General features: G+C 33.3%; 4 protein-coding genes and 1 long non-coding RNA gene across 11 annotated transcripts in view; 1 reads left to right on the top strand and 4 right to left on the bottom strand.

Annotated features, from left to right (window-relative positions):
• Nucleotides 1-1,236: 1,236 nt before the first annotated feature.
• Nucleotides 1,237-22,175, bottom strand: LOC138305141 (uncharacterized). Of its 5 annotated transcripts, none has more exons than XM_069245544.1 (8): nt 21,778-22,169; nt 18,697-18,833; nt 7,695-7,993; nt 7,006-7,368; nt 5,854-6,269; nt 3,851-3,950; nt 3,240-3,325; nt 1,237-3,081 (listed from the first exon to the last, which is right to left on the bottom strand). In XM_069245544.1, the coding sequence occupies exons 3-8, from the start codon at nt 7,984-7,986 to the stop codon at nt 3,016-3,018; spliced, it is 1,323 nt and encodes a 440-aa protein (XP_069101645.1). In that variant the 5' UTR covers nt 7,987-7,993; nt 18,697-18,833; nt 21,778-22,169; the 3' UTR covers nt 1,237-3,015. The 5 variants fall into 5 exon arrangements, with proteins under 5 accessions (XP_069101645.1, XP_069101644.1, XP_069101643.1 ...); XM_069245543.1 differs by having other exon boundaries at nt 18,697-18,783; XM_069245542.1 differs by lacking the exon at nt 18,697-18,833.
• Nucleotides 22,176-32,394: 10,219 nt separating this feature from the next.
• Nucleotides 32,395-46,258, bottom strand: LOC138305139 (uncharacterized). Its single transcript, XM_069245541.1, has 6 exons — nt 46,038-46,258; nt 37,810-37,992; nt 36,251-36,495; nt 35,569-35,704; nt 34,909-35,256; nt 32,395-34,018 (listed from the first exon to the last, which is right to left on the bottom strand). The coding sequence occupies exons 2-6, from the start codon at nt 37,988-37,990 to the stop codon at nt 33,879-33,881; spliced, it is 1,050 nt and encodes a 349-aa protein (XP_069101642.1). The 5' UTR covers nt 37,991-37,992; nt 46,038-46,258; the 3' UTR covers nt 32,395-33,878.
• A 4,563-nt stretch (nt 46,259-50,821) lies between these two features.
• Nucleotides 50,822-55,106, bottom strand: LOC138305138 (uncharacterized). The gene is made up of 3 exons (XR_011205660.1): nt 54,946-55,106; nt 53,148-53,252; nt 50,822-52,388 (listed from the first exon to the last, which is right to left on the bottom strand). It is a non-coding gene; the product is annotated as an uncharacterized lncRNA (long non-coding RNA).
• Nucleotides 55,107-62,502: 7,396 nt separating this feature from the next.
• Nucleotides 62,503-70,708, bottom strand: LOC138305137 (uncharacterized). 3 transcript variants are annotated; one of them, XM_069245538.1, is made up of 6 exons: nt 70,562-70,708; nt 69,530-69,641; nt 67,504-67,745; nt 67,024-67,180; nt 65,137-65,417; nt 62,503-63,972 (listed from the first exon to the last, which is right to left on the bottom strand). In XM_069245538.1, the coding sequence occupies exons 2-5, from the start codon at nt 69,588-69,590 to the stop codon at nt 65,137-65,139; spliced, it is 741 nt and encodes a 246-aa protein (XP_069101639.1). In that variant the 5' UTR covers nt 69,591-69,641; nt 70,562-70,708; the 3' UTR covers nt 62,503-63,972. The 3 variants fall into 3 exon arrangements, with proteins under 3 accessions (XP_069101639.1, XP_069101640.1, XP_069101641.1); XM_069245539.1 differs by lacking the exon at nt 70,562-70,708 and adding an exon at nt 70,315-70,453; XM_069245540.1 differs by lacking the exon at nt 70,562-70,708 and adding an exon at nt 69,768-69,792.
• Nucleotides 70,709-114,004: 43,296 nt separating this feature from the next.
• Nucleotides 114,005-120,250, top strand: part of LOC138336504 (prostaglandin reductase 1-like) — an 18,915-nt gene continuing 12,669 nt past the window's right edge. The window contains exons 1-5 of the mRNA XM_069286010.1: nt 114,005-114,128; nt 115,711-115,756; nt 118,552-118,611; nt 118,966-119,130; nt 119,468-119,585. Of these exons, the coding sequence (XP_069142111.1) occupies nt 114,017-114,128; nt 115,711-115,756; nt 118,552-118,611; nt 118,966-119,130; nt 119,468-119,585 (501 nt within the window). The 5' untranslated portion in view covers nt 114,005-114,016. The remainder of the gene's footprint in view (nt 114,129-115,710; nt 115,757-118,551; nt 118,612-118,965; nt 119,131-119,467; nt 119,586-120,250) is intronic.

The raw sequence follows: 120,250 nt of genomic DNA, 5'->3' as shown, positions 1-120,250 counted from the left end.
TGTGTGTGAATGTATGTATGTTTTGGGAGGCTGCAGTATGTTTGTGTTGTGTGTGTGAATGTATGTATGTTTTGGGAGGCTGCAGTGTGTTTGTGTTGTGTGAGTGAATGTCTGTATGTTTGGGGAGGCTGCCGTATGTGTGTGTTGTGTATGTGAATGTCTGTATATTTTGGGAGGCTGCGGTATGTTTGTGTTGTGTGAGTGTGAATGTCTGTATGTTTTGGAGGGCTGCGGTATTTTTGTTGTTGTGTGTGTGAATGTATGTATGTTTTGGGAGGCTGCAGTATGTTTGTGTTGTGTGTGTGAATGTATGTATGTTTTGGGAGGCTGCAGTGTGTTTGTGTTGTGTGAGTGAATGTCTGTATGTTTGGGGAGGCTGCCGTATGTGTGTGTTGTGTATGTGAATGTCTGTATATTTTGGGAGGCTGCGGTATGTTTGTGTTGTGTGAGTGTGAATGTCTGTATGTTTTGGAGGGCTGCGGTATTTTTGTGTTGTGTGTGTGAATGTCTATATGTTTTGGGAGGCTGCAGTATGATTGTGTTGTGTGTGTAAATGTCTGTATGTTTTGGGAGGTTGTGGTATGTTTGTGTTGTGTGTGTGAATGTCTGTATGTTTTGGGAGGCTGCAGTATGATTGTGTTGTGTGTGTAAATGTCTGTATGTTTTGGGAGGTTGTGGTATTTTTGTGTTGTGTGTGTGAATGTCTGATTTTATACATACATGTATGCATAACCTTGAATAAAGGAAGAAACATCGGGAAATATCAGGGCCTAAGGATAGCATTTCGTCTAACAATATGTAATAAGTACTTTGTATGCAAATAGTTACCTTAACCGAGAAATTATTGGTTTACTGTTTTATATAGAATATTTGCTTCAAATAGCACCATTGCGTTGACTATAGTATTACGATTATAAAATTAAAAACAAAAATTATAAACATGTGAAAATTTTCATCTACGATATGATCAAACCAATTGAGTCCTACTAAAAAATGTTTTCTCTTTCTTTGAAGGCTGACAATGTAAACACATTCGTTTTGAGATTTTTTTTACCTTCGTTATAAACGGTTTGCAGATGCCTCGCGATCTTTTCCATGGAAATTAGCGCCCTTTTCTCTATGAAGCCAAACTTAAATATAGATTTTCAGCATGTTTTATGGTGACACCTTAGCAGTTCATGCGCGGTCACCAATACGTATACATTTACATACATAAATTAAGATGATAACAATTAATTAATAGTTTTACTTTTTATTTAGTATACTTTGATACTTAGCAAAGAAGAAATTGTAAATTACACAAGTCATGCATCTCAACCCTCACTTTCAATTTTAAAACAAAACTTTGACATTTGTATACTTTGAGGTAATAATATGAATTGGCGATACACCATAAAATATTAGCACATTGTCATCAATGAACATTAACATAAAATACTTAAGACAAATAGTAAATGTTGACACGAGTACTGTTTTGTTAGCTATGATTCCAAGAACAACAAAATTACACATAATATATTAATTCTTACAATTACTGTAATGATATAAATACAACGTAACATATATGGGACTTTGATTTACAACAGAACATTACGTCTGCAGTAGTACACCATATCTCACCACGTGGCCGCCGCTTTAGCTTCCAGGGGCGCCATCATAGCAGCGTCCATATGATGTGTAGCAATGGCGATGTTTTAATATTCTTGGCACATATGATATTCAGATAAATATAGGTTAATTTATATAATTATAGCTAAATAAATAATTCACTTCATTGATGAAAAGGTTACACAGTTCACCTCTGTATTGAGTATAATGTCACTAATGTCTCTGTAACCTGTTAACGCTATCATTAATTGGTAATGTTGATATGCCGTCAATGTCAACCGATGCTATTCCTTTGATCATTTCTATGTAGAAAAAATGTCTTGGTGGAAACCTCGATTTTAACGTGGATATTTGACAAGACTTAGACCGGCACTTGCTGTACGGCATCTTCAATGATTTATTGACATATGCACGGCTTGAATAATTTATAGTAAATCATTTCCATTTAACTTGAAATAAATCAACAGTACTGACAACATTATAACCAAACATTAAATGTCTCCTTTAAGCTATATCCATGTCGTCTAAATAGAATGGGAGATATATTTCACTGGCAAATATTCAAATTTGTAATTAGCATATTTCATTCATGTATACTGTCTTTTCACCTGACCTGATCATCAAGATACGTTTGACATTCCCCTGACCCCGATTGTGATTTATCGCGTCGATTGTTACGATGATAAAATGCTGTCAACTTTGAATTGTAAAAGACTTGATCAGTAGAACTTCTCCGATACAGCTCTGACTAGGTCGGCTCGTTACATAATTCATAGGAACACAAAACTAAAACTCAATGTTGACAGTTACATGAAGTAAAAATGGCGGTTCCATACATTACATCGGTTTTATGATTACTTATAATTCAGTGTCTGTAAGTCGATAAAGCATAGCTTAATATATAGAATACATGTCTGTTTGAGTACCTCTTCAATCGATAGCAGTATTGCTGCGGAACTACATTCACAATTCTGTTTCTTTGTTTGTTCACATCCAACTTCGGCACCGCACAACAAAATTCACCTCAAATACACGTTAGCACTCCCCAACACTTCATTTAGGGTCTACCTGGTACTTCTATTGAAAAGAAATGTCTCCTACCTTCAGTTTGCCTTTTCGTGCAAAATCAATGTCGCGTTTAGTACATTTGCACGCATGTCATTCCCACTTTAGTGTTCATTTCTGTCGCAGCCGTTTACATGCGAACTTTAATTGTTTCATTCGAACCCGACACACCTTTATAGAGATCAGTCATTTCTATATGAGCTGCTGTGTAGTGAAGCAGTCCACAAACATCCTGGATTGTATGAATGCTTCCAGCGGCAGGAACAGTTGCTATTGAGATACTAGCCTAGAATTATGTTAGCCTCATTCTTTCAGAACATCCACGTGATGTCGAAGAGTTCTTCAGTTCGGCAAATTCTTCGAAGGACTACTCAAACAATCGCACTTGCATTGCTTGATACTCAAAAACTGCAATGAAATAAAAAGTAATGTAAATTATTCATTTTGCCAGTATATCTAAATTACAAAATGCTTATCGCCCAAAATCGTTCCCTTTTGCATAAGCAATCATAATATGGCTCAATTGATTAGTGATATCGTCTACATTCGTTCTACATAATACTTACCTCATCGAAGTACCCATCGAAATGGTCCATGGCTTGGTAGGGTGATCCGGCAAGTGTTAGCTTACAGTTGCGTTTGCGTAGTGAGCCTAAAATGAAGAAATGCATATCATTATTTCATCTCTAACTCAATTTATACAGCATAAGCATGTGTCCTTGATTATCGCGCATGCACCGTAGTCTACGACCCCAGTAGCGTACAAGTAAAGGGACGCTTAATAATATCAAATTTGGACTCAAGGTAACCCAAAAATCAATTTGTGAAAGAAATTAATAACGAAACCTTTACAAATGTTATATTACTACATCTTATTGGAGATATGTGAAATTGGGGCAAGAAGGGGGGTGGGGTTGGGGGTTGGTTGGTTGGTTGGCGCTTATAGGAATTGGACGAATATTAAGTGGAATACAGTGAATTTGCCATTTTTTTATTTGTTTCTATATTAACCGTGAAAATGAAAACCTCCGACTTTTTAATTAACATGCCTGTCTGTGATAATTATTTCGTTTGAATGGCAATCCAATAGCGATGTGAAAGTCAAAAGAACGCATGTGTAATAAACCGAGTAGGATCTTGTTTTAACACGGAATCCGTCAATGTATGTCTGACTTACCTCTCATCTCCGTCATGGTGAAGACTTTCCTGTTGTTGACGATCAATGCTAACGTGGTATCCTGCAGGTACAGCACCACCTTATACCAACCGTCCCTGTCCTAATCAATGTCATATAAACAAATTGTATAAGACAACATCACAAATACGAACGTTACAGGTACAGCACCACTTTATACCAACCGTCCCTGTTCTAATCAATATCATATAAACAAATAAGACAACATCAAAAAAACATGTACGAACGTTACAGGTACAGCACCACCTTATACCAACCGTCCCTGTCCTAATCAATGTCATATAAACAAATCGTATAAGACAACATCACAAATACGAACGTTACAGGTACAGCACCACCTTATACCAACCGTCCCTGTCCTAATCAATGTCAATATAAACAAATTATAAGACAACATCACAAATACGAACGTTACAGGTACGCACCACTTAACCAACCGTCCTGTCCTAATCAATGTCATATAAACAAATGATAAGACAACATCACAAATACGAACGTTACAGGTACAGCACCACTTTATACCACCGTCCCTGTCTAATCAATGTCATATAAACAAATAAGACAACATCACAAATACGAACGTTACAGGTACAGCACCACCTTATACCAACCGTTCCTGTCCTAATCAATGTCATATAAACAAATAAGACAACATCACAAATACGAACGTTACAGGTACAGCACACTTATCAACGTCCTCACAAATACGAACGTTACAGGTACAGCACCACCTTATACCAACCGTCCCTGTCCTAATCAATGTCATATAAACAAATTATATAAGACAACATCACAAATACGAACGTTACAGGTACAGCACCACTTTATACCAACCGTCCCTGTCCTAATCAATGTCATATAAACAAATAAGACAACATCACAAATACGAACGTTACAGGTACAGCTATACCAACCGTCCCTGTCCTAATCAATGTCATATAAACAAATAAGACAACATCACAAATACGAACGTTACAGGTACAGCACCACTTTATACCAACCGTCCCTGTCCTAATCAATGTCATATAAACAAATAAGACAACATCACAAATACGAACGTTACAGGTACAGCACCACTTTATACCAACCGTCCCTGTCCTAATCAATGTCATATAAACAAATAAGACAACATCACAAATACGAACGTTACAGGTACAGCACCACCTTATACCAACCGTCCCTGTCCTAATCAATGTCATATAAACAAATTATATAAGACAACATCACAAATACGAACGTTACAGGTACAGCACCACTTTATACCAACCGTCCCTGTCCTAATCAATGTCATATAAACAAATTATATAAGACAACATCACAAATACGAACGTTACAGGTACAGCACCACTTTATACCAACCGTCCCTGTCCTAATCAATGTCATATAAACAAATAAGACAACATCACAAATACGAACGTTACAGGTACAGCACCACTTTATACCAACCGTCCCTGTCCTAATCAATGTCATATAAACAAATAAGACAACATCACAAATACGAACGTTACAGGTACAGCACCACTTTATACCAACCGTCCCTGTCCTAATCAATGTCATATAAACAAATAAGACAACATCACAAATACGAACGTTACAGGTACAGCACCACTTTATACCAACCGTCCCTGTCCTAATCAATGTCATATAAACAAATAAGACAACATCACAAATACGAACGTTACAGGTACAGCACCACTTTATACCAACCGTCCCTGTCCTAATCAATGTCATATAAACAAATTGTATAAGACAACATCACAAATACGAACGTTACACGCATGATGTATCCCGGTATTACAGTCCATTTGTTCAAGAAGATAATCATTTTAACAAAATAAGTATGATTATCTCCATGATATTGATTACACTTTATGTTTTTATTGTTTTGAACACTTTTTTTTTCTAAAAGCCAAACGTTTTGTCTATTATAGATTAATTATTGTCTGAAAAACTGAACTCTTGGTGTGTGATATTATAGTACTTACTCGATTTGCTCTGATGTTTTTGATGATACGATTTCCAAATGTTTCAAATGATATGCTGAGCGTCTGGTCGAATGGTCTGAATCGCACCTCTACAGAGGGTCTGATTTTGTACCTCCTAGACGTAGATGTAGACCAACATCCATTGCTCATCAACACCATATGTCGTCTGGAATTCACACTGTTTCGGTGCACTTTGAAATTAAATGCAAAACGTACAGTGTCGGTCAGATCATTTGCATAGAACGAATCGACTTGGATGGGTGACCTGCGCATGAGTGCCGCTCCGCCTTTAGATCCCTTGACAGTGTTGGTGATCATTATACGAGGGTTACGTGATAAAGACAAGTGACCACCGCTGTCATCCTTGATATTTCTGTTCATAGTAATATTGGCGACAACCACGCACTTGCTTTTCTCTACAATGGAACACGAAATTGTGTTATAACTAACCTTCAAACTTATTGTATTCGCACCAAATACTAAACTGACGGTTAACGACAGTTCATGTCGTTAATGTGTCATTGACATTTTATTTTATTTCATGTAATCATATGACAAGTGAATAATGATTATCAATTACTTGTCATATGATTATAAAATAAAAATGATACATTTAACAAGTCTTCATTAAACATATTAAACTTAAAAGAGAGAAATGATTGTCACCGTAAGCTTTGTTTCCTATTTATTTACGTATACCCTATGGCACATTCGACAATCAAAATTATTGAAATTGCATCTGTACTTATGATAGATACGCAAATGTTTATTAGACGTCGATATTATTATCAATAATACGAAAGGTAAACTGATATAAGTGTGATATTGTATGGAAAAGTATCAGAAAGAGACGCTTTTAAGACAATGCATTTGTGTCGTGCAAGTAAAGTGCTTCGGATATTAATTTAGTATTTTATGGAAAAGTCTCAGAAAGAGACGCTTTTATGGCAATGTCTTTCTGTCGTATTGGAGTATCACTTCTGAGTTATATGGTTCCCAGCTCAGGTATACCAATAACCTAAAGAATGACAAGCCACGGATTTCTATCAGGAAACTATGCATGTTCAAAATCTGGGTCAAGTTCAAATTCCAAATGATAGACGTTTACATTTATAATCGTTGTTTTGAAATTTTGCAAAATCATGTACTCACGTTTTGGTATGGGATCCGTTTTCGGAATTTCAATAGCAGGGTTTGTATCTACGAGGATTCCATAATCACATTTACAGGTTCTTTCTGAGAACAGTCCCCGTATAAACACACTACACGAGTAATTGATCCATTCCGTGTTGACCAGTCTCTGATACATCCAGGGCCGCTTCTTATCCGGGTGTTTCCGGTACTCTCCACACATTGGGTCCTTTAAGGAAACTTGTGTTGGCCAGTCGCACGCGCACGTGGCCTGGTTCCACACTAGCGTGGAGGCACATGATTGGTATTCACCCTCGAAGTCATTCGGGGTTCGCGCAATTTCAAACAGTCTTGGGTTGGTTGGATGTGGTCTATGCATGCAATCTTTGAGTAAAAAATTAAACATGACTGAATGATTGAAATCGAGACAAATGTGTGAAACAAGGCGGTAATGTCATGAGTGAAACAATGAAGAAATGTTGATAAAAAAAATTAAGTGTGTGAATGATTAGAATTACAGATGGATGCTATCTGTTGCTTTATCAACGACATGTTAATCTAGGTCAAACAACGCAAACGTTTAAAAGCTCTACAATGGAAACACATAAGAGAGTTATTTTATACATTAAAATATTAGATGAATGAAGTAAGTTCCTTTATCATCGAATGTACCGTCCTGAAGAGGTAAATAAGGAGGTAATTAAAAGTACCTGGATCAGACGAGGACAGAGTGGTAGAGGATGGCTCTAACGTAGACGACCGGGTAACGCGTAAAGGAGGGCTAGTGGATTTCTGTGTGGTGACAGGCGCGTCCTGAGGCATGGAAGCAGTTGTCGAGGTAGATGATCGAATGGAATTCTGAGATGCAGTGTGGGTAGAGCGAGTATGTCTAGACTTGGAGGAGGTAGAGTGGTTGTCGGGAGTAGCCGGAGCACAGACCGTGTACTGCACAGCCAGGAGCAGCACTGCCATTACCGTCACTGTCAATAGGTAACCCATCATATGGCGTCTGAAATCATTGAAGGTAACAATAGTTGTATAATTTAAAATTATTTTTTTACATATCATACCAATCATTTATAATACTAATTAGCTGATTTTCTAGTGAAGAATGAATAAAATACCTGGCTATTTTCTATGGTCGAAGAAGATGATATATCCGTTAAGGTAAACAGCTATATGCACATTCCTGAGTCAAACACATGCACCGTAACAGAATGTGTATCTACTCTGGATGAGGCATTTATGCTGACGCTTCACTTCATCTGCTCTGCTATCTAATGTGACCCATCGTATCGCCTAGGCTATGTCACAGCTGCCGAGGGACCATACCTAGGCCTATGAATAATTCAAATGATACATCTTCTTTTCTTTTGTCGGAAAGTTTAATCTCTTCTCATTGACAGTTTGATTTAATTAAGTTTGAACCCTGGAGGACTCAATCTTACGATTAGAAATGTACGGGAATGCTGAATCGAGTACAGCTATTCCTAAAAAGGTCATTAGACCGTAAGCAGATAAATTCATCTTCTTAAAAAATGATATTTAATTTTGAAATTACTTAAAATGTTTTCATATATGTATTCAGAATAACTCAAGGCAATTTATGTGTAATTCATACTTGAAATTAATGTTTTTTCACCAAGATAAACCTATATAATTAAAGCATGTCCTTATTGAAACTGGCAATTACATATTTCATCAGGATCTATCCAAATAAAGCATGTCCTTATTGAAACTGACAATTGCATATTGCACCGGGATCTATACACAACTATGATTACAATGAAATACACATTTATCAGTATTATATGGATACGACTGTTGATAATATACAAGATGAATATACTTATGTATACATTAGCAGCTGTATATCATCAGAAATACAAACACTCAAACAATCATATCAGGACCATAATTCTCTCTAAAAACCTGAGTGATAATGTAGAAAATTTTAATTTTCCGCGAATTAATTATTTTGCTGAAATAAATTATAAATATTTTGTACAATGATGTAATCAGTTGCAAAGAGAATATCTTTTCAACTTCTTTCTTTAACATAATGAATATAAGCGAAAGTAACAACAGACTTGGTCAAGTAAAAAAAAAAAAAAACTTGGTCAAGTAAAAAAAAAACAAAAAAAAAAAAAAAAAATAGTCACTCAGTACTATATCAACATTTCCTGAAATCGGCATTAGATTATAACTTTATAAACATACATTGTTTCAAATATCAGCATTAAGTCGACAAGGCTTTCGATATCAAATCTCATAGTAGAACTTCCACTTAAGGCGAGACTTCCTTCCACTTCTCGCCTCGCTCAACTCATTAATTAACTGACCTAGTCATTAAAAGTGTACGCATAAATCCAGAACATGCTAATATGTGTTTTTGTACCTTCGACCCTTAATTGTCTTCGGATAGGTGTATAAAACCGTACAGAAAACAAGTAGCAATTATTTCTTATCATTAATATGTTTGCTTTTTTTATTTTTATATATTTTTTTTTTATTTTGGGGACATGTGATATACTGACGTCAAATACAGTAGTCATCATCTTCTTAAACGGAAATATTCGGCCATATTTTTTGTGTAATTTAAATTTGCATGATATGTTGTATATATTATGGCGTACACATGTTCCGGGAAGAGCACATTAAATAATAGTAAAACAGGTGACATTTTAGGGAAGGATATTCCGGATTATTTTTAAATTTGCAAGTTAGGTGACATTTTAGGGAAGGATATTCCGGATTATTTTTAAATTTGCAAGATAGGTGACATTTTAGAGAAAGATATTCAGGATTAGTTTTAAGTTTGCAAGAAAGATGACATTTTAGGGAAGGATATTCCGGATTATTTTTAAATTTGCAAGATAGATGACATTTTAGGGAAGGATATTCCGGATTATTTTTAAATTTGCAAGATAGGTGACATTTAAGGGAAGGATATTCAGGATTATTTTTAAGTTTGCAAGATAGGTGACATTTAGGGAAGAATATTTCGTGTTTTTTTAAAGTTTGCAAGATAGGTGACATTTTAGGGAAGGATAATTCGGGTTTTTTTAAGTTTGCAAGTTAGGTGACATTTGAGGGAAGGATAATTCGGGTTTTTTTAAGTTCGCAAGATAGGTGACATTTTAGGGAAGGATATTTCGGATTTTATTTTAAGTTTGCAAGATAGGTGACATTTTAGGGAAGGATATTCCGGATTATTGTAAAATTTGCAAGATAGGTGACATTTTAGGAAAGGTGTTCCGGATTACGTTTAAGTTTGCAAGATAGGTGACATTTTAGGGAAGGATATTTCGGATTTTGTTTTAAGTTCGCAAGATAGGTGACATTTAGGGAAGGCTATCCCGGATTATCTTTAAGTTTGCAAGATAAGTGACATTTTAGGGAAGGATATTTCGGATTTTGTTTTAAGTTTGCAAGATAGGTGACATTTAGGGAAGGCTATCCCGGATTATCTTTAAGTTTGCAAGATAGGTGACATTTTAGGAAAGGATACTTCGGATTTTTTTTTTAAGTTTGCAAGTTAGGTGACATTTGAGGGAAGGATATTTCGGATTTTTTTTTCTCAAGTTTGCATGATATATAAGTTTCATTTAAAGATTTAAACAACCATAAATTATTCGGAACTAGAAAAAGTTTATTGCTGCAAGGCAACACAGATTTCAACACGAAACAATGATAAATTAATTAAATTAATGTATTTTAATGAAACGAAAACCGGATACTCCGTTCAGATATATTGTTACTTTAATAATATTTCAAAAAGTCGTTAAAATAAAAGCATTAAGGTAGTACACATTTCTAAATTTATCCACGACAGTCATAAACTATTCCAATGAATCTAAATACTTAAAATAATGATTGAAATACCGAGTTATTTTATCAAATAAAAGTAAATGCAATATGTGAATTAATAAAGGTGGACTGAAATTTAAATATCCCTCGTATAATAAAGGCAGTATTTATCACCATAAAAAGTCCAGAAAGTAATGAATCCATGTAAGAAATTACTGTGATAATTTTAAAATCCAGTTTTCTATATCTAGCTTTGTCTTGAATGTATTGAATGTTAATTAATCCTCCTACACGCTTTAGAAAACGATAAACTCATCGATATCTATATACGTGTCTCGGAAGGTTAATGACCAACTCGTGAAGGAATGTGCAGGTATTAGAATATTCGTGTGCATGCGTTCATCCTAATAAGCTCCTATCGCACGGTAGTCGTATTTCACCATCAACCGCCATACGTTATACGGATTACAACGATTAATCAATGTATTTTATCATAAACTATCAACACATAAAGATACAATCGATCATATAGATAACAGAAGACATTGTTAAATTGAAGGTTACGGGGAAACCCTTTCACTATTAACCGAAACTATTTGGCATGTTTTGGTAGTTTATTGGTGTTTGACAGTAGCCTCCCCCGTCATGTTTAAAACGTATAATAGTGTATTGGTAGATACATCAACTGTCCTCCTACACAACAAGAATATAGATAACTCACTTAGATATTATTGATACGTATATAGTGGTTTCTGAATAATATTCGTAGTTTAAATCGCACACAGGAGATATTCAATCCATGAACACCATTTACGGAAACATGTTTCAAGTTTTAGATAACCAGATAATGATTTATTTTTATCAGCTGCTGTTAGGATAACACTATTTTGATTTGTCTCCACAACATCTTTGTATTCACAACATCTTGCATCTTGCGTTTTTACTGTTAAAGAAGAAATGTTTATTTCATTTTCAATGACAATAAGTGTTTTTTGTTATTGACAAATAGTGTCATTTTATCAACAATGAAACAAATACAATGTTGATAACTGTCAGAGATTGACGTATACGCTAGATGGTCTACAAACATGATGCTTTTTAGATAAAGTAGTATTGGTCGTTAGCGTGTAGCTGTTGGGGTTTGGGGAGTTGTTTTCACATTTTCTGTGCTGAAAAGTATAAGTTGCAGTATACTCGCAAGCGCAGGAAGTACTATGTAAAGTTGCACGATATATTATTTGTTGAACAAAAGAAAAATTACAGATGATAACGTGTAGTTATGAATGTAATGTTTCGTGCTTTTTCGTATTATAGTATGTTTCGTGCTTTTTCGTATTATAGTATGTTTCGTGCTTTTTCGTATTATAGTGTTTCGTGCTTTTTCGTATTATAGTGTTTCGTGCTTTTTCGTATTATAGTATGTTTCGTGCTTTTTCGTATTATAGTATTAATACTTTGTTCAATTTGTCATTCCTTAGTTAAATTAAAATGAAGTTACCATCGCGATGATGCTAATGTCAGAATTTGTTATTGTGTTTCACATGGGGCAACAGGAAACATAAATTATGTCATTTCCGTTCATGATCTGTTCCTAGACTCTGTCTGAATTATGTGACAGCTCACATATGGAAATTCGGTTGTACGATACTCATATCAAATGCCGATTCCATTCAAAAATGAGTTTTGAATTTCAAATGATCTGGTTTCTACCTTTCACTTATGATGCAGGTCATATAAAGCATGAATGGACGAGATCTATAGACATGCGGTTTTTACGTGAAGTTACATGACACGTATGTTGACAGTTCCAAAATGTAAATGTCAGAGGACAGACCTCACATTCACGTGACCTAGTGGTAAAGTCACACGACCGGTGGTTATGTCACGTGACCTTAAGGTAATATCCAGTGATGATGTAAATCACATCTAAATTAATGTGTAACTCGATTTTTGGGGATTTTTTTATTTTGAGTTTTTAAATATGCATTTATGCAGATACTTGCTTAGTTCATTTCAACAGAATAAATTTTAAATATGAATTAAAAGAATTATTTTATTTGACGTGTAAATTGATATTCAACGAAAGCATTTTTTTTTGTATTTTGACCAGAGGTGTTCTTTAACTTACTATATCCCTCTGGTGGGGCTTTAGCTGCTGCCCCTATTTCATGATAGTAAAAGGAGACTATATTCAGGATCTTTTCTCTTCCTACTAACTGACGTTATTCTTCCCTTGACATCGCCCCACTTTTGGCCTTTTGTGGAGTGCTCGTCCCTGTGAGATCGGCTCTGGGTTCTGTCCCCTGGCCGAGACACACCGAATAAAAGTGTTAGTTTCTGCTCCTGCTTAGAGCTCAGTATACCGGAAGTAGGACGACTGGTTCGCCCGTTGTCAGTATAATGTGACCGGGTGGGTATTGTTGCTTGGTATCTTCTGCGGCATGCTTCAGTGATATAGCACTATAAAAAGGGCAATAGTTCCAGTATACAAGAAGACACAACACGAACATACCCCAGTCTCCCAAAATCTGCACTTCGCATCGTCCTTACATGACCTTGGCTGGTAAATGGACATTAATTAATCAAACAAACAAACACACTATACCCTACTAAGACACTACAGCCCTGTCTTTGGCCAGAGGATACCAGCTAGAATTCTACACCCTACTAAGACACTACAGCCCTGTATTTTGGCCAGAGGACGCCAGACTGGTGTACTATACCATACCAAGACACTACAGACTTTTTTGTATTTGGCAAAAGGACTTCAGCTAGAACTCAATACCCTACTAAGACACTACAGCCCTGTATTTAGGCCAGAGGACACAAGACTGGTGTATTATACCATACCAAGACACTACAACCCTGTATTTGGCCAAGGCCACCAGCTAGAATTCTACACCCTACCAAGACACTACAACCCTGTATTTGGCCAAGGCCACCAGCTAGAATTCTACACCCTACTAAGACACTACAGCCCTGTATTTTGGCCAGAGGACACAAGACTGGTGTATTATACCATACCAAGACACTACAACCCTGTATTTGGCCAAGGCCACCAGCTAGAATTCTACACCCTACTTAGACACAACAGCCCTGTATTTTGGCCAGAGGACACAAGACTGTGTTTATAAACAAGACACTACAACCCTTATTTGGCCAAGGCCACCAGCTAGAATTCTACACCCTACTTAGACACACACCCTGTATTTTGGCCAAGGCACACAGACTAACTACAAGACACTACACCTGTTTGCAGTACAGCTAGAATCACCTACTAAGACACTACAGCCCTGTATTTTGGCCAGAGGACACAGGACCTGTTTATAATACCTCAAGACACTACAACCCTGTATTTGGCCAAGGAACCAGCTAGAATTACACCCCTACTTAGACACAACAGCCCTGTACACCTGGATTTTGGCCAGAGGACACAAGACTGGTGTTTTATAAAATTCCAAGACACTACAACCCTATATTTGGCCAAAGGCCACCAGCTAGAATTCTACACCCTACTTAGACACAACAGGTGTTTTAAATCCCTGTATTTTGGCCAAGGCCAGGACACAAGACTCGTGTGCTGTTTTACTCAGTGTTTTAGACCGATACATCTTACTGAATCTCGGAAGTGAATTATTTCGATATAGTGAATGAACTACAGGCCACAAATCATCACTGGTAAACCAGGCATAGAGCCCCGACGAGGCAGAAACAATGACCTTATTTACACCTCCATCCATCTTGTTAACACCTGCGAGCTATACACAGAATGTGTGTTACAGGGTCAGTCGATTTGTTGTTACAACACTTTCCCATTCAGTTAGAACGTTCTAGAACTCTTTAGAGAAAAAATAAACACAATATGATGTGACATAACGCTATTCGGTTAATCATACTCTTTCTACTAATTAAAGAACGAGTTATTTACGATTTTATTAGAATGTAATTGCATTATGAAAATTTTACTGTCAATAGTGTGACAAACAAACCATTTTTTTCTTAACCATGGCAACCATGAGGGACCAAGACTTGAATCATTAGAAGAGAAGTATAGCTCATTAATCATGAATATATTATGTTTTTTATCTACTTAAAAATGATAACCCGAAGGTAAGTAATTAAATGTTTTTTTTCGGTTAAAAACTGTTTAAAGCTTCATTAAGTTATAAATGTCGTAATTTCAATACCTTTAAAGCATTACGCATGTTTATCTCGGACTGTTATTTCGGACTGAAGAAGGCCCTATAGTGGCTGAATATATATTCCAAAGAAATGATTTTGATTTTACTTTGAATTTATTTTGGCCTTTTATTTCGGATTATTAATATACTAGCTTTATACCGTTTTTCCTCATTATTGAATAATTTTCACAATCTAATTCATCAAAACGTTTGATTTTCAATAGTTTACTGAAGTTTAGTTTCGTACAAATAACAGAGGCTCTTTAACCCCCCCCCCCCCCCAAAAAAAAATATATATATATAATCGCATAATTCATTTTTTCCCGGGAATCATTATGGTATTTGTCAATTACGTTTAAGATAAATGCATATTTTTTCCGTCACACACCTATTATTTACCATTGACATTTTCTGTTTATTTTGTCTTATATCGTTATGTTAACAACACTTTATGACGGAGAATCGCATGACCTTTCTTTCCATTTTATGTCTCTACAAGTTTGGGTTGATTGTTTTGTGTACTGTCATATTTTTATTTGGGATATGTTATGTTGCGTCATTTATTTTCAAATTTAAATCCAAAGTGTACGTTTCCATAAAAGCAAATTATATCAAAACACGAACGTCTTTTAGGTACTTGAATAATTATTGTCGAATTACATTCGGACATGTTAACGGCAAAGTGACATCTACATCCCGCCAAATCTAACCATTGTAACCAAGTCCGGCCGATCATCCCCAGGGTCCTTTCTCGTCAAGCAAGATATACTAATAGGCAAAGCACAATTATGAATTTTGAGTCGGTAGTGTATTTTATGAATGCGGAAACATGACGTCGTAACACGTCCGTGTCAACAGCAATTGGAGTACAGCTACATGACGTCATTCGATCATTGATTACTTTTACAATTTGTGACGTGACAATGCGAAAAATGTTTATAATCTCAACCAATCAAAAGACCGGAAGGTGTAATTACAGTAGTGGAATATTATCAAGATATACATCCAACACCCAGCACATTTATACAATTTGGCATGAGAGTGAAATAACACGACGTGTTGTGGTAGAAAAGATTATTCTTAATAGGTACTGTTGCAGGAAAGAAGATGTAAAATATTATCATTAATAATTATGTACGAAGTGTTGAATATTTTAGATTCTGCAATATGTAAGCTGATCACTTTTTAAATGACTCCTCATTGATATCATAACATTATACTGCAGTATTTCCTTATGTAGACAGTGAAGAAGTGCATCTCAAATCTGTTGAATATGGTCATTTACAGTGTTTAGTATCGATGAGTGTTTAGATAATTTAAGAACTTTTATTTGATTGTAATCAATCCTATGATCGCTTTATGAATGTTTAATATCTTTGATGGATAAGACTGTTTTATATATAAGAAATAACCACCAATGAAAACGCTTCGCTATACCTGATTCTCATTTCCTGATGAAGGACGAAGATAGATAGATGTTTGATTGCCGTAATCAGATAAAACATTCAATTTCAAAGTGGAATTATCACGGATATATCGTTAAAGCAGAGACACTTACAAGATTGTGATTCGTTCATTTCATTTCCTTATTCATACAAACTTACCAATGATTTATCTTTTAATATGTCAACCAGTTTAACAAGAATGTAACGAAAATTAGTAACTATCTTTTATATAAAAGCTGGAGAAAACCGCTATAATTTTAGATATATCCATATTAGTATTATTTTGTTTAATTTCAAACAAGAATTCTCTATAATTGTAGATATATCCATATTTGGATTATTTTGTTTAATTTCAAACAAGAATTCTCTATAATTGTAGATATATCCATTTTTGGATTATTTTGTTTAATTTCAAACAAGAATTCTCTATAATTGTAGATATATCCATATTTGTATTATTTTGTTTAATTTCAAACAAGAATTCTCTATAATTGTAGATATATCCATATTTGGATTATTTTGTTTAATTTCAAACAAGAATTCTCTATAATTGTAGATATATCCATATTTGTATTATTTTGTTTAATTTCAAACAAGAATTCTCTATAATTGTTGATATATCCATATTTGTATTATTTTGTTTTATTTCAAGCAAGAATTCTCTATAATTGTAGATATATCCATATTTGTATTATTTTGTTTTATTTCAAACAAGAATTCTCTATAATTGTAGATATATCTATATTTGTATTATTTTGTTTTATTTCAAACAAGAATTCTCTATAATTGTAGATATATCTATATTTGTATTATTTTGTTTTATTTCAAACAAGAATTCTCTATAATTGTAGATATATCTATATTTGTATTATTTTGTTTAATTTCAAACAAGAATTCTCTGTAATTGTAGATATATCTATATTTGTATTATTTTGTTTAATTTCAAACAAGAATTCTCTATAATTGTAGATATATCTATATTTGTATTATTTTGTTTTATTTCAAACAAGAATTCTCTATAATTGTAGATATATCTATATTTGTATTATTTTGTTTTTTTTCAAACAAGAATTCTCTATAATTGTAGATATATCTATATTTGTATTATTTTGTTTTATTTCAAACAAGAATTCTATTTCATTAATGTATTAATGCTAGATTAAAACACGAAAACGCTATTCTCATATGTCTATCGAACCTGCGCTTTATTTAAGGGTTGATTGTCAATTTCGTTACTTGCATTGCATGCAAATGAAGTGAACTGCGAAGCAGTTCATGTACCATATGCACGAGATTAACTTTCTTCATCAGTCAATGCAAGCAACAAAATTAATAATCGATCCTTATATTTACGTTCACCAATTTAAAATTTCCGCTGTTGAAAAAAGTCAAATTCTATATATTCGGTATAATATTATTATACAAATTTTGCAACATTGTATCAGTTATCGTATACATATGAACACCAACGGAACAGTCGCCAGTCAGTTCTTTTCTCACCAAGGCAACACATAATATAGTTCCGAAAATAGCTTCGTTCTTTTTTCGATTTTTTTTATGATTAAAAACGCCGATTTTGGAATATTGTTTTCATGTATAAAAATCAATTACTCAAATTTTTTCACAAAAACATTCTTATGTCGCTTCAATTAGAAAGTTTTTAATTACCTTTTTACGAATCTGCAAATTTATCAAATCCGTTTTACATTCACATGCAAAAAAAAGAAAGCTTTTTAATGTATGTGCATATAAATCATTGAAAGGATGGTAGTAACCAAACTTATGCCATAGTTCCATAGTAAATATCACTTTATTACGCACTCGTAGCATGTTTCAACTTTGCGATTAAATCTTAGATGCTCTGTAATATCAGTACACTGAAATGTATAGTTTGATGTAAATATCTTTGGTGATTGGTTTATAAGAACTTCTAAGAGTTTCTAATACGATAGTTATAAGCGCTTCTGAACTATTAACAAACAGATATGTTCTAAAAGAAGCCTACTCAGTCTTAGAAGAAGTCATTTGTCTGCTTTTATTTAAAAACATCAAATTTATGTATCGATAAATTCACTGCTTGTGCAAAAACTTCCATTAAATAAGACATCAAAGAACATTTAGGAACGGTTGATATTTATATAAGATAATTTATAGGCGTAACGATTTGAAATCAATAAGGATTAAATGTCTCTAACTCTTATAAATATAATTAAAATAACGTATCAAAATGTAAGGAATCTTTAGTGATGACAGAACATGATGGTGTAGTGTCTTACCTATGGAACCCTAGACAGACGTAGGTGCATCAACTCCCGGCCGTTACAGCTGATTATTCAAGTTGTCATCCACCGCTCCTCGCCTGTCTGACATGACCACAGAGTGTTTTAGTGTTGGCATAACGCTTGATTGAGACCTGATTTCAGATTAAAGACTCAAGTGCAACAGCCGTATAATTTACAGCCTTCGATTGACCCACTTCAATGAAATGCCTCTGGCAAGCAATAAATTTTCCTATTGACCCACATTATTTTGTGTCAGTTCCTTACGTAATACTTACTGCCGGATTAACCAACTTTTCCTTTAAAATCACTTATTGTTCAAATCCTGAATTTTAAAGAAAAGTTGAACTTCTGTTATTAACTAATAACAGAAGTTCAACTTTTCTTTAAAATTCAGGATTTGAACAAAAATACAATAAAAGATGTGTCTGGTAGGTTCAGGTCAACAGATGCATTAATTGAGCTAAGTTTTAAGCAGCTTTAACCAGTATAAGAAATATATTTGTCAGCTTTATACTTTCGTGATATTAGATTATCTACAGAATCGTTATTGGTGACCTTATGTAATGTTAATATCAATTCGCCACAAAAAATACCTTGCTATTACGATAATCTTGTTTAATTAAACATTAAATCATTGAAGATACATATTTTTTTTCAAAATAAGTATATACAGCAATAATGTTTATGTTAATATTTTTATTTGGTAATGCATATATTATATTGATTGCATTTAAAGGATGTCCGGGTATTGAGCGACTGCTCAAACTCATATTGATATTCTCATCCTTTTCACGTACACAGCGCGACTGATAAATACCCTCTATATACATCTTATTATGCAATAGGTCACTGTGTCAGAGATAGCATATAGATGTATGTAAGGTATGACCCACATCTGAAGTATGGCTGTCTAGCTAATTAAGAGACAAGGTGATTACAACAATGCGGATGAAACATATTGTTAAGTATTAATACAGATTTGTCCCTTTATCAAGACACAAAAATAAGGGATCTATCGCTATTTATTGTCAAAACATGAATTATTATTTCATTATTACATGTAACGTATTACAGTTTATCAGAAAAAAAGTTAGTAGGAGATGACATTAGTCTATGCTAGACCTTTCCATACAGGTTTTTAAAAAGTGATACTTTTGTGATGTAAGTTATATTTAGGTAAGGTGAGTATAATGTTTTATAGTTAATATAAAATTTACTTTATTTTTATAGTTAATATGAAGTTTACTTTGCTTTTATAGTTAATATAAAGTTTACTTTATTTTTATAGTTAATATAAAGTTAACAGTGGTTTTATAGTTAATATAAAGTTTACTTGGTTATTATAGATAAAGTTAACTTTGTTTTTTAAAGTTAATATAAAGTTTACATTGTGTTTATAGTTAATATAAAGTTTACTTGGTTATTATAGATAACGTTTACTTTGTTTTCATAGTTAATAAAAAGTTTACTTTGTTTTTATAATTAATATAAAGTTTACTTTGTTTTTATATTTAATATAAAGTTTACTTTGTGTTTATAGTTAATACAAAGTTTACCTTGTTTTATAGTTGATATAAAGTTTACTTTATTTTATAGTTAATTTAAAGTTTACTTTATTTTTATAATTAATATTAAGTTAACATTGGTTATATATATAGTTAATATAAACTTTACTTGGTTATTATAGATAAAGTTAACTTTGTTTTTAAAGTTAATATAACGTTTACATTATTTTTATAGTTAATATAAAGTTAACAGTGGTTTTATAGTTAATATAAACTTTACTTGGTTATTATAGATAAAGTTTACTTTGTTTTTAAAGTTAATATAAAGTTTACATTGTGTTTATAGATAATATAAAGTTTTCTTGGTTATTATAGATAACGTTTACTTTGTTTTCATGGTTTATAAAAAGCTTACTTTTTTATAATCAATATAAAGTTTACTTTGTGTTTAGAGTTAATATAAAGTTTACCTTGTTTTAAGTTAATATAAATTTTACTTTATTTTTTATAGTTAATATAAAGTTTACTTGGTTATTATAGTTAACGTTTACTTTGTTTTCATAGTTAATATAACGTTTACTTTATTTTTATAGTTAATATAAAGTTCACATTGGTTATATATATAGTTAATATAAAATTTACCTTGTTTTTTTATAGTTAATATAAAGTTTACTTTGTTTTATAGTTAATATAAAGTTTACTTTATTTTTAAAGTTGATATAAAGTTTACTTTGTTTTATAGTTAATATAAAGTTTACTTAGCTTTTATAGTTAATATAAAGTCTACTTTGTTATTATAGATAATTTTTACTTTGCTATTACAGTTAAAATAAAGTTTATTTTCATAGTTCATGCATCATAGTTAAGTGAATATTGTTTAAAACAAATATGTGTGTTTTAAATCACTTGCGTTCAAATAAACATACAATGTAAATCATTTGTATTGATAAATACATAAATCATGCTTATAAAGTGTATCTTGCAATTTTTTTTCTTAATAAACATATCTTTACATATTTATGTTTTACAGTGTAGCTAACTTCTTCCCTTTAATTTGTAATCAAGTAAAAAGTTAAGTAGGATAGTCATTTTTAGTATAGGCTTGTAAACCTTCTGTCTACTACACGTCTAAGTCAAAGGTAGCACTCGGTAGCCCCCAACCAGACATTAATGGTCCTATACACACATTGTCATAATAGCCTTTTAATTAGCCTGAAAAATAGCTTATGACACCGTGAACGTTTATGAGACAACCCATTACACTTTTGACATTAACTAACACATTAGTTTTATTTGTGGCTAGTGTCAAGGTTATTTTTTTTTAAACAATATTGAAATTTTGAATGAACGTTATCATGATAAACTATGAAGTTAAATAATTTCAAAAGCATATACTCACTGGAGCCATTGGAGGGTCAAGGTCTCATGACAGTCAAAGAACAGTTTTATCACTATATAATGTACCCGATACCAACGACCAAAATACAGAATTATGATTGAATGTACAACATGTCTAAGAACGTGTATAATACCCTATGTATGTTAATGACTAAGTAAAAGTAATACATACCTGATAAAAAGATAATGGTTTTTCCTTGTGGCGTTGAGAGTGCAAAAATGTGCCTTGAATGGACGTACATGACGTAGCTAGCACGTACATGTAATTTGTTGTCGTTTGAAATTATCCCAACTGTTGTTTTACTTACATAAACGTGTTATAATCAATACCCAGAGGTAGAAGTGAGGAGATGGGATAACAGACGAGCGACGCACTGCTGATTAGTAGAGAACCTACATCAAGTACGACTAATAAATAAACATACATGTAAATGTGTGACAGAAACTATGACGTCACCAAGTCTGCGTAGTTCCGATGGAACACCTATTTGTATGTGACGTCATATTACAGTGATGTATAAACACATAAGACCACATAAACATAAAATTTATCTATGTTGGCCATTATAGGAATGAGTAACACGCATGTAATCAAATAAACATAACAGTAAACAATGGGTGGAACTATGTACCTTTTAACCTTTAAGGAGTTCATTAAGTACAAAATTATATAACATCGCAATGTATTGTAGTATATTTATATGGACAACATAGCAGAAGTAAGATATTGGAATGTTTTGTGATTTGAATATATAGAAATGTATAATTATACATATAAGAAATAATTTTGACGACGAAGAAAGACAATTTCAAATGAATAATTATCCTGGGCTCGAATTTTACGCATTAATCTAGGCAGATACACTTACTGTTTATATAATTGTCACTTATAAGTTTCAATGGCAAAGTGATGGTCGGCCCGATATCCTGACATGTTCACAAGACAAATGACCGGTTTTATAACTTGCAATATCTGGATCACAATGTATTTGTACACCCGTGTATACGAATTATACACATTTAACAAATATCACAAGAATGCAGACGCGATATAATAGTTGATCTTCAGAGCACCAAGACATAGATTAAATGATGTATTGGTTTCGAATAACTAAGGAAGCTATTTTTGTGACTTACCAGGTCCCAATTTCTCGAAACAATTTTAAAACAAAAACAGTAAAAGCTGCCTTAGCGCTCACAATATATACATAGTTTACACGTTGTATTGGGTTCATAATTTGATAACTGACTTAGAAATACAATTGGCAAAGGGAAACTGTTTGTAAATTGAACTCTACCAGACCTTCAACTATATGTAAATCACCACGAATACCTGATTAGGTTTAGTAAGGTGTTATACAAAATTGTAAATATAATATAAGACAGCAATAGAAAAACAATTTTGTAAATAAACAGATTATTTTTACCAGTTTAAAACTGACTAAAATACTATACCTTCATTGAACGTCACCAGGATCATTTCAATGGAACAAATAATCCACTGGCGTTTCGTCCTGGTGGCAGTGGGAAATCTTACACGTTTTAATCTGATGTCCCCGCATCCATTATCGATGCTAAAGATAAGTCTTATGCTATTGAAATATTGGCTCTGTCACGTCAAGATGTGACGTCAATTTGTGACATAATCGGGGTCCTCTATCACATATTCATGATGTCATTATCGACATGGTCTTCTCTCTCTTTAGGTCCTGATAAAAGACTACGATTCTAGTACATTTCTCCGTCACTCACTCTGTTAAGCAGCCACATTTCACTCTGTTCGTGTGTCACAGAGACCTGCACATTTAACCATCATACCATTAACATTAGTCTTCCAATTAGAAAGCAATGAGATGGATTGTTTAACACATTTAACTAATGATTTAATTAATCAAAAGGAGAATATGTATATGTTGTAGATCACCATGATTCCCTGGAAGTGTGACCCTTTATCTCGTGCTAGCACAAGGTCACACGTATGTCAGCAGTATACAAATGTGTGCATCTCATTACGTCATTATATCAACATTATATAAGCTATACACGAAACCACCACGAAGCAGTCATTTGACAGTTGTTTAGTTAGTCCTTATTTAAATCACTGACAAATCGTCGTCATTACAACCTGGTGGCTAGCAGATCATGTATTTTACCATGATGGACACACCTAGACATACAAGCCTATTATCATTAGAACATCACGCCCGTACTCCTCCCAACATACATCACACTCACTTTGACCATGTCCTTAACGACAGTTGACACAATAAAATTCACAGATTTACCACCACAAGTCTTTAATTACATTGTCAATCACCTAAATATAGCACCAGATCAGGTCCTTATATCAATCATTAATTACTGCGTCTTCTCAAACAATGAAATGCTCCATTGTTCCTATGAAGTCATTATGGGTGTAATACATGCTAATTGTCCTGTAGAGCGCTTTGGTTTTAGACGTTCGTCTTCAAAATACAAATAATTAACCGTTTGTTATGTATGAGGTGTTGGCTAATGTAGATCATGATGTATAATCTTGGGGTCATTATGGCGTTGGCAAACCCTGTGATATGGATGCTGTAATTGTAATCTAATTCGTCAAAGTTGTTACGTATATTAGTATTAATTACTTATATATATATATTCATAAATAGACTCTATGGAAAAAAGGAAAACTGCTCAGAATGACAAAATATATATAAAAGGCTTGTGGATTAAAACAGTTTGTTAATCCTAAGTATTTCGTCTTTATTACCTCTTTAAACAGAAAATGTCTCGAAAACGAAAGTCATTATCAATTTAAGGGTGAGATTCAGATAGCGACACCCTACTGAGAATCTACAGATTTTTGACGACAGCAACCTTTTGAAATGCACTGATGGGTCAACATGTCGGAAATACTAATGATATAATATGCGTGATACATGTATATATATATGAACAACTGGGAACAAATTCAAAACGTTTGCATCACGCATACAATCGACATCCAATCGTCAAATAAAGTTATATGTTTTATGTTTTTGCTCTACCTTTTGGGTGAAATATAATTGGTTTACTTACCACTGCCCAACGATGTGGTATCCGAGGTATCAACAGTGTTCTGCTGTGTGCAGACGGTATGGAAACACACACAACAAGTTTATCCGTAAACAAAGGAAGCGATATGTCACGTTTCCCCAAAAATAATGTAATTATACGAAACGTATACGATATGTTATATAATTTAATATAAAACAAAGATTTTCGATGGCTGGATGATTTCAAATTAGATTCGATAGATGTTACATATTCTATGTGCGTGTGTGACTGAAACTACAGTAACAACGGTAACCACACAAGGGAGACAACTTTAACAAGATGCAATAACAGGATATGAAAACAACGTAGTACAGTTGTTTATATGTATTCTCTTTCTTTCAGCCGTCATGTTAGTATGTGTGTAGTACATTTGTTTTCTCGGCGTTGATTGGCTCCAGGAACTTAATTGACCAATCAACGCCGAGAAAACAAATGTAATACACTGTCGTGTCTCACCTTACGTAAATAATTTGAATTTCGGAATACCCATTACGAAGTCTGGTTCCGGAAGTGGATTTAATTATCGACCATACGAAAAAGGGGTAAAAGAACCTTCATATTTGGACAGAATTTCGAACATTGTTTACAAGAGAGTCTCTTATAGTCTAAACGGTAAAAACAAACTATGATTGTGATTTTATCTCTAATTCTATAATTTGCATTTCTAATATCATACCTCGTTGTTTACCTAGCTATAACTTAATTCAGCGTCGGCTGAAAACATGTGTTACACACTACTGCAGGTTAATACTATGTTTGTTTCTGTTACAATTTTTACTTTGTCTCAGGACAGAGATGCTGGCAATTCAAGAGAAATTGAATAAACGATTAGAAATCTTAGAACCCAGATTTTGTCAGTACAGTAAAAACCTAGACGAACGTAGGACTCGTCATACTGAACCCCCCAGTCATCTCGCCCCAAACATGAGTGATATTACGTTTACTTGTGCCTCGCGGCCCAATGATAACGAACTTACCTCAGAAACTTTCCCTGATCATTCTGTTTCCAGAACCAGCTCAGTGCTGAACCGTCACACAATAAATCGGAGGAAAAGTAAGCTACGAAATTACAGAAAAAGCTCAAGGTATATATGAACCTGAAGTACAGAAATATACCGCTAAAGTAAGATCTATTCGCAATGACTTAGAAAGTGTAATCCTGTACTATGCCACCAGTTTAAAAACTGACAGGAGCATTGTGTTTCAACACCGTAAAAATCGTCTTCATATAGCCGAGATCTATGCTTCTCATATACATTGTTTTATGGAATTCCTTGAGAGAGAGAAAAAATACAGATAAGACTTGAATACACGTCACAACAGATAATACACAGTAGTATTGAAGCTAAAGTGTCTACAGTTTTAAATGAGATGGACCACATTTGTTCTAGCAATAAGGGCACTGTGGACAAACCCCCTCAATTAAAACTAGTAAATCTCTCAGTGTATTACAGGAGTCATCTGAATGATGTAATAATACTGGTAGCAACATACGAAGTAACTCCAGCTCAAGCCTTGCTAGGCACAGAGCCTACTCACTGGAAGCTAAAGCTCGCATAGACTTCGAAAAACTTAAGCACAAACTGAAGCTGCAGAGAGCTATACTGCAGGAGGAAGAATCAAAATATAAAGCCACATCTGACAGAAAGAAGGCACAACTCACTGCAGACATTCCTTTCTTAAATCAGAAAATGGAGGTCGCAGCTGCTGAAGCAAATCTAAGAGTCTATGGAGAAGATTCTGAAGGCGACAGTAATACCAGATTGAGCTCCGTGCCAGAACTGGACTCAGGGCTCAGGAGTTCAGTCCTCCTAAGCAACCATGTTGGAAACCAACGGATATGCACCCCTATGCTCCGTCATCGAACCACTGAGGCTGTGAACATGTGCCTCTCACACCTATACATCGCCACAACTCCTCTCTACCACTGCATCTCATTCTCTGCCAAACCCAGGTCATCGTACACCCAAGAGTGGTTACTACGCCCAGCATCTGCCATGATGACCCCTCGACTTACATACCTAGGCCAGTTAAATCCGAGCGAATGGACTTTAATCACAATTAGGAATCTTACCTTATTAGATCTTCTAATTCCGAACTCATCAAGGTTTAGCAACGACTTGACAAGAGATATGGTACCCCAGAACTTGTTGAGGCTTCCAATGCGCGATAAGCTCACACACTTTCCCAAACTTAATATTAAAGACTCAAAGCGCCTATACGACCAAGCGGATATCCTATCAGAGATTGAATCAATAAATGAGCAAGAGAACAACTGTTCACTCATGGCCTACTGCGACTCATCAGTCGGCGTAACTCCTATTGTTTAGAAACTTCCTCCTACATGCAATCCAAGTGGACAGATCGCGCAATCGCGCAACTATGTGCCCGAATTAAGTAGTCGAGCCAATGATCCAATTCTAATTTACAAAAAAGCAAACAAAACTCAGGTACACACCGAGAAAGGCAAGAAATCGACTATTCCTGTCGTGTCTGCAAGGAAAACGGACATTCCATCCAAGAGTGATAACAGTTTACAAGCTTCTATTCAACACGAGAACCTGTGTCCTATTCATAATACTAGACTTACCCTCAATGAATGCAGAGCCTTCCAACAAAAACCAATCACAGAAAGGCACCAGTTTATGAAGGAAATGGTATCTGTTTTTGGTGTTGCAAGGCAAATAGACATATTGCGAAAGATTGCAAAGAAAAACCTTTGCGCTGTAAAAGTACTTCGCACTGTACGCCCTACACGTTTCTAGCCCCACTAGCACGAGTACTAAAGAACAACCTTCCGTAACCAACATAATGAGCGACCATGGTTGGGAGGATCTACCAAGCAAAGCTATTTCATCATTTTAACGCCAAATGCACATAGTTGTGCGGCAAAAACAAAAACGTAAAATCATGTGCAAAGACAGTTCTTGCGAGAGGCTACCCGAAGAATCTCCAGAACGCCACATCCTCCTTTATGTTGTTATAGATGATCAAAGTAACAGGTCGATAGCTACCACAAGCTTCTTTGAATGTTTTTTGAATACACAACCTCACTCCACGTAAATTACTCGGTCTTTCGTAGGACCTCAAACGATGACGACAAGCCTGGCCTTTCCGTCGATGATAGAAAATTTATTGAAATCATGGAAAGAAAATGAAAAAAATATAAAATAAAAACGGAAACTTAGAAGCCCCTCTCGCCGCAACGGACAGCCCCTTCCGAACAATAAGTCACAAGCCATGGATAGAGCCATGTCCTTGACTCGAGACCTCAGAAGAAACCCAGAAAAAAGGAACACTTTTGTTTGTTCATGAAGAGCATGTTGAATGGTGGTCATGCAGAGATAGCGCCACCTGTCTCGAACTCAATGGAACAATGGTATTTACCCATATTTGAAGTATACCATAAAAAGAAGACCTAACAGATTATCGTTGTAATTGACTCCTCGGCCACGTTTCAAGGCGTCTCTATATCTCTCAACAGTGCTCTTCTCACAGGACCTGACCTCACCAACAGCCTTCTCGGTATTCTCATTCGTTTTCGCAAGGAAAGAGTGGCCTTTGTAGCAGACATTCAAAAAATGTTTCACGTTTCTTTGTTACGGAAAATAATAGGAATTTCCTTCGGTTTCTCTGGCATTCTGAAAAGACAAACCGCTGACTGAATACCGGATGAAGGTACATACGTTGGCAACGCCCTTTCCCAGCCATGGCCTTCGGAAATCGGTCGAAATGAACAAAGACATATATAGTGAGGACGTTTATGAATTCGTCAATGACAATTTTTACGTCGATGATGGCCTATCATCCCGTCCCGATACCGAATCAGCGATCGACCTCCTGGAAAGAGCACAGAGATCTCTCCTTGAGGGAGGCAATCTCCGTCTTTAAATAATATCGTCAAACTCTCTTATGGTCATGGACGCCTTTCCTTCGGACGATTTAGTTCAAGACCTAAAGGACTTGAACTTCGACCCCGAATCACCCCAACTTCAAAGAAGTCCGTGGGTACATCCCTAACACAACCAGAAGATTCTACGTCTACGTTGCTAACAGGGTAGAACGCATCAGGAGGATCACTTCAGCACAACAGTGGCTGTACATAAGACCAGAATCCTACCGATCAGGGTACACGTTCCATTCCGTCAACTAAAATCCAAGGGAGCGTCTGTCTGAAAGGACCTCCATTCTTGACACTTTCGAATTTTGTGGAAGACGAGGTCAACAAGGATTCTGACAATCTAATCAATTCTAAACAGACCCCTTGTCAAGGTTGTGAAAACCAATACATCGAAGAAGCAAGCCATTAACCTCGACTCGCATCGGTTTGAGAATTTCTCCGTTCAAATTCATTTCGCGTTCACCATACATTAATTCGACCGATATCATTAGAGTTGGAGGACAACTGAACCGATTTGAGGATATTTCGAATCAAAATAAACTGAACCCCATTGTCATTCCTGGTAGAAGCCACATTGCGATACTACCACGCATCCACCGAACACCAAGGTCGACATTTTATGGATTTTGAATAGTCGGATTTCGACGTCTCGTAAACTCGACTATCCACCATTGCGTAAAATGCCGTAAGCTCAGGGCCAACTTATGGATCAAAAGATGTCAGACTCACCATTGGCCCGTGTCACTCCTTCTACGCCCTTCATGTTCGTCGGTCTCGATGTCTTCGGCCCCTGGCAAGTCACCTCGAGGAGGACAAAGGTGGCCTAGCTCATTCCAAACGATGGGCCGTCATCTTCATGTACTTGGCTAAAGGTGTAATCCGCAACGAAGGTGTTTAAGACATGACCTAATCGGCCTTTATCAACGCACTTATGAGATTCGTTTCAATTCGCGGAAAGGTTCAAGAACTTTGCTCGGACCACGGTTCCAACTTCGTCGGAAGCACCAACGTCCTCAAGATAGATACGATTAATGTTGGAGACGGCCTGGTGAAGAATTTCATATATCGCAGAGGTATGACCTGGAAGTTTAATTCGCCCCATTCTTCCCAAATGGGAGGAGTCTGGGAACGGATGATCGGCCTGTCATCTCCGTATCAAATAATTCCGACTCTCATCAGATACTTACCCTTTCTGTCTTCCTTTCGCAGAAAACCGGTAGAGTGGAAGAGCCTTCCCAGGAACTTGGCATCCGCGACACGTATAAGGTTCAATGGAAGAATTTCCAGGTCCTCGCCACTTCCTTCTGTCTGACCATGTTGGCAAAAGAAATACCTACACCCAATACAGGGACGCAAAAGGTTGCAGTCTGAACGCCAAAATGTCAAAACTGTTGACGTTGTTCTGCTTAAAGACAAAACACATCTAGGAACGACTGGTCTGTGTCAATAGTCGTCGACATTTTCTGTTAAGATCAAGGTTATTAGGGATGATACCTTCTCCTTCTACATCCGCCAAGTTACGGATCTGGTACTGATTCTTAGTGAGTGACTTGAAACCGACATAACTTATCATCATCAAGAGACTTTTAAGGACTACAATTGTGACTTTTTTTATTTATCTCGCTTTCAAGAACTGTTTAACCTTGTTTACTGTTTTTATAGTGTATTCATATAGTATAGTGGTGATTGCTATTCGCAATCAGGCGAGGATTGTCGAGTCCCACCCTTATGTAGATAATTTAAATCCCGGTTCTTTTTAATCTGTCTCAGGACCGAGATGCTGGCAATTCAAGATAAATTGAATAAAAGATTAGAAAGTTTAGAACCGAGACTTTTTCAGTACATTCATTTATGGAGATAAGCCGATAACTGTACAATATGTGGGAGAGAGAACTGTGTCGAGGCCCGTCAAGCCGAGATCTGTTCTCTCTCCCACATATTGTACAGTTTGAGGTTTATATCTTACTTTAATCATAGCAAGTCTTTGTTATAATAAAGTACACTTTTATTTCTAATATAAGCCTTTTTTGCCTTTGTATATGAGCTCAGGTAACTCTAGCAATGTTCATTCAACCATGACAAATCTAACATAGACAGTGACAACATAGAATTACCTTTGCCTGTGTTATATGTGATGAATAGCATTCATTAACAGAATGCAAGAAGCATGCTTTTGGGTTGGACAACTATCTGTAAATTCATTTTCACCATGTCCGCCACCAGTGATGGAGGGATATTAGTTTCTCAATTTAAGCGATATATTAAGGTGGCTTTAGTGACTTATATTGCTAAAAAGACATTTCTTTCCAATGTCTGGTTTGGTAAAAAAAAATGACAAATGCAATTTAGGCGTTTGTTTGAAAGCGTATTGCTAAAGTGATCGCATATAATGGTGATTTCCAGGCCAGTTCAAAACAGTTGGTGCCCACAGAACTTTCATTGAATTCAGAGGAATTAAAATTTCGATTTCTCTATGGACAGTTTTGGATTCATTTATACCATCTGCAATTTCATTCAACAAGCTAATGGGATTTAGGTGAAATTCTGAAATATTGTTGAAACAACACCAAAATAAGTGTAAAACTACAGTATAGATGATTTTGAAATTAAAAATAAAAAGTGGTGTACAAAAACAACAAGGTTTCAGAATACGGCAATTGGAGTTAATGCTGTAGATAAGTGTTAAATGGTGAGTTCATCATAAGTAGGAAAACTCAATGTGGAACATATACAGAAATTCTGTGGATGTGTTTAATTCCGCATCAACAGAGGATTAAATTTTCTTCATATTCGTTGTGTTGGATTTCGTAATTTGGATTAAAAGATAGTGGAATATTCCGGCAGGTTATGTGTTGTGTGTTAACATAATTATGGGATTATGCCCGGAGACATATACTCACCCGTATTGTGTAACTCTCCCATATGCTACCTTTAACTGTCTTATAAGTGACTGTCTTATATTAGAGTCACATATAGGACAGTAAAAGGTAATATATAGGACAGCTACAGGTAATGGTCCCATAATCCGGGAGTTAAAGTAAAGAAACAACAATAGATGACATCACAACTATGTTTTAACACATACTAACATGGCGACTAAAGACGCAAATTTTTCAATCGGAATTCCAAAGGGCTGTGTTGAGCAAATGGATGGTATATAGATATACAAAAACATACCGGTAAGTCTGTTTTTTACCAAACTTTCATTCTAATGAAGCTGAAGTGTTGACATGCAGTGATTTTTGAGCTACCCATTAGAGCCCTAGCGTATTATCTGAGGACACCACATGTGCAGTGCCCGACCAGTTGGGCTCTAATGGGTAGCTCAAAAATCACTGCATGTCAACACTTCAGCTTCATAAGAATGAAAGTTTGGTAAAAAACAGACTTACCGGTATGTTTTTGTATATCTATATACCATCCATTTGCTCAACACAGCCCTTTGGAATTTATCGGAGGACACCACATGTACAGTGTCCGACCAGTTGAAATCCGGCTGTTTTCCGATGTTTCTGGATACCTAGTGACATTAATACGACATGATATATATTGTATCATATACAAAATTAAAAATGAGTTATCTGACTGTCGATTGAGTATTCCCATTGTCACCTCTTATACGGTTTGTTAAAATCATACTTTTTTCTGAAATTGGGTAGTGCTATATGGCAAGCCGAGATATAGACCTTGACACAGTGTTACATATTTATAGGGAGAAAAATGTCTATAGAGCTTTACGTCTGTGATCAGACTATGATCGCACTGACTTGTGTACAATTTTGTTGTTATGACAGAACAAACAACGGCTAACAGAAAAAATAGTATTTAATATCATAATATCAATTCAAGATTTGTTACAAGTGTCGCATTTTAATAATAACATGTTTTCTCTTTAAGCTCCGTGTTCGATATTGCAGTTACATCAATGCTACCCTGTATTGTAATTTGTGACAGAGTTGAATAGAAGCTCTCTGGCCAGTATATTTTGTTGGGTTGTAGACCCACTGTGTGTTTGAGGATACGCCACCATAGCTAGCATGAAGCAAGACCATTTAACCTAAACATAAAGGACTTACAACAATTGTTTCGTATGTGAATTAATAATTTTATATTTTTGAGCCATAGCGAGCACAATTTAAACGTTGAGGCGAGTTTCAAAAATTCTCTTATGTAAATTCAACAAAAATCTTTATTTTTAATTTCTTATCCACATCGAACGGTATCTTGGTGAATTTTATAACCAAAAAGTTTGGCAGGGGCAACCATTTTGTCTAGCCGTCCTCGAATCCCGGCAGTACGCTGACGGTACGTCACGCTGTACTAGCGTCATATGATGACGCCATTTTGGAATCCCTGCCCCGAGTACTACATATCTATGAAAAATATTACCAGGATGAATATCTGAATATCAGACGATTTTATGATGAAAGCGTCACACAATAGTTGGTATCTATGGATGGCGCAGTATGATACCAAAAGGCCCATTCGAATGAGCGTTTTCGTAGGATCATACCAACAGTTTACTTTATACAATAAAATGCACAAATGTTAAAAAAAATCTAACTCTTTAACGATGCTTTTCCATGACATTATGTCAAGATGTACCGATACATGTATATTTGTTATCAAATTACCCTTTACAACAGCGCTGAACAATATTAGATAATAAAATACACATAATAAAAACTTTTCATAAAACAAACCAAATAGGAACGTTGTTCCTAGTATACAAATAAACCAACTCAGCAAACATATTCCTCATTTCCCCCATTGTTAATAGCCATGCATGCGAATAGGTGTGTGTGTGTTTAATATGTATGTTACCGTGAGAAAATGTTCACAAAGGGAAATAACTCTAACGATACTAAGAAATACATGTTTCTGGTAAGAACTTGTTGGACACACAAAAATGATTGTGATTATCCCGGGTTCCTGATCAGACCAGATAATAAAAAATGTTTCTGTGAGCTTATTTAACAGTGAAAAAACAAAGAAGCAAATACATCTTCTATAAAAAGGAAACCTAAAACAATACTCTAACATCATTAAAAAACGAGCAAAAGCTCTCGTTGCTGGTGTGATTCTACGGGTATCTGATTAGTTATGGGCTAATATGCCCAAAGCTCCGGCGAGAGTCAATGGTTTAGAAAATCAGGTTACGGTAAAAGTCAAACGTTAGTACGTCCCCTCGTTATTCCTTCGGTCTACTCAATCACGTGAAAACCTCAATGGCATCCTTAGGGATATCTTAACGATTTTGTATGTTCGACACAGGAAAAATCAGTCTGACGTCATTTATTTCGGATGACGTCTTCATACGACGGTGGAGGGGCCTCATAAGGAGGCGGGGACATCTGTATCCATATCGGCGGGGGTTGGACCACATCTGACGGATTGCCACGACTGCCGTCCATAGACAGTGAATTGTAGGCTGAAAATAAACAAGCATCCTGTTATATATCTCTGCCATATAGATTCTCAAATCAACCAAATAACGACTAGTTGTAATTGTCTCTGCCATATAGATTCTCAAATCAACCAAATAACGACTAGTTGTAATTGTCTCTGCCATATAGATTCTCAAATCAACCAAATAACGACTAGTTGTTATTGTCCTTACCATCATTAAAATCATCCATAATTGACATCGTAATTTGTATATACGTAGATTTATACGTAGATTTAATTGGTGGTTATGTTGGTGTCATTCCCAGTTCTCCAATCAGCCATATCATATACATGTACAATTGTGTCATTTCGTCTGTACGAAATAAACACCATGCGTGTGTGTAATGGTTATAATGTATATATAGACAGCTGACAGTCTCGATAAAGAACTATTGTTTACACAGCGAAGTTGTCACCGCGCACAATTTGTGAAAAAACACTTAAATTAAAATACATATTTATTAAGTTAAGAATGCAATGAATCATAGTCGGATTTCAATACCCCGTTCTATATGCATCATATTTAGCCCTAGCTCAAAACATCATTTCGTATTCTGAACCAAAGATCACACAACCGCGAGAATAAAACACTACTTTATCATTTTCGTAATCAGTATATCGAACTGAAAATAAATCCAACAAAAACACAAGGTTAGCAAATTTAAATAAAGAAGAGTAGGTTTTTAACACCATATTGATTAAATTTTATACACTCCTTAAATCAAAATAATATCATACAATGTTAATTAGAACAAAGTTGTCCAAAAGGGTTACAGTTCCTGCTTCATCTGCAATACCGGTGTAATCAATGTGGATTACAATTATGATAATAATAATACAGAAGCATTTTTCCTCAGATACGTGTATACTTACGAGGAGGCTGTTCTATATCAGTCTGGGCTGTCATGTTTCGATCTGTCCTCCCGTGTGACGATTGTCGTCTCTCGTTGCCCATGTCTATTCCCAGGAGAACACAACAGGCCGACTGTGAGCAGCACCTTGATGTCCTGCCAGCTGATACATTTGTCGGGGAGGGAACACATCCGTGATTGTCCATTCGGTCCACACAGGGACGGCAGGCGTCGAATTTACCGAATAATTTACGTAGACACAGACAAGGATTTTTACTGCGTGCTCCAAACACGAAGCATGAAAAGCCAACGAACAGGAGACTGGCTAGCCCACCTACGAGTACTTCCATCATGGAGCTTGACCTCTGACCTAAAATATAACATTATGTAATAGATGAATAAATGAAATTTAAGGTCATTTTGTTTCTTCATGATATCATTTGTCGACAATTCCTAGAAACAAAGCTCTGAATGTGATAAGCATTTAACGTTTAGGGACCAGAGCTAGCACTAAAAACTAGCCTTATACAGGTTTTTCTTCAAAAACTTTTGTACGCACACATTGATCAACAAATTGTTTTTTTTCTTCTCTAAAATCGTTTCTAAACAAAATGCATTTAAATCAACTCTAGCAATTTTTCGGTCATCGACTTGATCTGTTTTATAATTTTACACGACGTACTAGCTTTTTGTCTGGCCTTCGCTACTATTTCCACAGTGACTTGTGACGTCGACGCCTTTTTCGCCGTGAAGTGGAGATAGAAATATCGCGTCGAGTTGACGCAATATCTGACAGGTGGGGCAGTACATGTGTAATTCTGAAAAAGTGTAAATTCAAACAGAAACAAATCTTTATATATATTGAAATGTGCGGTATGGAAATTATTTAGTAAAGAACTAGAACGAATACACGGCCGACATATAGAAGATATGCTTTACTGTCTAGAAGTGCTCAGAATTACAGCTTACTATAAAACACCATTAAAATCACGAACTGCCTAGTATTAAACGCCGAATCAAGGTATTTCGATGGTCTTAAATGACTATTTTTGCTATTTTAAGGAAAATTTTCGCCTGAAATTATCCTGAATATCCTGCTGTATAATGTTTGCTTGTTAGTTACAAGTTTATATAGTCGATAAAGCAGTACTAGTAGTTAACGCATTTACATGGGAAGAGTAAAACAGTCGATTCATGTCAAAACCTTCGCTTGTATTGCCATGAAATTTATCAGATATCGACATGAATTCCACATGGAGATTTCTCAGGTCAATTACCGATGAAAAATGGAAAAAAAATAGGCGAATCAGAAAGCCAGAAACAAAGAGAAAATTAATTATTAGACATTGATTTCAATAACTTACTCTGTTTGGTTGTGAGGAGAGTCCGTGGAAATACTGCATGTTGAAGCCACAGTCTGTGACGTCATACTCGAGGGCAGATACACAGATTTGATAATAATTGACGTTTGGTACCCGGAAACCAAGACGACACAGTTTGGGGAGAACTTTTCCGTCCCAGGAGACAGAGTAGGACGTCCGGATACTGATGTCATATACAGCAAACTGACACGTGTTGTTATCAAGGGAGACAACTCGACTGTCACTTGCTGTAAACAAATATATTATTATAGTTGTTTAGATTATACTTTGTTGGTATGTCTTTGGGGCTATTATCAAGGGTTTAAACATGGTTTTGATAGCTCTGTTTTAGCCTGTATCGGTCACTTTGGCACTGAGGCAAGGTATTGTCGGCCTGGACACTTCCTAGGTAGCTATAGCTGGATATAAGGCCTTGTAGCCATGTAGTATTAAAGTATAAAAGTATGTTCTAGAGGTTAAATGAATTTATGATATCTAGCGGGAAGGACGGGTGGCTTTTATTAACGCCGTAAATTGTTTCGTTGCCTCAAAATATTTGTTATTTGTTTGGATAAGCTCGTATCTTTTCGAAATTTGAAAATTAACTCGAGTTTGATAAACATGATAAACAACAGCTATTTTTTGGAGAACCTCTAAGGAACATAAAATTGGAGAATGGGTGTTGATTAATTAAATTCTACACATGCTAAATGTGTGTAATATCTTCAGCAGAACAATATCAGGACAATACTGTATGCCGTTTGCATTGTTTCAGCACTATGGAAAATTACAAACAGGATATTGTTGTTTTGAGCTCTGAATTAAAGTTACAATACCGAGACACATTGTTACTGAGGCTAGTTTGAGTTTAAGATTGTATCCCTGTTTAAAATTTGTCAAGCCTACAAACCGCATATTTCGTGCAGTTGAGCAGAGTGAAATTGGCAAAGTAAATGCATCAGGATTTAAGTTGTCTCGTAATTTGTTGTGTTGTTTGTAAATTTAAGCAAAATATGCGCAATAATGTTCATTTCAAGGGGAAAACGTTCACAGGATTCTTAGCATATTACTGTCACCAAATAGCCATACCATTATGTTTAGCAGACACAAAAGGCGTACATTTGTCCGGATAAGTTTAGGTTTACGCCATTTGCATTTACAAGTTCGGAAAGGGCGCAAAGAAAATCCTGCTTGCAAACGCATCTGTAATTGGTCTATTTAAAAAGGAGTGTGTTCTGTGAATACGATAACGATTGTTTCAACTAAGGGGTCAAAATAGAACCTGTACCCCAAACCTGTTTATATATCTCAAAAACAAATCTACATGTTATATGTAAATTGAATACGTTTAGTACCCAGTCGCAAATTGAAAGTGACATGTACCTCATTGTGATGTTGTATTGTATAAAGCAATATATTTATAATTCATCGCGACTTGTTAAGTGCCGCAGTGCATATAGTATATATTTTTTGCTCTGTTGTCTTTTGCATGATATAAAGTTAAAAAAAACACTTTACAAATCAGTTGCATCTCATCCATTGTATAACGAGTAGCGCCCTACCTTCTGTCACGTCACACGACTGCAGTAGTAATATGGCCAACGAGACAAGGAGTGTCTGTAGAACATCAGTATTGGTACGACGCGTTCCCCCAGTGTCTGATACGTCTGTAGATTCCTTCCGTCTTCCTTTATCCCCCTCCGTATCCCGTAGTGTCCGTCTGCTCCGTGTGTAGCAGTCCATAACTGAGAAAGTACACAAATAATAGTTGTATGTAAATTACGCAATAACCAGTGAGTGCAAATTAATTAAGGTCCATTAGAAACAAGGTCTGATAGATCACCGTTAACCTTCACGTGCTCCAGACATAATACCGCAACGTTTCACGGAAGTCTGCTCCGCAATGAAACAAAAACAATATCCAAGATATATGTACATGTACCGGAACTAAAAAGAGGTTATAGGAACAGAAAATTGATACATGTATATATATACATATTGCACGATATAGCAAATCTACGTTCGATACTAAAACCATACATGTATTAGAACAAACACAAAGGTACAAAATATCAAGTATATATGTACTAGAACAAAAACAAAGGTACAGTATAACACATATATCTGTACTAGAACAAAAACAAACGTACAGTATAACACATATACCTGTACTAGAACAAAAACAAATATACAGTATAACACATATACCTGTACTAGAACAAAAACAAACGTACAGTATAACACATATACCTGTACTAGAACAAAAACAAAGGTACAGTATAACACATATACCTGTACTAGAACAAAAACAAACGTACAGTATAACACATATACCTGTACTAGAACAAAAACAAAGGTACAGTATAACACATATACCTGTACTAGAACAAAAACAAACGTACAGTATAACACATATACCTGTACTAGAACAAAAACAAACGTACAGTATAACACATATACCTGTACTAGAACAAAAACCAATGTACAGTATAACACATATACCTGTACTAGAACAAAAACAAACGTATAATATAACACATATACCTGTACTAGAACAAAAACAAAGGTATAATATAACACATATACCTGTACTAGAACAAAAACAAACGTATAATATAACACATATACCTGTACTAGAACAAAAACAAAGGTATAATATAACACATATACCTGTACTAGAACAAAAACCAATGTACAGTATAACACATATACCTGTACTAGAACAAAAACCAATGTACAGTATAACACATATACCTGTACTAGAACAAAAACAAAGGTATAATATAACACATATACCTGTACTAGAACAAAAACAAAGGTACAGTATAACACATATACCTGTACTGGAACAAAAACAAAGGTATAATATAACACATACACCTGTACTAGAACAAAAACCAATGTACAGTATAACACATATACCTGTACTAGAACAAAAACCAATGTACAGTATAACACATATACCTGTACTAGAACAAAAACAAAGGTACAGTATAACACATATACCTGTACTAGAACAAAAACCAATGTACAGTATAACACATATACCTGTACTAGAACAAAAACAAATGTACAGTATAACACATATACCTGTACTAGAACAAAAACAAAGGTACAGTATAACACATATACCTGTACTAGAACAAAAACCAATGTACAGTATAACACATATACCTGTACTAGAACAAAAACAAATGTACAGTATAACACATATACCTGTACTAGAACAAAAACAAAGGTACAGTATAACACATATACCTGTACTAGAACAAAAACAAATGTACAGTATAACACATATACCTGTACTAGAACAAAAACAAATGTACAGTATAACACATATACCTGTACTAGAACAAAAACAAAGGTACAGTATAACACATATACCTGTACTAGAACAAAAACAAATGTACAGTATAACACATATACCTGTACTGTACGAACAAAAACAAAGTACAGTATAACACATATACCTGTACTAGAACAAAAACAAATGTACAGTATAACACATATACCTGTACTAGAACAAAAACAAATGTACAGTATAACACATATACCTGTACTAGAACAAAAAACAAAGTACAGTATATAACACATATAACCTGTACTAGAACAAAAACAAAGTACAGTATAAACACATATACCTGTACTAGAACAAAAACAAAGGTACAATAAACACAATCGTATACATATACTGAACAAAAACAAAGGATACATATAACACATATACCTGTACTAGAACAAAAACAAAGGTACAGTTATAACACATATACCTGTACTAGAACAAAAACAAAGGTACAGTATAACACATATACCTGTACTAGAACAAAAACAAATGTACAGTATAAAACACATATACCTGTACTAGAACAAAAACAAAGGTACAGTATAACACATATACCTGTACTAGAACAAAAACAAAGGTACAGTATAAACACACATACCCTGTACTAGAACAAAACAAAGGTACAGTATAAAACACACATACCTGTACTAGAACAAAAACAAATGTACAGTATAACACACATATACCTGTACTAGAACAAAAAAACAAATGTACAGTATAACACATATATCTGTACTAGAACAAAAACAAACGTACAGTATAACACATATACCTGTACTAGAACAAAAACAAACGTACAGTATAACACATATATCCTGTACTAGAACAAAAACAAATGTACAGTATAACACATATACCTGTACTAGAACAAAAACAAAGTATACAGTATAACACATATACCTGTACTAGAACAAAAACAAAGGTACAGTATAACACATATACCTGTACTAGAACAAAAACAAAGTACAGTATAACACATACCTGTACTAGAACAAAAACAAAGTACAGTATAACACATATACCTGTACTAGAACAAAAACAAAGGTATAATATAACACATATACCTGTACTAGAACAAAAACAAAGGTACAGTATAACACACATACCTGTACTAGAACAAAAACAAAGGTACAGTATAACACATATACCTGTACTAGAACAAAAACAAAGGTACAGTATAACACACATACCTGTACTAGAACAAAAACAAATGTACAGTATAACACATACCTGTACTAGAACAAAAACAAATGTACAGTATAACACACATACCTGTACTAGAACAAAAACAAATGTACAGTATAACACATATACCTGTACTAGAACAAAAACAAACGTACAGTATAAACACATATACCTGTACTAGAACAAAAACAAACGTACAGTATAACACATATACCTGTAATAGAACAAAAACAAACGTACAGTATAACACATATACCTGTACTAGAACAAAAACAAATGTACAGTATAACACATATACCTGTACTAGAACAAAAACAAACGTACAGTATAACACATATACCTGTACTAGAACAAAAACAAATGTACAGTATAACACATATACCTGTACTAGAACAAAAACAAATGTACAGTATAACACATATACCTGTACTAGAACAAAAACAAAGGTACAGTATAACACATATACCTGTACTAGAACAAAAACAAATGTACAGTATAACACATATACCTGTACTAGAACAAAAACAAAGGTACAGTATAACACATATACCTGTACTAGAACAAAAACAAACGTACAGTATAACACACAATACCTGTACTAGAACAAAAACAAAGTACAGTATAACACATATACCTGTACTAGAACAAAAACAAATGTACAGTATAACACATATACCTGTACTAGAACAAAAACAAATGTACAGTATAACACATATACCTGTACTAGAACAAAAACAAAGGTACAGTATAACACATATACCTGTACTAGAACAAAAACAAAGGTATAATATAACACATATACCTGTACTAGAACAAAAACAAAAGTACAGTATAACACATATACCTGTACTAGAACAAAAGCAAAGTTATGGTATAACACATATACCTGTACTAGAACAAAAACAAATGTACAGTATAACACATACTACCTGTACTAGAACAAAAACAAACGTACAGTATAACACATACACTCTGTACTAGAACAAAAACAAACGTACAGTATAACACATACACCTGTACTAGAACAAAAACAAATGTACAGTATAACACATACACCTGTACTAGAACAAAAACAAATGTACAGTATAACACATATACCTGTACTAGAACAAAAACAAATGGTATAATATAACACATATACCTGTACTAGAACAAAAACAAATGTTCAGTATAACACATATACCTGTACTAGAACAAAAACAAACGTACAGTATAACACATATACCTGTACTAGAACAAAAACAAAGGTATAATATAACACATATACCTGTACTAGAACAAAAACAATGTACAGTATAACACACATATACCTGTACTAGAACAAAAAAAGGTATCATATAACACATACACCTGTACTAGAACTAAAACAAAGGTACAGTATAACACACATACCTGTACTTACACAAAATAAATGTACAGTACTACACATATACCTGTACTAGAACAAAAACAAACGTACAGTATAACACATTTACCTGTACTAGAACAAAAACAAAGGTAAAATATAACACATACACCTGTACTAGAACTAAAACAAAGGTACAGTATAACACATATACCTGTACTAGAACTAAAACAAAGGTACAGTATAACACACATACCTGTACTAGAACAAAAACAAACGTACAGTATAACACATATACCTGTACTAGAACAAAAACAAACGTACAGTATAACACATATACCTGTACTAGAACAAAAACAAACGTACAATATAACACATATACCTGTAATAGAACAAAAACAAAGTACAGTATAACACATATACCTGTACTAAAACAAAAACAAAGGTATAATATAACACATACACCTGTACTAGAACTTAAAACAAAGGTACAGTATAACACACATACCTGTACTAGAACAAAAACAAAGGCATAATATAACACATATACCTGTAATAGAACAAAAACAAACGTACATATAACACATATACCTGTATAGAACAAAAACAAATGTACTGAGTATAACACACATACCTGTACAAGAACAAAAACAAAGGTATAATATAACACACATATACTGTACTAGAACAAAAACAAAGTACATAAATAACACATATACCTGTAAAGAACAAAAACAAACGTACATATAACACATATACCTGTACTAGAACAAAAACAAAGTACAGTATAACACATATACCTGTACTAGAACAAAAACAAAGGTATACATATAACACATATATAATACCTGTACTAGAACAAAAACAAACGTACAGTATAACACATATACCTGTACTAGAACAAAAACAAATGTACAGTATAACACATATACCTGTACTAGAACAAAAACAAAAGTATAACACATAACACCTGTACTAGAACAAAAACAAAGTATATATAAACAATATACCTGTACTAGAACAAAAACAATGGTACAGTATAACACATACACCTGTACTAGAACAAAAACAAAGGTACAGTATAACACATATACCTGTACTAGAACAAAAACAAAGGCATAATATAACACATATACCTGTACTAGAACAAAAACAAACGTACAGTATAACACATATACCTGTACTAGAACAAAAACAAACGTACAGTATAACACATACACCTATACTAGAACAAAAACAAAGGCATAATATAACACATATACCTGTAATAATAGTAGAACTAAAACAATAGTACAGTATAACACATACACCTGTACTAGAACAAAAACAAAGGCATAATATAACACATATAGCTGTACTAGAACAAAAACAAACGTACAGTATAACACATATACCTGTACTAGAACAAAAACAAACGTACAGTATAACACATATACCTGTACTAGAACAAAAACAAACGTACAGTATAACACATACACACCTGTACTAGAACAAAAACAAAGGTATAATATAACTCATATACCTGTACTAGAACTAAAACAATGGTACAGTATAACACATATACCTTTACTAGAATATATCACATATTCTGTACACATGTTCCAGACCAAAATACAAAGGTAAAAAACACAATTTATCATATAATCTGTACACATGTACCAGAACAAAATACAAAGGTAAAAAACGCATTGTATCAGATATTCTGTTCACATTTTCCAGAACAAAATACAAAGGTAAAAAACACACTGTATCACATATTCTGTACACATGTTCCAGACCAAAATACAAAGGCATGAAACACACTGTATCACATATTCTGTACACATGTTCCAGAACAAAATACAAAGGTAAAAAAACACACTGTATCACATATTCTGTACACATGTTCCAGACCAAAATACAAACTATAAGGTATGAAACACACTGTATCACATATTCTGTACACATGTTTCAGAACAAAATACAAAGGTAAAAAAAAAACATAGTTTATCATATATTCTGTACACATGTTCCAGAACAAAATACAAAGGTAAAAAACACACTGTATCACATATTCTGTACACATGTTCCAGACCAAAATACAAAGGTATGAAACACACTGTATCACATATTCTGTACACATGTTCCAGAACAAAATACAAAGGTAAAAAAACCCATAGTTTATCATATATTCTGTACACATGTTCCAGAACAAAATACAAAGGTAAAAAAACACACTGTATCACATATTCTGTACACATGTTCCAAAACAAAATACGAAGGTAAAAAAAAACACAGTTTATCATATATTCTGTACACATGTTCCAGACCAAAATACAAAGGTAAAAAACACACTATATCACATATTCTGTACACATGTTCCAGAACAAAATACAAAGGTAAAAAACACACTGTATCACATATTCTGTACACCTGTTCCAGAACAAAATACAAAGGTAAAAAACACACTGTATCACATATTCTGTACCCATGTACCAGACCAAATACAAAGATTAACGACACCATTCAAAAGCATGAGTGAACCACACAAGCCATATTTGTTTTACCGAAACGACATAAAAACAAACAAAATGGACTAGTATGTTACTTATGTCAATAAACACACTGAGGAACCATTGTTTTAGGCAGAGGAACAAGAACAGGAGCTAGCAATGCATGACATCACACAGATATAATACACCGTGTACCGAATTCAACACGAGTGAACAACAAAATATACCATTGATTCTATTGAAACCTGGGACAAAAACAGGAGTTAATACTCATTTCTATATCAAGGGCTGTACATATGTCCTAATATGGAACAAAAACCAGTAATAAAAACCGTAATATACCATTCAATTATACATTGTCACTGTACCCAGACTGTCATAGCACGATCAATATTTCATACACGTTTGTATCCATTTTAGGAGTTTAATGTTACATTAGGAATAATTCATGATCTCTGATCGATTCCTCCAATAGTGTGTACATTAAACTTGCCTCAGGAATCTTTTCCATAAATGTCATCAGCATTGTGTTTATGATTACATGCCTAGACCCCTATAATACAGTATTCTTGTGTTTATGATTACATGCCTAGACCCCTATAATACAATATTCTCGTGTTTATGATTACATGCCTAGACCCCTATAATACAATATTCTCGTGTTTATGATTACATGCCTAGACCACTATAATACAGTATTCTTGTGTTTATGATTACATGCCTAGACCGTCATAATACAATATTCTTGTGTTTATGATTACATGCCTAGACCCCTATAATACAATATTCTCGTGTTTATGATTACATGCCTAGACCACTATAATACAGTATTCTTGTGTTTATGATTACATGCCTAGACCGTCATAATACAATATTCTTGTGTTTATGATTACATGCCTAGACCACTATAATACAGTATTCTGTAATTTTCTCTCTATATGAAGATTTGTCAATACGATAGAATAAATAACATAAAAACCAATGTTATCTTATGCATGGATACAAAGGAAGTACATAACATTTTATGATGGGTAGGAAATACTACCTACACGACTTGTTACTAAATCAATGGTCAATGCATATATGACATAGTCACATTGTTTCTACATATAACTGAATATCAGAATGATGTTGGTCTTAATGTAAAACCATTTTTATATCTTATTTAGAAAGACGATTTTAAAAGAAAACAAAGCTACCGTAACTCATATCATCATTATGAAATACCAAATGACATTATTCAAAATGGCGTCCATTAGAAACAGTGCGTTTCAATCACGCACCTGAATCAATGACTTAATATACCATTTAAATGTATAAATATGACAAAATGTGGTATTTTTGTAGACTTTGTGATATGTACAAACATTAATGATTCAGTCAGACTGATTTAGGGACTAAATAAGTAATCTTAATGAACCATACCTGTATTTATATCACCTGGGTTCCATTTCCGGTTTCACCTCGATAGTCGCGTCTCTTGGCAACAACATCAGCAACAGCGCCGCCGTCATGTATACACGAGAGCCTTACCTAGAATGGTGAGTTATAGATCTGTAGCCCAATGAGTAATTTATAAAACCCTGGTGGATACATGTCGGTCGATAAACGCCATACACACAGGTGAACTAGCTCTATCGATCTCTGACAGACTCCTACCATTAACGCAAAAGCTGGGCAATCCATATCTAGTATGGATATATATATTCCATGTGGATTTATTTTTAAATTAATTTGTGTATCAATGCAATATACCATATAGATATATGTAATAGCTACAGCTCTTGACAAAGATACAAAAAAGTGTTTTTAGAATAGCATAACGTCTCAACTCCTTGTAGGTCATTACAGCTTTTAATATTATTTTCTTTTGATTCACCATCTATTACAATTTCTGTGTAATATCATTTCAGTTATGCTGGAAATCATTTATCTATCAACGCCTCTATTAAATATAATATATTTCATTCGTTTATTTGCAAATTTCGATCACATATTTGGCCACTTTTTATCTTCGTAATATACTGTACGATCGGAAATAAGTTAGAAATTGTATAAATATGTCTACAACACACTGTATCTTTGTTGATCAAAAGGTTTAATTATAAATTCCTGTTGAAATTGTACTTAGTTGATGATTATAATAAAATGTAATAGATACATCGATTGCGAGATCTATATAACATTTAGGCTCTTTGACAACGAACAGCTGTCACTTGGTGTGTCTTGTTCCTGTTATGTGTCGTGATCGACAAAAACATAAGAGATCTAACAAAAGGCATTTTCACACAATTAATAATGCATCAATATAAACGGTAAGCTCCAACATAAATTGATATCCCGAGGGTCATTTAGACATTCTAAGACTAGTCTGTGATATGTTCCTTGTAGGAGAAATGATAGGGGGACATATGTAATGTACCAGACAATTATAGCCTGTCCTCTAACATATACCATATTCACAACAAGATCATTATCACATAAGCTGTTGTGTTTATTAATGTTTTTTCTTTCCTTTTATTGTTACAGAAGCTTATTTATTTATTTACATTTTTTACGTGTCAACATATGGATGTTTGTGTTAAAGTTGTATTCCATGTAATTTTCACTCGAACAAAGTGTTGTTAAACATACAATGTGTGAATATGCATGCAAATATATATATTTCTACCACAATAGTCAGTGTGAGTCAACTCTCAGGGTATCAAATAAACGATGCAGCTGTTGATTAACAATTTGTTTATACCACACGTGGTATAAACTCTGTACGCATTCTGATTGGCTGACACGGTGAACTTTGACCGATCTACGTCTTTATGAGTGTCGTGTCATCATTTGTCAACGTCATCAATAATCGAGTGACGTCATGCTATGCTGTGATCGCCGCTTGACGCCAAAACTGCTGTTTTTTTATCGGCTAAAAGCGGATATAATTGTGCTAAAGCTCGTGTCTTTTGTAACTTTTAAAAAATAACTCACTCGTGTGGAATAAATTCCATATCCAACAGCCACTCGTTGTGTAATCTCTATATATATCATGTTTCAAATCAATAAAAGCACCAACTTACCATTCAGATAGAAGTTCAGACATGTATTAAGGAGGAATAAAAACGTTAAATACATGTATATATCTTATTTCTAACGAGACTATTAAAATGTTACCAGATTAACACATGGCAAAGCACAAACACTCAGGCGCAATCGTTTTGTATATTATTTTTGTCAAGATCATGTAATTGATACTAAGCTTTTTCTATGGTATACAGTATTGGAACTGCTAGTATTTGGTTATAAAATGGCATCATGTGTTTATATAACTGAGATAATCGCACTTTACATATTTGATCACATTGATTAATTGTACAGTCAAAGAAATAATAGAGATGATGAAAAATGGGAACATATTATGTTTGAGGTCTCTCTTGGATGGATAATTTAGAAAGCTAGTTTGGTCTTGGTGACAAAAGGCGATTTTCAATAATAATACTAAAACATGTTCTGAAATGAATTTAGAATGAACGTTATTGATTTCTAACAATTTTATAAGACAATATAACATATGTATTACACAGATATTCATTGGAAGAACTAAGATAAATTGCAATATGAGCGAGTTAGTTCTAATAAACTGCACTGGAGTATTGTCAGAAAAAATAGAGAAATTCGTGACGAGTACTGTGGTTTTTTTGTGAATAATTTTGGATTAGAATTTATGTCATCGCTTCATAATTTAACAGATTTTGATTTATGTAACACCTTGGTGGGTAAGAGTTTGCCTACGATTTCTCAAAGAGAAATTTAGAGAGGAATTTAGAATAGGAAATGTGTTTTTTTATAGACTCCTGAAAGCATGCGATTTTTATTGCTATGATTAAATCTCAACTAATTACTAATTATTTGACTTGAACTTGTACATATTTTGTAAATATCTATTTGCTTTTTTTCTTTGTTTATTATTTTCATGTTAAATGTCATTCTTAATGTAATCTTCAATATTGGAGGAAATAAAGATAATAATAATAACGATAATAATAAACATATATCCTTAAGAAATATCCGCTATTCGACTCTATACTGGGGGGTTTTCTGACTCCTTACCACAGCTACAAAATGTACATATATCGAGTTCGCATGCGCCGACAGAAAAAAAGTAGAACTTCCCAAAAAAACTTTGTAATGACGTACACATTTACATGACAGATTCCGTAACAAGCCTAAAACTCACTTAATACGAGTAAAATAACACAAATGAGTTCGTAGAAACAGGAGTAAGAAGGAGTCAAACTCTGATATTACGGCGATTTAGAGATCAATTTTAAAACAATTCTCGTTCCCTGGTAAGCACTTCTATTAATTGAATAATTAATTAATTAACACGTGTTTGTATAGTGCTTCCTGATGAGGCCTCCCGTGAGGTAACGTAAGAAATCAAATAAAGTAAGTTTCATAAGGAATCCTAATATACATCTTAGGAATGTTTGGTGAAAGTGTAAAGGGACATTAAACACTTATACCCATCACAATATCAGGTATGGTAGCTCTGATTGTAGCTACGTCAAGGGCGATCACTCGCAAAGATTTGTTTGGAATAGCATAGAGTAGAAATAAAGGTAAATATATCTGGTCTACACAATAAATATACTCTGTCAATACACATCAATATTTTGATAATGCTTATATGATATTTTTTTTTACAAATACTGGCTTTAGAAGCCTATATCACCTCTATATCTGGACAATACTTTGACCACACTACACAATCTGTCATATCCGATATGGGAACACGGTTGTAATTGGATACTCTTTAGATCATCGTCGGTTATCCACGTTAACCCCTTTTAAAACTCCCAAGAATTTTTGTGAAACTCATGAAAACCCAATGTTTTGTTTCAAAGTGATTTTTCACCCTTTTGCATCAACTATTTTGGTAATCGACGCATATATATTTAGAAACTTCAGATCACACCCTTTTTAGATTGTGTATGAAAAATTATGTTTTTGCGTTAATAACGTTACCATAGCAACCGAGATTTGGGATTTTCATAAAAGTGTTAAAGTTTCTTACATTTAAAGCTCTTAAGCCGATGAAAGTGATTTAAATGTTCATTTAACAACTTAATAATCAAGTATATCATTAAATAAGAGATGGAAGTTCCATTGGATGTCACATTTTCAATTTAGTTTTGGTTGTTACCATGGTTACGAAGAAATATTCCAAACCAATGATTTTTGAAAATATTTTGATTTAGCGCTGTATCTGTCTTGCTTTCGCTGTAGCAAAAATGTTTTATATTACAATTTTGGTTACCTTTCAACATGCATATTGATTTTTGAAGAGAACATGGTCAATTTGATGACACATAATTTATGTTTGGGACTAAAATGTTACAATGACAACTGAAAGCGAGCCAACACAAAAATGCATTTTTTCTGCTTATAGAAACATTCATGTGGGTCTCCAGTCGAATGAAACATGGAAAGATATCTTTTATTATGTTGTACAACGTTTTGTTTGTCTCATTAACTGTTAACAACACTAAATATTTTATATTTATGCACGGGTCTTATTATTTTAGATGAATTTTTGAATGTCAATAATATTCAACATTACGTGTATAATATTCTAAATCATTTCTTACCTATTCCGTCATATGTAGTAAATTTACAAATTGGAGAGAATTGCACAAATGCAACAAAATACACAAAATAAATAAATCGATCTCTTGGTAAATGTAAGTTGTCCTCAGTGGAATTACTGAGTGTATCTGTTTAACCCCTTAACTCCCAACTACGCATTTCTACGTCACTACTACTTCCGTCAAAGGTTATTCCGCCATTGAATTTTTGAGTTATTTGGTCTTGCGATTATTACATCGTTTTTTTGTGAGCATAGCATCAGACGTCATTTTTGTCCACAAACTAATGACGTAACAACCAAAATAATATTTCACTGTCAATGCTGCATTCCGATTAGTCAAAAGCGAGTGAAAATAGCAAGTGACATTTTCTCTCCAGTGAAAATATCACTTATATCTTCATCACGAAAAATGTAATAATTGTTCCTATTTTCTTCTTTGCCACATAGTTACTACTTCAAGTAATTCTTATCCTACAGACATATGTTTATAAGGATCCAGTGTTATCAGGAAAACCATTACTTCCTTGACCCATATTTATATGAACTGTCACATCAATGACAACTAAGCAGAACACGTAATCGTTGTTTTATTTAGCAAAATAAAACACATATAGCATACAAAAAAATCATTTCTCGTTAAATAGGCAGATCAGAATAAAATAGCGCATATATGTCGACATATTTATTACTTTTGAATGTTTATTGGTATAAAAACAGTCCAGTCATAAAAAGAAAACAATTTGTACAATGTAATCGATATTCAAATGACTTATGACATTGTTTGGTATTTTTGATCTTCAGTAAGACGACAACCACAGTCATTGCATTAGAACCAATAGCACACAGATGTCCTTTTTAATTAGACAGTGTATGTTTATATTGGAAGTGTTTAACAATTCTAAATCTTATGGATACATTGATACAAAACACAGGCAGAATCACTGGATCGTGTACCCATTAAAACTGAGAAAACCAAAAACGTATTAGTGGCTTACTAGTCTGTTATATTACATTACTGTCTTACTATCTAGATACTACAATATTATTCTGTCTATTAATGAATTATCTCCCTTGTACAATTATTTAAAGAATATCAATATGGAATTTATTCTAAACTTATACATCTATAGGAGTATAATACACGGCTTAGTACATGTCATAATATTCTTCTTTGATGCTTACCATATTTGTTTCAATCATTTGTTGCTTAATCAACTGAATTCCTGTTTATAATTTAATTTGTATAATCTCTGGCTATATGAAAGGGCTTATATAGACCTAGTCTGTTGCCCAATCCTATTGTTTTATTCAATAAAATTTGTTGAAACGAAAAATTGATACAAAACGATGTTTGATATCACCATTTACAATAATGATATGTTAATAATATTTGGAAACACAACAACGTAAAAGTCGGATTGGGACAATGCTTAGTTAGTAGAGAGGGAACACCAATGGTTACATATGGCACCAGATTGATACACACAGCACACACCTATACACAAATTACTAATAAATAACAAAAATAAGTATGCTCCCATTGTTTACATGAGTTCCATATAGCTTTGTCGATTCTCAGATACTATCCCAGTATAAACAAATACGTTTTGGACAGTGGCGTCATAGTGACAAAATAAATATGGTAACTCCTAAAAGAAAGTGAGCATACGAATTATTATTCACTTGGTTAAGAAAGAGGTAGTACTATACAATGTATTATGTTCAAGTTTCACTTTAGAAAAAAGAAACATTTCTTCAATGTTGTTAAGTTCTAACATTGCACGTGTCGAAAGGTGTTAACCTTCCTGACGCATGTCTTCATAATACAGGTATTTTTATATGAATATTCGAAATAGAGCGTTTAATCCGGTGGTACAAATTTATTTTAAGACACATTTTATTTTTATCTAGTTGACATCTCTAAAATAAAACGGAATATGCTTGTCTATTAGTGCAACCATTTGATATCACAAAGGGTAATTTTACGGTGTTGGAAGTTGTAGACAGAAAAGGAATTTTATCAGCCGACAGAGGGCGTTGTCTCTACCCTCATCCCTTGTATGTGGCATCTATCCTGTTCGACATGTCCTGGTCAGACGGAAGTGGCTGCTTCACTACTTCGCCATTAGACGGTGTCACTGCAAACAAAATCAAAGTACTCAAAGTACTGCAAATACAACGCAGCAGAAACAGAAAAACAGAATGAAATCAAATGAATTTCCAAAATCAAAATATATAAACCATATTATAAAGACTTTAATATCAATTATTTCAAGAACATTCAACTGATCACAGAAAATAATATGTTTTGTTTGATATTTTTCTTAATTAAAGTTCCTACATGAAAATTACAAAGAAAAAGCTTTATTTTAAAGTACACAAAAAGGGCATATGATTAGTTTACTTTAAAACCCTTATGTCTATAAGCCTTAGATAGTAAGTCCAATTTGAATTATCATTAACAGAGATTATGTAAGTTGGACAGAGGAGTCACCTGCAGGCAACAGTTGACCTAGATCTATACACACTCTGTGTATTCTATACAGACTCTGTGTATTCTACCAATCAGAAGGCAGTCTTCCCATGACTACTGATTGGTCCAAAGGAATATTATTCAATGAATAGGGAATTTATGAATGGAAGTTTATGAATGAAATGGTTCAAGAGGTCACCACTAGATGTCATTGTAGGGCAAGTCCTACTCAGTCCTACACATCAATAGTAAACCGGATAGCATTAATACAAATGCTAGTCGCGTTGTATTAAAAACCTCATTGTAATGAAGATTGATCAAATTAACCCCAAAGTAGTAAATAACGGAAAAAAGTACACCTATGCTGGCATATTAAATTTGGAATAAATGGACAATTTCTGCCTTGTGTAGAGAAACAATTCACCTGTGCTTGCCATCACACACTTCCTGTCCTTGACCGGGACCTGCTCCTCCTCATCGTCAACACACCCGCAACATCGGCCAATGGACTCGGCCACGAACGTGCAGGCTAGAATATACAATCATAGTCATTACTGATATACCCTTGCTACGGTAAATGGACTCGACAAGGACGACTCATGCTGGAGAAATACAAGAGATCTCAGAGGGATCTTGGCGCTCACCAAAGAATGATCTACGTCTGACAATGGAAAGAGGGATATTTTCTCTGCTTTTCAAACTTTGACTACATACATATACTATGTACATATAAACTTTGAGAGAGATCCCTTCAGTAATTTCTGAAAAATTAGGTAACAAACTTCAATTATCAAAATTCAAGAAGGCGGCCTATTGGCCATCTTGTTTATCGAACGGTCCCAAAATACAATATGCAGGACTAAGGCCCTAGGGGAACCTGCATGTGAAATGTGAGACAGATCCCTTAAAATACTTTCTGAGATCTGAGAAAAAGTGGTATAAAATTGTTAACGGACGGAAGGACGGACGGATCACGGACCACGGACCACGGACCATATGGTATATTTACATGGTAATTACATGCAATGATACAATAATAACATATGTAATTACCATGTAATGATAAAGTACAACATGTTATTACCATGCAATGAGACCATATGTAACTACCATGTAACGATACAATACTATATGTAATTACCTTGTATTGAGACCATATATTATTACCATGTATTGAGACCATATGTAATTACCATTTAATGTTACCATATGTAATTACCATGCAATGATATCATATGTAATTACCATGCAATGATATCATATGTAATTACCATGCAATGATATCATATGTAATTACCATGCAATGATATATGTAGTTACCATGCAATGAGACCATATGTAATTACCATGCAATGATATCATATGTAATTACCATGTAATGTTACCATATGTAATTACCATGCAATGATATCATATGTAATTACCATGCAATGAGACCATATGTAATTACCATGCAATGTTACCATATGTAATTACCATGCAATGATATCTTATGTAATTACCATGTAATGTTACCATATGTAATTACCATGCAATGATATCTTATGTAATTACCATTTAATGTTACCATATGTAATTACCATGCAATGATATCTTATGTAATTACCATTTAATGTTACCATATGTAATTACCACGCAATGATATCATATGTAATTACAATGCAATGATACCATGCAATAAGACCATGAGCTACATTATATTTGTACCTTGTACATTTGTATTAAGAAATTTACAAAATAACACGGTCGTTGAATACAAGTACTAAACAGTTACATTTGACAATCGATTAATCAGGTTAAGTCTGCAAAAGCCTCTTCTTATATCCTATTACATCTATGATTAGTGAAGTCACAATAGCTAGACTTATCAGGCATATAATCCCGTACAGAAGAAGACAGATACCCTCGGCCTTACTAGTGTGTGTGGTAGGATTCCCTTATAATATACAATGTATAAGTCTGAAATCTATTTATAGTGACGTTCTACATAGCGACATCATTCGGGCAGCTCTGTGTCCTTTACTAGATTTATATTACATATGTGTGGTAAACTGTATACAGAATATAACGATTTTTATTTTTAATGTAGGACAGTACATTGTAAAAATGTCAAGTCATGGTACTGAGCCCATTGCAATGTATGTACATTTGAATGATTGTTGTTTATCAAATAAATAAGTGATAATAGTGCACACCTGTAGAAAGGAACAAGTAAAACTTACCGTTAATTAATAATCAGCACATGGTGAGTGTCCCTGGACCAGACACAGATATATCTGTTTGTGTTCTTCTCCTGTGTTGTCTGCTGTCACTCTAGTTCTGTGTACTCACTGAGTAACAACAATAACATGCGAACGTGACTTTTGTATTACGCCCGAATGGCTATACGTTCGATATACCTCTAGTATTTCCCTACAGTGCTCTTTTAAATAAGAATATTGTTAATCATTATATATATGGTATATCCGCATGATCAATACTGGTTTGAGGTAAAAAGCTATATACGATGATGGCCTACTTTATCAACACTACAAAATAATCCGTAACTATTAAATCCATCGTAAGAAGACCTGTACATTGTACAGGGATATTGCGTAGAGTAGTTCAGGACAGTCATGATCATAGCTAATTAGTCCAAAGAACGCGATATTGCATTGTAACGTTAGCCGCATTATTTCTCGTGTAATATATAAAAGCTTGAATCATTATGTAATCGTATGAATATTTACTGCAATCATAGATTACTTTTGTACATTTTGTATTTCATTTTTATTCACCTTCCAAATTGGATAGAACTATAGAGTATCATTATGCTCAATCACTGGGTTCTCTTATAATGAAATATATAAAATAATTGAAAGCTCAAAAGGTGTAAATCCATTTATTTTTTCATGTCTTTTTAATTAAAAAATAATAATGTTAAAGGGACAATTCAGGCTAAAAGAACATTAAAATTTGTACATATATCGGAAAAAACCCAGTTCTAATGGAAATTAGATCAGTTGGTTTTACTGTAATATGCCAGAAAAGCCCATGGTGGTGAAATGCGTGTGGAGTGTTCAAACTCGCTCGCTGCTGTATGCCGAACCCTGTCCCTTGCTCATAGAGTAATGCTACTTTTGCCTAGAACTGCTCAAATCGCTCTGAGAATAGTGTGTTTACCTTATTAGGTGAATTGGCTCGTCTAAAAAAATTTTTATCACCTCCTCAGTGGTTATGTAGTTCATTTGTTAAACGTGCGTGACGTTGGCTCGGGTATAGATACAGCGAACATATTTTACCTGCTGAATCGTATTGATCAACGATTTATAATTACAACGGTATAGATTAAAATACTAAACAATGACGTGGAATTTGTCAATATTTTATGTTATATGTTTCATAAGAAATGTAGAACAATACATTTATGCCATATGTTGCTTCTTGGTTATGTAAAAGAATTAGCCTGAGTGAATTGTCCCTTTAATGTTTTGCTAACTTATTCTTTGTATTATATACATTCTTCATTTCTTTATACTTACAAATGGAAGTTAACATTAAATGTTGAAAAACTAAAGTTATCGTTTTCAGAAATGGAGGTAAACTAAAAGACTCTGAGAAATGGCATTTCGATGGTTCGGCAATTGAAAATGTTGATAGCTTTAAAGGCCCACCACCTTTCCGAAACAGCTTTTAATTTTTAAAATGGAAATGTAAAACGAGATCGATTATTTTATAGAGTTGCATAAGTTAGCAACTTACCGGTAATGCTACACTTATCATCGTCTTCTGAACAATTTAATTTAGATAAATAAAATGTTAATTTTCATAACGCGGGTCGTCTTATGTTTCCCGCCGTCGTGCTAAATACCGCGCGGTAGTTGATTATCACTGCAGCAGAAGGCAAAATAGCGAGATGAAACCCAACTGTTATCATATATTACGCAGGATAACTTGCATATGTTTGGCGTTGTAACCTCATCTTAGGCCATCCGTATATATTTTCTTATGTTATTTATGATTTTTAGAAACCTTTAAATTTTGCTCCGGAAAGGTAGTGGGCCTTTAATTACTTTTGGTGAAATATAATGGGAAATTCATTATAACACATGAAAAAATAGCTGAGCAGGGGAGAAAGGCTATGTTTTCAAAATTGAATGTATGTTATAGAAATTATTTTAACATTGAAACCCAAATAGGTATTTTTGACACATATGTTGGCAGTATTTTAAATTTTGGATCGGAAGTATGGGGATTCCATAAAGCGTCTGGAGTTGAAAAATTACATTTAAGTTTTTGTAAGAGAATTTTAGGTGTTAAGTAAAGTACTCCTAACGTTATGATATATCATGAACTAGCATTGGTAGACTTCCTCTACATATAGTTAGAAAATTAAGAATTTTTAAATACTGGTTGAAAATCAAGTCTACAGACAATCGTGTTTTAAAAACATATTATACAGATATGATAGAGGGGGTAGTGAGTGGTTGGATAATATCAGTAATGAATTAGTTAGCTTATGGCTAGAATAGCTATGGAATGCTGTTAATATTGACTTATTTAATGAGAGCAGAGTACTGAATACAATTAAAATTCGAATGATTGATAATTTTCAACAATATTGTTTAGAATTTATCAATCCGTCATCTAAGTGTTCTTTATACAAACATATTTGTGGTGAATTTTGTTTGAAACAGTATTTAACTATACCTTTTGCTCGATAACATGTCAAAAACAATGAAAAAATAAGATTATCTTCTCATAACTTAAATGTAGAAACCGGGTAGATATAGACATATAGAGAGACACAGTCGAAAATGTATATGTTGTGATGATGATGACATTAGAGATGAGTACGATTTCATAATTAAATGCAATAATCACTCAGATATTAGAAACCGTTTTATCAAAATATATTATCATAATAAACCTAGCGTGGCCAAATTTATTCAAGTCCTTGGAACAAGAAATAATAAAGAATTATCTAATTTAGGGAAACTTATAGTTTTGGCCATGAAAAAAAAGAAGACTAAATACTGTTTGAAACGAACGTAGAAACATCATCTACACTAGCGTAGCGGTTGTGCACGTGTTGGGTGTATCTGTACTATGTATGTGTGTCTGTGTGTTAAATATATATGTGATTGTGTATAAGTTTTGTTGCACTGTATTTATTAATGTACGTTTTCTGATGAACCGTAAGGTGCAAGGAAATAAAAGAACTGAAAAATTTAATTGGGTGGGGTTATGGTCTACTATAAGCAGCAAGAATAATTACAGGCTTAAGATCAGACTTCTCATAATAAACTTTATACTGAACTTGGTTGGGAATATCTGACTGCCAGAAGAGAAAAATATAAATATATCATGATGTATAAATCAATGCACAATATATCCTCTCAGTATTTACAAGATATTCTAATACCCTTTATCAATAATCCTAATGATAATCGCTACTCTCTTCGTCACACAACACAGTTTAATCCCCCAATTTGTAGGACTAACAATTATTATTATAGTTTCTTTCCATTCATGTGCCGCACAGTGTAATACCTCAGATGAAAATCCTTTTAACTCTCCTTCTCATGCAAGTTTCACCTATTTGATAAAAATAAAGTTACTGATATGATATCTGTAGATACTTTTAAATCTGAAGGGGAAAGTAGGGCAAATATCATACTTACTCAACTTAGAAATAGTTGTAGTGATTAAAAGTCTGATTTACACCATGATCATTTAACTGATAACCCATCATGTAGTTGTTCTGATTCATCTGAGACAGTTTTTCATTATTTTTTGGAATGTCCCCTTTATATTAATATTCGCAATGAATTATTCCAAAACAACAACAGATACAATAATACACATAATCACATTAGTGTTGATACATTTCTATATGGATGGAATATTTGTGATATTAATATAAATAAACAAATGCTTAACAATATTCAACATTTCATTGGAAAGTCTAAACGATTTAATATTTGTAAAATTTAAGTCTCTGTTATTGACTGTAGAATTTAGTATAATCCTTGGTTACGATGGAACCCAGTTGAACAGCAATTCTGTGTTTGTGTGTTAATAAATTAATTTAATAATTTAATAAATATATACAATTATACACAAGTTCAGACCTTATCAGATAATGCACAAGGACATTTGGTTAAACCACCTAACTGTTTGTCAGTCATATTAAAATGTTGTATTTCATATGTATCTATTTCCTATACCTTAGTTCGAAAATTGCTATATCTGTATTAAGTTTATAATGTATGTGTTTGTAATGGTGTGTATGTGAATGTATGTATTTATGTAATTTGTATACATAACCTAATAGTTACCTTTTCTATGTTTAGTTGTTATGTAATTATTTATTTCAAATATTTTAACCTGTTATCTACACATGAAAAAAATTTATATAGCTTTGCTTGTTATTCAATCCTTTTGACTGCAACATCATGTCAATAAAAAAAAATTTTAAAGTAAAAAAAAAATAAAAAAAAAAAATACTAATAACAATTTCATGAAAACGGTATTTGCTCATCTTCAAATAGGCAGATTTCTGGTTGCTGTACAATCCAGCAGATTTTAGATAGCAGAGAGTAACGCAATATCCACCAGTCTTGCGAAATATCTTTTCAAAAGAACACCTTGATCATCACGTATATGTATGTCACGTCCTCACTGGGGTTAATAGTAAGTAATGCTGCACTACCAGCTTCGTCGTCTAAATATACACCCGGCGGATAAGACACTACAATGTATGTATATATCATGGTGGTTAACATGAAACGTGGATTATAGCCGACCATGAAAACTAACAACATGTGACTTCTTCTTGTTTTTGTTTCTACGTTCACAAACGTTTTTGTTTCTACGTTCACAAACGTTTTTGTTTCTACGTTCACAAACGTTGTTTTTTTTCTACGTTCACAAACGTTTTTGTTTCTACGTTCACAAACGTTTTTGTTTCCGTTTTTGTTTCTACGTTCACAAACGTTTTTGTTTCTACGTTCACAAACGTTTTTGTTTCCGTTTTTGTTTCTACGTTCACAAACGTTTTTGTTTCTACGTTCACAAACGTAGAGCGATGTCTCATATGTTTCCGACAATGAAACAATACTGCATGCTCATGATTTTTCGTGTGTTAAAACATCTTGCATTCAATTATAGCGGGTGTCCATCTTTCGCCGGGTCAAAATTTCGCGATTTTTATGATAACAAGTTGAACAGCGAAGTAACAGTAAGAAATGAAGATATTCTTCGTACAATATTCAAACAATACAATTTCATTCCACATTGATAATCAGTCCTTTTCCCCGCACGGTTCTTAGGAGGGGCAAAAACTATGGTATAATTAGTATTATTTTAGAAATCTTTAATTATTATTTATTAAAATCTTCAAGACTTAATGTACGGTATTTGAGACATACTCGTGTTGCGTCTCCAGGTCAAATGTCTACTTGTCAGCGACGTAACAGTCTGGTGTATAGATGGGTTCCTTGTTGTTATATAATTTTATGTTGTACTAACATGAGTTACCTGTCATTTGTACACGTATGCCAATATCGAAACAGAATATATAAGGGACTGGGAGTGATATTCAGATATACAGAGTAGAGGGACGGATAGCGGACACACCCTGTGTCTGGTCCAATTTCGGGGCCAACCACAGCATTACTCTGTGTACTTATAATAACCATGGTTACACGTATATTGTAAGTTGAAATGTAAATATGTATTACAGAATGAAATAAATAAAACGTCGACACAACATTGGAGTTTTTCGTCTTTCATCAACACAGCAACTACGTGAATCTTCACAGACGATGATCCAACAACCATATCAATTCACATCATCATCAAACTTTAAAATATTATACTGGCGCCGTTGACATGCGATCGTACCTGGGATTGAAAACTTCGCGGACAACACAATTTTACAGACCAGATTATGGAACACTTCGCGGAGCTACTCCACTTTACGATCATCAGTGCCACAAGAACACAGCCAACCAAACCCATCACCACAAACTACACAAAGAACGAAACAAGAGGAACCAAAAAGCAGAGACCACACGTGCACCCTATATATATACTGACCACTACACAACCAGCACCGTGAATGAGCCATCAACTTATAAAACTTCCTGTGGGGGTATCAAAGGGATTGACTTGATAGAAAATTTTGTTTATTGTGTCTGATTCCACATGATTTAATAATCAAATGACAGTGCGTGGACATAAATTTACTTCATATATATTTTTTTATATTTACATTAAATCGTCTTTATTTACCAAAATGGCGAAATATGGACATCTTACAGGAAAATGGCACCTGAAATCGGGAGGCATTGTAATTCTTTTCATACAAAAATATAGTATTAATACTTTTGTAAATAATTGAATTTTGTAAGAATATGAGGAACCTTTCATTTAGACTATTAACTGTATCTCTTATACAAACAATAGCAATCTTCTATGGGAAAAGCAAGTAAATAACGGCGAAATATGGACACACGCTCTTTATCTTTAATTTGATTTAGAACTATTTCTTTGGAAGTGTAACACTTGCGGTGAGATTTTTCCTTATTTCCTCAATATTCGAATGTCGTCATACTATGTAATTGCGATCGCCGCTTGATGCCTAAACTGATTTTTTAGAAAGAGTATGTGTCGTGGCCGTTGTGTCAAAACATGAGGGGTGTAAAATCGACATGAAATACTTATTATATGTTTAACGCATTTTGACGGAAAGGATTTCACTGATGAGTTTAGTAGACTAAACGAGTCTAATACTGACTTGAACTTGATTACAATGGTCTGATGAATATTTGACGGGAGAAGACCGCACCGTGCCGTGCGCACGCTTTTATATAATGCAACGATGAGTTTTATATTACTGAAGCAACTATGGAAAATAAAACTCAATAAGACATTAAATGAGTAACATTTCATCTTTAAGATATTCAAAATTGAAAAAAGAAAATATTTGAATATTAATTAGTACGTTTTTGCTGATGAAAATATTATATTACTGTAACCCTATTTGCATATTTCAGCCAATACAGATTACCTTATCCTCACCGTATTTCTATCGGCTGGAAACGAATATCATTGTGGTAGAAACAGTTCACACGACTCATGGATGTTGAATATAGAATTTGTTCTACACTCGTAAGTTATTCTTTTTAAAAATTAAAAAAAAATAACTCACTCGTGTTGAATATGTGTAACCTCCATATTATGAACTTAGCTCCTCAATCTAATACAAACTGTAGTGGATTTTATGCAAACCTGATGATTTCTTATACACATTGTATTCTTTAGACTAAGCTTATTTAATTAGGGACAGATGTATATATAGTGATCTACTGTTTCATTTCCGAGATTACAAGAACAAACCAGCTTCGCCCCTGGACCCTGAGCAAGGAGTTGTCGTTCTCTGCACCCCCAGGCATGCAGGCCTATCCAGACCTAGCTACGCCGCTGATACAGCTTTAGGTTGGGTATCTGATATACTAATCTTTAATCACATGCAGATATAGAGCCTCTTTGAGCGTTTTGTTTTCGTTATTCCGAATTCTCATATTACATAGTTATCTGCACTTGCGGGTAGGTATTGATTATGACGTCATGTGTTACGAGCGTGACTTCATACGTTTCGAAGATAACGACATGAATTGTGCTCATAAAATAACGACATAACAATCGCTACCTATCCGCAAGGGAGATAACTCTGTAATATGCAAGACGGAATATGTGTGCTGTGTAATCTACTCTATCAAACAAGACTAAAATAAGTGAATATATATTTTATTAATAACGCCATTTGTATAAAACATTGTGACATATCCCTCGGGTTATGTTGATGGGGTCCATCAAACTCTATAACTAATGTATAAATATATACATATATATACTAGATACTATAAACCAACTCATTTTCATGGTCTCCATAATCCCATGATCTTAGGCTGAACATTTTCCCAAGACCTTTTAATTTCGTAATCAATTGTTTAACTCATTTTGTCACGACCATTTAGAATTTTACGGCTATACTCTGCGTACATGTATGCTTGACACTTTGTGTGGCGAATAATTTTAGCGATTTATATTTTCCCACGAAATCAAATCGCTCGCAAAAATTAGTTGATTTACAGTACAGTATCACATAGACGACATAAGAACACAATTACATTAAAAATAAAAGATCAGATTCAATATAAACAATTACATATATTTTTCGTTGAGCATGTATTTCTAAGTAAAATCCTTATGCTAACCAATCAGATGCTACGTTTAATGTTCCATGGGTGATATTGATTGGGTAATAGAACTATTGTTTGTACACCAACACGATTACAACATATATTACTGTGAAGATGTAAATATCATGGTTCCATATTCGTGAAATGTCTTAAAACATGTTATTAAATCTCCATACAATGCCGTAAATTCAACAAAAAGTGGAAGTGTAACAGAACATTCACACCAATATTTCTGTACACTTGTAGAACCATCATTATATATCAGCGCTTAGATTATCCTCATGGTGTCATGGTTACAAAATATGCGCAATATACTTTGTTATCTAGGAAAGGTGAAGTTTACTTCTAGGAAGGTTTCCGATGAAATGATATGTAAGGTAAATTCTATTCCAGGAAGTCTCCCCTCAATGATTAAATGCACCAGATCCAGTCAAATGATATGTGCTTGGTAAAGTTCTGTTCCAGGAAGTCTCCCCTCAATGGTTGGTTACACCTGATCCAGTCAAATGGTATTTAAGGTAAAGTTTACTTCCAGAAAGCTTGTCCGCAATGGTTGATACCATCTGATCCAGTCAAATGATATGTGCTTGGTAAAGTTCAATTCAAGGAAGTCTCTCCTTAGTGTTGTTTACACCTGATCAAATCAAATGATATGTAAGGTAAGGTTATATTCCAAGAAGTCTCCACTCAATAGTACGGTGCATCTGATCCAATCAAATAATATGTAAAGTAGCGTTCACATCCAGGAATATTGTCCTGAATGGTTGGTTATAACCTCTGATCCTGTCAAATGATATGTAGTGTGTATGGTATATACAAGGAGATTCGTAGAGGATGTTCTGGGTCAATATGGTGAGATGACCCACTAGACACGTGGTTAGAGGGCTGACTTGCTCCGGAATGATACTAACTCCACTGGAATCACCAGAGGTTATATTGGATAGCGTGGACTACAGAGCTGGCTCTCCGGCACATGTGGTGCTATTTCTAGGTCACGACCTGAAAGGATAGAAATTATATGAAGCAATGGAACAAGGACAAGATACGGTACACAAAACTATCTTGGATAGAAATATTATAAACCAATGGCATAATTATGTATTACAATTTATGGATTATATCATAGATACATTTATATTTACACTGCGCTCCTATTGTGTAGCCTTACCAAGCGCAGTTGGCAGTCATATAGACTATGAACTTCAACCGCTTATTATGACGTCATGATAATGATAATTGTGACGTCGCAATTGTCGTGTCACAGAAAACGGCTGTTCAAATGACTGTTCCATGTCAGCGATCACAGAAAACGGCTGTTCAAATGACTGTTCCATGTCAGCGATCACAGAAAACGGCTGTTCAAATGACTGTTCCATACATGACGATAACAAGTGATTAATTCATTTTAGATTCAAAATCCCTTGGCATGTCAACATAAAATTGTAACCGAAATGAAGCGCTAGCGCGCATCATGGATTTGCCTCAGTCAAGTTGGCATTCGTGTTGGCTATGGATGTCAACTAAAAGACTCTCAATGCTTAAATGATCACATTAGGTGCGGGGCACAAAACATGCGAATGTCGTTGTTATTATAACTTAATTAAGAAATTAATTAAGGTAGAAACATACCTGTTGTAGATAACCTTTTATAAGGAAGTGAGATAGAAACATACCTGTTGTAGATAACCTTTTATAAGGTAGTGAGATAGAAACATACCTGTTGTAACTACACCTTTTATAAGGAAGTGAGATAGAAACATACCTGTTGTAGATAACCTTTTATAAGGAAGTGAGATAGAAACATACCTGTTGTAACTACACCTTTTATAAGGAAGTGAGATAGAAACATACCTGTTGTAGATAACCTTTTATAAGGAAGTGAGATAGAAACATACCTGTTGTAGATAACCTTTTATAAGGAAGTGAGATAGAAACATACCTGTTGTAGCTACACCTTTTATAAGGAAGTGAGATAGAAACATACCTGTTGTAGATACACCTTTTATAAGGAAGTGAGATAGAAACATACCTGTTGTAGCTACACCTTTTATAAGGAATTGAGATAGAAACATACCTGTTGTAACTACACCTTTTATAAGGAATTGAGATAGAAACATACCTGTTGTAGATAACCTTTTATAAGGAAGTGAGATAGAAACATACCTATTGTAACTGCACTTTCTCCACGGGGTTAGATGTTGCTGTAGGGTACATGGTATTCTGGTTGGTATTGTATGTGAAGCCTTGGTTGTATTGAGCTTGTGTCTGTGCTGCCTGAGCTTGTTGAGCCCAGCTCATTGGTGGATTGGCGGCCATCCTAGCTTTGCGTTCACGTTCTCGCTTTCTCGAGATTTTCAGCATAACGCACCAGCCGATGGCAGTGGCGACTACCACTAGGACGACACCAGCTGCTGTGGCGATGGGTTGTATTAGATGATAATTAACTGTAACAAATGACATAGGTCGATCATTTTATAATATAATGTAAAAGGCACCATGGGTTGACAATACGCGAGTTGAACTTGTAACATGTATAATACGCTGTAAAAAGGCACCATTGGTTGATCATGTTATAATTAACTGTAAAATAACATGGTTTGATCTTATTATAACTAACTGTAAAATAACATGGTTTGATCATGTTATAACTAACTGTAAAATAACATGGTTTGATCTTATTATAACTAACTGTAAAATAACATGGTTTGATCTTGTTATAACTAACTGTAAAATAACATGGTTTGATCTTGTTATAACTAACTGTAAAATAACATGGTTTGATCTTGTTATAACTAACTGTAAAATAACATGGTTTGATCTTGTTATAACTAACTGTAAAATAACATGGTTTGATCATGTTATAACTAACTGTAAAATAACATGGTTTGATCTTGTTATAACTAACTGTAAAATAACATGGTTTGATCATGTTATAACTAACTGTAAAATAACATGGTTTGATCTTGTTATAACTAACTGTAAAATAACATGGTTTGATCTTGTTATAACTAACTGTAAAATAACATGGTTTGATCTTGTTATAACTAACTGTAAAATAACATGGTTTGATCTTGTTATAACTAACTGTAAAATAACATGGTTTGATCTTGTTATAACTAACTGTAAAATAACATGGTTTGATCTTGTTATATTTAACAGTAAAAGGTAATACGACTTAATCTTTTTATAACTAACTGTAAAATAACATGGTTTGATCATGTTATAACTAACTGTAAAATAACATGGTTTGATCTTGTTATATTTAACAGTAAAAGGTAATACGACTTAATCTTTTTATAACTAACTGTAACATAACATGGTTTGATCTTGTTATAACTAACTGTAAAATAACATGGTTTGATCATGTTATAACTAACTGTAAAATAACATGGTTTGATCTTGTTATAACTAACTATAAAATAACATGGTTTGATCATGTTATAACTAACTGTAAAATAACATGGTCTGATCTTGTTATAACTTACTGTAAAATAACATGGTTTGATCTTTTTATAACTAACTGTAAAATAACATGGTTTGATCTTGTTATAACTAACTGTAAAATAACATGGTTTGATCTTGTTATAACTAACTGTAAAATAACATGGTTTGATCTTGTTATAACTAACTGTAAAATAACATGGTTTGATCTTGTTATAACTAACTGTAAAATAACATGGTTTGATCTTGTTATAACTAACTGTAAAATAACATGGTTTGATCTTGTTATAACTAACTGTAAAATAACATGGTTTGATCTTGTTATATTTAACAGTAAAAGGTAATACGACTTAATCTTTTTATAATTAACTGTACAAAGGGCACCACCATGGGTTGCAACAGTCACTTATAAACATTGACAGATGACAAGCAAGAACTTTTTTCAAAAGTAACCTAATGAAAAAAGTTATTCTAATAAGCAAATTATGTAAAAATAAACAATTTCGAACAAGGTTTTTAACGAGACACAGCACGTGGACATATATCTACGTCGCGATTTTACACTTGACGTTTTTGATACTTTAATATATAAATAGTAATATAACTTACAATCGCCGTCATCTTCGTCTTTCTTTACCTCGCCGTACACCTTTAATGTCACGTTGGAATTTGACACACTGGTGAAGTCAGTGAACTTCATTGTGAGAGTGCCTTCGTAGCTACCACACATCTGCAGTACCCTCGAATAGCAATTTACGTACCGCATCTAGAACATAGAAAAAAACCCATCTAGATTTAATGATTTGGCGATGACATTAACAAGTGTAATCACGTGTACGAAACAGCAAACATTCAGTATCACTTACAAGTACTATATTATACAAAACATACTACAGACTGTACACTACAAAAATCATATACAGTGTACCTGGTACTGATCGCTGGTCGGTGGTTTTTCTCCGGATAATTCGACTTTCGTCCATCAATAAACTTGACACGTCCTCAAATTATCCTAACACATGTTCAAACACTACACACACGGGCTGTAAAACAAGACAACAATCTCTATGAAATGGTGACTATACAGACCTGGTTATGGTCGATTTGACTTCCATCGTAAACGCTGATTTTTGGTGCACAGTCTGGCATGGCATATGTCACCAGGGCAACGCATGGCTTTATTTCATTTTTTGCCTTGATATAGAGTTCACATTCATTGTTTATCGTCTGGCCCAGCCAGGAAATCAGGAATCCGTCATCGTCAACATCCCTGATGTAATAGGTGGAGCCACAGTTTGTACTTCCGCTCATCTCCAGTATTTGTACGCTCTCTAGAAGTTTAACATAAAACAATACGAACAATAAGAACGACTTGTTAATGCTGAACATGTTCTATTAGCCATACTGTTCCATGACTATAAGTGATTTAAAATGAGAGTGAGTTTGTTCATGGATTTACACTGTATGTCTGTCGACCTGTTCTTTGATTAAGAGCAGATATGGTGGAAACCTATAAAGTCCTCAATAAAATAGACATTGTCAAAAGTGAAAATATGTTCATCCCAACGAGACACGCCAGAACAAGGGGACAAGACAAAAAGCTGTTTAAGAAACCCTTCCGTCTTAACACATCAAAGTATGTTTTTAGTAACAGAATCATTGAGTCCTGAAATTCCCTTCCCAGTGAGGTGATCAACGCAGAATACATAAACATCTTTAAGCACAGACTGAACAACCACTGGAAGAACCACGTCCTGAAATTCCAACCATCAACCTAGTGCAACTACTGATATATATATATCTTACTAGAAACTAGGAATACTATTATATATGCATATGCTAACGCAATCACACGTATAACTTTTAACAATGTTTATGTAAATATTACCATATATCTATATAAGCCAAATATGGCTTTCCAATGATGTTGGACTGATGAGATACTGATGAGAGTAGTGTGCCAGCTTGTTGGTGTATAGGAGACTTATTGATTGTAAAATGTATTAGATATCTATCATAAATGTTCATAACAGAATTATTTAAAAAAAATAATCGTAAATTCCACTGTACCAGACATAACGCACAATATTCGGTCACTTTTACGTCACGCCGGAATTTCATTGGAAAAAGCGTTGAACAGTAAAATAATAAAAGCGCAATACTATTTTTTTCAATTGAAAAACAGAAAGGATATATTTATTCAAATACGGGAGGAATTTTATCAAAATGTCTGCAATTTTTTTTTCTATTGATGCGTTTTTGTTGAGAAAATGACGTTTTTTGGCGTGTTAGATGTAACACGCATCTGTATGCGGTTTCAGTTATAGTGTCACTGTGGTATTACTGAAAACCACATGGCGGTAAAATTTGTCAGAGAAATTCCCCGAAAACGCACTATCATGACGTCATTTCGTTATAACGAATTTCAACATCATACTTCAAAATGGTGAACTTTGTTTGTAGACTTGCCGATTGACAGATCCGAAGAGAAAAGATACAAAAAGTGCAAAAAACCACAAATACACACAGTAGATCTACAAAACGGTACTAATTCATGACATAGAGACGTGAATTGTTAATATAAAAATACATTTTTCTTCTATTTTAATAACATGTCAGAATATATTGACTGCAACGTCGTTCTACTTTTTTATCGAACAAAACCTTTGTCTTGCAGAAGTGACACAAAATGAAATTTTTAAGATTGAATGTTCTGTCACGCAAGTCACGACGTTGAAAAATGACTTTATTTTAGGAATTAAGGTTTCTATTCAGAATAAAAAAATACGTTTTTTGCTCAAATATACGTGTGCGAAATCTCTACTGAAAATTCAAAAAAGTATTCGAAAAATTGCGTTTTTTCTTTGTCTTGCAGGTTTGCCGAATGTCGGAAATGACGTCAATTGCGCTCGTCATGTTATAAAATAATAACGTCTTTTACATTCAATGACGTTACATAAAAGTGACCGATCATTGTGCGCGACGTCACCAATATTTTTGTTTATGAGTATCAAAATTGTAGTATGCTGAATATGACCAGTTTCTGTATTATATATCTAAGCTTTATTTGACATATTGGCCACGTATTCTCTATACAATACACATGTCTACTTACCAACTGTGATCACTTGTAACACCACACATATACACAAGCAGATACACTTCCCGGTATCCATGGCTACAAATGCTTTAGTTCCTTACAATAAATCTTCCTCACTTGACACGACCTGTAAACAAATTCAAAAGCACAGCGAAGTTTAACAGGCAATCGTACAAACCAATATCGATGACATCACAACTATAGGTTCTGGGTGAAATACCAACAATACATCGCTGGACAAATTCAAACCAACCTCCCGTTGATTATGACGTCGTAAGATGACGTCAAAAATGATTGCCGTCACGCACGCTGGCGGATTTTGACGTGAAAACTGCAGAACGTTTCTTCGGCTTGACGATACAATTATAACACGTACGGCTCATACGTGTAATATGCATACATTGTAGTATACACTTGGTATTTCTTATAAATGCCACAAAAGTTTCGTATTATAGTATTGTTTGAAGTATTGATTTCCTGATCCATTTTTTTACTCTCTGTGTTGCATTCAATATTTTCGTGAAATTCATGTGACAGATTGTGAGAGATCCTATTCAAGCACACGTGTGTACATATTGTATCTTTCCTAACAACAAATCGATATACACAAATGTAGAATTCATTGATAGTGATTTGTCTGCATACATGTATATACATATGGTTACTACCACGCTGTTTATCTCTAAACTATAATGTATATAACCCACACAAGTACATGATTGTATATATATCTGACACACAAGAATTTACACGCATACACTTGTACGTACAATTGTCATTAAAGCTCCTAATTTCCTTACCTCGCCCCAACACATATCAGTGATTGTAGAAACTACCACACGGATTACTCTGGTACCCATATCTAATGTCTGCTAGATAAAACCGACACTATAAAAACCTGATTTACTGTACGGGTAGGCCTATACATACACATATATACAGATGGCCTAGTTACTGCTAGCACGATATAGACATTAGGGATATATACATGTACGTGTATATAACTTTAGGCGTGGTAGCTGCGTGTTCTAGATAATAATTTTTTACCTGCTAGATCCAGATATCTTCAGTGTTCCATTTTTGAAGCGATCAAAGATCTATATACCCATAGTGAATTACTAAATCGACGTGACGGTGGTGATTGCGAAATAAGAAAGTGACATTAAGTTACTATTTATAGAATTTGCGATACGTCATGGTCACATGTTATGTTGGATTTTAACAAATTAGATATAATACTATATATGTCGCTTATATAATGGTTCAGTTTTCTCGTGACAACTTAAAGATATCTAACAAAATTATTTACACTATTTACTGTATATATGTGTGTTATACAAAGTAACATTGTGTGTGTACCCCGTAATATCAACAGGTCCTATAGTAGACCTCGTCCAATGATACACCTGTACACCGGTTGTAACCGGTCGAACCAGGTGTAGGTGACGTGCGTTATAGTAGACCTCGTCCAACATACACCGGTTGTCGTTTTCCATCACCGAGGGGTAAATGTTATGGACGAGAAATCCACGATTATTATCAGATTTGTTTTATTACATAATAATTAGTTCAATCAGTAAAAATACGAAAAATATAGATCTTACCTCTAAATAATTCCAACAAAATCTGGTTAGTATAACTAAGTCAATATTTTGGAAAAATGAAAACCAAATGATCCAGATATGTAATATCCTTTTTGGTATGTTTTGATTTTATTATTTGAGATAAAATCATTTTCTATACATAGATGATTCAATTTTACAGTTTAATATAGATGAACAATTATTCTTGGAAACTCTGTTTATGAACATTAGAGGTAAAACTATCTCCTTCTCCTCTCATAAAAAAACAAAGTAATTTAAAAGAAAATGTACTGAAACAGACCACACAAGATTTAGAACACATGAAGATATTAATATTTTAGAAATAGAAGACAAAAAGAAAGAATTAGAAACTATTCAGTCACATAAATTAAAAGGTAGTGTGATAAGATCTAAAGTTAAGTGGGAGGAAGAGGGAGAACAACCTACCAGATACTTTTTAAACTTAGAAAATAGAAACTTTGTTTCTAAAATAATTCCCAAAATACAAAAAGATGATGGAACAGTTATAGATAAACAAGTAGACATCTTGGAAAATACCAAACGATTCTATGAAAATCTCTATAAAGAGAACAAACATATAAATAATTTTGATCTAGATAATTACCTAAATTTCCATGATCTACCAAAACTTACAGAGTCAGAGTCACAGTTTCTAGAAGGGGAGATCACTCTCAGAGAAACAAGCTATTTAAAAAAAAAACATGAAGCATAACAAAAGTCCAGGATCAGATGGTTTAAAGGTCAAAACTCAGTTTGTTTACAAATATACAAGACTAATTCCATCTCCCAATATTAGTTCGGCAAGGTATTTTGCCAACTGACCATAACAAATATAAGTTCTAACTTACTATTTTTAGTTCACTGTACCGAGACATGGAACCCAATGATGAACCTCCGACATATACGGAATTAACTAATGTTAATCCCATCACATTTACTTGGCACAACGGACAAATGGAAGAATCATTTTCATATACCCCTTCGTTGGATCACTATTTACGGATACACCCTAAAACCCCCCAAGGGAGATTCCGGCTTATATAGAAGCTTTTAAAGAAGCTATCGACATCCCTAGAGACCTTGTGAAAGATATGATCCGTGAGTTAACCCACGATAGCGTCCCCGACCCTGAACAGCGAAGAGAACTTTATGAAATAGCTAAAGCCAGGGACGACTTCCCCGTCAAAGAAGGGTATTTACGCAAGAGACTAGCTACTAGTAAAGCTAGTGCCCAACCGATCTATCAAAAACTTGCTAAAGACTGCTTTGTCTTATTACGCGCGGTGACCGGTGAGTATACAGAAGATATTCATGAAATAATTCCTAAGACAAAAAAAGTCAACGAAAATATGGCTAAATCACAACACACGGTAGACGAAGGAGGTGTTAAAACCCCCCAGAGAAAGCATCGTAACCGTCAACGCAGACCTCTTAGACCTAAAGTCTCAACAAGCGACTTATGTGTTACAATTGGAGAACTTTAGAAAAGAAATGGAACAAATGCGTGACGATAGAGCAAAGTCAAAGGGCAAAAACAAATACTACAAAGACGAAATTAAATCGATGAGGACATACACCAAACACTGGAGAAAAAGGCTAATGATAACTCGTCATTGAAGCAATCTATCGCAACTCTCTCCTCTGAAATTAATGATTTACAGCAAGACAACTCAAAACTGAGAAAACAGATCGGAGAACTTAAAGGATTAGGCATTAAACTCAAATCTTCCATGAATGACATGAACGAGAAAGTAACTAACTGTAGCATAATAGCTCGAAGGTTCGACGACAAGAGGTGAAATGGCACTGAAAGTATAAAAAACAAGTTTAAGCATGCAATGCAAACAACAAAACAGTGCGAAGATGACATTCATACTATGGGAAAATCAATCAACACATTACAAATAACAGCTGACAATACACAGAAACAAATATGTGATATTAGAAAACAGCTGAAAAACAAAATACCGGTACACGTTAAGAATCAAAAGTGTACCGCTGACCAGGATATGTACCAAGTCGAAGACACTAACCGATTTATTCCACTACAAGAGTCGACCAATTCATCAATCTCAACTCCCTCGTGCGATGCCTTAGAACAGACTTACTCTCCCAAAAAAAACAAATCACAGAGCCCCGAACCTTCGAAAATTCACAAACACAATAGCGAGTCATCCGGATTAGCCGAAACCTACTCATCAATTGTTGGAAATAAAACGCTTAAAACGAAAGATATTGGTTCAAGTGCGAACGCGACGTCAACCATACCTGTACATTTTCCGTCGTCAGTGTGTAAATCTTTCGGTAAGTCAGCGTCAGAACCAAAAAGAAATGACTTCGTTGGATTTACAACATACCAAAGAAAACGAACACGCAGATACTATGTTTATGGTATAAACAAAAAACTCTCCTCAGAAAATAGTATAAGGAAATTTCTTGAAGAGAAAAACGTTACTGTAACGTTTCTAAGATATTTCGAAAAGCGTTGGAAACGGACCGCGTCTGCTCAAGTAAACGTCATTAACAATGAAAACAACACTCTTGAAAATCCCTATTTCTGGCCGGAAGGTGTATCTATCCACCAGTGGCTCACTAAATCAGTTTTTATCAATAAACAAAACGACCATGAGTAGCACACTAAATACTTTTTGTTGGAACATTGAAGGTGTTATGGCTGGCACGCCATACCTCCTCAAATGTCTTGAAGAACACGACATCGATATTTGTGGACTATCCGAACATTGGGTGAGAGAATACAATATGTCATTTTCAACACTTTTAGTCAATGTGGTTATTCAAGTTTAGTAAAACCTGTTTTTGAAATTGACCCATTTCGATATGAATGTAACATAAGAGGAGGCGTTTGCATGCTTTACAAATCCCATTTAAATATTCAAGAAATTGTAACCGATAGTCCACGAATTGTTGGTGGTGAAATTCAACAATCTGATAGTTATAACATCTATGTTTTTGTGGTATACATGCCTTCGTCCTCAATGGCCTTTGACCCTAAATGACCTTAGTTGTCGATGGGCCGTAAAACTCAAACAAACAAAGCCTTCGTCCTCGAGACATCTAGATGTTTTTAAAGTAACTCTTGATATATTAGAATCTCTAGTTTCCTTTTACTCCGACAAGGAAAAATTATCGTAATTAATGTCTAAAATGTAAAAATCAGTGGTCCAAGGTACCATTTCCAACCCAATAAAAGGTCGGATGTATTTGATTTGTTCTTAGAGAGAAATAATTTAAGTTTGGTAAACGTTCAAGTTGACTGTAAAGGTCCTAATTATACATTCTGTCCTGTCACGGGCAATTGTACGATGATTGACCATACCCTTGTAGAAAACAGTATTGTTGATTTAGTAAAGAAATCTGAGGTACGAACGAATGTGATGCAAATATGTCTGAACACCTTCCTGTTTTGTGTTCTTTTACCATTCCAAGAGTCTCGTCAAACCAAGGCACTGCAGAATTTTTAAGATACAACTGGCGCAAAGCAGCAAAGAATGGTAAAATACAAAAGTATAAATATCTTATTAGTTCTTATCTCAATTCAGCAGATTTTCCCAAAACATACGCTCAACATCAGATATTGATATTTATTACGAAAGTTTGAAATCCGTTTTCCTACTAGCATCAAAAGAATGCATTCCGAAACGTAAATTCAAGAGGCCCTATTGGAGTGACGATTTGACAAGTGATCACAAGTTTGCGCTTCGTAAAAGACAACTTTGGAAAGCTAATGGTAAACTTAGAGGCAACGATGTTTATTTCTTAGATTACAAATCTTGTAAAAGGGTGTTTAGAATAAGTTGAGATGTGCCTTTACATTAATTCCAATATTTTTCAAGATATTTGAGTCACTTCTGTCTCCCCGTTTGAGTCCAGTTTTAGAATCACGGACATTTCCTAATATACATCAATCAGCATATCGTAAAAAAAACTGTGTAGTTTATGCACCTCTTTTAACCTGCAAGAAAGTATCAATTATAACCTAGATAATGGATCAGATGAACTCGTTGCTTTTTTAGATAGCAATAAGGCTTTCGATTCTGTATGGCAAGAAGGCTTATTCTATAAACTTTGTCAAATGGGTATCAATGGAAGGGTATGGATCATTCTAAAACAGATGTATTCCCGCTTCTCCAGTAATGTTGTCTTTAATGGTTTTATGTCGGAAAAAGTAATAATGGAAAGAGGAATCTTACAGGGTGGTTCTTTATCTGCAAAAATGTACCTCGTTTTCATCAACGACTTGCTTAATGAAGTAGAATTCATCTGGAAAGGTTCGGTAATTAATTCATCGCGGGTAAATATACCAACCCAAGCCGACGACATTTGTGTTATAAGCAATAATGTAGCTAACCTTCAATACTTACTTTCTATCTGTGAGAACTACAGTAGAAAATGGAGGTTTACATTTTCCGCTTCTAAATCGAAGATTGTCATATTTTCTTCCAAAAATAAGCCAAATGTTTCTTGTAATGTTTCAGGTTATGAAAATAAACTACCAATTGTTGATAGTATTGTTCATGTTGGTATAACATTGAATGGTAAAAATAACAATGTACAACGTACAGAGCGTGCTTGTTCTTATTCGTTCTGGTGCTCACCAGTGTGCCCTGAATCCGTTGACCACTACACGGAATGGTTTGGTATATAAGGCTTGATAAATGCGTCTTTGGATAAAATTTAGAATGGAGAAGGTACGAGTTTCATAGCGATTACGGTATTAGAGATAATGCGACTTTTCTCTAAAACACACCTGAAGCCCCAAGCCATTGACCCCGATTCGGGACCCCTGACCTGTGACGTCACGAGGACAACGGGACCTATTCTACTCGCATAAGATAGAGAGGCGATTTTTGGTGTCTGCTATCTAATATAAACTATCTGTTTGTAAATATCGATTTTGAAGACACAAATACATGTGTTCATGTCCGATACCTATTCAATATTATCCTTAATCACATATATGAGTTTGAAAAACGCTTGAAAACAGGGATTTATGCCATGCATACATGTATATTGATGTACCTGTCTTAGATAAATGAACATCTCTACGCAATTACTGCATAATTTTACACAATAAAATGTTCATAATAATCCACGTACGTTGTATATCTGCGGTGGTTGGAACCACATATATGTGAATATTATATCAAGAATTCTTGATTATGTTATCCAAAGCCCGACTCGGGTCTTTGAATGTCTACTGGTCAAACCCGCTTAACAGATTTCTGACTTTTTTTTTATAAAACCTGCCCATACGATTAAGTTATGATTCCAAACAGAATTTTTAGCATATATGTAAATGCATCTACATCTGAAATCGATCTATTTGTTTTTTGACAAAATATATTCAGCTTACATATAATACAGTACACTCGACGACTTGTTGATATTTCGCTCAAGTTCATTCATTAGTGTCTTTAATTGAAAAATAAATCATTTACGGGTTAGACGAAAACAATGAGACTGAAGATGTCTATGTGACAAGTCTAACCCAAGTAGCAGATATCAAGTACAGAACAAATGCAGAACTGTCATTCCGAATAGCCAATGTCGTGCTGCGTTAATCTCTATACCTGTATACTGCAGTAACTAAACCGCGTGGTCAACCGAGACTAAAGGGGTGTCTCTCTGAACGCCAACATTTTGGATTTAGCTGTAGGGTAGTTTGTTGTGACAGTGGTTATAGTCTTTTTCCTAAAGGCAGACCCAATGCCACAGGTAAATTTACCTGTAAAAGTTACCTGTGTTGATACTTATCTAAGTGTATATTGATTAATTTTCATTTCAATAAGTGTTCATATTTAATATCAGATACATATATACATAATATATGTTTCTGTTAATATCTATGAAAATATAACAATAGAATCTATGAATGAAATTAAATTAAATTCACAATGATTTTATTTCAAGAATTTTAAAGATTTCCTTGATATATCTAAAATCTCTTGTATAAATCTCATTAGATTTTCAATAGATTGATACTAAAATCAAGCAAAATTCTTTGAAACTTATTTCACATGGAAGTAACTTTACCATTCAGTAATATCAAAGAAAAAATCCAAAAAGGAATTATCTTATTTCAACTTAGTGTAACACCAATTTGATTAAAAGTTTGAAATAATATAAGCCTTTTGCCTGTTGAAACGTGATATATTTCCACAAGGTCTTCCATATATGTCTGTTAAGTGACCTTATATACATATATAGTACATGTACATGTAACATCTGCGTTAATAACCTACCAAAGAGTAAGAAGTGAATTTATGTCAAATATGATTTCCAAATTTTACTTGTACTTGACTGACCTTTTTAAGTTAACAGAACATACAATATATTTTGAAAGTTGCATTAGGATGCATCATTTATCATAATTATATAATTTTCCTGCTTTCTTATCCTAAGATGGGTAAATGTACATGTACATTTGTATATCATTATAGCAAAAGAGCACCCAAATAATTAAACTGTTGTCAGTTAACAGCGCAGTAAAATTATATATTTTTGTGCATGTTAGAAATAACATATAAATTTCTTTCCTATGGTTGAATTTCGGTCAAACATTGTTACTAGATACAAATTGGTATATGTACTATAATCTTTAAACAGAAAAAATTAGAAAACTGTTAATTTGGTATTCTGAGCACTAAAAGTTTGCAACATTTTGAGAATTACAAGACCTTCAACATATGGACTTGAAATAATTTTGCCAGTCTTGCAACATTAACATCTATAATGTGTATTAAAATGAATATGGTTAAGACCCTAAGTAACAGTCTTCAATCTCATTTCATTTAGTATTTTTACATTATTAAGTGACTTCTAAAAATATTTTGTATCAAAAATACATATAGAGCATTAAACCCCAATGATATATTATTACCAATGTTTATAAAACATCATATATGTGTGTTTGTGTCGGCTTCAATAGATTACCAACTCAAACTATAATCAACAGGTCAAAATTTCCGACAATATTAATTTAAACTTTTGTGATATTGTTTTTCTCCACTCATTTTCTTACCAAATACTTCACGGTGTACGTCTATGCGATAAGAGAAATCATGCGCAACTATGCACGGTCACAAGAAATGAAAGTTGGCTAAGAATGTAGCCCTACTGGAACTCCTATGTCAAAACAGAATACTGTTACATTAGAATATACACTGATCAAGAAACCTGTTTTTCTGATAAAATTGAGATATGATTTGTAAAAAAATATTTCACCTGGAACTCAAAATGCATCGTTCTTAATAATCCACATGTAGCTCCATATTAATTCTTACAGTGGCGTAGCGCCCGTGCATGCTTGCATGCTCAAGCATGCAAAATATAATCTGACTAACATTTTTGTACAGTCAGAAAAATCACATTTGTATATACGTAACGCTGCAGAATATAAATGACGTATAAATACACGTGATATGACCGACTGTATGTCTAACATAACTTTGTACACATTTGAAAGACTTATTGGCCATCAAGGAAATTTATTAGAATAGTATATATTTCCTGTTACCAAGTTGTTAGATGTGGTTATGTTTGAATCATGTCGAAGAAAATATTAGATCCCTCCAGCAAATGTGGATTTTGAATCGGCAAACACTTACGATCAACAAAATATACAACATCGCATGAAAGTTAGAAATATTTGTAAGACAAATAATTATATTAAACGATAGCAAAACATCTCAGAAATAGCACTTACAACATGTGTTTTCGCCTTAGTAATGAAAAAATGTGGGTTTTTTCATTTTTGTTTACTTCCAGCTCGTTAAAACGCGTGTACAATGATTTTCGGGGTGCGATATAGTTGGCTTTGTTTTTTGTCGAATAGGAAGTTCAGTTTGTGAATTTAGAAAATAGTTTTTGTTGTTCAATTTTAGAAAAAAAATATCTTAATAGACAAGAATAGGTAGAAATATTGTCATAAATATACAATTTCATTTTTTTTGACGTGTTCGGGAACTGGTCTTACGCAATTTCCACCATTTTTGCAGTGGTCTTTGACTTGCTGTCGTAAACAAACCAAACACGTGAACTTACTTAGTTTTATCAAAAATATTCGCCAAAATTTTGTCTTCAGTTAAAATAATACAAAATTCAGCCATTGCTTACTATTTTATTTTTCACAGCCAAAATTAGTGGTTTTTGCTCGAGCACTGGTCCGATGAGTCTAGTATAGTACGATTATACAGTGAAGACAATATAAAATCACCTCTGTTCTAATTTTGTGTATTATTTTCGCATGATTATAAACCTTAATATCGTGACCTTCATTTAATCATTCATATATACGTTTAGAGTTACCAAAGAGGTAAAATAGTTATTACATTGTGACAATTTCCCGTCAGCTTCTGAGGGGCTTCGCCCCCATACCCCCTACCGGGGCTTCGCCCCGGGACCCTGAGCAGGGGGCTACCGCCCCCTGCACACCCCAAGCATACAGGTCTTCCCAAACCTAGCTACGCCGCTGTCTTAGCATATTAAAGCACTGATTATCTTTGATTAATAATTTACGTTGTATATAATACGGAATATATTGAAGGAATTTTTATCCAAAACCCACCAATGTTACCTATGATACTGATTGAAATACAGGTAAATCTCAAGTGACTTTACAGGTGAAAATAAAGACAGCTTATATGAAACAGTATATAATTGCCTTCCTATTGTTTCCTAAAACAACACCTACCTGTTGTTGATAAATATGTTGGCGTTAAGAGAACACCCCGACTAAAGAGGGGGCTAACCAGATTACGTAAGAAAGGTGTTTAGTGACCTGTCACGCTTTGTTGATTAGCTCGCGTCAGCTGTCAAAAGTAAGATCACAGGTAAGTTAGCGATGGACCATCATGTAATTGTTGTATAATGTAATATTTGTTTACACTTAAAAATCCCTGGTTTACAGTAAAATATACCGTTCTAACATAACATATAACAAGTGTATCAATTACTAGATGTATAGTATGTATTTCAGAAAGACTCATTATACATTTGTCTTGTTTATATGTTCTGGTTACACGTAAATGTATTTTTATAACAAAAACTACAAAATTATTTACAAATGGCATGTCGAGAAAGAACAATGCAAATATAATGCTCAATGTCAGAATTTTGATATTTCTGACAGTTGCTAGATTTCGGATATCCATTTTTTACTCCCCTCCTAATTTATGTCTATGATATCTACGTGTATTGAACTATGAAATACATTTAAAACATTTTCTTTTCGTTATGTTGGTTCTTGAAATCAGAAACATATATACATATATATTTCTGTTGAAATCCATAGGCCTAGAGAGAATTTTTATTTATACAGAAACATATTAAAATGAATAATTATATAACCATCATTTTCCTAATTCGTCTCTTTTTAGATCACATTATGAAAATGAAATATTCCCGAGGTTTGATAATTTAGAAAGTTGTTAAAACAGAGATAAGATCTCTAGTTAAATGTACCAGAAACATAAATAACGTATACATGTTTCCAGAGATTTAAATAGTAGGGATAAGAAGGTAGCTCATAGCCTTACTTAACGACGCCCGCAGCGGAAGCTATCCCAGAGTGCATCGCGTGTCTAACTTACAGTCGAGTACAGTCTAACGACGCCATATTGAAACTACGCTTCGTCCGATGAAGCGATCTAGGCTATAACAGGAGATGAACAGAAAAAACCCACCAAATAGCTTAAAGTTTGCTCTTTATTGAAAATGTAATTTATTTGAATAATCCATCACATTTTCATAATTGTAGAGGTGTTACACTAAATAAACGTAATGTTAACTGTGAATGTCCTCATCCCGACATGATTACTTCCTCGATCGGTACAATCGATCGCCCCGTGAAATATTAATATAATAAAACCCGCATACTCTGATTTCAATAATTGACCAATTTCCATTTAGTTTTCAAATATTTGTTGCTTGGTAAATTTTAAATGTTAATATATTAAATTGATCTAATTTGAACATATTGAACCTTTTGAATTTTCGGAGGTAAAACTGTACACAAATCATCGAAGCTACCCTAAATTTATACTGGCGACGATACTGTTCAGATAGGGTCGTGAAAGATAGCACAATTAAAACCACGTACTCTGAATTCAATAATTGACTGATTTCCATTAAGTTTTCAAATATTAATTTTCTATTGGTTGAATTTGTACATATGGAAACTTTAAAAGCTCAAGTACAAGTGTAAAAGGGCCACTACCGTTCCGAAACGGCTTTAAATTTTTAAAATGGGAATGTAAAACAAGATCGATAATTTTGTAGAGTCTTAAGAATTATTAACTTACCGTTAATACTATATTTATCATCACCTTCTGAACGATTTGATTAAAATAAATAAAATGTTTATTTTCATAACGCGGGTCGTATTATGTTTCCCGCCGTCGTCCTAAATACCGGGCGGTAGTTGACTATCACTGCGCCAGACGGCAAAACAGCGAATTGACTCTCCATTGTTTTCACATATTACGCAGGAAATCTTGCATATGTTTGGTGTCGTAACCTTATTTTAGGTCATCGGTACGCATTTTCTGATGTTATTAATGGTTTTTTAAGAAACCTTTATATTTTGCTCCGGAAATGTAATGGGCCTTTAACAAATTATCGATGGTACCCAACATACATGTTTTATGTAAATTGACATGTGACACTTTAATAAAATAAATTGTATTGTATTGTATTGTATTGTATCATGGCGAAGAGATAGTGTCGATCGAGCTGTGATAGCGTAATTTGATATCTAATTAACGGAAAGTGATTTGCAACTGCTATGTACAGGTGTCATACTGTCATCAGGTGAACCGTCGGCCAGAACACCTGGCCACCGCCCCAGGTCATCGCCTCACTAACTCAACGGGGGTCCATTTACCTGTGTCTGAGTCTTGAAGGCTATACATTAAGTTTGTAAAATAGGTAATATTTTTCTAATCTTAATTTTATTTATAATGCATAGAACCATATTGAAATAAAAATCAATTTTAAGTGAAATGTAAATATTCCGCTTCAACAGAGATTTGAATATAATTTATTTAACTATCCTACTTTACCAAGCAATTTTTTTTAATAAAGCCGAATTGAATTTCCAGGTTTTAATTCATTTAATTTATATGTGTCGTAATTTTCATTCTAACAAATCAAGAAAAGCTTTTATAATATGTCATTAATCACCAAAATTTACTAACATTATGATCATTACTTACAGAATTTTCAATACATAGGTTTTAATTTTACAATTTTTCATAAAAAATAACACGTAAAATATACATGCATGAGATGAGCGTCTCTAATGTAACAGTAAAAAAGTTATGAGATACTTTTCGATGTTTATTGGTTTGTAGTCAAATATGCCGTACACAGCTTCACGGGCTAACACTATGATAACTCGCCTCCAGCTATTAGTGCGCAGACGCACGGCTTGGTCTCGCGGTAACCGTTCATCCGTTTACGATAACAATAGGTGTGTACGTGATATCGCGAGAACAGCCCTAGTTACTTATCCCAATACTATTTAAATCTCTGATGTTTCCGCTTATCTACATTTGTATTTAGCCTGATTTCAGTTGTAATATTTCCTATTATATATATAATTAAATCGTCAACATAACTGTATACTGTATATATATTTGTAAAATTCTCGTAACCCCATTTCAGGAATACATATATGTCCCCCCTTTTTGCTATAACCCCACTACCAAACACCTCACTGCCGTTGTCCTCGTGATGTCACATCCGGTTATCTCTCAAATCAGCGTGAGCGGCCGATTCCCTGATTAGCAGTCGATATACAGGTAAAAATCGAGCACTTCGGAGGGCTGTATCTCGGTACTGAAGCGGCCGATTTTGATGCGGTTTTCAACATTCTTGTCAAGAGATCAAACAGAATAACATATCTAAATATTATTTTCCGTTCCGTGTACACTTTAAATGCAAAGTTTATCCATCTGCACTCTACGGATGTGAGTTGTGGCAATTAAAGAAAAATGAAGCATACATGCTAGAAAAAGCACAAAATTTCATTGTCAAATTTATAAAAGGTTTTAATATAAGAACGAGGATAGATATGTCCACATCATTGATTGGTTGGTTTTACATTGTATATTAGTATTAAAACATTGTTGTTCCTTGGTAGAATATGTTCCATGGATATAGGAGTTTTAACTCGTGTAATTTTCGTAAAACGTCTTTTCGACTTTAAATTGTGCAGTTTTAACAGAGGATTTATCCCTGACATTGTTCAAATTTTGAAAAAAATATGATTTGTATTTTGAACTGGATGGATTTTTAAAATGTGGTACATTTCCAAACAAATGCAAATGGAAACGTTTAGTAAATACCCATGTTAAAAATATGAACAGTTTCAACTTTGTGAAAGGATGAAAGCTGATAAAGATTTTTCTCGTTTTTCTCTTTTACATGAAAGAATAGAACCATATGCAATATGGAAACTTGCTTTACGTTTTCCACAGTATAGTTCATGCATTAAACGAATTGTTAAAATATGCGTGGAAATGCGCGATAATGAAAATTTATATTTGTGTCATTTTTGTGGTATAATGATCTCATAATGCACAGTGTACTTGAATGTAACCACACTGAGAACTTGCGAGACCAACTGTGGTGTATTCTCAGTACTGCGAAAGATATAGATTTTGTTTTTTATCTCAATTCAATGTCAAAATATCATCAACTGCATGTTCTTCTTGGTGGACTATTTAACTACCATTTATCTCAAAATGAACTGGAAGACTTTAGACTGAATTCAATTATTATTGTTAACAATATGTTCGTACAAAGTGGTATTCATACCTGACCTTTTTTAGGCAAATATTTGAAATATTTGATCGTATTAACTTCAACTGAAGTTATATGTATACTAAATCTTGTGAACTCCAGAGTCTTTGTATTATGTATGTTTTTGTGCTAGCCTTATATATAGACTTTTGATAAGTATATATCTGTTATTACAAACTGCATGTATCATTTGTGATGTCTCATCTACATATGTTTGTAGCTAATTATTATAAGCATTCTCCGCTATTAGATAATGGCGAAATGTAGTCGAATATATTTTCCTTTCTACTAATTGTATTTTCTTGTATTGATAGATATGTATATATATGTGTAACGTGTGTATGTTAGAATGTTGCTTTATCTATTTATTTATTGTTTTCTGTAAACTCTTCAATATTTTAGGAAAAAAGGAAATGATAATAATAATAATGGTTTCACTCTACTGTGAATCACAGTAGAGTTTTAAAAAAAAAATGGAACAAAATTAGTAAATTTGTAGTTCGATCTTTAAATTTTGGCTTTAAAAGAAGAATTATTACATGTATACCAAAAGGGGATAATCTAAGACATTTTTTGAAAAATTGGCGTCCAATCTCCTTGCTGAATATCACATATAAAACTGCCTACAGAATGAAGAGTGTTTTAGATAAACTTATAAGTCACGATCAGACTGGGTTTTTATCTGGGAGATATATTGTGGAAAATACACATCTACTATATGATATTATGAAATTCACTGAAGATAATGATATTCCTGGTATGATTCTAATGATCGATTTTGAAAAAGCATTCGACTCCGTGTATTGGAATTACATTCGGAAAGTTCTAAATTTGTTTGGCTTTGGTAGTGATATTTTAAGATGGTTTAATACTCTACATAACAATGTTACATCTGCAATTAATCAAGGTGGAAATCTTTCTCAATTTTTCGATATAAAACGGTCTTGTCGTAAAGGTGACCCAATAGCTCCCTATAATTTTACTCTTTGTGCAGAAGTATTAGCAATTCGACTAAAAGGAAAATTGAAAATAAATGTAATCAAAACAGAGAACTTTGATATTCTCACATCACAATATGCTTATGATATCTTTCTCACATTAGATGAGTCTGAGAAATCACTTCGAGAGACTCTAACAGAACTAACTTCTCATCAAACATCTGGTCTAAAAATGAATGTAGACAAAACTGAAATAATTTGGATTGGTTGTATGAAATGCAGTAACGAAAGGATGCTTCCGGAATTCAACTTTGATTGGGGAAAAACTAAATTTACGCTACTTGGTATTGACTTTGATATACAAAATGTAAATTTGGATAATATACGAAAACTAAATTTTGACAAAAAAAATTGTCAAAATGAAAAGTCTGGTCAGCACCTGCAAAAAAAGGGAAACTGACTCCTATTGGTAAAGTCCATATCATAAAATCACTAAAGATTTCTTAATTCAACCATTTATTCATATCTCTTCCCAACCCAAGTGAAAAGGTTATAAAAAATAAATACAATTTTATTTGAATTTTTATGGGATAGTAAAACAGACAAAGTTAAAAGAGTCAATATCGTTCAAGAATATTTCAATAGTGGCTTGAAAATGATTCATTTAAATGCTTTTATTAATTTCCTTAAATTAGGTTGGATCAGGAGATTATACACCTTCGAAGGGAAATGGAAATCTACTTTATAAAGGAACACATTGATTTTGATTTACTATTAAATGTTGGTGATGAATGTATTTTAAAATGTATTAACCTTTGTTCAAATGATTTTTGGAAAGATACTTTTAAAGCCTGGTATAAATTGAACAGTTCCAAAGAAGTTAAAGATTTACAAAATAAATCCTTTTTAACAGAAAGTATTTGGCATAACAAAAATATAACTGGTGATGGTAAACCCGTTTTCTACAGGGCTTGGTATAGATTAGGATTTCACACAATTGCTGATCTTCTGAAAGATCAAATAAACATAAATTTTTTACTCTTTTGAAGAATTTTTACAAAAATATGATAAGTTACACAACAACCTCCTTCAATTTCAAGGACTTATATCTGCTGTTCGTAAACGTCTGCCTAACCCACAGCCGCAAAATCTATTACCACTTATTCGTCCATATGTTCCCATAAATATACAGATTTTTTTTTTTCAATTATGAAAAATTCATTATTTTTATATACTATTCTTAATAAGTCAGAAACTGAACCTACAGGTAAGCTGAAATGGCAAGAAGAATTTTTATCAGATGAAGAAGAGTGGAAGTATATTTATAACATTCCTTTTAAAGTAACAAAAAACACTTAACTTCAATGGCTTCAGTTTCGTATTTCTCATTATATTCTAACCACCAATTCAAAATCATATAAGTATAGTATAGTAGCTAGCCCTATGTGTACTTTCTGTAATTCATAGAGAGAAACAATAATTCATTTAATGTGGAAATGTCGAGAAGTACAAAATCTATTGCAAAACTTTGAAACTCTTTTAGATGCTCTTTATAATCCTTTTTCAATTAACAAACAATCTTTTCTTCTTAGTCTTACAAATAACAACATTAATGCACCAGTTAATAATGTTATACTTTTAATCATTAAACTATACATTTACAGAACAAGATATTTTCATAAAACCTTGAATATAAACACATTGGCAAAAAATATAAAAGAATATTATAATATTAAAAGACGCATATCAAATGGTCAAAATGATTTTTTGAAAGCAAAATTTATAAAAAGTTGGAGTAAGTGGAAACCGTTTATACAATTTGATATATGAACTCTTTTAGATTGTGAAAAAATTAAGAACCGAGGATAATTAATTTAAATCCTGAAAACTTACTACTTTTACAACAAATTCTCTACCATTAGCTAAAAATACACATGTTCCACATTTCGACTCTATCCCTCTATACAACTATTTCCTCTCTAACCTATATTTTTAACCTCTTCTAAATGTCATGTATGTCTGAACGAATGTGGGTGTATGAAAACCTTTGAATGTACATGTATATAATAATTTATGTAAACTCTTTGGTATATATATATATGTGTGTGTGTGTGTGTGTGTGTGTGTGTGAGTGTGTGTGTGTGTGTGTACTTTAAGGTGTGTAAAAGTATAAATGTGAATGTCATGTAAAATTGATACAAATGAAATACTTTTGTTTTTGTATTTATGATGTTAAATTAATTGTCCTTGTCTGTATTGCTTGTAAAAATAACAATAATTTCAAATATAAAAAAAAAATTATAAAAAAAATCATTCTAGATAGTCCCACATTATTTAGTAGTAAAGCTTCATGTCACATGAATTTGAATACCAAATGTCTGCAGGAATCATTATTGGGTTAATTTTTTGGAGGTGCTTTATACGATAGTTTTCAGTAAAGCAATAGAACAATGATGATTTTGAGCAATAATTTTTAAATAGAATTTTCAATTGATTTCGTAGAAACAAAAACACTTTTCCAATTTTTGATGGCGATTTTTTTTGTATAAAACAAACCCAGAGGAAGAAAAACAATAAAGAAAAAACTGAAGTTGGCTCAACCAAGGACGTATATGAGATCCTAGGCTCACCATACAACATTTGACATTCAACATATAAGAAGTTCAAGGTGATGAGTTTTCACTGGCCAAAGGGAGATTTGTATAATGTCGTGCAGATCAACATACGTACCCATACCACATACAACATTCAAAATCAACAATGATATACCACTGGTCGACGAGCGGACTTATGAATGTTGTGCAGCTCTACATACGACATTCACATTTTGAATGTTCTTCAGTTCGGTATTCGGCATTTATTATTCAGAATTTGAATAGTGACAAATTCCCATTAATGCAGTGTCAAAATCTACTGGAACTCGGGATTATAAATGTAACAAATATACTTTATAAACTAATCTATACCGGGATGGTAGCAATACATGTAAATCTAACATTATACCTATCCTCGGATATGGAAAAAACGAACATAAAACGTTCAGGACCAGAGACTTCGCACATAGTGTATAGTATTTGTGTTTCCCCAAGAATGTAATATCGCTAAAAATGGATAGGCCATGCCAACTTGAAGGCCACTGAAATACAATCCAATGTTTGCCAAATAAAGCACCACAACCTAAATTCATCTTCCCAGTACTGTCTATGAAAAGCTCTAAATCTTTGCTAGACACCCAAATTTTGTCAACAAATTTAAAAGTACCATTAAAATAGTCAAGCAAGCGAATAAAATGGTTTGATCTAGAAACTTTAGCTAACAACCCATACAACCTCCTAGAAAAGGCGCTGGAATTAGGGACGAAAATTATGTAGAGCTGTCTGATTTAGCCAGGCTATTTGGAGAAACCATGCGCTGATTTTGCATGTTATCTTGACCTCGAACACCCTGAACTTGACCTCTAAAACAATACATTTTGGGGTGATCACCATTACATTGCAAACATTTATGGAGGTATCCACAATTTGACCTTTGACATACTCCTTTGAAATTAAAATCATAGCAACCGCCCCTCAGTGACCAATATTTTCTGTTTGTTGTGATGTGTCAGTTGACCTTGAGGTTGTGAGACATGCTGAACACAATTCTCCGTCAACAACGGCCCATGACCTATCAGGCTGTCGTGCCTGGCGAAGGCGAAATTTTTCGTTTTAAATTTTCAAGTCTAAACCTCTAAAAGATTTTGCGGGCAGTCTAACGATAGACATATATGTAAGCAAATTTTGACCTTCAACAACAATAGATCAATGAAATTTGTATAGCAATGTCAAATGTAGTAGTTTCTGAAATAAATGTACACATCCATCTGTCCGTCAAAATTATATGTACGCATTCAGTGTCCTTTGTTTTACAATATTGTATTATTATAGAATAGCACTAAAAATCCTTATGATAACTATGATAAAAGCATGAAACATGGCACAAGTACTGCAGTGAAATGGGATCTCCCTGAACAACGCTATAGTTATGTAGTGAAACGGGACCAATGCATAACGCTAAGAAGACAACTCGTCCCATGAATATGTAATGCATTAATCAATTCGGCAACGGTATAAACGAGACAAGTTTTCCTTTGTTTGCCGGTCTACAATTTAGCGTTTCAATGAATACATGGGTATTCTATAGCTCCGTTCGTTAACGCGTTTGTAGACCCTCATATCCTGTATAGGATTCCTGATAGTTTATACAACATTGGTGTCAGAAGTCTGTCTGTCTGTCCGTCCTTCCGTCCGTCCGTGCCAGAATTAAGTCGTTAAGACCAAATTCTGTTCCCAAAATTTGCCCACTGACTCCTTAGGTTTAAATTATTCCAATGGACAAAATTTCGCTTGAGTTACTTCCCTTGCCACAGTTCGTGGACATGTCGATCTAGTATGGAACTTCCGACAGAGCAGTACTAAGATGGAGGTGATGCGAAGCGGCGTCGGCCTGGATAAGTAAGTGCATCTATAGCCTACGTTAAACCTTATTTATGCCTCTTATATTGTAATTTTAATCTAATTGTGTGTATAAAGGGTAACCTACATTTTATATTCGTGTAATAGTTACTTCAAAGTTAGTTGCACATTTCATGAACTGTTTCTACCGATCTAAATGGTGCATACTTACAGTTAAAATCAGAGATAGACCTATATATTCTCATTTTTATATCATAGCTTTAAACAGATGTCCATCTGTCTGTCATCAAATCGCTGACCAACCTATGCTAGATGAGACTTAATCAGCGACGCCTACAGTAAAAGTTGTCAAACTTTGCCGTTTTTAACTTTATTTTCGCCGAGTAGGATGTTTATTGTTTGTATAAGAGATATAATTATCAGTCTATATGAAAGTCTCCTCATATTCTTACAAAATTCAATTACTTACAAAAGTATGAATACTCTGTTTTTTGTTATTTATTTTGTATGAATAGGGTAACAATACCTCACGATTTCAGGTAACATTTTTCAGTAGAGTGTACATTTTTCGCCATATTAGTAAATAAAAAAAATGATTAATGAATTAATAAGACACTCATTCAACATCATGTGGAATCGGACACAATAATCAACATTTTCTATCAAGTCAAAGTCGGCGCCCGTCCTAAAATCACACTGGAATAAGCTGCCTGCTGATGCGGAATGTTTGAATATTGTTTAGTTAACAATTATTGACCTTGACCCTAAACGCACATTAACCTTACTTAGTAATACTGTAGCTACAATGTATATGAACTGTTACCAAATAATGATAAGTAAACGTTTCGTTTTACGCTTCGCCAATCATTGTTGTAGAATCGGAAGGGGAGTTAACTCCCTATGAAAGATGGATGGCCATTATTGGGCGCACGCCCCAGGGAAATACGTTATTTATCTGCTTGGGCACGACTTCAGTAAAGATTTTAGCCTTTAAAATGTAAGTGATAAAGTGACATTAAGGACAAATTGATGTAAGAAAAATAAAATTATCCTAAGATTACGAAATTTATCAATGTAGTCACTCGTTTGTAAATACAAATGTACAACATACTATATATGAACAAATATCAGTCATTGGACAGGAACCGAAAATACAAATAAAATGGAATTAAACTTTAATTTTGAAAATGACAAATATATGGTGCAACTTCAAAGACAAGGTAAATGTACATAAAAAACAAAAATGTGGATTTTGTAATAGGATCAAACGTATGTATAACACACGTACGTTTTACAAGCGTGGTCCTCAACATGTGTTTTACATGCGTTTTATAACGTACGTAAAACGTGTATGCACTTTTTCCTATGTACATATCATTTATTTCGAAAAATAAATTTACATTCCATTTTTCTAGAAAACAAATTGTTGATATCTTTATGTTGTAATTTGGTTTCATTGTACATTTAGTGTGATAAGGTAATGTTAATAATAATGTTCATGTTTCTCATTGCTGAAAGAAAATGAATGGTTACGGAAATAGAGATACGATGTTAATATCGAACATCTACAGATATCGTGTCACCCACACTACAACTACACCCGGGCCTCAGACATGTGTTGGAAATGGTATGAAGGGAGCTGGGACGATGGTTACATTTTGTGTGAAGAGGAGGATGGTAGACTTATTGTCCTCAACACAGACACTTACTTGATGCTGAGGGTACGGTTTATAGCATTGTATATAGTACTATTAGGCGGACTGCTTTGTATCATTCCAAAGACAAAATTGAATTAAATATGTTAACCTTGTTCCGTAGTATGATATACTAGATCAATTGCTCCTGATATATGTTAACAAATAACGACCATTCAAACGGAAAAACATGGCATTAACTGCGTATTATTAACTAGTTAACAGGTCAGGGCGTAGCTAGAGTCTTTTACATGCGAAGGATCTGGGGGCCGCCTAGGCCCCCCAGCGGGTCCAGGGCAGCGCCCTGGTTACATGAAGGGGGTTCAGGGGGGCGAAGCCCCCCGACGGAAAATGGTTTTAATGAATTGTTTAGCCCCGAAAATGATGTTTGATAATGCTTGGTATTGCACTGATTAACTAGATTTGTTAAAATCATTTGCATAGGCCTGTTTTCTACCTGTACATGTATCTGATAATTATGCGTTAATGTTTAGTACAAAGTGTATGAAAATCTCATGATAAGTCCTACATGTATCTTGAGTGACTCTAAGGGGATTAGAGGATAGATTGACGGAACTTTCTTACGTTACGGAATTTTTTCATGTGTAAAAATCGAATTATACATATATGTGAAAAAAATGTATGAATATAAAAACAGCGCCTCATATTATAAGGCATAAAGGTCGCACTGATAGAAAAAGTATTTTTTTCTTCTTAAAGTCTATCTTGACGGGAAGTTTTATTTCTCTATATCGTTCCAACAAGAGTATGTGTCAGTAGATTGTACATTTACTCTGGGTTGGGATTTTGGAACAATAATCCCATGTCTAGATAAAGTGGCTTTTTCTATTTAGATGACTGAATAGAATCTAGTCCGCTAAACCTGCCTATATTATGAGGGTTTTTTCCCGCCTAATATATATACTTTACATTTGGTAAAAAATAAATAAAAAACCTAATAATATAGGCAGGTTTTAGCGGACTATCTAAGTATAATCTACTCTGTGTCACTATAATTTGCGAGATGTCACTTTTCGATATTTCATCTGTCGTCCTTTTGACTTTGCGTGTCTTTCGTTTTAAGCTTGAAAAAGCCATCTTGTGTCTTAGAAGATTAATATTAACGCACCAAACAACACAAGCACTAAACACCCAGGACCCGTAGGTTGATCGTAATAAACGGATACGACTTCAGGTTTCCATTTCCGGACTTCCAAAACTGCACGGGTATATTTCAGTATTATTAATTTAAGATATTAAAGAATCATTTATATATTTAGGTTATTTTAACTTTGATTTTAAATTACGTTCAAGACTTTGACGGATCTACATAGATGTGTTAACTTTACAAGACAATGTATAACTCATAGTAGGATTTATTATGTGCAAACCCGGGCTTTTTTTATAGAGCAAGCTACGCCCTGGGTTTTATTTTACTACTCCTTGCGTTCTGCATTAGCAGGACCATACTTAGCAACAGAGTCGACAGTTATTTTTCCGAATATCTGTATATTGTTTTGTAAAATGAAGATGAACTTTTCTTCACAGAAGCATTTTATTACTGGATAGAAGGGCGTCTTGTATCTGGTTTGTGGACATGTATGGACGCTACACCTGACAATCTTAATGAGTTTGGGCCGCTGCAACCTGACGGTGCTGGTTCTGTTTGCTGTTTGATGACGGCAACTGCTTTGCTGCTGACTGGTACATTTGCGAAAAGCCACGAAAATTTCGTATATTCGATTATTACGCATAATGCAGTGAAATATGTATGTAAAATTTAGCATGAAGATAAATAGTTAAACGGCATCGCACGATAAGCGTTATCTTTCTAATGATTGTACATTTGTATTGAAGATGGGCCACGATTTGTAGAAAGTAGAAACTATATATAGCTTATGATTGTACATTTGTATTGATATATGGACCACGATTTGTAGAACTAGAAACTATATATAGCTTATGATTGTACATTTGTATTGATATATGGACCACGATTTGTAGAAAGTAGAAACTATATATAGCTTATAATTGTACATCTGTATTGATATATATATACCACGATTTGTAGAAAGTAGAAACTATATATAGCTTATGATTGTACATTTTTATTGAACATGGAACACGATTTGTAGAAAAGAGAAACTATATATAGCTTATGATTGTACATTTGTATTGAAGATGGACCACGATTTGTAGAACTAGAACCTATATATAGCTTATGATTGTACATTTGTATTGATATATGGACCACGATTTGTAGAACTAGAAACTATATATAGCTTATGATTGTACATTTGTATTGATATATGGACCACGATTTGTCGAAAGTAGAAACTATATATAGCTTATGATTGTACATTTGTATTGATATATGGACCACGATTTGTAGAACTAGAACCTATATATAGCTTATGATTGTACATTTGTATTGATATATGGACCACGATTTGTAGAATAGAGAAACTATATATAGCTTATGATTGTACATTTCTATTGAAGATGGGCCACGATTTGTAGAACTAGAACCTATATATATCTTATGATTGTACATTTGTATTGATATATGGACCACGATTTGTAGGAAAGAGAAACTATATATAGCTTATGATTGTACATTTGTATTGATATATGGACCACGATTTGTAGAACTAGAAACTATATATAGCTTATGATTGTACATTTGTATTGATATATGGACCACGATTTGTAGAACTAGAAACTATATATAGCTTATAATTGTACATTTGTATTGATATATGGACCACGATTTGTAGAACTAGAACCTATATATAGCTTATGATGTACATTTTTATTGAAGATGGACCACGATTTGTAGAAAGTAGAAACTATATATAGCTTATGATTGTACATTTTTATTGAAGATGGACCACGATTTGTAGAAAGGAGAAACTATATATAGCTTTGGATTGTACATTTGTATTGATATATGGACCACGATTTGTAGAAAGGAGAAACTATATATAGCTTAGGATTGTACATTTGTATTGATATATGGACCACGATTTGTAGAAAGAAGAAACTATATATAGCTTATGATTGTACATTTTTATTGATATATTGACCACGATTTGTAGAAAGTAGAAACTATATATAGCTTATGATTGTACATTTGTATTGATATATGGACCACGATTTGTAGAAAGTAGAAACTATATATAGCTTATGATTGTACATTTGTATTGATATATGGACCACGATTTGTAGAAAGAGAAACTATATATAGCTTATGATTGTACATTTGTATTGATATATGGACCACGATTTGTAGAAAGTAGAAACTATATATATCTTATGATTGTACATTTGTATTGATATATGGACCACGATTTGTAGAAAAGAGAAACTATATATAGCTTATGATTGTACATTTGTATTGATATATGGACCACGATTTGTAGAACTAGAAACTATATATAGCTTATGATTGTACATTTGTATTGATATATGGACCACGATTTGTAGAACTAGAAACTATATATAGCTTATAATTGTACATTTGTATTGATATATGGACCACGATTTGTAGAACTAGAACCTATATATAGCTTATGATGTACATTTTTATTGAAGATGGACCACGATTTGTAGAAAGTAGAAACTATATATAGCTTATGATTGTACATTTTTATTGAAGATGGACCACGATTTGTAGAAAGGAGAAACTATATATAGCTTTGGATTGTACATTTGTATTGATATATGGACCACGATTTGTAGAAAGGAGAAACTATATATAGCTTAGGATTGTACATTTGTATTGATATATGGACCACGATTTGTAGAAAGAAGAAACTATATATAGCTTATGATTGTACATTTTTATTGATATATTGACCACGATTTGTAGAAAGTAGAAACTATATATAGCTTATGATTGTACATTTGTATTGATATATGGACCACGATTTGTAGAAAGTAGAAACTATATATAGCTTATGATTGTACATTTTTATTGATATATGGACCACGATTTGTAGAAAAGAGAAACTATATATAGCTTATGATTGTACATTTGTATTGAAGATGGGCCACGATTTGTTGAAAGTAGAAACTATATATAGCTTATGATTGTACATTTGTATTGATATATGGACCACGATTTATAGAATAGAGAAACTATATATAGCTTATGATTGTACATTTGTATTGATATATGGACCACGATTTAGCTTATGATTGTACATTTGTATTGAAGATGGACCACGATTTGTAGAACTAGAACCTATATATAGCTTATGATTGTACATTTGTATTGATATATGGACCGATATTTGTAGAAAAGAGAAACTGTATATAGCTTATGATTGTACATTTCTATTGAAGATGGACCACGATTTGTAGAACTAGAACCTATATATAGCTTATGATTGTACATTTGTATTGATATATGGACCACGATTTGTCGAAAGTAGAAACTATATATAGCTTATGATTGTACATTTGTATTGATATATGGACCACGATTTGTAGAAAGTAGAAACTATATATAGCTTATGATTGTACATTTGTATTGATATATGGACCACGATTTGTAGAAAGTAGAAACTATATATAGCTTATGATTGTACATTTGTATTGATATATGGACCACGATTTGTAGAACTAGAACCTATATATAGCTTATGATTGTACATTTGTATTGATATATGGACCACGATTTGTAGAAAAGAGAAACTATATATAGCTTATGATTGTACATTTGTATTGAAGATGGACCACGATTTGTAGAACTAGAACCTATATATAGCTTATGATTGTACATTTGTATTGATATATGGACCACGATTTGTAGAACTAGAAACTATATATAGCTTATGATTGTACATTTGTATTGATATATGGACCACGATTTGTAGAACTAGAAACTATATATAGCTTATGATTGTACATTTGTATTGATATATGGACCACGATTTGTAGAACTAGAAACCTATATATAGCTTATGATTGTACATTTTTATTGATATATGGACCACGATTTGTAGAAAGTAGAAACTATATATAGCTTATGATTGTACATTTGTATTGAAGATGGACCACGATTTGTAGAAAGAGAAACTATATATAGCTTATGATTGTACATTTGTATTGATATATGGACCACGATTTGTAGAAAGGAGAAACTATATATAGCTTATGATTGTACATTTGTATTGATATATGGACCACGATTTGTAGAAAGAAGAAACTATATATAGCTTATGATTGTACATTTTTATTGATATATTGACCACGATTTGTAGAAAGTAGAAACTATATATAGCTTATGATTGTACATTTGTATTGATATATGGACCACGATTTGTAGAAATTAGAAAACTATATATAGCTTATGATTGTACATTTGTATTGATATATGGACCACGATTTGTAGAATAGAGAAACTATATATAGCTTATGATTGTACATTTCTATTGAAGATGGGCCACGATTTGTAGAACTAGAAACCTATATATATCTTATGATTGTACATTTTTATTGATATATGGACCACGATTTGTAGAAAGTAGAAAACTATATATAGCTTATGATTGTACATTTGTATTGATATATGGACCACGATTTGTAGAACTAGAAACTATATATAGCTTATGATTGTACATTTGTATTGATATATGGACCACGATTTGTAGAACTAGAAACTATATATAGCTTATGATTGTACATTTGTATTGATATATGGACCACGATTTGTAGAAAGAAGAAACTATATATAGCTTATGATTGTACATTTTTATTGATATATTGACCACGATTTGTAGAAAGTAGAAACTATATATAGCTTATGATTGTACATTTGTATTGATATATGGACCACGATTTGTAGAAAGGAGAAACTATATATAGCTTATGATTGTACATTTGTATTGATATGGACCACGATTTGTAGAAAGGAGAAACTATATATAGCTTATGATTGTACATTTGTATTGATATATGGACCACGATTTGTAGAAAGAAGAAACTATATATAGCTTATGATTGTACATTTTTATTGATATATGGACCACGATTTGTAGAAAGTAGAAACTATATATAGCTTATGATTGTACATTTGTATTGATATATGGACCACGATTTGTAGAAAGAAAACTATATATAGCTTATGATTGTACATTTTTATTGATATATGGACCACGATTTGTAGAAAGTAGAAACTATATATAGCTTATGATTGTACATTTGTATTGATATATGGACCACGATTTGTAGAAAGTAGAAACTATATATAGCTTATGATTGTACATTTGTATTGATATATGGACCACGATTTGTAGAATAGAGAAACTATATATAGCTTATGATTGTACATTTGTATTGAAGATGGACCACGATTTGTAGAACTAGAACCTATATATAGCTTATGATTGTACATTTGTATTGATATATGGACCGATATTTGTAGAAAAGGAAACTGTATATAGCTTATGATTGTACATTTCTATTGAAGATGGACCACGATTTGTAGAACTAGAACCTATATATAGCTTATGATTGTACATTTGTATTGATATATGGACCACGATTTGTCGAAAGTAGAAACTATATATAGCTTATGATTGTACATTTGTATTGATATATGGACCACGATTTGTAGAAAGAAGAAACTATATATAGCTTATGATTGTACATTTTTATTGATATATGGACCACGATTTGTAGAAAGTAGAAACTATATATAGTTATAATTGTACATTTGTATTGATATATGGACCACGATTTGTAGAAAGTAGAAACTATATATAGCTTATGATTGTACATTTGTATTGAAGATGGGCCACGATTTGTTGAAAGTAGAAACTATATATAGCTTATGATTGTACATTTGTATTGATATATGGACCACGATTTATAGAATAGAGAAACTATATATAGCTTATGATTGTACATTTGTATTGAAGATGGACCACGATTTGTAGAACTAGAAACTATATATAGCTTATGATTGTACATTTGTATTGATATATGGACCACGATTTGTAGAAAGTAGAAACTATATATAGCTTATGATTGTACATTTTTATTGAAGATGGACCACGATTTGTAGAAAGTAGAAACTATATATAGCTTATATTGTACATTTGTATTGATATATGGACCACGATTTGTAGAAAGGAGAAACTATATATAGCTATAATAGCTTATATTTGTACATTTGTATTGATATATGGACCACGATTTGTAGAAAGAAGAAACTATATATAGCTTATGATTGTACATTTTGTATTGATATATGGACCACGATTTGTAGAAAGTAGAAACTATATATAGCTTATGATTGTACATTTGTATTGATATATGGACCACGATTTGTAGAAAGAAACTATATATAGCTTAATTGTACATTTTTATTGATATATGGACCACGATTTGTAGAAAGTAGAAACTTGTATATTTATATTGTACATTTTTATTGATGGACCACGATTTGTAGAAAGTAGAAATTGTACATTTGTATATATATGGACACGATTTGTAAAAGAAAACTATATGATTATGTTGTACATTTGTATTGAAGATGGGCCACGATTTGTTGAAAGTAGAAACTATATATAGCTTATGATTGTACATTTGTATTGATATATGGACCACGATTTGTAGAATAGAGAAACTATATATAGCTTATGATTGTACATTTGTATTGAAGATGGACCACGATTTGTAGAACTAGAACCTATATATAGCTTATGATTGTACATTTGTATTGATATATGGACCGAGATTTGTAGAAAAGAGAAACTGTATATAGCTTATGATTGTACATTTCTATTGAAGATGGACCACGATTTGTAGAACTAGAACCTATATATAGCTTATGATTGTACATTTGTATTGATATATGGACCACGATTTGTCGAAAGTAGAAACTATATATAGCTTATGGTTGTACATTTGTATTGATATATGGACCACGATTTGTAGAACTAGAAACTATATATAGCTTATGATTGTACATTTGTATTGATATATGGACCACGATTTGTAGAACTAGAAATATATATAGCTTATGATTGTACATTTGTATTGATATATGGACCACGATTTGTAGAACTAGAAACTATATATATAGCTTATGATTGTACATTTGTATTGATATATGGACCACGATTTGTAGAACTAGAACCTATATATATAGCTTATGATTGTACATTTTTATTGAAGATGGACCACGATTTGTAGAAAGTAGAAACTATATATAGCTTATGATTGTACATTTTTATTGAAGATGGACCACGATTTGTAGAAAGGAGAAACTATATATAGCTTATGATTGTACATTTGTATTGATATATGGACCACGATTTGTAGGAAAGAGAAACTATATATAGCTTATGATTGTACATTTGTATTGATATATGGACCACGATTTGTAGAACTAGAACCTATATATAGCTTACGATGTACATTTTTATTGAAGATGGACCACGATTTGTAGAAAGTAGAAACTATATATAGCTTATAATTGTACATTTTTATTGAAGATGGACCACGATTTGTAGAAAGGAGAAACTATATATAGCTTTGGATTGTACATTTGTATTGATATATGGACCACGATTTGTAGAAAGAAGAAACTATATATATAGCTTATGATTGTACATTTGTATTGATATATGGACCACGATTTGTAGAAAAGAAGAAACTATATATAGCTTATGATTGTACATTTGTATTGATATATGGACCACGATTTGTAGAAAGTAGAAACTATATATAGCTTATGATTGTACATTTGTATTGATATATGGACCACGATTTGTAGAAATTAGAAACTATATATAGCTTATGATTGTACATTTTTATTGATATATGGACCACGATTTGTAGAAAGTAGAAACTATTTATAGCTTATGATTGTACATTTGTATTGATATATGGAACACGATTTGTAGAAAGAGAAACTATATATAGCTTATGATTGTACATTTGTATTGAAGATGGAACACGATTTGTTGAAAGTAGAAAAAATATATAGCTTATGATTGTACATTTGTATTGATATATGGACCACGATTTATAGAATAGAGAAACTATATATAGCTTATGATTGTACATTTGTATTGAAGATGGACCACGATTTGTAGAACTAGAACCTATATATAGCTTATGATTGTACATTTGTATTGATATATGGACCGAGATTTGTAGAAAAGAGAAACTGTATATATAGCTTATGATTGTACATTTTATTGAAGATGGACCACGATTTGTAGAACTAGAAACTATATATAGCTTATGATTGTACATTTGTATTGATATATGGACCACGATTTGTAGAAAGTAGAAACTATATATAGCTTATGATTGTACATTTGTATTGATATATGGACCACGATTTGTAGAAAGTAGAAACTATATATAGCTTATGATTGTACATTTGTATTGATATATGGACCACGATTTGTAGAACTAGAACCTATATATAGCTTATGATTGTACATTTGTATTGATATATGGACCACGATTTGTAGAAAGTAGAAACTATATATAGCTTATGATTCTTTGTACATTTGTTTGTGAATATATGGACCACGATTTGTAGAAAGAACTATATATAGCTTATGATTGTACATTTGTATTGAAATGGACCACGATTTGTAGAAAGTAAAACTATATATAGCTTATGATTGTACATTTGTATTGATATATGGACCACGATTTGTAGAAAGTAGAAACTATATATAGCTTATGATTGTACATTTGTATTGATATATGGACCACGATTTGTAGAAAGTAGAAACTATATATAGCTTATGATTGTACATTTGTATTGATATATGGACCACGATTTGTAGAAAAGAGAAACTATATATAGCTTATGATTGTACATTTGTATTGATATATGGACCACGATTTGTAGAAAAGAGAAACTATATATAGCTTATGATTGTACATTTGTATTGATATATGGACCACGATTTGTAGAAAAGAGAAAACTATATATAGCTTATGATTGTACATTTGTATTGATATATGGACCACGATTTGTAGAAAAGAGAAACTATATATAGCTTATGATTGTACATTTGTATTGATATATGGACCACGATTTGTAGAAAAGAGAAACTATATATAGCTTATGATTGTACATTTGTATTGATATGTGGACCACGATTTGTAGAAAGTAGAAACTATATATAGCTTACGATTTGTAGAAAAGAGAAACTAAATATAGCTTATGATTGTCCATTTGTATTGATATATGGAACACGATTTGTAGAAAAGAGAAACTATATATAGCTTGTGATTGTACATTTGTATTGATATGTGGACCTAGATTTATAGAAAGTAGAAAATATATATAGCTTATGATTGTACATTGGAATTGATATATGGACCACGATTTGTAGAAAAGAGAAACTATATATAGCTTATGATTGTACATTTGTATTGATATAAGGAACACGATTTGTAGAAAGTAGAAACTATATAGCTTATGATTGTACATTTTTATTGATAGATGGACCAAGATTTGTAGAAAATGATTTGTAGAAAGTAAAAACTATATTGCATATGATTGTACATTTATATTGATATATGGAACACGATTTGTAGAAAGTAGAAACTATATAGCTTATGATTGTACATTTGTATTGATATATGGAACACGATTTGTAGAAAGTAGAAACTATATATAGCTTATGATTGTACATTTGTATTGATATATGGACCACGATTTGTAGAAAGTAGAAACTATATATAGCTTATGATTGTACATTTGTATTGATATATGGACCACGATTTGCAGAAAGTAGAAACTATATATAGCTTATGATTGTACATTTGTATTGATATATGGACCACGATTTGTAGAAAGTAGAAACTATATATAGCTTATGATTGTACATTTGTATTGATATATGGACCACGATTTGCAGAAAGTAGAAACTATATATAGCTTATGATTGTACATTTGTATTGATATATGGACCACGATTTGCAGAAAGTAGAAACTATATATAGCTTATGATTGTACATTTGTATTGATATATGGACCACGATTTGCAGAAAGTAGAAACTATATATAGCTTTGATGGAGTAACAATAATTGAATTGCTTATTAAAAACAAACCAATGGTGATTTAATCATCCGGATTAAAATACGACACTAACCAAGAAGATATTTAGCTTTGGTCGTTGCAACGTTGGATGTTCTTGGGGTTTTTAATTAATCATTGAATGTTGTAATTTAACAATAACATAAAGAAATATATAAAATAAAAAATATTATTACGCTTTGATGAACTTTTTCTCCTAACAAATAGATATTATTATACCAATTATAACATATCATGATAACCAAATATCAATGCATTTGTGAACGTCATTATTTGTTTTAATTCCTTTTGTTTCTACTTTCAACCCAAGAAATTTCAATATTTTTCCTGTGATTAAAAATAAATGTAATGAGTTAATGCAAAGTAGTGATCGTATGAGAAAGATTTTTGAAAACTATACAATTTTGCAAAGTAGAAGACAACCAAAAAATTTAAAATAAATGTTAACAAGTCCCAAGTTCAATAACTCTATTGCTGACCCCGTGGTGTCGAAATGTAAGACACTTAGATGCGGTACATGTCCAATTATTATTGAATGTAGTACATATGTATTTAAAAATGGCTTGCATTTTACTGTAAAAGCAAACATGAATTGCAAATCGAAGTGTGTGATATGTGCTATAACTTGTTCTCGTTATGGTGATTTTTACATCGGCCAAACTAGTAATGAACTTAGAACACGTATGACTGTTCATAGGCAACAAACAAGAACGGATTCTCTACGATTCTCTCTTGAATGTCAATAAAAATATACATGGTTGTGCAGGTGACCAATATAATGTTATACCTTTATATCAATTACATTCTTCAGACACTGTTTTGGTGGAAAACAAAGAGAATCAGCTTATAAAAATATTAAAACCAACTCTCAATAGGCCATAATAGAAAATGGCTCAACTTAATATTATTGTGATATAATTAATTTTCTCTTTGTTACAGGCTTTCTGATTGGTCTATTCATTTTTTTCATTCCACGATGAAAAAAAATCCGAGAATGGCGCGGAATTGCCGACGTTATCATGACGTCACAATAGAAACATTGACGTTGCGTATTGATTTGGAAAAAATCAATGGAATCGTACGTGTAAATGTATTTCATTTTATAAAGTAGCCTGGGAAATTAATTATAAGTATTGAAGTCACCATTTTTTAATTTCATCGGGGTATGAAATAAATTGTGTTTGCAAACTTTTGTGAGAATCCGCTACGCGTTTCACACAGTTTGCAAACAAAATTTATTTCATACCCCGATGAAATTAAAAAATAGTGACTTCAATGCTTAAATAATTAAATTTTCTTTGTTTTCATACCAAATCTGGCTTTCTGATTGGCCAATATTTTTTTTGCATACCGCAATGAAAAAAAAATCCGAGAATGGCGCGAAACCCCGACGTTATCGTGACGTCATAATAGAGATATTGACGTTGCGTATTGATTCGGGAAAAAGAATCCCCTGAAAAACCACTATAATGTTACATTTAAACATACTTCATTTTATCAAATAGAGTATAAAATTAATTATAAGTATTGATGTCACTATTTTTTAATTTTATCGGGTTATGAAAAAAAAATGTTTGCAAACTTTTGTGAGAATATGCAAACAATTTTTTTTCATACCCCGATAAAATTAAAAATAGTGACATCAATGCTTAAGTAAACGTGTGTACCTTGTGACGTCACGCTATTTGTGACTTCATTAATTTGTTCTTTGAAAAATAAACATATTCCTGAAGAGCCATCATGAAATGGTGAATGTACATGAGGAAGGTCGTTAACTTTTATTTTTTATATATTCAACTCTACATGGACACGTACTTTTTTCTTGATATATATAGATATTTGCGTATTTTGTCAAAATTTACAAAACGTGAAATTTAACCTATCTGCATTGTGATTGGTTGATTCAGATGAACGATACGTATTTCTACCCGTGGGAAAGAACATAATAGTCGATGAAAACATCTTTCCAATCTCCTAAATCAAACAGTAAAAGTTTAAAGCGGTGCAAAAATGGCGTCCGGGAGTCCTGCATGACGACAACCGTGAATGGCTGTTGGGGAATGTGTTTTCGCGTCAAACGTTTAATCTGTGACGTCACGAAAACATCACGGTATAAAATGTCGCTTGTGTAGCATATTATCAATAGTCAATTATCTGCTTCAAAATTGATAGATCTCAACACTTCCTCTTTCATATAATTCGTCGTTTCAGTTATAAATTATTTACATGTAACGGTTTGATAATGAAGTAGAAAATAAAACTGGATTGATACTTTAAATAAACTGACTGTTTTTCGCACTAGTTATTACGGCACATTGGTACTCGGCCGACTTTTGTTTTCTAGTGATACGGTCCGATGCTCAACAGGTTAAAAAAACTCCAAACGGGAAGAAACAAAGGCAAATATTAGTTATATGATATAATATATCATTCGTTTCCTTTCATATTAGATTTATGATAATAGTTTTGATTTTTGTCATTTTTTGTCATTCGCCAATGGCTCGCAAATATGAAAACTTCTAAACTCGTATTATCAATCTGATCTGAAGTTAAACTCTTGACATATCATCTATGCATTCCAAATAGCAATAATTTAAACAGGGTTTAAAATTTTAAAGTAGTTATGATAATGAAATCGGGTCACCATGAACTCCATTCTCGTCACATGGTAACGATGCAATATCAAAAGTTCATACGTGTATTTATTTGTTGTAATTTACCTTAATGATTCGATTTTTCTCTAATCACGTCCATAATATGAGATTTATTGAAGCAGGACTACAATTAGTTTTAGAATAATTGCCGTTTGTCTATTAAATTATCGACATAAGCCTGAAACTGTATAATATGTGGAAGGGTCAACTAAATCCAAGCCTGTTCTCTCTCGAACATGTTGTACATTTTGAGGCTTATCTCTAACTAAACATAGCAAGTCTTTGTTTTTGTATAGTACATTTTTATTAATAACATAAGCCACAGTTTTGCCTTTGTCTATGAGCTCGGGAAGCTTTACCAATGTGCACTCAAGCATAGCAAATGCAATAGACAATGGCAATATAGTCATAATTGCCTGTGATAAATAGCATTCATGTATGGAATCCATGAAGCACGTTTTTGAAAATTAAAATGTGGTTAGTCTACTCTATCGTATAGCGTTTTACTTGATGTTAATTACACATGGTCACTCATCCGTCTCTACTAGGCCTACATGTATAGGAAAACCTATCGCCACTGGATTCTATCCAAGCAGGTTTCTCATTATGTTATCAATAAAGATAAATGATTGATGCGTACATCAAAATAGGATACACAATATATAAAGTGTTTGTGTAATATCCAGCTTATACGAGATCGAAGACATGATTTGGATATTTCTGTTTCACCTTCTTACTACGTGTAAGTCTACTTATTATGTTATAAACATGTAGATGAAATGTCATTTAAATTATCAACGTCAATGTTGGACCTAAATATCAAAGTTTGACAAGATATTTTTGTCTTTTCAAAGAATCGCTTCTTCATACTAACTAAATAATGAGAGACCGGGTAGAAAGGGGGCATATACAGTCGTCACGTCTATTTAATCATTTCAGCCAGAAAGCATTGACATTTTAGGGAAATGGAGTAAATTATTCGAAGTATTAAGTATATGAGAGGTGTTTTACAAATAACGGTTAATGTAAAATAGCAGTTGGGCAGGTTAGATGGAATGCTTATAAATGGTAGTTCTAACCTCCCCGCAAACATGAATCCAATATGATAAATAGAGATTATCCACTAACATTACAAAAAACCATTGTATTTTACAGGTAGTGGGGACTCGAGACAGGCAAAGTTTTACGAGGACAAAAGAAGAACCGACACTGTATATGGCGATCCCTTATATAGGATGTGTACGTCCAGTTTGTCTGTGTGTACAGCCAGATGTAGTGATATACCCAGGTGTTAAAGACTGTCAGGGTTACTCGCGGTTTGCTGACCCTACAACTGTCACAGACACCAGAGTCTGGACGAAAGGTAAGACCTTCGGGAATCTCAGTAACCCATTTTCAATACGCTTTGATCTCACTTATAAAAGCAAATTGCTTGGTTGCTATGGTTGTTTAACCGCTATACACAATTTTTGGTTTTTAGAAAACCATTATCTGGAAAACTCCTGCTAAACTATTGTGTCTTTTTTGGATGTGCATAAAGGTTTTCACTGGGTTGTCACGATAACCTGATAACCACTTGACCATACAATAGTATTCAGACAGAGACTGTTATAAACATGGTGTGTGGTAATATTTGATATGTTTTACATATCATTTTTCTCGAAAAATAAATTTATATTTTATCTTTTCTACAGAATAAATAGTTAAAGTGAACAGTCGGGCAAGGATGGCTAAAGTCGGTAAAAATGGTGTGAATGTATCCAGTATAATTTCTTATGAAATGGAAAAATAAAATCTCTCGTCAAAATCTGTCTGCGTACGAAGAAATTAATTTAAAGTATGGAAATTCTGAAACGTCCTCCCGGCTCACTATGTCTGTGGTTACATTTCCACGCAGCCTCGCTTTCAATGCTTTCAACTTTTCTTTACTTCAATGGTCAGAACTGGGAAACGTAAGCAGAACTTGATCGTCGTATTAATATGTGAGAACTTTTGGAAGGCCAATGAACTCATTTAGACTGGTTTTCTTTGCCCGACTATTCACTTTAATGTCTTTATGTTGTAATTGTGTTTCATTGTACATTTAGTGTGATAAGATAACTTTAATATCAATGTTCATGTTTTTCATTGCCTGAAATAAAAATGAATAGTTACAGAAATAAAGATGTTGATATTTTACCACTACAGATATACGGTGTCACCCACACTACAACTACACCCGGGCCTCAGACATGTGTTGGAAATGGTATCAAGGGAGCTGGGACGATGGTTACATTTTGTGTGAAGAGGAGGATGGTAGACTTATTGTCCTCAACGCAGACACTAAACTGGATTCTGTTCGCCAGAGTATACTTGATGCTGGGGGTGGGTTTCTATGGTGGCTGATTACGGCCATCTCGTGTTGTTGTGTTGTCGCCTTGTCCTGTTGTCGCCTTGTCGAGTTGTCGCGGTCTCAAACTGCGACAACCCGAGATTTAACAGTTAAATTGTCGAATTGTCGTTTTCGAACCGCGACAAGTCGACAACACGACAAGACGACAAGTCGACAAAACGACAAGTCGACATTTCAAACACGCTAATTAGCGCGTACAGAATCTCGTGTTGTCGTGGTAAAATGTCGACTTGTCGTGTTGTCGAGTTGTCGACTTGTCGTGTTGTCGCCTTGTCGTGTTGTCGACTTGTCGTGTTGTCGAGTTGTTGAGTTGTCGACTTGTCGCCTTCTTGTTACACATGCGCAAACAATGGATAACACTCGCCATATTGGATTGCTAATGAAAATAATTATGTGCATGTGTTTGTAGCTAGATGAAGATATTTGATAGCAATTTCTTTACTGAGAGTTGTCAAAGTATTTTTCTTTGAACTATGAAGTTCAATAATTTGTTTATTATATGATAATCGTGTAATAATAGTCTGGTCGTGCCGTCTGATTAGTACGCAGTAATCGTCATCTGTTAATTTTAAGGTCACTTCAACCGCTAAGGCCTAATAGTTTGAAGGCCCGTTAATCCGAAAAATAGAAAATATTGCAATTTATATAGTTGTTTTACTTCATGTAAATTGATAGTTTTACATGTTTTCAATAAATTGTGATAAATACATTTTTCGGCAATTCTTTAAAGTTATTTAACTGCAAACTTTTTTGGACGGCAAGTTGTGATTTCTTCAATGAGTATTGCATTATTAAAAATACATACAACAAAATTAAAAATAAAAAAATCATAAAAAGAAAGAAAATATCTTACATTTTATAAGATGTCACATAGATATACATTTTATGAATTATCTTACAAACATATGCCTAATGTAAAGCTTTTGTCCCCTGTAATTTGATTGCATTAGGGATAACATGGCTGCTTGAATGGATGATATATATATTACTTATTCTAACCTGCATACATATATGAAATATGTATTTCACGACTTATTTTTGTGTTTCCGTCTTCTTCCTTTTACTTGTTTATTCTCCCCTTTTTGCAATGATGAAAATGGTTCGCATAATGGTAATATCTGGGAAACAAATAACCAGGATTGCAGTGTACATACACACTCTCTCTTTCTTTTCGGATACGTTTATGTACATGTATTGCAAGATTATGATTTTTTCACAATTTTTAAAATAAGCCACATTCCGCTTTTTGTCGGTGACCCTGCGCTACATTAGTGACAAATGTAGCGTAGTGTAGTGCAATCATCCGTCGGTCACTGAAGATGGTGTCAGTCTAGAGTTACACATATCTTAGCAAGTTTACTACTGAGTCTTGTAATTAAAGTCTCTACATTTATATCGGGTATCGGACTATCAGACTTTCGGACTAATGGGCCTAAGGACTAACGGTCGTTCGGACTAACGGACGTTCAGATTAACGGGCCTTCGGACTATTAAGCCTTAAGGACAAGCTTAAGATGGTCACCCAGGCAGGTGACCTATCGACATCACTTTTATTTGTTGTCTATCACCACTAAACATAACAATTCCATCATCTTCTCAACTGGTCCGAATTCAACTAAACCTGTTAGGGAATAAATAATAACCCAGGCCTGCCCGAGGTCATTATTTTAAATTATAACAGGGCGGTATAACACCATATGAACCGAAACTGAGGTTCTTATTTTTTATACTAGATACTGTTTTCTTTGGCAAGTATCAAACCATTCTCTAGTGTGCATGTTACTTACACGAAAAAACATTGACCATATGGCACCACCCTGAAGAACTCCATGTTTGCGTAATGTAACTTGAGTTTGACTTTGCACTCGGACCATATCAACACATGTACAGGTCAATTACACTTGAATGTATCATAATTAGCCAAGCCTCTCCTAAACACAAATTGATCGCTTTGAGAAAGATTATTATATAATTATGTTATTCATTTCGTTAAATGAACACATGCTTTGTGTATTAGGAATTTCTAGACCCAGAAATACTAATTGTGTACTTTTCTTTTGCAAGAGTTCCATTATATTTTAAAAATGTCCCCTGGAAGTATGATCTATGCTCCACCATTTGTATACTATTGTATGAATTACTGTAGTCAAGTTACACAATCAAACTTTCCAGGGTTAAATCTTACTGTACTGTATTTCAATAAACAAATTAAAAAAAAAGAATATTGACATTATGTACGTTGTGATGCATGCTGATGATCAAAATACAGAAAGATGGGACACAACAGTTACACCTTATCTGTTCTATTACGCTTTGGATTAAGTGAAAGTTTTAATGACTGTTTCTAATCGTTTTACATCAAATTCTTTATTAGATCTTAAATTAAGGTTATTGTTTGATGTACTACACACATAACCTATTACGGTAATTAGTAATAATAAATAATATTTCGTCTTATCATCCGTGTTCTCTTCAATTCTTCAAATTGAATAATAAGTTTTAACCGAGTAATAAACACGATATTTTGTAAAGGAGATGTTACAATATTTAGTTGATATACATGTACATTTGTCCTCTCTAGATCTGTTACTGTTCATTGTACAAACATTTTTATTATGTGTTCTGACAACATCCTTTGTTTTGTTAATATTTAATTAATATTATAATTTCCGTTAAGTATAATACATTTCAAAAGAGTTAACAATGGGGAAAAATATGATTTTTTTTTTAAATTTGTACATCGAATATCTTACAAACACACCAAATATTCACAAGCACTGACTTCAGTTTTCTATATTCAAAGATAGTGGCTGTTTCATACGATTTGCGCATGTGTAACAGGAAGGCGACAAGTCGACAACTCGACAACACGACAAGTCGACAACACGACAAGGCGACAACACGACAAGTCGACAACTCGACAACACGACAAGTCGACATTTTACCGCGACAACACGAGATTCTGTACGCGCTAATTAGCGTGTTTGAAATGTCGACTTGTCGTTTTGTCGACTTGTCGTCTTGTCGTGTTGTCGACTTGTCGCGGTTCGAAAACGCGACAAGTCGACATTTTAACTGTTAAATCTCGGGTTGTCGCAGTTTGAGACCGCGACAACTCGACAAGGCGACAACACGACAAGGCGACAACACAACAACACGAGATGGCCGTAATCAGCCACCATAGGGTTTCACCATGTAAAGTAAAGTAAGCAACAGAAAGGTGCATTAACCACTGCTGAGCTCTAAGATTTAATACTCGTTCAGACAAATAATCATTTATATATATTTATATGTGGTCAATCATCTTGCATTCGGGTCTTCTGTCGACTGGTCAAATGTATCAGAAGAATGCATTGTAAAAGGCGAAATAAAAATGTAATCCTTTAGGGTTTATCTCACAGATATTCATATTAGTGTTATAAAACGCATAGCAAAGTGTTAACAAGCCCTATACCGCCAGCATTATCGGGTATTTACCTTACAGGCATTTATATCGAAGAGTCAAATTCTTATTTATCTAAGGGTGATATACAGCCATAAGTTTCGAGTACTTAACTTTAGAGGCATCTATATGAAAGAGCGTCTATTCTAATTGATCTGAGTGGGATATACAGTCAGAATTATAGATTACTTCATTTTTATCATGCAACTGCCCACATACTGACGGATAAACTTGTGCTTTATCCGTCAATACAAAAAACAAGTGAATTTTGTTCCACATCTGCCGATATTTTTTCTTCAATTTCTTAAATTTGAACCTTCCGGTGATTGAAACGGCATTCAGTCCCGCTCAAAAGTAACGTCACATTCACCGGAATGACGTCATTTTTACTATTTCGAAAATATCGTATGACGATGTCGTCTTTTCTTGATTCACGACAAAGCTATTGTGTGACACATTGAATTATATTTTATAGATGTCATTACTGGTTAGGGGTGAAACATTTGAATTGTATTTTATAGATGTCATTACTGGTTAGGGGTAATACATTTGAATTGTATTTTATAGATGTCATTACTGGCTAGGGATGATACATTTGAATTGTATTTTATAGATGTTATTACTGGTAAGGGGTGATACATTTGAATTGTATTTTATAGATGTTATTACTGGTTAGGGGTGATGCATTTGAATTGTATTTTATAGATGTCATTACTGGTAAGGGGTGATACATTTGAATTGTATTTTATAGATGTTATTACTGGTTAGGAGTGATACATTTGAATTGTATTTTATAGATGTCATTACTGGTTAAGGGTGATACATTTGAATGTATTTTATAGATGTCATTACTGGTTAGGAGTGATACATTTGAATTGTATTTTATAGATGTCATTACTGGTTAGGAGTAATACATTTGAATTGTATTTTATAGATGTCATTACTGGTTAGGGGTAATACATTTGAATTGTATTTTATAGATGTCATTACTGGTTAAGGGTGATACATTTGAATGTATTTTATAGATGTCATTACTGGTTAGGAGTGATACATTTGAATTGTATTTTATAGATGTCATTACTGGTTAGGGGTAATACATTTGAATTGTATTTTATAGATGTCATTACTGGTTAGGGGTAATACATTTGAATTGTATTTTATAGATATCATTACTGGTTAGGAGTGATACATTTGAATTGTATTTTTATAATCTAAGTTACTAGTTTGGGATTATATAGTATTTTGTTTGTCTTTTAGATCCTTTTTATTACTGGATAGGCGGACGTCTTACGCTGGGGACGTGGACATGACACGATACACCAGTGGATATGTCACTGTGGGCTACGGGGGAACCCAGTGGGAACGGACCGTGCATGGCATGGAATCTTCAATCACACCTTAAATTTGATGACAGCAAGTGTTCGGATACTTGTCGATACATCTGTGAAAAACCTTAAAATGCTAATTATAGGTTCATGTACTGTATATAATAGTACTCTTTAAACGTCTCAAAACATAGCCTATTATCAATATAGTTAATTCTTTTCAATGCTATGTTCACCGTTTATTATCATATTTAATGTGCTTGTAATGTGGATTTTTATTGATAAACACAATTATACTATCATGTCAATCACTGTCTGTCTGATTGGCTGATTACGCCGTAGTTATTTCATAAATAAGGGTTCCACCAAAAATTGAAGAATTCACTCGTGAAAAACCTTAAAGAATGCTTAGATATAATAGTCTAGTCAATATAGATAATTCATTTCAGTGCTGCCTTTCACCGTTTAATATCATATTTAGGTAATGTACATGTCATTATTTAATCCTTGTAAAGATAATTTTCATTTGCTATCATTGATTGCTTCATAAATAATTGTAATGAGCATTTTCATAGGCTAACATTGATTGCTACATTAATTATTGTAATGAGCGCATTTTTATTGGCTAACATTGATTGCTTCATTAATGCTTGTAATGAGAATTTTCATTGGCTAATATTGATTGATTAAGATAGATTAGATGGTAAAAATTGAATATTTTATGGAGCTATAGCACAAATAATCAAAGTCTTTTCATATTTTTGCGTGTGGATAATATTCGCTTGATACGATTTAGTGGTGTAATGATATACCGCACTCATTCGCCTGCAAACTTGATATGCAGCGACACGGATTTTTTTTACACCGCAAATAAGTCCTGCATTTCAGTATACTTCACTGAAATATAATACAGATTTTCGATAACATAAAGTATTAATTTCTCTTTTAATGACATTTTGATTAAAACTACTGTATATGCTCAATGTATATTTGCTTGTGATACATATAAGCTGAAAGTTAACCAAGTCACATTCGATCACTTACATGTATACCTTTTTATATTACGATCTCCATTAGTCTGCGAGCACATATGTTATAATTGTATATATTCAATTATGTAATGTTACTTGATCTTGCGCGAATATCTTATCATTTATTAATGTACATGATCAATTTATAAATCATGTTTTATTATATTTTATGAACTACTGTGTTTTAATTGATTAATTTGATAATTGTTTTTGACGCTTTGATAACGACTGAAACAGAGTGAATAAATGATTACAAGGAAGAACACCAAAGACAGAAGACGGAAAAGACAAAAATGTAGCGCCTTAACAAACAGGGCTTATCGGAAACTATTAAAAGAATAAGCATTACTGCAAGAACAGTCACCGAACTCCCTCAAAGTAGTATACCTGGACGGTAAACTACTTAAAGAAAAAAAAATCGGAATGTGTCTGTAACGCCTTCTATATAGGAGTACACCAGCTGTAATGAATTCAGTTCTCATCGATCAAACTTTATCAGTCATACCAATAGGCCGCATACAGGACACTTTATTACGCTAAACTTATTCTTGATATTTATCACATATACTTCTCTCACAGGGATTACACGTACACCTTGTTTTGTGAAAAACTTTCAGAGCGCTTATCGTTTCCATGGGTTTGAAATTGATTCCTTGCCAAGAGACAAAGTAATATCCCAGAGTGTAGCCTCCCAAAATTATCCGCCGTTGTATGCTGGGTCGAGATGGTGATGACCTTAACACATATGCTGGTGATGTTATACTAGTGAGAGTTGTTTAAACTTCGAGTGTGTACCACAGTCTACCATCAAAGCCCCCGGATACAGCATATAGAGGGATTTCCGTACAATCCTTTGTCGACATATAGGACAGTACATGACCCAGTTCATACATCAGTGCAGCACATAGACACATCTACCGTACAATTCTTTGTCGACATATAGGACAGTACATGACCCAGTTCATACATCAGTGCAGCACATAGACACATCTACCGTACAATCCTTTGTCGACATATAGGACAGTACATGACCCAGTTCATACATCTATCGTAGAGAGTATGTCCACGAGAAGCCAGAAATGGGTGCTCGCCAAAACCATGAAGGGTTCAGCAACTCTGACACACTTCCGGCTAGAGGAGGAGGATTTATCGACCGATCTCCAAGACGGCGGTAGGTTTACTCTGTTCACTTTATAGAATCTAGTAGAAAAATCTTATGTATAAGTGTGCTTTACATTTGTATTCTTAACACTGAATAATAAAATCTATAAGGTCTTCAGCTAAGAAGGGAGAGGGGGTCAAAATACCATGGCCATGGTGAAATTACCCCCTCCCTTTAACTGTCGAATTCATCATGAAGCCCGATACTCTAGTAATATTTTGCTAGACTAAGTTTCATTTTTTGATAATGATTAATTTTTTTCTTTTATATTAACTTGATATCAAAGCGTTTCTTCTTCAGGAAGGATTTAGATGTTTCCCTTTAAAGGTACATCAATTTATTTTAGGTCCGGGTAAATGTTCTATTGTTATGTTGTATAAATTAAGATAACCATATCTACATTTACCTTGTTTGACCTCAACATTATATATAGAGGATCTGTCATGAGTTTCCTTTCATATTAGATTTATGATACGAGTTTAGAATGTATAATTTCTTCGCTGCTTTGAACTTTTTCTGTTTGATTTAGGAGATGTCAAAGATGTTTTCATTGATAATCAAGTTAAATTTAATACGAAAAAAATGAACATTGATACTAATTTTACGCACCGTTATGAATCTAAAGATTAGTGTGGCGTCGTGGTTCAATTCATCGTTTCGTAGTAAACAAGAAGGTCATTTTCCATGCGTAGAAATATACGCACCATTCATCGGAATTAACCAATCACAATGCAGATAGGTTATATTACACGTGTGTAATAAATACAATTTATGAAATGGCTTTATTGAATGGGAAAACACGGAAGTCATATGATAAATATACATATATAATCATCAACTTCAACGTACCTACACAATCAGGACATTGGTATGATCTTTTAACCAACTGTTTTATATTTCATAATGGCATTTCGTTAATTCCTACGTAACAGATGCGCTATTTTGTATGTTCTTCAGGTCAGAACATAATTGTTAAACATTGATTTATATAATTTAATCGATTATTCAGCGATGTTTGCATTTATGCATTATTCTATATTAATGTCAATTTTTATATCAATTCCAATGTTCTTTTCGATCACAACGTTTCTACTCCTTTATTTGGGATTAAGGCATTTGAAGATACATAAAATGTTATAACATTTAAATTCAAGTTCTGGCAAATGCTCTATCGTTATATGGCCTCAATGATTACAATCTATAAATGTTTTTAATAATCTTAATTTTCAGGTATCAGATATAACATCTTTATGTTCTGTAGTGAATAGTGATGTTGAAAACCTGTCAAAACCATGTTTTATCTTGCGAATTGAAATAGAGCGGCAACTGAGTTTTGTCATTTTATATTTACCAAAATGAGCTACTGAAAGTATCTGTATACATTATATATGGGTGGGTTTTTAGATATGATAGAAAACTATTGCTTCATTGTTATACACTATTTCTCGTGCATTATCATCGTAAAAAATAATCATTTATTGTTTTCATTGTTAACTTTGTTAAGTGGTTTTGACATAATGCACGAAGTGAGACCCATAGATAATTAGAAACAAATATTTGTTATTATTATACTTTATATTATTCTTTTCAGAGGTTCTTTGTGAAGCTATATATATCAGTGTCGACCCGTATATGAGGTAAGTCAAATTATCCAATGATTATATCCTCTCCATTGTGTTAAATGTCATACGCATTGTACTCTATTATTATGGTATGATAAAACGTTTTAATATAACAAAAAGCTCCTTTGTAGTTTATTGGTCTTATAAAATGGAAATGGTCACAACGTTCAATATTTGAATATTTTGTTATGCTATCAGATTAAATAAAATGTTAAAATTAGCTTTTATTTTAAAATGATTATTTTCTACAAATTGTCAAATGTTTTTAAAGGGTCGTTACTTTTTTTAGTATCCAAATAAAAAAAAATCTGTCTTAATGCCTTATGTATGTAGATGGAAACATGCCCTGCATAAATCACCTTACAATTACTAATAACACTGCGAAATGTGAAATGATATAGTGGAGCACATACGGTCCATGGCCTGACTCATTCCTCTGTGCTGTAGATGTAGTTATAACGAATTTTGTCAGTATTGCCAAATTACTTGTAAAATCAAATCCTATGTAATATTTCTTGATTCTTATACATATATTTTTTTTAAAACAAAAGAATGGTTAATATCCTCAATAATGGCTATTTCAATTCGACATCAAATGATACAATGAACCAACGATTTACTTTCACAAATTTCGCGATCAAAAGTTATTTCGCGAAAGATTTAATAACAGCATCGCTAATATCGAAATTCATTTACATTCAAATGGAGATCCAAGGTATTGTTCTAATTTCCACAGTGGCTATGAATAGCAGAAGAAATCTACATATACCGTGGAGCGCGTTAGCGCTCCTCGGAAGATATGTAGATACATTGTAGCTTCTGCTATTCATAGGCGCTATGAAAATTTAAAAATACATTCAATCCATATATTTACATTAGAATAATTTATGAAAATAAGAATTATTGAAAAATTATTATATTATAAGTAAAATTATGAAACCCATATACGACGAGAAACGAGATTATTTTAACAGCTGGATGACAAAGTGGTTACACAACGCCACGTTTTCAAGCTTCTGCCTTCCGATCGACCTTTTTTTGCAAATGACAAACGATAAACATGAGATATAGTTAAAATAAGATTTGATTGACTTATTACAGTAAAACTTAGTTGATTCTTACGGCGGCGTATTAGGGCCAATACAAAATTTTATTTATCTTGTACGTACAAGTTATTATCTTGTACGTACAACTTAGTATCTTGTACGTACAACTTAGTATCTTGTACGTACAAGTTAGTATCTTGTACGTACAACTTACTATCTTGTACGTACAAGTTAGTATCTTCTACGTATAAGATAGTATAATGTTGAAACTCTCGGTATTAAAGGCTGTGGCTGGTTTACTGTCACAATGGCATCGCATGAAGCTATACGTATATTACGTACCCTTTGTTTAGCCAAAGGGAAAAAAAGAATACCTTGCGACATGTTGTGGAGTTGTAATGCTGTGATAAGTTTCCGAACATATATATGTAAATGTTTATAACAGAGTATTAACTATGATCATCATTTGAACAATAATTGATGTGTTTATATATGTCTAATAAACACAAAAACACATATGAAATAATTTGTTTTGCTTTTGTTGTCTGTGCAATTAGTAACTCATTGATTTTTTTCGAAGGCAGTTAACTATTTTCAATACTACTATTCTGAAGTAAAATAAATGTTCAAACATTTCCAATAATGGCACCAGTGTGAAGTATTTAACTTTTATTACTGAAGTAAATTACGAACTTGTGTGCTCCTCTTTTTAATAGATAAAACTTATCATTCATTGGAGATGTATCATATCCATTTTATCACTAAATGTATCTTATCTATAAAACAAGCGACTATACAGTTTTCTCGAAAGGAACTATACAGTGTCAGTTTCAAAATAATGCAAGTGACTATATAGTTTCATCTCATAATCCGGCAATTTCAAATTAGGATTGTTAAAAAAATATTGACCTCATAAATATATATTTATATTTTTAATATCGTCAAATAAGTTAATAAACCTGTGATCGTGCTTGAAGCAATGCAAAGTAGACCGACTATCTTTAATTACGAAAAATATCAGGCGGGTGACTCAATTCTGCGGTGATGATGTACAAGATACTAAATTGTACGTACAAGATACTATCTTGTACGTACAAGATACTATAAGTTGTACGTACAAGATAGTAACTTGTACGTACAAGATAGTAACTTGTACGTACAAGATAGTAACTTGTACGTACAAGATAGTAACTTGTACGTACAAGATATTATCTTGTACGTACAAGATATTAACTTGTACGTACAAGATACTATCTTGTACGTACAAGATACTAACTTGTACGTACAAGATAAATTAAATTAAATAGTGCCACTAATACGCCGCCGTAGATTCTATTTCAAGAAACAACACATTAAAGTTTATACATCAAAATATTGTTGGGGGACTATTTCTTTATTGATATTAAACTGGCGTGATGTTGGAAATCAACTGATCGATCCACGAGAATCGTTGTATTCATAGTGTATTCATAGTGTTTTTATAGGCAAATGTTTGTTTTCGGTAGTTGGTTGAATCATATAGTGACGAAACACTCAGAATGCAAATATTTTGAAATATGTGAAATTAACTTTTCGCGAACTATAAATAGATTACTGTAATCTGTTTGTGATTGGAAATCGAAGTGATAACATTCTCGTTACCAGACATGCCGAAAGTTGATTCCCACCGATTTTGTGTATTCTCCGACGCGGGAATATAAGATGAAAGAACATGTTGAGAGACCGTGTAACATTTTGTACATTGTGTATTTTTTTATATTCCAGGCCGTATGCAGAGCGCTCCCTAACAGTAGGTTCCATGATGATGGCCGAACAGATAGCAAGGTTTTAGAATAAGTTCCATTCCTCCTCAAGATGCATGCTGATGTATGAATAGCAAGGTCCTAGAATAAGTTCCACCCCCTCCTCAAATAGCTCAAGATACTCTGGCCCTGGCACCAGACTTAGTCATTTTGACAGATACATGAGCTAATTTTAATGTACTCTTAGACTGAAATGTCCCTTAAGTTAGGTCCGAGCTAAATATATGGTTTGGTTTTGATAAACTAAGATCACCATCATGTTAATATACAAAGAGATAACAGTTTTCACAATCACCGCACCATTTTTATTTGCATGAAGCCAAATTTTCAGATTTGTCGGAAATATTTTTTTTAAAATTACAATTTATTTCACAAGAGTCCTTCAAAGTAAAAATCCTCGATTCCCTGTTGATTCCTTGGTGTTGGCGAACGTTGGATGGCGGACACTTACCCGTGTATCTGATATGAAGTCACTTCGGCAACTGCCAATCATGGGGGACGTTCCGGTTTCTAATGCTCTTGGAATGCTCGGGCTTACAGGGTATGGCAAAGATGTTGCATCGCTGACAGAAAACAAAAATCCATAAATTGACATTTTACTCGTGAATTTCCTTCACGAAACGAATAAATGAAATCCGAATACAATCCTATATGAGACTAAGCAAAATTATTTATTTTAAAAAATAAGGAGACGTGAAATCTTTGCAAAGGTTGCAGTTGTGTAAAATATGTAAGAAATATATGTATTTGGTTTCTTTTTTTTAAATAACATAATATGATAAAAGACTGTTGTATGCCTTATGTTTTATTTCGATTTAACAGAAAACAATATTTCAGTTGATTATATTTGTGTTGAGTGTAGATGTCCTATTCTACAGTCTGACGGCGTACTATGGCATGACCCATATATGTAAGCCACGGGCGGGAGACGTTGTGGTGGTGACGTCAGCTGGTGGTGCAGTGGGTAGTGTGGCCGCTCAAATAGCCAAAGCAACGGTCTGTAGTATTTATCATGAAATTCAATTATTTGTTTTAAAATCATTGATTTATTTTTTCCATTCTACTGTAAATGTACAAATAAAGCCGATCATCTCATTTTAACGCTTTTGCAACTGAAATGATGAGTGTGAAATCTCTATGTTAAGAATTAATTTAGAATGCCAAATTTAGGAGTTTTTATACGAGTGTATGGTCTGTATTTATCTATAGTATTTGTAACGAACTTCAATAGTTTATTCATGATGTAATCATTAGGGTATACCACAATAAACTGTTATTATCATTAGAATGTATTACATTGAACCTTTATTATCATTAGGGTATACCACAATAAACCATTATTATTATTAGGATATACTACATAGAACTTTATTATCATTAGGGTAAACATAACTTATTATCATTAGGTATACACAATAAACTGTTATTACATTAGAATATACCAATAAACTGTTATTATCATTAGAATATACCACAATAAACTGTTATTATCATAGAATTAGGATATACCACAATAAACTGTTATTATCATTAGGTATACTACAATAAACTGTTATTATCATTAGAATATACCACAATAAACTGTTATTATCATTAGAATATACCACAATAAACTGTTATTATCATTAGAATATACCACAATAAACTGTTTTATTATCATT

This window comes from Argopecten irradians, chromosome 12 (assembly GCF_041381155.1).
Source record: "Argopecten irradians isolate NY chromosome 12, Ai_NY, whole genome shotgun sequence".
Classification (NCBI taxonomy): Eukaryota; Metazoa; Mollusca; class Bivalvia; order Pectinida; family Pectinidae; genus Argopecten; species Argopecten irradians.
The sequence above is the reverse complement of the archived record's forward strand: the minus strand, read 5'-3'. Positions and strand labels throughout refer to the sequence as shown.

What these genes read in the sequence shown, in the direction of transcription:
- LOC138305139 (XM_069245541.1), bottom strand. Translation starts at nt 37,990, where the DNA reads ATGGACTGCTACACACGGAGCAGACGGACACTACGGGATACGGAGGGG. An exon ending in TCTCCTCACAACCAAACAGA is followed by an intron (nt 35,705 to 36,250) that starts GTAAGTTATTGA and finishes ACACTTTTTCAG; the next exon opens with AATTACACATGTACTGCCCC. An exon ending in GAAGGCCAGACAAAAAGCTA is followed by an intron (nt 35,257 to 35,568) that starts GTACGTCGTGTA and finishes GTTATATTTTAG; the next exon opens with GTCAGAGGTCAAGCTCCATG.
- LOC138305137 (XM_069245538.1), bottom strand. Translation starts at nt 69,590, where the DNA reads ATGGATACCGGGAAGTGTATCTGCTTGTGTATATGTGTGGTGTTACAA. An exon ending in GTTACAAGTGATCACAGTTG is followed by an intron (nt 67,746 to 69,529) that starts GTAAGTAGACAT and finishes TTAAACTTCTAG; the next exon opens with AGAGCGTACAAATACTGGAG. An exon ending in AGACGAAGATGACGGCGATT is followed by an intron (nt 65,418 to 67,023) that starts GTAAGTTATATT and finishes CATTTGTTACAG; the next exon opens with TTAATTATCATCTAATACAA.
- LOC138305141 (XM_069245544.1), bottom strand. Translation starts at nt 7,986, where the DNA reads ATGATGGGTTACCTATTGACAGTGACGGTAATGGCAGTGCTGCTCCTG. An exon ending in AACGGATCCCATACCAAAAC is followed by an intron (nt 6,270 to 7,005) that starts GTGAGTACATGA and finishes GTTCCATTGTAG; the next exon opens with AGAAAAGCAAGTGCGTGGTT. An exon ending in AAAACATCAGAGCAAATCGA is followed by an intron (nt 3,951 to 5,853) that starts GTAAGTACTATA and finishes GACATTGATTAG; the next exon opens with GACAGGGACGGTTGGTATAA.